General features: G+C 45.3%; 1 protein-coding gene and 1 long non-coding RNA gene across 25 annotated transcripts, besides 57 other annotated features; one reads left to right on the forward strand and one right to left on the reverse strand.

Moving 5' to 3' along the window:
• Positions 15,921-16,142: a silencer, noted in NCBI's record as "fragment chr11:32380174-32380395 (GRCh37/hg19 assembly coordinates)". NCBI's record gives its function as "represses an EF-1alpha promoter that drives an FKBP-Casp9 reporter gene in an ReSE screen in K562 erythroleukemia cells {active_cell/tissue: K562}" and the evidence as "EXISTENCE:reporter gene assay evidence [ECO:0000049][PMID:32094911]".
• Positions 44,166-44,310: an enhancer, noted in NCBI's record as "145 bp enhancer 75 fragment used in the MPRA reporter construct; PK_construct_4063". NCBI's record gives its function as "activates an SV40 promoter by MPRA in K562 cells {active_cell/tissue: K562}" and the evidence as "EXISTENCE:reporter gene assay evidence [ECO:0000049][PMID:23512712]".
• Positions 44,166-44,536: a biological region, named in NCBI's record as "WT1 3' enhancer". NCBI's record gives its function as "regulatory_interactions: WT1".
• Positions 44,188-44,445: an enhancer, noted in NCBI's record as "e258 fragment". NCBI's record gives its function as "enhancer in K562 hematopoietic cells {active_cell/tissue: K562}" and the evidence as "EXISTENCE:reporter gene assay evidence [ECO:0000049][PMID:7890725]".
• Positions 44,188-44,536: an enhancer, noted in NCBI's record as "e351 fragment". NCBI's record gives its function as "enhancer in K562 hematopoietic cells {active_cell/tissue: K562}" and the evidence as "EXISTENCE:reporter gene assay evidence [ECO:0000049][PMID:8132626, PMID:7890725]".
• Positions 44,230-44,247: a transcriptional cis regulatory region, noted in NCBI's record as "GATA motif; MPRA enhancer activity is reduced when this motif is scrambled". NCBI's record gives its function as "necessary for full MPRA enhancer 75 activity {active_cell/tissue: K562}" and the evidence as "EXISTENCE:site-directed mutagenesis evidence [ECO:0005528][PMID:23512712]".
• Positions 44,234-44,264: a protein binding site, noted in NCBI's record as "GATA distal sites probe". NCBI's record gives the evidence for it as "EXISTENCE:protein binding evidence [ECO:0000024][PMID:7890725, PMID:19212333]".
• WT1 (WT1 transcription factor) lies at positions 45,068-92,832 on the reverse strand. Of its 20 annotated transcripts, none has more exons than NR_160306.1 (10): positions 91,993-92,832; positions 85,790-85,912; positions 85,249-85,351; positions 74,717-74,947; positions 73,783-73,833; positions 57,241-57,337; positions 53,550-53,700; positions 49,959-50,048; positions 49,265-49,357; positions 45,068-46,472 (listed from the first exon to the last, which is right to left on the reverse strand). NR_160306.1 is itself a non-coding variant. In NM_001407044.1 (10 exons), the coding sequence occupies exons 1-10, from the start codon at positions 92,651-92,653 to the stop codon at positions 46,351-46,353; spliced, it is 1,554 nt and encodes a 517-aa protein (NP_001393973.1). In that variant the 5' UTR covers positions 92,654-92,832; the 3' UTR covers positions 45,068-46,350. The 20 variants fall into 20 exon arrangements, 18 of the variants coding, with proteins under 18 accessions (NP_001393973.1, NP_077742.3, NP_077744.4 ...); NM_001407044.1 differs by having other exon boundaries at positions 49,274-49,357; positions 57,241-57,331; positions 74,870-74,947; NM_024424.5 differs by having other exon boundaries at positions 49,274-49,357; positions 74,870-74,947.
• Positions 78,337-78,386: a silencer, noted in NCBI's record as "silent region_3221". NCBI's record gives its function as "represses an Ori minimal core promoter by ATAC-STARR-seq in GM12878 lymphoblastoid cells {active_cell/tissue: GM12878}" and the evidence as "EXISTENCE:reporter gene assay evidence [ECO:0000049][PMID:35858748]".
• Positions 81,806-82,593: a silencer, noted in NCBI's record as "reported as 0.91 kb fragment". NCBI's record gives the evidence for it as "EXISTENCE:reporter gene assay evidence [ECO:0000049][PMID:7629096]".
• Positions 81,806-84,811: a biological region, named in NCBI's record as "WT1 intron 3 regulatory region". NCBI's record gives its function as "regulatory_interactions: LOC107982234 | WT1".
• Positions 82,127-82,593: a silencer, noted in NCBI's record as "460 bp 5'delta3S4 fragment". NCBI's record gives the evidence for it as "EXISTENCE:reporter gene assay evidence [ECO:0000049][PMID:7629096]".
• Positions 82,189-82,462: a mobile genetic element. NCBI's record gives its function as "required for silencer activity".
• Positions 83,982-84,596: an enhancer, noted in NCBI's record as "H3K27ac-H3K4me1 hESC enhancer chr11:32448235-32448849 (GRCh37/hg19 assembly coordinates)". NCBI's record gives its function as "activates a minimal SCP1, AML or CMV promoter by ChIP-STARR-seq in naive and primed H9 embryonic stem cells {active_cell/tissue: H9 hESC(naive and primed)}" and the evidence as "EXISTENCE:reporter gene assay evidence [ECO:0000049][PMID:30033119]".
• Positions 84,154-84,811: a DNaseI hypersensitive site, noted in NCBI's record as "the nucleotide coordinates are approximate for this feature". NCBI's record gives the evidence for it as "EXISTENCE:in vivo cleavage assay evidence [ECO:0001075][PMID:9361007]".
• Positions 84,354-84,611: an enhancer, noted in NCBI's record as "258 bp HindIII/BamHI fragment". NCBI's record gives its function as "enhancer in hematopoietic cells" and the evidence as "EXISTENCE:reporter gene assay evidence [ECO:0000049][PMID:9361007]".
• Positions 84,492-84,521: a protein binding site, noted in NCBI's record as "GATA-A". NCBI's record gives its function as "required for enhancer activity" and the evidence as "EXISTENCE:protein binding evidence [ECO:0000024][PMID:9361007]".
• Positions 85,211-85,825: an enhancer, noted in NCBI's record as "H3K27ac-H3K4me1 hESC enhancer chr11:32449464-32450078 (GRCh37/hg19 assembly coordinates)". NCBI's record gives its function as "activates a minimal SCP1, AML or CMV promoter by ChIP-STARR-seq in naive H9 embryonic stem cells {active_cell/tissue: H9 hESC(naive)}" and the evidence as "EXISTENCE:reporter gene assay evidence [ECO:0000049][PMID:30033119]".
• Positions 85,826-86,438: an enhancer, noted in NCBI's record as "H3K4me1 hESC enhancer chr11:32450079-32450691 (GRCh37/hg19 assembly coordinates)". NCBI's record gives its function as "activates a minimal SCP1, AML or CMV promoter by ChIP-STARR-seq in naive H9 embryonic stem cells {active_cell/tissue: H9 hESC(naive)}" and the evidence as "EXISTENCE:reporter gene assay evidence [ECO:0000049][PMID:30033119]".
• Positions 87,462-88,181: an enhancer, noted in NCBI's record as "H3K27ac-H3K4me1 hESC enhancer chr11:32451715-32452434 (GRCh37/hg19 assembly coordinates)". NCBI's record gives its function as "activates a minimal SCP1, AML or CMV promoter by ChIP-STARR-seq in naive H9 embryonic stem cells {active_cell/tissue: H9 hESC(naive)}" and the evidence as "EXISTENCE:reporter gene assay evidence [ECO:0000049][PMID:30033119]".
• Positions 87,462-94,716: a biological region, named in NCBI's record as "WT1/WT1-AS bi-directional promoter region". NCBI's record gives its function as "regulatory_interactions: LOC106707172 | WT1 | WT1-AS".
• Positions 88,141-88,532: a promoter, noted in NCBI's record as "PvuII/HindIII fragment for promoter of AWT variant of WT1". NCBI's record gives the evidence for it as "EXISTENCE:reporter gene assay evidence [ECO:0000049][PMID:14681303]".
• Positions 89,003-90,003: a DNaseI hypersensitive site, noted in NCBI's record as "hypersensitive site XI; the nucleotide coordinates are approximate for this feature". NCBI's record gives the evidence for it as "EXISTENCE:in vivo cleavage assay evidence [ECO:0001075][PMID:9407061]".
• Positions 90,177-91,377: a DNaseI hypersensitive site, noted in NCBI's record as "hypersensitive site X; the nucleotide coordinates are approximate for this feature". NCBI's record gives the evidence for it as "EXISTENCE:in vivo cleavage assay evidence [ECO:0001075][PMID:9407061]".
• Positions 90,456-90,525: a protein binding site, noted in NCBI's record as "F2/F3 overlap region; blocked by cytosine methylation". NCBI's record gives its function as "blocks activity of silencer" and the evidence as "EXISTENCE:protein binding evidence [ECO:0000024][PMID:17210670]".
• Positions 90,473-90,610: a silencer, noted in NCBI's record as "134 nt Sau3AI fragment". NCBI's record gives its function as "bi-directional negative regulator of transcription; augmented by cytosine methylation" and the evidence as "EXISTENCE:reporter gene assay evidence [ECO:0000049][PMID:17210670]".
• Positions 90,562-91,295: a promoter, noted in NCBI's record as "-647 to +87 WT1 antisense promoter". NCBI's record gives the evidence for it as "EXISTENCE:reporter gene assay evidence [ECO:0000049][PMID:7478583, PMID:10452544]".
• Positions 90,653-90,674: a protein binding site, noted in NCBI's record as "-544 WT1 site". NCBI's record gives its function as "positive regulation of antisense promoter" and the evidence as "EXISTENCE:protein binding evidence [ECO:0000024][PMID:10452544]".
• Positions 91,017-91,038: a protein binding site, noted in NCBI's record as "-180 WT1 site". NCBI's record gives its function as "positive regulation of antisense promoter" and the evidence as "EXISTENCE:protein binding evidence [ECO:0000024][PMID:10452544]".
• Positions 91,181-91,765: an enhancer, noted in NCBI's record as "H3K4me1 hESC enhancer chr11:32455434-32456018 (GRCh37/hg19 assembly coordinates)". NCBI's record gives its function as "activates a minimal SCP1, AML or CMV promoter by ChIP-STARR-seq in naive H9 embryonic stem cells {active_cell/tissue: H9 hESC(naive)}" and the evidence as "EXISTENCE:reporter gene assay evidence [ECO:0000049][PMID:30033119]".
• Positions 91,965-92,765: a DNaseI hypersensitive site, noted in NCBI's record as "hypersensitive site IX; the nucleotide coordinates are approximate for this feature". NCBI's record gives the evidence for it as "EXISTENCE:in vivo cleavage assay evidence [ECO:0001075][PMID:9407061]".
• Positions 92,633-93,283: a promoter, noted in NCBI's record as "PstI/HindIII fragment for -449 to +201 WT1 promoter; blocked by cytosine methylation (PMID:12761165)". NCBI's record gives the evidence for it as "EXISTENCE:reporter gene assay evidence [ECO:0000049][PMID:8414514, PMID:8132626, PMID:8045305]".
• Positions 92,633-93,831: a promoter, noted in NCBI's record as "-996 to +199 fragment for WT1 promoter". NCBI's record gives the evidence for it as "EXISTENCE:reporter gene assay evidence [ECO:0000049][PMID:14988020]".
• Positions 92,660-92,685: a protein binding site, noted in NCBI's record as "proximal footprint; +377 to +402". NCBI's record gives the evidence for it as "EXISTENCE:protein binding evidence [ECO:0000024][PMID:9178767]".
• Positions 92,704-92,763: a protein binding site, noted in NCBI's record as "P2 site". NCBI's record gives its function as "negatively regulates promoter activity" and the evidence as "EXISTENCE:protein binding evidence [ECO:0000024][PMID:17634147]".
• On the forward strand, positions 92,811-116,062 carry WT1-AS (WT1 antisense RNA). Of its 5 annotated transcripts, NR_120548.1 has the most exons (5): positions 92,811-93,139; positions 109,314-109,424; positions 110,555-111,471; positions 115,208-115,256; positions 115,932-116,062. It is a non-coding gene; the product is annotated as a WT1 antisense RNA (long non-coding RNA). The 5 variants fall into 5 exon arrangements; NR_120547.1 differs by lacking the exons at positions 109,314-109,424; positions 110,555-111,471; positions 115,208-115,256; positions 115,932-116,062 and adding exons at positions 94,363-94,490; positions 95,138-96,750; NR_023920.2 differs by lacking the exons at positions 109,314-109,424; positions 110,555-111,471; positions 115,208-115,256; positions 115,932-116,062 and adding an exon at positions 95,138-95,883.
• Positions 92,873-92,905: an enhancer, noted in NCBI's record as "33 nt fragment for -81 to -48". NCBI's record gives the evidence for it as "EXISTENCE:reporter gene assay evidence [ECO:0000049][PMID:9006935]".
• Positions 92,873-92,905: a protein binding site, noted in NCBI's record as "33 nt fragment for -81 to -48". NCBI's record gives its function as "promotes transcription" and the evidence as "EXISTENCE:protein binding evidence [ECO:0000024][PMID:9006935]".
• Positions 92,925-93,027: a promoter, noted in NCBI's record as "104 nt core WT1 promoter". NCBI's record gives the evidence for it as "EXISTENCE:reporter gene assay evidence [ECO:0000049][PMID:8132626]".
• Positions 92,937-93,737: a DNaseI hypersensitive site, noted in NCBI's record as "hypersensitive site VIII; the nucleotide coordinates are approximate for this feature". NCBI's record gives the evidence for it as "EXISTENCE:in vivo cleavage assay evidence [ECO:0001075][PMID:9407061]".
• Positions 92,980-92,994: a protein binding site, noted in NCBI's record as "WT1-290". NCBI's record gives its function as "negatively regulates promoter activity" and the evidence as "EXISTENCE:protein binding evidence [ECO:0000024][PMID:8621487]".
• Positions 93,068-93,088: a sequence secondary structure, noted in NCBI's record as "G-quadruplex; WT21; detected by circular dichroism and electrophoretic mobility shift assay; disrupting this structure with TMPyP4 results in lowered promoter activity". NCBI's record gives the evidence for it as "EXISTENCE:gel electrophoresis evidence [ECO:0000337][PMID:26815508]".
• Positions 93,212-93,228: a protein binding site, noted in NCBI's record as "P site". NCBI's record gives the evidence for it as "EXISTENCE:protein binding evidence [ECO:0000024][PMID:8861958]".
• Positions 93,212-93,228: a protein binding site, noted in NCBI's record as "P site". NCBI's record gives the evidence for it as "EXISTENCE:protein binding evidence [ECO:0000024][PMID:9336463]".
• Positions 93,212-93,249: a transcriptional cis regulatory region, noted in NCBI's record as "38 nt human/mouse conserved region". NCBI's record gives its function as "mediates positive regulation of transcription by Pax8" and the evidence as "EXISTENCE:reporter gene assay evidence [ECO:0000049][PMID:8861958]".
• Positions 93,230-93,250: a protein binding site, noted in NCBI's record as "D site". NCBI's record gives the evidence for it as "EXISTENCE:protein binding evidence [ECO:0000024][PMID:8861958]".
• Positions 93,230-93,250: a protein binding site, noted in NCBI's record as "D site". NCBI's record gives the evidence for it as "EXISTENCE:protein binding evidence [ECO:0000024][PMID:9336463]".
• Positions 93,234-93,360: a transcriptional cis regulatory region, noted in NCBI's record as "-172 to -299". NCBI's record gives its function as "mediates positive regulation of transcription by Pax2" and the evidence as "EXISTENCE:reporter gene assay evidence [ECO:0000049][PMID:9178767]".
• Positions 93,264-93,293: a protein binding site. NCBI's record gives its function as "positively regulates promoter activity" and the evidence as "EXISTENCE:protein binding evidence [ECO:0000024][PMID:9388203]".
• Positions 93,268-93,293: a protein binding site, noted in NCBI's record as "distal footprint; -230 to -205; CLBS3 (consensus-like binding site 3)". NCBI's record gives its function as "positively regulates promoter activity" and the evidence as "EXISTENCE:protein binding evidence [ECO:0000024][PMID:9178767]".
• Positions 93,453-93,472: a transcriptional cis regulatory region, noted in NCBI's record as "aligns to WT1-AS transcript". NCBI's record gives its function as "mediates downregulation by WT1-AS transcript" and the evidence as "EXISTENCE:reporter gene assay evidence [ECO:0000049][PMID:26462627]".
• Positions 93,675-93,704: a protein binding site, noted in NCBI's record as "Pea3-2 probe; contains P3-2 and P3-Py sites". NCBI's record gives its function as "positive regulation of WT1 promoter" and the evidence as "EXISTENCE:protein binding evidence [ECO:0000024][PMID:14988020]".
• Positions 93,931-94,267: a promoter, noted in NCBI's record as "XhoI/HindIII fragment for -200 to +130 WT1-AS promoter". NCBI's record gives the evidence for it as "EXISTENCE:reporter gene assay evidence [ECO:0000049][PMID:8414514]".
• Positions 94,081-94,481: a DNaseI hypersensitive site, noted in NCBI's record as "hypersensitive site VII; the nucleotide coordinates are approximate for this feature". NCBI's record gives the evidence for it as "EXISTENCE:in vivo cleavage assay evidence [ECO:0001075][PMID:9407061]".
• Positions 94,136-94,141: a TATA box. NCBI's record gives the evidence for it as "COORDINATES:motif similarity evidence [ECO:0000028][PMID:8414514]".
• Positions 94,569-94,716: an enhancer, noted in NCBI's record as "148 nt fragment". NCBI's record gives the evidence for it as "EXISTENCE:reporter gene assay evidence [ECO:0000049][PMID:7629096]".
• Positions 95,306-96,163: an enhancer, noted in NCBI's record as "H3K27ac-H3K4me1 hESC enhancer chr11:32459559-32460416 (GRCh37/hg19 assembly coordinates)". NCBI's record gives its function as "activates a minimal SCP1, AML or CMV promoter by ChIP-STARR-seq in naive H9 embryonic stem cells {active_cell/tissue: H9 hESC(naive)}" and the evidence as "EXISTENCE:reporter gene assay evidence [ECO:0000049][PMID:30033119]".
• Positions 96,164-97,019: an enhancer, noted in NCBI's record as "H3K27ac-H3K4me1 hESC enhancer chr11:32460417-32461272 (GRCh37/hg19 assembly coordinates)". NCBI's record gives its function as "activates a minimal SCP1, AML or CMV promoter by ChIP-STARR-seq in naive H9 embryonic stem cells {active_cell/tissue: H9 hESC(naive)}" and the evidence as "EXISTENCE:reporter gene assay evidence [ECO:0000049][PMID:30033119]".
• Positions 98,296-98,590: a silencer, noted in NCBI's record as "tiled region #1868; HepG2 Repressive non-DNase unmatched - State 21:Repr". NCBI's record gives its function as "represses a minimal TATA promoter and a strong SV40 promoter by Sharpr-MPRA in HepG2 cells {active_cell/tissue: HepG2}" and the evidence as "EXISTENCE:reporter gene assay evidence [ECO:0000049][PMID:27701403]".
• Positions 116,063-137,111: the final 21,049 nt, after the last annotated feature.

The following is a 137,111-nucleotide window of genomic DNA, read 5'->3' on the forward strand; positions in this document are numbered from 1 at the left end:
ACTTTCCCAGCCTCCTCTATAGCTAGCAAGGGCCATATGATCCAGTTCAGGCCAATGGATGGAGGAGAGAGATGGCTGGAGGATTTCTGAGAAAAATTATCCCACCCCATTAGAGTCCAGATGCATGGGAAGAGAGCCCTTTTGTTTCCTCCTGCCTCCTCTCTGTTTGGGTCACATTTGAGAATGTAATGCCTGGAGCTCTAGCAGCCATTTGTGACCATTGCTGAAACACTGAGTCTGACAAAGCAGAAAGAGTCCAGGTCATTGGGAACATTATTGAGCCACTACACTAAATGGAATGGCCTGCCTTCGTATTTCATGTTAAGTGAGATGAATAAAGTCCTGCGTTTCAGCCATTGGGCATTCTATCACTTTTGACCAAAGATATGTTTTATTTTTAAGTAACACAAAGATACAAAGTATTTCCCAGTAACCATTCTATGTTCTCTCCTTCTTAACTGTCCAGATTTTTATTTGGATAGTCATTCTCCTGATATACCTTATGTAGCTGATGGAATTCCACCCCCATTTCCACGGATGATCACTAGTTGGATTAAGTCAGTCAATAAATTCTACTCACCTGGCCTTGAATGGGGATTGATTCAAGGGTTAGCTGCCACTTAAGTTGTCCAACCGGAGTAAATCTTTGGATTCTTGCCTGGAATGCGGGAAAAGAAATGCTCTCACCTTTTTGACTACACAAATGTGAAGCCTGGAACTGCTGCAGCCATCTTGCCACCCTGAAGCAAGTCAGCCTTTGGATGAAGCTGACACCATAGAAGGGCAAACAGAAGAACAGAAAGAAGCTAAGTTCATGATAATGTCATCAAGGTACTAGATCACCCTAGTTTTGGACATGCAGTTATATGAGCTCATAAATCTCCTTTATGAAAGTCAATTTGAGTTGAATTTCTTTGAACTGTTCTTTGCAACTTCAAAAGGCATTCTGATTTGATATACTTCCTATCTGGACTGTTAGGCAACAGGCAAAGAGGAAAACCAAATAGGAATCTTTTAAGAACCAAAAATAAAAATACCCCTCCATAGCTCAACCATATTAGGTAGGTCTGTGGTTAGCCACTGTTTCCTTCACTCATCAAAGCTGGAGAGAAAAAAAAAATGATGTGTCAAACTATTACATGTAATGTGCCTCATCCTTACTCACTTGGACTTGGGGCAAGAAACTTAACCTGTCTGAGCCTTGGTTTGTGTACCTGTGAAATGGAGATAATAATAGCACCTGTGTCATAGGACGGCTCTGAAGTTAAAGGAGATAATGCATGTAAAGTGTTTCTAACTGGGCCTTTGATAATTTATACTCCATCAATGCTGGTTATTCTGATTATCAGGAATCCCCAGTCAACTAGGGATTGAGTCAGACAGGTCCAGTGTCCCCTGCCAAATCTTCCAAATGGTCTTTGGACTGGGTATCCTCTTGTTATTGAAGAGCTCACTCTTCTTTTCATCAAAAGTGAGCAAAATAAGGCCGGGCATGGTGGCTCATGCCTGTAATCCAAGCACTTTGGGAGGCGGAGGCGGGCAGATCACCAGGTCAGGCGATCGAGACCATCCTGGCTAACACGGTGAAACCCCTCTCTACTAAAAAAAAAAAAAAAAATACAAAAAATCAGCCAGGCATGGTGGCGGGTGCCTGTAGTCCCAGCTACTTGGGAGGCTGAGGCAGGAGAATGGCATGAACCCAGGAGGCAGAGCTTGCAGTGAGCTGAGATCACAGCACTGCACTCCAGCCTGGGCGACAGAATGAGACTCCGTGCCCCCCACCCCAAAAAAGAAAAAAAGTAAAGAAAAAGGGAGCAAAATAAGATCCTTCCAGATTTCCACGAAGGATCTACCACTCCTTGAGTCACACACAGATCTCTTCCCAGCTCAGTCCTGCCTTTTGGGAGGGCCTGGAGTACTTACAATGTGACTGATTCTCACCCTCTTTGAAGGGGAGCAAAAGACACCCTCCCAATCCCCTCACCCCAGAAATCCAGAACTGACCCTGTTCTTGACAGCACACCAGCCCCACAGCCCAGCAAGAGAAGACAGCCTACCCTGGGGGGTGTTTTATCTTGGGCCATTGCCCACTTCACCCCTTCATCCCCCAGGAAAGAACAGGATGGATTGGTAAGCCCAGAGGGAGAGGGAGAAACCAGGAGACGGAGAAGCAGCCTCTGTAAACAGGGTTCATGGAACGGCTGCATTGGTGATTTCATCCTTGCTTAAGGATGCCATAAAAAAGAGAAATATTCAGTGATCACTAGTTCATATCGCTGTAAAAGACAGAAACAGGGCCCAGCAGGCTTGGGTTCCAGCAACATTCTGATTTGACAGGACCTTAAAACGTCTCCTGGAGTTAAGTCAGGGAGAAAAATTCTTAAGGTAACTGAGTGCAGCAAATAACTAAGTAGGAAGAATTTATTCTAATTGCCAAAAGGAATATGTCCAAGGCTCCAAAGGAAGGGGGGGGAAGTGAAAAAGAAAGCAGAAACATTATGATAAGAAGAGAAGGGATGTTCATTTTCAAGCCGGAGGTAAGATATGGATTTAAGTTCATCCTCAGAATAGTGTAGCAAGAAACTTTATAGCCAAACTGACTCCCAACCGGAAAAGTCCCTGTTTCTCGGATCTCTTTGAATTATAGGGAAAACTAATTGGATCTTCATGTTTACCATGGAGGAAACCAAGTGTTACTCAGGATGTAAATCCTAGAGGTACTTTAAAAGGACAACGTTGACCTTTACAAGCCTCTCAACTTATAGATCTGTAAGGAGAAAAAAATTGATTTCCTGACCTTTTGACTGCTTGCTTGTCATTTTTTTTTTCCTCCACACAAGAGCCCCCAATCCCATCACTCTCTTCCTGATGTGAGTTTTCTGACTGTGCCCTCTGTCCCTGGTCAGACTCAGGAGCAGGGAATCAGCCCATTCTCCAGTCCAGCCTTGGAAGAGGCTGGTCTGGGCTGTGGAACGGCTCCACCAACAAGGACCCTGGGTGAAGTCACAACCTCTCAGAGCCCTCCACTGTCTTAGAGACTGGCTCGCCCCTCCAGCAGCTTCATGATGGTGAAACCAGCTGGCTCGTCTGGGCGCCTACTATGTGCTGGGTATTGTGTTGAGACATTTCCCAGACATTATCTTAATTAACTCTTCCTCATAACAGCCCTGTGAATCTGGGACACTAACCCACTGCACACATCTCTCTCATTTCACAAATGGGAAAACTCCCATTTCCCTGGCCATTTCCTTTCCCCTTCCACCTGCCTTCTTCAGGCCACCTTCCCTGTGGGCAGAGAGATGAGATCAAGGGGGGACAGAATGATTTGAACTTGGAGTCCAAGGGCGAATGTGACAGTTATTGCAAAGATGAGGAAATGGGACCCTAGAGAAGGATTTGTCACTCACACCAGGACCATTGGGTTCCCAGATGGCAGGCCCAGGGACCCCCACACCAGCATGGCTCCCCTGCCACACACAGCGTTATTTCTCCCACCCAAGCCTGGTCACAGGGGCCACAGTGAGTCACCAACCTTCTCTGGGAGTTACCTGGCATCTTTAGTGTCAGAATCCATGGGGAGAAGAGAAGGGAACTTGGAGGTCATTTGGGGAATGGAAGGGCTATGGATGGGGTGCTTCTCACGGTCACACCATGAGAAGCCAGACAGTGGTAGTGGTAGAATTGTGGGGCATGGGATGGACGGCACTAAGTGACTGGTCATTATGAATTCATCCTGAATTCTTATGCAAAGGAGATCCTTCTCAAAGTAGGCAAGGGCCCAGGCAGTGTGATTTGAGACATGCCTACCTCAGGGCCTGAGAAATCATTGAACTCTTTGCCACTTAAATGGTTCACTGCCATGCCTCCTGCTTTTAGTCATTTGCTTGCCATTATCAAGGTGTTTGTCATAATTATGAACCAGCTGCACTATTATTTCCTTAACAGTTTAGATCAATTGTTAAAAACATAAATAGAGATATTTTAGAAGACACTTTGTATCAGTACTATACATTGAAAGCCAGTATAATTTACCATAAATAGAGGCACAATAATAAAAACAATGAAAAGAAAAAAATGTTATTAGACTCTGGCTGCTTTGCTGACTGTCAGAGGATATGAGCCTGAACTTTGTTAAAAAGAGAGATTACCAAGTGTTAAGTGTGAAAAACAGGGCCAAATGGAGATTACCTCTTTGACCCACACAAGGAGGATTGACAGAGAAGTTAAATGCTGTTGAACATCACCTAAATCATCTTGAGAACCACCAGTGGTTATCTCAGGCTTTGGGGAATTCTGGGGGCCCCTTTCATGTTTTCTCAAAAAACACCACCATTACACACGAAAAAGAACAATTCATTGGGGACTTATTATCCAGCTCTGTGAGCTGGGATGATTTACTTCTCTGGAACTCAGTTTCTCTCATCTGCAAAATGGGAGGGTTAGACGAGATAATGTCTTGAAGTCCCTTCCAGCTCTAGCACCTGCTTCCTCTAATACTAAGAAACAAATCACATCTAGGACATGAGGCAGCTCTGGAGTGATGGAGAAATCAAATAGCAACTTGAAATGGTAACGAAAATGATAGCAGCCCTGAACAGTGGAGAAGGGGTAGGGTGTGGAAGTGTTACAGATCAAAGTCCCGCTCTTCCCAGCCTCACTGAAGGCCACTGAAATAACATGTCCATCCCAGGGATATTCAAATGAAAAAAATATAAGATTCTGATCTCTTCATATCCAACACTCAGATTTCAGAGCTGAATTTTCTAATTTGCAGCGGGAAAATTAGACTTCATTTTCCTTTACAAAATCATTTCTACTTTCAGATATACAGCATCCTGAGTACACTGGTTTCTGCTTGATTAAGAGATGGGTCAGGGCAGTGGTTAGGAACTTGGGCTTTGGGGTCCGTCTGAATTTTAGGCCTTAATGCCATCATTTACCAAAGGTGTGCTTTGGGCAAGGAAGTCCCATCTTAAAAGGGAGTTTAATAACGGTATCCACACCTTACAGTTGTGATGAATCAATGAGAAAGTAAGTAAAGTGACAGTGTGTTTGCAAACACACTGTCTAGCAAACAGTAAATGCATAAAAAATGTTAGCTATTAGTAACTGGCTACCAGTATTTTCTGCACAAATGACTTTCCTTTTTTTTTTTTTTTTGTAATTGAAACAGGATCTTACTTTGTCACCCAGGCTGGAGTGCAGTGGTGTGATCATGTCTTACTACAGCCTTAAACTCCAAGGCTTAGTCGATCCTCCAACCTCAGCCTCTTAAGTAGCTGGGACTAGAGGTGCACACCACAACTCCCAGCTAATTTTTTTTTTTGTAGAGATGAGGTTTCACCATGCTTCCCAGGCTGGTCTCAAACTCCGGGGCTCAAGGGATCTGGCCGCCACTGCCTCCAGATGTGCTGGGATTACAGGTGAGCCACTGAGCCTGGCCCACAAGTGACTTTTCTACTTGCTGTCCCAATGCAGACTCTCTCTACTCTGGCCCTGCCCACTCACATCCGTTTTTCCTGTCTTGATGATCACCTTCCTCATGCTGTGGCTGGTACCCCTCTCTATGCCAGTCCCTATGTGCTTTGACAGATACAGTCAATACCCAATACATCTGTTGAATTGTGTAGAGGCCTCTGAAAATGGTGAAAGCAATCTTTAGCTGAAAACAGAAAAGATTTTACAGGGATATTTTTGCACTGCCTTCAGACTCACTGCTGAAAAACCTAACCCCAAAGTCTGTTATATATGGGAAATATTTGTGCAGCATATGCAATCTTTATAGGACTCAGTTGAAACAATTCCTAGTTTGCTAAATTAAGATGGGGAAAAGAACATAATCTTCCACTTCTGTTTCATTTCACCCCAGGATAAGGAAGAAGAGAGGATGCAAGCTTCCTAACTGTCCTGGTTTTCTTCTTGGATTCTTCTATGTGTGTTTACAAAACATACACAGTGGACTCCTTAGTAACACACACAAGATTAGCCTCTTCTGATATCTGAAAGATATATGAATTGCTGAACTGCTGATGAGAAAGATCCATGAAGAGTTTTTTAATTGGTTTAGTAAGATTACTTCCAGTCAACAATTCTCTAGTTTAGTGGTAGAAGATAGATCTGTTTTCCGTAAAAGTTAAATGCCAGACTTTTGAATCACTCCAAATGAAAATCATTCCCTTAAAGAGCCACTTGCTATCATTTGTTTTACAGCAAAATATAAAGGTTGAGATAGAAACTATTATCACAGAATGGCATGCTGAAGAGGCATGAGTGGTGATAAAAACACAAACAGCTCTTTTTTTTTTTTTTTTTTTTGAGACAGAGTTTTGCTCTTGTTGCCCAGGCTGGAGTGCAGTGCTGCAATCTCAGGTCACCGCAACCTCCGCCTCCCAGGTTCAAGTGATTCTCCTGCCTCAGCCTCCCAAGTAGCTGGGATTACAGGCATGCACCACCATGCCTGGCTAATTTTGTATTTTTAGTAGAGATTATAGGCATGAACCCTTATGACCATTTTGACCATGAGCTGACTGAGGTTCAGTGGGGGAGAAAAAGCTTCAGTGATGAGTAGGAAATGGGTCCAATTGGCCTCCAAACCTATAGCTCAGAGCTGCTTTCTTCATGTTGGAGGCAGAATGGAAAATTAGAAAGAATATCAAGTTTGGAAACAGGACCAGGCTTTCATCTTACAATGATTCACTGAGTTCCTATCATATGCTAGGTCTGTGCCAGGCCATGAGGGAAGAGCAGTAGGTTCCATGGCTCTGGTCCTGACCCTAGTGGAGTTCACAGATTAGCAAGTAGGGATGCCAGTTCAGGAGTCAAGTTAACCAGGGTTAGGCTATGGGTACTTCCTTTGTAATCCTGGGCAAGTTACTTAATTTCTGTAAGATTCAATATCTGCAAGTATGGTTGCAGTTATATATTCCCATTATCCTCATACTAGTATGACCTACAAAATTGGTGCGACAATGTAATCAGATTATCTATGTAAAGTACTAAATACAGTTCCTGATGTATGATAAACACTAAAGAAACAACTCATTTAACAATATGAACAATTAGTAATACAAAGCAATGATTTATATTAATATAATAATTAGAATTATAAATATTAACTAAGAACTAATGTCAACAATTAGTAATAATAAGTATTCCTATTATATTTATTATTAGCATCTAGTGGAGCATTGCACCCCTGAGTAGAGAACAATCTGCAGGATGTTGTCCAGCTGTTTGAAGCTTATTTCCTTATTAATAACTTGGCAATATTAATGGCTATCTCCAGAATTTTATGTAAGCTAGATAAGAAAATGTATGTAAAAGCATTTTTGATAGGGGCTTAATATTTTTATTCCATGAAAGTGGCACCACTCAGAGCCTTCGGTGAACCAAAGTATTACTTTGTTTTGCCTTAAACAGCAAGCCCTTCTAAATTACAACCCTGGGAAATAAAGATGACAGTAAATTATGCAGGCCATCCCCTGGCCTAGGGGACTTAGGGTTAGGGTTCAGGTAGTAAGTCCTAGAGTAAGTGGACATTTAGCCAGGCTGCAGATTGATGAGTGCTGAGAGGAGCTGGTTATTTGATCCCCAGGAAATGTTTCTAGGCTGGGGTCACTGTTGCCAGCCTTTGAATCAATAAGGCAGCACCTTTCAGACCAGAAAGTTCAGTTCAATTTATCAAGTCAAGAGAAGTGAGAGAAGCAACAAGCATGATGAAAGCAGGGCACTCGCTGAGTCTCCAGTCAGCTCCAGTGTAAGAGGGAGGGACCGAGGCAGACTGTCTCCAGTTTTCCAAGGGCTTCCAGAGTTGTTCAAGGCCTTCATTCCCCAGGTGCCCCCCATTCTTCAAGAGCTTCATCATTTTCTAACCTCTCCGGAGAAATGAGTGGCAGACAACAATTTATTCCATAAACCTTTATTGAACATAGACCAGGGCCAAGCACTATTCTAGCCACAGGGAATGATCACTCATGAATCTGTTCAAAAAATAAATTTTGAGCACTTACTCTGTGCCAGACCCTCTGATAAATGAAACAATGAGTGAAACACAGCCCTTCAGTGGTGTTCCTAGTCAAGTAGGGGAGAAAAATAAATCAGCACTTACAGAGTGATGAAAAGAATAAGGGAAGAGTCACAAGGTGCCATCAAAGAACTAAGGAGGGACAAGAGACCTAATCTAGGGTGACTTCTCAGAGGAGGTGATTCTTCAGCCGAAAATTAAGGTGATTCGTCAGCCATATGCAAAGGGAGGAGGAGACCACAAGCAGAGGGAGTAGCATCCTCAGAGGTCTAGGTATGAAACCCACGATATTTTTGCAAAATAAAAAGTAGCTCCATTTGGCCGGGCATGGTAGCTCATGCCTATAATCTCAGCATTTTGGGAGGCTGAGGCGGGCAGATCACCTGAGGTCAGGAATTTGAGACCAGCCTGGCCAATATGGTGAAACCCCATCTCTACTGAAAATACAAAACTTAGCCGGGTGTGGTGGTGGATGCCTATAATCCCAGCTACTCGGGAGGCTGAGGGAGGAGAATCGCTTTAACTCAAGAGGTGAAGATTGCAGTGAGCCAAGATCGTACCACAGCACTCCAGCCTGGGTGACAGAGCAAGACTCTGTCAAAAAAAAAAAAAAAAAAAAAAAAAAAGCTCCATTTGGCTATCATAAAAAAGTACACAGTGGGTACTGGCCAGAAACACAGCTACAAAGGTTGGCCGGAGCCATGTATCACCTACCTGCTCAACTACTCTGCGGTATTCCCAAAACACTCCCAAAGATACTGGCTAGTGGCTCAAGAAAAATGGCAAAGGAAGAACTGTTTGACATAGTAACAGCACCATGCCATATGTCCCACACCTTGGAGCTAAGAAACAACAGAGCTTCCTCCTGGATTCCTACTGTGGACAAGGCTGCTTCCCCAGTCTGAAGGCCAACTTAGCTAGTTTCAGTCCTCCAGAAAGTATCTGTGCCCAATAACCTAGAGGAGGCATACATTGTAAATAGCGACGTAAAAAAGAAACAATCATCCCAATTTGTTCATAACTTAAAACCAAAACACGCCCTTCCGCTCTCTCCCTACTCCCCTCTCTCCCTACTCTCTTCTCCAACATGTCGAATTGGTCTTCTAAATCAGAAATCCCCACAAGTGGGAGATCCCTAGAAGTGGTCTTGCCTCATATCAAGAAAAAGAATCAAATGCACATTTATGTTATGGCATCATATCCTTTGGGTGATTCCCCAATGTGTGTGTTATCTGGCATCCATGAATACCCCCCGGGTTCTCATCTAAAGTACTCCTTTGAGTTGTTTCCAGCAAACCATTACTGAGATTTTCGTACAAGGAGGCATTTGTCACTTGCTGGGTCTGGGGGTGGAGGAGTAGGATGCTTAGTAAGCCAAGCAAAAAGGGGCAGCCAGGGAGGGGCTACTGGACAGAGGCTTCTGGCTTCCCTTACAGAGTGAGAGCAATGGGGGAAAGAGGAAAGACAGATGAGCTGGCTTCAAGACTTGCCCTGGGCGGTACATATGGGTTTCTGTCTCTGTGCTTCACTGAGGTTGGAGTGGCCTAGAGCAGTGCTTCTCAAACTTAACATGCACGTGAGTCACCGGTGGGGCAGGGGGCTGGCTCCAGTGTTCCCTCCCACCCAGTACATCTCGGTTGAGCCTTGAGGTCTGCATTTCTAAAAAGCTCCCAAATGATGCCGTGTTCATTGTCTACTGCTGCGTAATGAATTACCTCCAAAACTTAGCAGCATAAAACAACAAACATTTATTCTATCACGCAGTTTCTGAGGGTTGGGAATCTGGAAGCAGTTTGTCTGGATGATTCTGGCTCGGGCTTTCTTGGGACATGACAGGCAAGCTGTCAGCCAGACCACGGGCTCTGAAGGGGCTGCACTCTCCAGTCTCCCTGCACTGCTATTGGCAGTAGGCTGGAGCTCCTTGCTGTGTGGGCCTCTCCAAAGGGCTGCCCATATCATGGCTCTTGCTAAGATGGAAGCTGTAGCCTTTTTACACATAATCCCAGAAGCGACATGTTATCACTTCCACTGCATTCTATTCATCAGAAGGGAGTCATGAACTCCAGCCCACACTGAAGGGGAGAGAAACTAAGCCCCATCCCTTGAAAGGAAGAAAATCAACAAATGTATGGATGTATTTTTAAAATCATCACAGACACCATTGCTGCTAGTCCTTAGCCCACATCTGGGCTGCCTGGAGAGACAAGGGTTTAGAGTACAGTGTCCAAAATCATCCTGCTGGGGCTGGAGTAAAGGCAATGACACTTGCTAGAACGTCATTTAGCCAGACCGGGGGCGGGGGCTCACGCCTGTGATCCCAGCACTTCGGGAGGCCGAGGAGGGCAGATCACCTGAGGTCAGGAGTTCGGGACCAGCCACATGGTGAAACCCTGTCTCTACTGAAAATACAAAAATTAGCCAGGCGTGGTGGCGCATGCCTGTAATCCCAGCTACTCAGGAGGCTGAGGCAGGAGAATTGCTTGAACCCGGGAGGCGGAGGTTGCAGTGAGCTGAGATCTCACCACCGCACTTCAACCTGGGCAACAGAGCGAGACTCTGTCTCAAAAAAAAAGAAAAAAAGAAAGTCATTTAGCCTCTCGGTACCTCATCTGAAAAATGAGAATAACAATGATCCTATCAAGCAAGGTTGTTGCCTTAGGAAATAATACATAGAAACCACTCAGCACAGTACCTGGCAGGTAGAAGTAGCCAATGAATCGTCATTATTATTGTTATTATCAGAGAAGCTAACCCATTTCTCAGTGGCAGCCCCAGGAGTTCCAGGCTCTGCCCTCTTGGCTCTTAGGTCCCAGTCCTGCTCATGCAGTTGTCATCTACCCCCTAAAGCAGAAAAGTGTGTACCAAATTGTTCCAGAATTCCAGAGACACCCTACCTTCTCACCATTCTCCAGCCTCCTACACAGAGGCTGGGTAGATGGGTGGAGGTGAGGGTATCGATGGCTAGATAGCATGAAACCAGTCTTTGAGATGTGGCACAGACAGTTTGTAGGTGGTTGGAGTGTCATCTTGGAATGAGATCCATGAATCAGAATCTCTGGCAATGGAGTCTGATCATCCGCATTTATAACTTGCTCTCCGGATCATTCTTAGGCACACTAGAGTTTGAACAGCACTGCAGACAGATGCAAGAGATTTATTTATTCACCTACCTCCCCCCCTCACCTCCCAAAAGAATGGAAGGCTTGACTTTGAGTTCCTGAGAACAATAATGAGCTGTCCTCCTGGGGCCCTGTCTGAGGCCAGAGCTGGACTGGCCCTGGGGTTGACCCGGGGCAGAACTTCTGTCCTGGTGACTAATGATCCAGTACGGCCCAGCCTGGCTGTGGTTTGTCTACAGGCCCCGTGACAGGCCTATCCACCCAGATAACCACGATCTTGCTTTGTGGGATCAAATACTGGTTCAGGATTTATGAGTCCAAGTAACGACATGGCTGCGCTAGAGAGGGGGTGGGGTGGGAGCTGGGGGTGGGGCAGCACTTCTTCTCCCTCTGGAGCCTTGGCTGCCTTACCTAGCTTCAGGCTGCAGGTCAGGCCAAGAGGACAGGCTGCTGACTGCTTTGGGTAAGAACAGGGTCAGGGTACCAATGAACAGCATAGCAGCTGCTTCGTGTCTCCACGCAACCTCTCCCACTGTGTCACAGGGTGAAATCACTGCATGGTACACCCTGGTGCATTTTGTCATCCTAAAACCCAGGATGAGGTTAAAAATAAAAAAGCATCATTCTCCCACTACACAATTAGGGAATGGAAAAGATGTTTGTCATTGTTATCCCCTTAACAACTAGAGTTAATGGCTCGCTTAGGGCTGAGATGCTGCAGTCCTGAGTTGCAACTTCCAAATAGGCACCTTACTATGTTTGTCCTTTATAAACTTGGGACTGTGGCTCATGGTAAGACACAGCTTTTGGAGATCAGAAAGCATGGGCAAACTCTCATCTGAGTTTGGTGTTCAGGGCAACATTCATTCCGTTCATTCATTCATTCATTTAACTGAATTTGATTAAGTACAATTTGCCACACACCTGTTAGGCAACGGAAGATACAGCAACAACCAGGACCAATGATAGAGCTTACATTCTAAGGGATGCCTGTGGATACAAGTAATAAACAAGGAAACATGCAAATTAACACGATAATTTCCAGTCGTGATAAAGCAGGGCTGGAGGTATTTGCTAAGCGTGTTTTAAACTCATTGGCCTGTAGTATGGTTGGAGGAAGAAAGGAATTAGAAACTGATCTGCAACACAGACTTTAAATTCCTCTTGTCCTTCCTTCTTCTAAAATCATCCTGACTAGGGATGATTTTTCGCTCTATTTTTGCTCCATTTTGTTTGGATGGAACATCATGCAGACTTACAGCACAGGGATCCCAATAATAGCACAGTTGTTACTACAGAGATTTGTCCAGGTCAGATTTTATTGCTTTTGGCCCAAAGCTGCTACAAAATTTACAGAGCAAAGAGAGGTACAGTGTGGTCTACTGAGCAAGTTACTGAGTTAACTTGAGTTTCTGTGCTTGAACTTACTTAGCATTTAAAGGCAATTTCATAAAAGTCATCATTAGACTAATATATCACAGTAGCAATTCAACAATGATGTCTAAAAGTATTACCTGTGATTTTAGAGCAGCCAGTATAAAAAAGCCTTGCGCACATGGTTGGGGTGTTTTTGCTTATACATTTTGGGGGTGAGTCCTCTGAGACCTGTGGAACACCGTGAACCCTGGAAAATGCAAACATGTGTATTCACATAAAATTTCACGGTCCTGAACTCCTGAAGTCCATCCATGGTTCCCCCGGGGATTCATGTACCCCACTTTCCTGCTCTAAAATTTATATTTATGAAAAGATACCCAATATATTTTAAGTGAAGAAAATTAATTGCAGACAGTACATATAACAAGATTCCATTTTTCTTTTAAATGTTATATATAAATGAGCACTCAGTGTCTGAGGGTAGAGGATCAACTGAAAGGATTACTTTTACCTTGTATTCTATAGACTTCATTTAGAATTATTTTATCTAGCAAACAGTTTTTTTTTTTTTTTTTTTTTGAGTCAGAGTTTCACTCTTGTTGCCCAGGCTGGAGTGCAATGGTGCAATCTTGGCTCACTGAAACCTCCACCTTCCGGGTTCAAGCGATTCTCCTGCCTCAGCTTCCTAAGTAGTTGGGATTACAGGCATGCGCCACCACACCCGGCTAATTTTGTATTTTTAGTAGAGACGGGATTTCTCCATGTTGTTAGGCTGGTCTCAAACTCCTGACCTCAGGTGATCTGCCCGCCTCGGCTTCCCAAAGTGCTGGGATTACAGGCATGAGCCACTGTACCTGGCCCAAACACATTATTTTTATAATAGTTTTTTTTTAAAATGAAGCTAGAAATCATGGCCATGTCTGAATCAGACAATGTGGTTGCCATTCCTGGGCAATTGATGTGGATTGAGAACCAGTACTGGATTGAGAGCCTGTGTGGGTTAGAATATAAGGGGCAGAATATGAGGTCATTTGGGAGGTCTAGCTCAGGATATTTTAGATATAGGGTTGCTGGATTTAGAAGAGTTCAAGTAGGTGGCAGTGGAATAATTTGGAAATGTATTTCTGATAAAATACGTCTAAAATAAAGAAAGAGCAAATTGGTCATGTAGAATGGCCTCCTCAGTTCATTTGTGGTTAACTTGGAACCTGTGCTATAACATAATGCATTTTTATCCAAGATCTCTGCTTTTAGAGATCGTAGCCTATGGTGGGTCCTCATGTGAAAGAAATAGAGCTGAAACAGGAAAGGGTAGTGATAAACCCAGCTTCCACACTTCCATGGCTAGGTATAGTTCCAGGAAGTCTTAGGCTTGTGGGTATTTGATCCTGCATGCATGATTCTTAGTAGGAAGGTATAGAAATCAGATATATCATGTTCCAAATCATGACCGTCTTCCCATCTGACCCAGAGCTGCTTCCTGCTAAGGTGGCAGTAGACCTTGTGAAAGTTCTAAATAGGGCACTTTGCATTCAGAAATCACACACTGCTTTAGGGGTGGGTTTTTACAAAACCATACAGCTTAACACATCACACAGTGCATTAAAGGGAGCTCAGCCATGCAAGGAAAAAAGAGACCAGGACTTCTTCTGAATTAAGTCCTGGTCTGTCTTTGCTGCTTTCCTCCCACCATGAAACCATGAGCTGTGGAGAGCAGGCCTGCGCCAGCTTCTGCTCCATTTCTGCCTGGATCTGGGGAACGGAGGCCAGTGACATTTACTGGCGTCACTCCACCTACTGTGCACATGGCCCATCCTTTGGCACTAGAGCCGGACAGGGGTTTATTCAACGCACTTCAAAATGGCTATTCCAGAGGAGGCAGGAGAATGAAGCGATCAAGTTCACTATTATTGGTGTGATTTCAGTGTTGCAGGCAGAGCTGCTGCAAGAGGGGTATTATCTCTGCAAAGATCTACCTGACTTCTATGGGCGAGGGTGATACTTTTGTCTCACTGCCAGGGAGTAAAGGCATTTATGGAGTTAAGATCATTCTGATCTTTCCTATCTTCCATTCCCAGTCTCTCCTTGGGACCAAGGCTGTCAGAGGGACAATCCATGATATTGACAGTCCATGATGTCATTATTACCAGCTACGACTGCTACCACCTTCTATTCATAGAGTACTTTCCAGCCTACACAGCACAGCCACATGTGTCATGAATTAGTTATCTAATGTGACCCTCACAATACATCAGTGAGGTCCAGATGAGTGTCCCCACTTGACAAATTAGGAAACTGAGGCTTGGAGCGGGTAAGAAATTTCTCGCAAGTCTGCTCACCTCATTGGTGGAGAAGAAGATACTTGGAACCAGGTCTTCTGACCCCAAGTCCAGTGCTCTGTCCCCTCTTTCCCCTGGCTGAGATCAGAAAAGTGGCCACAAACAAAGCACAGTCCAGCATTGAACCAGAAACTGTCCCTGAGCATGAGCTGTGTTTGTCCTGGGCATAGCAAAAAAAGCATTCCTTTGCCCCCCAAAACAAAGATAACCATAGCCAGTTAGCATGTTCTTAGTTCTTATGCTATGCCAGGTACTGCTCTAAACACTTCACAGCTATGACCCCTCCTAATCCTTACAACTACTAAGTAGAAGTTACCATTATTTTCTTCATGTTATAAATGAGGAAACTGAGACTCAGAGACATCAAGTGATTTGTCCACAATCACAGACAAAAAGTGACAGTGCTGGGATTACATCCAGGCCCTGGGACTGCGGAGGTCTGGACTGCTAACCACCACACGTGTCCCCTTCTCCCAGTGGGCGTGTTCATCATTTATTTATCAAGAAACCCACCCCTGATCCTGACGCCCTCAGGACCTTCGCTTGGTAGCAGGTTACTTGACTGAATCAGGCTGAATAGTTCTACTTCATCTGTTAACACTCCTTCAGCCATGGTGCATTAGGGGCCTAAGAGCCCTTAAACCAGCAACACAAAATCCCCTATTTCTGCAAAATTGCTCTTTCAGATGGCAGTCAAACTCCATGAGGACACAGAGACAGATTCCTCAAACAGAGCCTCACTCGGCAGCGTAATTAATAAATGTCTTGAAGAGGGTCAGGGGAAAAGATTTGCTGCCGTTTTGCTGGGCATCTGGGGAGCGAAACACAAGCAATTAATATACATTTTTTATTTCCACTTATTGCCTTCGTCAAGTACTTTCATATTCCATAGGCCAGATGGATTAGTCAGGGTTTTTTTTAGTAGTTCTATGTTTCAATGAAATAACACTCTCCCTTCTCATCTCCACCAAGTAATAAGAAAAACCACATAAAAAGAAAAAGAAAAGGCAAAAACCTAAATCTCTGTGTTGACAAATGCCATGGAAAAAGTTTTCTTTTTTTCCAGTAAGTGCTTGTAATTGTGTTTTGGCACATTTTTTTCCCTAAAGGAACTAACCCCACAGTTAATACCATTTGGGGGAGAGAAATAAACTTGCAATGGATTGCCCCCACAAAAATGTGCTGATAGTGAAGGCAGGATTTGAGATTTTGGAGAGAGAAGGTCTGTGCCAGAAACAGAGAACAAGCCCTGCAGCCTGTGACCTGGAAGTCTCAGCCCTTCAAGTGCTGGAGTTCAGCGTCGGGTTTTGGCGTTCTCCTTGGAGACGCCTATTGATAGCTGGTGTCTCTGCGGATACAACTTGAGCTAATTCCCGGGATAATGACCCGGCCGCCCATGATTTACTAACTTCACCGCTGTGCAGCCGCTCCGTCAGGGCTGGTTAATCCTTTAATGGTCCCTGCAGTGTGTCCAGGACTGCTCCAAAAATTCCAACGCCCTCCCTGGAACACTGAGGGGTATTGAATGCCCCTTCCCCTCCCCTCCACATCTCCCCACCCCCGGCCCTTATCTTATCAGGTAGCTAATTCCCACAAATTATTGTGTGGTTAAGGCAGAAAAATGAAATTGCTCTCAAATCATAAATTTGTCACTTTTGCAGACAGCTGCTAAGTCAAGAAAATCTTGACCAAGTGGGGCTTAGTCACTGTTCTGAACAATTAAGACCTATAAGCGTATTTGGCTGTCTCTCAAAGCAATGTTTATTGATGGAAGGGAAGAAAACAGTTTATATAGAGATTTAACTCTATCCACTCTTAAGTGGAGTGTAATCCTTCATTGAGGAGAATGTGACTATCAACACACTGTGTCTGACAAAATGTCTCTATGGCCCATAGCACTTTATTCACTGTGGCCATCCTTGAGCTCAGTGGCTGCCTTTAGGTGGGGAACACGTAAGTTTCCTAAATCTAGTCTCACTCAGAGCTGAAAGTCAAAAGGTGGAAACAATCAAATGTCCATTAATCAACGAATGGATAAACAAAATGTGGTATATCCACACAATAGCATATTATGCAGCCTTAAAAAGGAATTATATCCTCATGCATGCTGTAACATGGGTGAAACTCAAACACATGCTAAGTGAAAGAAGCCAGAACTACCAGGGCTTCAGAGGGTCTACAGCCCACAGGATCCCTCAGAGAGGATATTGAGGAACTTCTCTTTTAAATTATATATCCAGGCCAGGTGCGGTGGCTCACGCCTGTAATCCCAGCACTTTGGGAGGCTGAGAAGGGTGGACCACCTGAGGTCAGGAGTCCGAGACCAGCCTGGCCAACATGGCAAAACCTCATCTCTACTAAAAAAAAGTACAAAAAATAGCCAGTTGTGATGGCACACACCTGTAGTCCCAGCTACTTGGGAGGCTGAGGCAGGAGAATTGCTTGAACTCAGGAGGTAGAGGTTGCAGTGAGCCAAGATCGTGCCACTGCACTACAGCCTGGGTGACAGAGCGAGACTTCACCTCAAAAAAAAAATATGTATATCCAGAATTCTCCTGCATCCCATCACCTCCACCACTATCAGCCTGTTCAAGCTGCCATCATCTTTCACTTGGACTATTGCAGGAGCTTCTTCACTGCTCTCCTGTTTTTGCCTTGGCCTCAATTCTGTCTATTCGCCACACAGCAGCCCAAAGGATCCTTTAAATTTTTTTTATTGCGGTAAAATTCACATACCATAAAATTAAAATGTTTAAGTGTACAATACAGTGGCTTTTAGTGCATTCTTAATTAGTGCAACCATCACCTCTATCTAATTCCAAAACATTTTCATGATTCTGAAAGGAAACCCATACCCAGTAAGCAGCCAGTCTCCACTCTGCCTTTCCCCAGCCCCTGGCAACCATTAATCTTCTTTCTGTCTCTATGGATTTGCTTATTCAGGATATTTCATTTAAATGGAATCATACCATATGTGACCTTTGTGTCTAACTTCTTTCACTTAGCGTGTTTTTGAGTTTCACCCATGTTATAGCACATATCAATATAGTATCAGTACATAATTCCTTTTTGGCAGAATAATATTCTGCTGTGTGGATAAGCCACATTTTGCTTATCCGTTCATTGGTTGATGGACATTTATTGTTTCCATCTTTTGACAGCTGTGAACAGTGCTGCTGTGAATATTCTTTTATAGGTTTTTTAATCAATACCTGTTTTCAGTTCTTTTGGGTGTATAACTAGGAGTGGAATTGCTGGGTCCTGATCCTTTTAATTTTTTATTGATATGTAATGTTTTATACATTTACGGGACACATGATATTTCGTTACATGCATAGAATGTGTAATGATCAAGTCAGGGTATTTGGGGTATCCATCAAGATGTTAGATTTAAAACATTTGCTGTGGTATGGGTAATTAAAAGATTATAGGGCCAGGCATGGTGGCTCACGCCTGTAATCCCAGCACATTGGGAGGCTGAGGCGGGAGGATCATGAGGTCAGGAGATCGAGACCATCCTGGCTAACACAGTGAAATCCCATCTCTACTAAAAATACAAAAAATTAGCCAGGTGTGGTGGTGGGCGCCTGTAGTCCCAGCTACTCGGGAGGCTGAGGCAGGAGAATGGTGTGAACCTGGGAGGCGGAGCTTGCAGTGAGCCAAGATCATGCCACTGCACTTCAGCCTGGGCTACAGAGCGGAGACTCCATCTCAAAAAAAAAAACAAAAAAAGATTATACTCATATGTATTATATATGATTATATATTATATGATTATATATAATTAAAAGATTAGATATAGATTATATAATATATATAAGATTATATATAAAAGATTATATATACATATATATATATATTTTTTTTTTTTTTGAGACAGAGCCTTGCTCTGTCACCCAGGCTGTAGTGCATTGGCACAATCTCAGCTCACTGCAACCACTGCCTCCCAGGTTCAAGCGATTCTCCTGCCTCAGCCTCCCAAGTAGCTGGGATTACAGGCATACACCACTGCACCCAGCTAATTTTTGTATTTTTAGTAGAGACGAGGTTTCACCATATTGACCACGCTGGTCTCAAACTCCTGACCTCAAGTGATCTGCCTACCTTAAGTGCTGAGATTACAGGCATCAACCACCCTGGCTGGCCAAAATATATTTTCCTAACTTCCACAGTTAAGAAAGAGTTTTCAGTTGTAGCAGGACAGTGGCCGAAGTTGTAACAGAGTTGACTTTTGCAGGAAAGTGAAAGTAACAAGTACAGAGGGCAAGCCATGGGATCCCTCATTCATTCAAGTGATACATGCAGTGGGTTTGAATTTCAAGAGCACAAGAAATACCTCTTTATTTTCCTAAAATGAGACTGAATTTCTGTGTCAAACTCCCATGTCACTGAGATCTTGTCTCAGTCAAGGTTAAAGGTTCTAGTGTAAGTTTCAGAAGACTCATGTACTGCCACGCCCTGGAAGGTGGTCTTCCTGAAGTTCCAGTGATCTGTGCACACAGGTATTTCTAAGATGTCTGGCTGGCCCCTTCAGGCCTGGAGGGCACCAGACATTCAGCTGGGCTATCTGTGGCGCTCTATGACCCTGCCTACCTAAAACATATCACTCAGCCACCCCCAGCCCCTCCCACCAGGGGTGTTGCCATCTTCCTTCTCAAGCCATATTTTCTTTTCCCACCTCCTCCTGCTTAAAGGAATCTTTTCCTTGTCTTCAAGAGAAATCCCTTCTTCTTTTAAATCTCGGGTATTTCTTCTCAGGGCCATTTTCTCTCTATTATCTTCCATCAATCAGTGGCAAATACAACCACAAATATACATAATAACTCAAAGAGAGGGCCGGGCACGGTGGCTCACACCTGTAATCCCAGTACTTTGGGAGGCCAAGGCAGGTGGATCACAAGGTCAAGAGATCAATACCGTCCTGGCCAACATGCTTAAACCCCATCCCTACTAAAAATACAAAAATTAGCCAGGTGTGGTGGCATGCACCTGTAATCCCAACTACTCAGGAGGCTGAGGCAGGAGAATCGCTTGAACCTGGGAGGTGGAGATTGTAGTGAGCCCAGTTCGCACCACTGCACTCCAACCTGGCAACAGAGCGAGACTCCATCAAAACAACAACAACAACAACAAAACAAAGCAAAAAAGCAAAAACAAAACAAACAAAAAAGAAACTTCAAAGAGAGACCAGCTGGCCATTTCTTGTAATCACACCACTCCACTGAGGAAGAGAACCCCAGGACTCACTGCTAGAGTAGGGAGGTGGGGAGCAAAATGCTAGGAGAAAAAGAGAGGTTAATATTTCAAAGATGGTACCCTATCGCATATTATTGAGCACATGCTATGGAGCAGTCACTGTTCTGGATGCTAAGGATATAGAGATGGATGCAATCTACACAGGGGATGAATTTGTTTCCAATTGTTGCTATAAAAAATTACCTTGTGGATTAAAACAACACAAATTTCTTATAGTTTTGGAGATCAGCAGTCCAAAATGGTTCTCACTGGGCTAAAATCGAGGTATCAACAGGGCCACTTTCCTTTCGGAAGATCTAGGGGATGATGCATTTTCACACCTTCTCCAGCTGCCCACATTTCTTGGCTCGTGGCCTGTATCACTCCGAGCTTTGCTTCCTCCATCACATCTCCTTCTCTGATCCTCATGCTCCTGCTCCCCACTCTCTGCTTTATAAGGACCCTTATTACATTTAGAGTCCACCTCCAGAATCCAGGAAAATCTCCCAATCTTAAAATCCTTAGCTTAATCACATCAGCAAAGTCCCCTTTGCCTTGTATCCTGGGTTCTAGGGATTAGGACATGGACATCTGTGGGAAGACATTAATCTGCCTACTACAGGGGATTTGTCTAGAGGTGCTGTGGTAAGCCCTACCACAGGAGAAATGTAGGGTGTATGAGAGTTTGCAGGAATGCCAGATTTGGCGATCAGGAAAAGCTCCTCTGTTTAGTCTGAGACCTGGAGGATGAATAAGAAGGATTTGGGAGGCCGGGTGTGGTGGCTCATGCTTGTAATCCCAGCTACTTGGGAGGCTGAGGCAGGAGAATCACTTGAACCCAAGAGGTGAGGTTGCAGTGAGCTGAGATCGAGCCACTGCATTCCAGCCTGGGCGACAGAGCAAGCCTCTGCCTCAAAAAAAAAAAAAAAAAAAAAAGAAGGATTTGGGAGACATGAGGAAGAGGAAGTTATACTGAAAGAATTCAGATAGTTTAGAACAAAGGCTTAAAAGTCACAGAGAATGAAGTAGATCTTTGGAGCTGGGAGTCACTGAGCAAGTTGTTACAAGGCTGCAAGGTAAGGACCAGGCATGAAAGGCCTGGGAAGCCCTGGGAAGTTTAGGCTTTAACCTAAGGGCAAAGGGTGGCAAGGTGAGATGGAAAAGTCACTTGGCTCCTATGCCAGTCCAGATTGAAGGGCTGGTGATGGAGAGAATAGCCAGGAGGTATGATAGTAATCCAGAGACAGATGCTGGGACTAGGAGGGCTGGGGACAGGTGGAGGCATGAGGAGAGATTGAGATTTATTTATTTGTTTTATTATTATTATTCTTTGAGACACAGTCTCCCTCTGTCGCCCAGGCTGGAGTGCAGTGGCACTATCTCAGCTCACTGCAACCTCTGCCTCCCTGGTTGGAGCAATTCTTATGCCTCAGCCTCCTGAGTAATCCTCAGCTGGGATTACAGGCGTGCGTCACCATGCCCGGCTAATTTTTTTGTATTTTTAATAGAGATGGGGTTTCACCATGTTTCCCAGGCTGGTCTCAAACTCCTGGGCTCAAGTGATCCACCTGCCTTGGCCTCCCAAAGTGCGGGGATTACAGGCGTGAGCCACTGCACCCAGATGAGATTGAGACTTAGATTTAGGACTGTCAGGGGTCGGCAGTTGGCTGGATGTTGGGTGAGGATTACAGAAGGAGGAGTCCCAGGTTTCTGGCTTGAGCTACATGGGGAAGAAGGCCATGGTTCCTGTTTTGAACATGTTGTCTTGGTGCCTAGGAGAGATCGGAGTGGACTGCCTAGGAAACAGCTGGCTGCAGCTCTGTCTTGGGGTCTGGTGAGGATTAAACAAATGAAGTATGGAAAGCACTTAGCCCAGTGGCTGGCACATAGTCCGTACTTAATAAATATGAAATATTATTATTATGTATTAGTTTTATATTCAGGTCTGTGCTGTACCTTATCAAATTATGCCCTGAGAGCCATTTGGAGCAAAATAAAAAGAAGGCAAGTAAATGACAAGAGAGCAAGGAAAAGGGTGGTTCTGTAGCTGCACACGTATCTGTGTTCTCACGAGAGTCCCACAGGCTAACAGGGAAAGGATGGGGCAGGGCTTGCCTGTTAAAGTGGAGGCATCAGTTAGCATGAACCAAATACAGATGGGGAAAATAACTACCCTGAGTCTGCTCACTCCTGCAATTCTAGGATCAGACATCCCAGGTGAGGAGTCCCCATGAAGCGGCATCGTTTGTCTGGGGTAATACCTGAGGTTGGTTGCCTCATGCCAAGGAAATCAAGGACACGGACACACGTGGAGTGAAGATTAAGAATGGAGGTTTAATAGGCGAAATTAAGAAAAAAGAGAAATAGCTCTCCCTTCTGCAGAGAGAGAGGAGATCCCGAGGGGGTCTTCTGGTTTGGTGGTGAAATGCACAGGGTTTTATAGTCTGGTTTGCGGAGGCTGTGTCTGACTTACATAGGGCCCAAAGATTGGTTGGACCAGGCATGACATTTATACAGCCCGTGAAGAAGTTGGCCACCCCACCCTAATCTTTTGTTATGCAAATGAGTTTTTTTAACTGGCCAGCACCACATTGTCAGCTCCTTACTGTACACATGGTTGATAAAGGAAAGGGAAGATGGAGCCTCCATGTTGGACATGTCTAGCCCCCAGGTAGCCTTTTCCTATTGTCACAGCTGCAGGCATTCACCTCTGCAAGCTTCCGACTTGCTTATCTATGTTTGCAGCTCAATTTTACAGGCTGCTTTTTGTTAGAAAAGAAATGATTTGGCCGGGCGCAGTGGCTCATGCCTGTAATCCCAGCACTTTGGGAGGCCGAGGCAGGCGGATCACCTGAGGTCAGGAGTTCAAGGCCCTGTCTCTCTACTAAAAATACAAAAATTAGCCGGGCGTGGGGGCCGGCACCTGTAATTCCAGCTACTTGGAGGCTGAGGCAGGAGAATCGCTTGAATCCGGAAGGCGGAGGTTGCAGTGAGCCGAGATGGCGCCACTGCACTTCAGTCTAGGCAACAAGAGCGAAACTCCGTCTCAAAAAAAAAAAAAAAAAAACACTGGGGGGCTGCTCTTTATGAAAAGGGAAACCTTACCAAGGACTTCCTTATCCTCACTATCTGTCTAAATAATTTCTTCTTAACTCCTGTATCACCCAGATATCTCCGTGAGGAGTCAGGAGGGAAATTTGGGCTGATTGCTGGGTGTTTTTGTTTTTGTTTGTTTTTGGTTTTTTTTGAGACGGAGTCTCGGGCAGCTACCCAGGCTGGAGTGCAGTGGTGCAATCTCGGCTCACTGCAAGCTCCGCCTCCTGGGTTCACGCCATTCTTCTGCCTCAGCCTCCGGAGTAGCAGGGACTACAGGCATCCGCCACCACGCCTGGCTAATTTTTTGTGTTTTTAGTAGAGACGGGGTTTCACCGTGTTAGCCAAGATGGTCTCTATCTACTGACCTCGTGATCCGCCCCCCTCAGCCTCCCAAAGTGCTGGAATTACAGGCATGAGCCACCGACCCCGGCCCAGGCTGGTTTGTTTTTAATGAGAGGCTGGGTGGCTGTTAGGGAGGGGGACGTCCTTTCTCGTCAATATCAACAATGTCAGCAACATCAGCAATGAACTGATTTTTCTCTTCACTCTGATTTCAACCCTAGTATTGCCATCAAAGAGAATCCTCCGTCTGCACAACTGCAAACACGGGCCTTAAAAGAAGGCTGGGGCAATTTCTCCAAGTGGTTTCATATTAGTACTTGCCCCTTAGAGAGAAGAATTGATTTTCCTGGGCAAAGTAACATTTGGTAGAAGGAAAAGTTTTATGATTTATGATGCACCAGAGACCATATATTTCCCTTAAATATTATCATTATGGTCATAGCACTTCAAAAGAGAAAAATGGAATTCAAGGAACATTAACTTCTAAATATTTACGGCATTTCAAATCCCTGTCCAGTCTTCATTGTCACTAGGATAACTTTGAGAAGTTGTGAGCACATAGACAATGCAATGAAAAATAGCCAGAATCCAGCTGAGTGTTGTGTTCATATCCTTCTGTGGTTGTTGTGGGGCTCCAAGACTGGAAAAATATGAAAAGAATGCAGGATTCCAGCAAGTACAAAGGTCTTTAGAACTAGACCAGAAACATGTAAATATCTTGAGTCAAAGAAATGCACAATTAGTCAAGTGAAGTCACAGATTGGGAAGTGTGCAGGCTTCTCTGAGTAGAGAAAAGGCTGGGGACTTGGCTGTAAGACCACCCCCATTTGGAAACCATAAGATATAGAACCGTAAATAAAGCTCAGTGGGTCTTTCAGTCTTGTGGACAGCATTGCAGTCAGCACTCAGATTCAACTGTGACAAAGGTAACCCCAAAAGTGTTCAGGATAATGAAATTTTTTCCTCAGAAGGTAAAAAGTTCCTTAATTCTGAAACCTGGGGTATTTTTTATACATAACAATAGAATGGCAAGAGAATAAAACAAAAATATTAGCATTTTTATGTTAAGACATCTGAGCATATTTGATATTTTGAGTGTAAGGTTTAAGAAAGTTGGGTTGGCTGGGTGTGGTGGCTCACACCTGTAATCCCAGCACTTTGGGAGGCTGAGGTGGGCAGATCACGAGGTCAAGAGATCAAGACCATCCTGACCAATATGATGAAACCCCATCTTTATTAAAAAGTACAAAAATTAGCTGGGCATTGTGGTGCATGCTTGTAGTCCCAGCTACTTGGGAGGCTGAGGCAGGAGAATCGCTAGAACCCAGGAGGCAGAGGTTACAGTGAGCCAAGATCGTGCCACTGCACTCCAGCCTGGGCAACAGGGTGAGACTTCATCTCAAAAAAATTTAAAAAAAGGAAAGAAGGTTGGGTCTATTAGAGTTGATAAGTCAGTCTTGAAATTCTATTTTAAAATGTAATGAGTGATTAATGTGTATGTGTAATATTTAAACTAAATTCTGATTAAATTTACATACCAGGTTGAAAAGGGCTTGAGAATTACTATATTAGTCTTTTCACACTGCTGATAAAGACATGTGTAATTTAAAAGGAAAAAGAGGAAATATATTAATATTCATACATGTTGCACCTATCCTTCTATTATCCTTGAACCCTAAAATTACAAGACTGTGTAATTTAAAAAGAAAAAGAGGTTTAATGGACTCATGGTTCCACTTGGCTGGGGAGGCCTCACAATCGTGGTTGAAGGTGAAAGGCACACGGTGGCAGACAAAAGAGAATACTAGAACTTGTGCAGGGAAATTCTCTTTTATAAAACTATCAGATCTTGTGAGACTTATTCACTATCATGAATACAGTACAGGAAAGACCCGCCCTCATGATTCAATTATCTCCCACTTAGTCCTTCCCATGACACATGGGAATTGTGGGAGCTATGATGCAAGATGGGATTTGGGTGGGGACACAGCCAAACCATATCATTCTGCCCATGGCCCCTTCCAAATCTCATATCTTCACATTTCAAAACCAATCATGCCTTCCTGATGGTCCCCCAAAGTCTTAACTCATTTCAGCATTAACTGAAAAGTCCACAGTCCAAAGTCTCAACTGAGACAAGGCAAATCCCTTCTGCCTACGAGCCTGAAAAAATCAAAAGTAAGTTAGTTACTTCCTAGATAAAATGGGGGTACAGGCATTGGATAAATATACCCATTCCAAGTAGAAAAAATTGGCCAAAATGAAGGGGCTAAAGGCCCCATGCAAGTCTGAAATCTAGTGGGGAGGTCAAATCTTAAAGCTCCAAAAAAAAAAAAAAAAGATCTCCTTTTACTCCATGTCTCATATCCAGGTCACGCTGATGCAAGAGGTGGGTTCCCATGGTCTTGGGCAGCTCTGCCCCTGTGCCTTTGCAAGGTACAGCCTCCCTCCTGGCTGCTTTCACAGGCTGGTGTTGAGTATCTATGGCTTTTCCAGGTGCGTGGTGCAAGCTGTTGGTGGATCTACCATTCTCAGGTCTGGAGAACGGTGACCCTCTTCTCACAGCTCCATTAGGCAGCACCCCAGTGGGGACTCTGTGTGGGGTTGCCCACCCCACATTTCCCTTCTGCACTGCCCTAGCAGAGGTTCTCTATGAGGGCCCCACCCCTGCAGCAAACTTCTGCCTGGATATCCAGGCATTTCCATACATCCTCTGAAATCTAGGCAGAGGTTCCCAAACCTCACCTCTTGGCTTCTGTGCACCTCCAGGCTCAACACCACGTGGAAGCTGCCAAGACTTGGGGCTTGCACCCTCTGAAGCCACAGCCTGAGCTGTACCTTGGCCCCTTTTAGTAATGGCTGGAGCAGCTGGGACACAGGGCACCAAGTCCCTAGACTGCACACAGCAGTGTGACCCTGGGCCCAGCCCACAAAACCATTATTCCTTCCTAGGCCTCCAGGCCTGTGATAAGAGGGGCTGCTGCAAAGTTCTCTGACACACCCTGGAGACATTTTCCCCCATTATCTTGGTGATTAACATTCAGCTCCTCCTTACTTATGCAGATTTCTGCAGCCGGCTTAAATTTCTCCTCAGAAAATAGGATTTTCTTTTCTGTTTTCTCTATCAGGCTGCAAATTTTCTAAACCTTTATGGTGTTTCCCTTTTAAAATTGAATGTTTTTAACACTTCTTGAATGCTTTGCTGCTTAGAAATTTGTTCTGCTAGATACCCTAAATCATCTCTCTCAAGTTCAAAGCTCCACAAATCTCCAGGGCAGGGGCAAAACGCCACCAGTCTCTTTGCTAAAGCATAACAAGAGTCACCTTTTCTCCAGTTCCCAACAAGTTCCTCATTTCCATCTGAGACTACTTCAGCCTGGATTACATTGTCCACATCATTATCAGCATTTTGGTCAAAGCCATTCAGCAAGTCTCCAGGGAGTTCCAAACTTTCCCACATTTTCCTATCTTCTTCTGAGCCCTCCAAACTGTTCCAACCTCTGCCTGTTACCCAGTTCCAAAGTCACTTCCACATTTTCAGGTATCTTTTCAGCAGCGCCCCATTCTACTGGTACCAATTTACCATATTAGTCAGTTTTTATGCTGCTGATAAGGACATACCCAAGACTGTGTAATTTAAAAAGAAAAAGAGGTTTAATGGACTCACAGTTCCATGTGGCTGGGGAGGCCTCACAATCATGGTGGAAGGCAAAAGGCACATCGTACACAGCAGCAGACAAGAGAGAATAATAGAACTTGTGCAGGGAAACTCCCCTTTATAAAACTATCAGATCTCATGAGACTTATTCACTATCATGAGAACAGCATAGGAAAGACCTGCCCCCATGATTCAATTACCTCCCACTGGGCCCCTCCCATGACACATGGGAATTGTAGGAGCTACAGTTCAAGATGAGTTTTGGGTGGGGACACAGCAAAACCATATCAATCACCATATTTATGAGTTTAGTTTACTAGAATTTAAAGTGTTGTTTAGGTTCCCAGGAAAGTTTTGTTTGTTGACTCAGACTGGTATAAGGAAGGAAGGAAGGAAGGAAGGAAGGAAGGAAGGAAGGAAGGAAGGAAGGAAGGAAGGAAGGAAAGAAGGAAAGAAAGAAAGAAGGAAAGAAAGAAAGAAGGAAACAAAGAGAGCAGTAAGGACAAGAGACATCCTTGTCTGCTTCTGTTTTGAAGGAGAATTGCTTTGGTTCTTCTAATATTGGCTTTTGCATTTAATTTTTTAAATCTTTTTTTTTTGAGATAGGTTCTCACTCTCTTGCCCAGGCTGGAGTGCAGTGGTGTAATCATAGCTCACTGCAGGCTCAAACTCCTGGGCTCAAGGGATCCTCCCACCTCAGCCTCCCGGTAGCTGGGACTACAGGCATGTGCCCCCATTCCCAACTAACTTTTTAATTTTTGTAGAGATAGGGTCTCACTATGTTTCCTAGGTTGATCTCCAACTTCTGACCTCAAGCCATCCTCCTGCCTTGGCCTCCCAAAGTGCTGGAATTACAAGCATAAGCCACCTTGCTTGGCCTAATTTCTAAAACTTTATATTATGGAAATTTTTAACATGCACAAAGATAAGACAGAAAAGTACACTATTAAACCCCCATGTGGTCACTACTCAGCCTTCACAATTTTTTAACATTTCTCCATTCCTGTTTTATTCATTCTTGTTTTATAACCCCACTCCAAACATTCTTTTCTCCTCCTCCTTCTCCTTTTTTTGCTTTGAGGTCGTGGTCATGAGGCAGACTGGAAGGTTTTTTTTTTTAACTGAGGTAAAAATCAATGAAATGTACAGATTTTAAGTGTACAGTTTGATGACTTTCATTAAATGTATATGCCCAAGTACTCAACAATCCAATCGAGATAAAGAACATTTCATTACCCTAGAAAATTTCCCTGTGCCCTCTTCCAGGAAAACATCACCCTCCACACACAACCACTTTTCTGATTTATATCATCATAGAAATGGTGCCTTTTCTTGAGCTTCATATATTAGGAATGACGTGGTATCTTCCCCTTTGTCTGACTTCTTTCATTCAAACTTTTTTGGGATTCATCCATGTTGTTGCATATATCAGTTGTTCATTTTTCAAATTGCTGGATAGTATTGCATTGTATGAATGTGCCACACTTTATTCACTTATACCTTCTCCCATTGATAGACATTTGGGTTGTTTGCAATTTTTAGCTATTCTGAATACAAGTAATATAAACATTCTTATACAATTCTTTTTTCTCATTCTTGTACAATTCTTATTTTGGATATTTGTTTTCATTTTTGTGGGGGTAGATAACAAAGAATATAGAATTGCTTGGCCATGGGGTAGATGTATACTTAGCTTTATATGGAACTGCCAAACAGTTTTTCCAAAATGGCTTTGCTATTTCACACTCTCCTCAGCAGTGTATGAGAAGTCTAGCTGTTGCACATCCTTGGCGGTATTTGGTGTTGTCAGTTTTTTCCACTGGAGCCATTTCAGCAAATGTGAAATGGCATCTCATTGTTGTTTTAATGTGCACATTGCTATGGTCTGAATGTGTCCCCCCAAATTTCATATGTTGAAATCCTGACCCCCAAGGTGATGGTATTAGGATGTGGGGCCTTTGGGAGATGATTAGGCCATGAGGACAGAGCCCTTGTGAATGGGATTAGTGCCCTTAGAGAAGAGGTCCTAAAGAGTGAATTCTTTCCCTCCACCATGTAAGGACACAGCAAGGGGCCATCTATGAGCCAGAGAGCAGCCCTCACCAGACACCAGGCCTGCACCTTGATGTTGGACTTCCCAGCCTCATGAACTGTGACGAATAAATTTCTGATGTTTATAAACCATCTAGTTATGTTATCTTGCTATATAGCAGGGTGAATAGACTAAGACACAAGTGTAATGTGTGTGTGTACAGAAATTCTTCCTACCAAATTTTAAAGAGTTTAATTAAGAAAAGTGATAAGTTTTTTGTGGAAGATGTGGTGTTTTATACTTATTAAGATAATTATTTTTCTTTTTAAATAGTAAACCATTAATAATTTATATGAATGATACCTTCCATTCCCAAAATAAACCTTTTTTGAAAGGAATGAAGTGATGACGCATGCTGACCACAGATGAAACTTGAAACATGCTAAGTGGAAGTAACAATGACTCTCTCCTTGGCCAAACTTTAATCAGTGTCCTCTAAGCCCTTTTCTCAACTAAGCTCAGGTTTGCAGAGCCCAGATTGAGCAAAAATCCTATTAAGTCCAGTGTGTGTGTGTGTGTCTGTGTGTGTGTGTGTGTTTGTGTGTGTGTGTGTAATTTTTTGTGACGGAGTCTCACTGTGTTAGCTAGGCTGCTCTTGAACTCCTGGACTCAAGCAATCCTCCCACCTCGGCCTCCTGAGTAGCTGGGATTACAGGTGCACACCCAAAATAAACCTTATATACCCATAGTGGACAATATTTTTTTGAGACAGGGTCTCATTGTGTTGCCCATGCTGGAGTGCAATGGCACGATCTCAGCTCACTGCAACCTCCACCTCCCAGGTTCAAGCCATTCTCCCACCTCAGCCTCCCCAGTAGCTGGGACTGCAGGTGCACACCACCACGCCCAGCTAATTTTTGTATTTTTTGGTAGAGGCAGGGGTTTCACCATGTTGGCCAGGCTGGTCTCGAACTCCTGACCTCAGATGATCCGCCCACCTCAGCTTCCCAAAGTGCTGGGATTATAGGCGTGAGCCACCATGACTGGCCACTTCTTTTAATGTGTTGTTTTATTCTAAGTCATACAATCTGATATACCATTTTTTAATCGTTTCCCACGTATGCTTAGTTTAAATTATTTGGTGGGGGAAAGGGCAGGGTAGAGGCAGTATTGTATCCTTGTCAGATTCAAGGATCAAAAACAAATTCAATTTATACAATCATCTCAGTTAACAGGCCATTCCTTTTCCCGATATTTTGAGAGAATTCATGTAATAAAGGGATTATTTATAGTGCCGTCGAAAGAGCATTGACTTGGGAGGAAAACAGAACTGCTCTTGATGTGAGTTGGCCACTCACCAGCCTTATGACCTAGCAAATTATTTCATCTCTCTTTCAGTATCTTCCACATCACTGAGCAAGTGGATGGAGAGAGGAAAGACACCTGGTGAATCCCGGTGATAAGACTGATGATTGGAAATAAAATTTGCCATGAAATGGGACAAGCATACTCCAGTATGACTGCATCACAATTAATTGCATCTGCAATGACCTTATTCCCAAATAAAGTCACATTCTGAGGTGACGTGAATTTTGGAATGACACTATCCAGACCACACACCTATATTCATTCATATTTGGAAACTCCATTTCGGGTTATGAAACACGTGCCTCACTTGTTGCATGCCCTTTGCAGACAGGGTGATGCAAAGTGTGACACAGTGTGACCTGGGTTCCAGTCATTGTCCTGCCTTGTGCTAGATGACCCTGGGCAATCTAATTCATCTTTCTAGGCCTCATCCAAATAATGAAGTCAGGAGAGGTGGTCTCTAAGAACCCTTGGAATTTAATTATTCACAAGCTTTTGGGACTCAATTAAACATTTTTTTTCTTTCTTTTTTTTTTTTTTTTTTTTTTTTTTTTCAGGGGAAATGTAGGAATGAGCCATCATGAAACGATGCCAGAGGCTGGAGAGCCTGGATACATTGACACAATTGGGGGATGAATGATTTATTACAATTCAATTCCAGGGCAGCCCAGTCTACAGCTCCCCAGGAAGCATCTCTAAAGGTGCTACTTGTTAATCATCACCATACGAAAGGCGGGGGGGATTGCTTTCATCTGTGGCTTTTATGAGACCATCCAGCTATTCTTCAGAGCCAGTTTCTCATCAAAAATGGGGTTTATTACTACAAAAGTTAAAGACCTTAGTACACATTTTGGTAAACATAGATTGATATCCCCTAGCAGGAATCAAGAGAACAGATTTCATTTACTGAAAGGTTACCAGGCATTGTGCTAAGGGCTCTACATGGCTTCTTTCCATTTAATCCCCCAAACAACTCTATGAAGTCGTGTGCCAGGTAATCAATGTATCCTTCTCAGGTCCAAATTCACCCTTCAGTACCTGCTCTGCCATAATGACGTGTAAAGCATTTGTCCTTTACATTGAGCGCCACGATAAGCTTTGTCAGTAGAGGGCGCTGGAGAGACATCACGGGAGGACGCCGCTTCTCTTCCTGGTTCTGGCCCGCTCTTTTGCTTGGTTTGCTCCACCTGCTTTGTAAAGCGTCCTCCTGTGCATATGTGAGGACATCCAGTGGCATTCTGCTCCACCCAGGCTCCCAGAGTGCCCAGTCCCTCAGCCACTTTGCAGCCCTGCTGGGGGCCCAGTGACCACCTTGCTGTGGCCTTCCTGTTGCAAATGCCAGTGCACCCCAGGGCTCCCCAACACGCTCCCGGCCTACCCTCCAGCCTCGGTTTGCCTGCCTCCCTGGGGAGGGCTGTTTTCCACCGCCCTACTAACATCAACACCACGAATCCTAGGCCAATTGTCGCCCTGCCAGGAAGCAGATTCTCAGCATCCTGACTCCATCTGCCCACTCACCTTGGCTCACCTGGACCTGGGAGGGCTGTTTCCTGCTACCAGGAAGCCCACAGACTTCACCATCCAGTGGGTGGCACCATGCCTTCTCCAACCTAGTCCAAACCCCAGCCTCGGGGAAGGCCTCCCCCTTCCAAGTTTGTCCTTTCTTGGGCACTTTCCCTCCACCCTGGAGGACCCTTAGAGTTCCCTTCACATCTTCATGGATACTCACCTATCATCATTTCATACTTCTTTAGATTAAAACAATCCCTGTTCAAATTGCTGTGTGGTTTCTGTCTCCTGATTGGATGCAGACAGATACAAGTAGGTACTATTATTTCCATTTTAAAGATGAGCGAATGAGATTTAAAGAGGCCAAATGGCTTAGTGAGAATCAGATGGGAAATGTGGCAGAGCTGGACACAAACCCCAGGATGGTCTGGCTCTGAAGCCTTTGATTTGCACCTCTCTGTACATAAACCAGGAGTTAGTGGACAGATACCACATAAGAAAGAGGGGTGATCCAGCCTTCTCCCTCCCCTCTTTTCCTATGCTTATGTGTCCTGGGTGTTTCAGATGAAAATAAGGGCAAAAAATGCAAAAATGGGCCGGCGCAGTGGCTCATGCCTGTAATCCCAACACTTTGGGAGGCTGAGGTAGGTGGATCACTTGAGGTCAGGAGTTCAAGACCAGCCTAGCCAACATGGCGAAACCCCATCTCTACTAAAAAATACAAAAATTAGCTGGGTGTGGTAGAGGGTGCTGGTAATCCCAACTACTCGGGAGGCTGAGGCAGGAGAATCACTTGAACCTGGGAGGCAGAGGTTGCAGTGAGCTGAGATCGCACCACTACACTCCAGCTAGGCAACAGAGTGAGACTTCGTCTCCAAAAAAAAAAAAAAAAAAGAAAAAGAAAAAGAAAAAAATACAAAAATGAGGCCAGCTCCTAGAGGAAGATTTTCAACGATCAAGAATGTCAATAGTCATCTCAAGATAATTGCCAAAATAAACACAGAAAAGAAGGGGAGAAAAAAAATGCCCCATGTATTTAAAAAACCACTTTTATACACTTTACATATGGTCAATACTCTGCTCCAAATACATTTGTTTTGAGGCTATTCAATTTTTGCCAATTTCCCCAGCTTTGTCTTATCTGCTAAAATGCCTCATCCTGCTATGGAGAGAGGTGAAATCCCAGCTTTGGGTGTTGCCTGTATTTGCATCTGGCTCAAAGCAGCCAGATTTCTGGATGATGTATGTCCCAGCTCTAAGGGGCTCCGGTCCCCACTGGGGGTGTGCTCAGAGGCAGCATGTAACAGCTTCCATATTCCTGGAAATGAAGCCCCAACTTCCTTGTAGTTTATCCTTTAGGGAAATCAGCAATGTGAATCCTAATTAGCCTCAAAATAACAAACCCCAGTAATTAATGATCTTCCTTGGGGGATCATTGTTCTGGACTTTCAGCTTCAGTAGGGAGGGGAAAAAAAAGGTCCAATAGGAGGATTCACCATTTCCTGCTGATTAGAGCTGGTGAGCTCTGGACTCAGAGTTAGGATACCTGGATTTGAGTCCTGGCTTTGCCACTAATTACACGGTCCTTTGTCTCTCTGTAAACAAAAAAGATTGGCATCTAAGCTCCTTTCTAGTTTTGTGGTCCTTCAGCCTCAGAATCCTTTCAACTCTATTTAGCCATGCCAAGTTAAATAACAGCACCTTCACTGAGTGCTCACAATGTGCCAGGCAAATTGCTAAACACCTTAAATACATTATCTAATTTAAGCCTCACTGCAAACTTATGAGGTGAGCACTATTATTATTATTTTTTTATTTTATTTTTTGAGATGGATTCTCACTGTCACCAGGCTGGAGTGCAGTGGTGCGATCTCGGCTCACTGCAACCTCTGTCTCCCAGGTTCAAGCGATTCTCCTGCCTCAGCCTCCCGAGTAGCTGGGACTACAGGCATGATCCACCATGCCCAGCTAATTTTTGTATGTTTAGTAGGGACGGGGTTTCACTATGTTGGCCAGGGTTGTCTTGATCTCTTGACGTCATGATCCGCCCGCCTTGGCCTCCCAAAGTGCTGGGATTACAGGCGTGAGCCACCGTGCCCAGCCTATTATTATCCCCATTTTACAGGTTCAGAGAGATTAGAGCATGATGATAAGAAAGCCACACCATGTGTCCTCTCCCCAGATGGGTTACTGACCTTACAAATATGCTCCAAATGGGGTCCAGTAGGAGAAATGCAGGTAGATCCCTGATTGACATTGTTCAAGTCAGCATCACCCTCATTAGCGGCAAATGAGGATAAGCAGTAATAAGTAGTCAGGCAGGTGCTTGGAGCCAAAGGCAGGAGGGAAAAGGACATTAATTAGCAAAGCCAGGCACTTTATGCAGGTGGTCTCATTTAATCCTTAGAGCAATGCTATACATTGGGATTATTCCCATTATACAGATAAAGAAAATGAGGTTCAGAGAGGTTAAGTGACTTGTTCACTTACACTTCCCACCACCGGTCAGCAGCCAACCTGAGATTGCAGTGTATTTTGTTTGACCTCTTTCATCACACTGCATTGGGACAATCCATTGTTTGCGGCCAGGGATTTCAGGGTCTGAGCAACCATACATACATTTATTGAGGCCAAGACCATGTCAACTGACAGTGAAATAACTGTTCAATTCAGACAAAGGGAAGGTGGGGAAAGGTCTTTAAAAAGTTAGTCCTTTTCTTTGAGATTGGCTAAGCTGAGATCCCCTGGGTCTACGCCCAGCCTCTGCCCCAGCCCCTCCAGGACAAGTGCTGTCCTGCCTCTGAGAGAAGAAACCAAGGACCTGCTAATCATCTCCATGGGAACTGACCCAGGGGTTGGACCTCAAGGAGGCTTCAGAATAGGCCAGTTGGAGGAAGAACAGGAACAGGCTGTGAGGCAGAAACAAGGAACAAACCTAGCCATCCTCAAAGAACAAGAAAAAGTCACATTTTTTTTCTATTTCTCTTTTGACCCTATCTTTGAAGACTACATGCTTAAGAAGAACCACTCCGCTGGACCTTCCAGACACAAGGAATAATTGAGCACATAGAGACACGTTGCTCAGGTGCTCTTGGGATATAACTTCTCAGCCACCATCCAAAGAGTAGCCTACCATGGTATACAGGTAAACTGGTTCTCTGGAAAACAAAGCAACAAAGGCAGTCCTGCTTTGTAGCACTTGCCAATTCCCATGGTGTAAAGACTTTCAGTTCAAGCTACTAACACTTTAACATTTGGCTTGCAAAATACCTAAATATTTAACAACTGCCTTCAGCTAAACAAGAAGTGACATCTTGGTTAGAAAACATGTCTTATGGGCCAGGCACGGTGGCTCATGCCTGTAATCCCAGCACTTTGGAGGCCGAGGTGGGTGGGAGCCAGTTGTTAAAGAGTTAGCAGCTCAGCTGCTACTAGCAAACCAGTGGAAACCAGTTCCATGTACCCTGGGTAGCCAGCTTTGAGGGTACACCATTCTGAGCAAGCAAGAGTCTCTTGTGGACAATGGCCCAGTATTCTCCTTCCCCACTGTGACTCCAGGTATGCCAAGATATTCCCTGTCCTTTTAATTCCTGCACATCCTTTTACCTGGAAGCTTCTTCCCTTTCTCTTCCTTCTGAAAAACTCCTATACATCCTTCAAGAACCAGGCTGAAAATAACTCTGTTAAACCTTCCCCCTGTTAAAGCTCATTGTTGATCCTTTGCCCATGCCTGTATTACCTGTTTAAGTGTCCGATTCTTCTATTAGACTGTGAGACTCTTGGTCATATAGTTTGGATCTGTGTCCCTACCCAAATCTCATGTTGAAATGTAACCCCCAATGCTGGAGGTTGCCTGGATCATGGAGGTTGGAAGTGATTGGATCATGGAGGCAGATTCTCATGAATTAACGCCATCCCCTCTTGGTGCTCTTGTCACGATAGTGAGTTCTCATGAGGTCTGAATGTTTAAAAGTGTGTGGCATCGCCCCACCACTTCTCCCCACGTGTGAGACGCACTTGCTCCTGCTTTGCCTTCAGCCATGAGTAAAACCTCCGTGAGGCCTCGCCAGAAGCAGAAGTCACTAGGCTTCCTGTACAGCCTGTGGAACCATTAGCCAATTAAACCTCTTTCTTATAAATTAACCAGTCTTAGATACTTCTTTATAGGAGTGCAAGAAGGGACTAATATACTTGGGGAGAAGGCAGTGCATGATTTATCTCTGAATGAGGGGCCAGAAACACAGGAGGCTCACAATCAATGTCTGCTAAATGAATGACGTTATAAACTTATCTCTGATTTTAAGAAATGAAGGACATCATTCCTTCACCTAGTTTAAATGTCCATGTTTCCAGAAAGTCTATAGAAGCAATTCCAATGGTGGTAGTTGGGCAACAGCAGCTAATAGGGTACGTCTCTTCTCCAATTATGGGCAAGAACTGACTACAGCAGTGGACAGGGCTCCTCCTGGCCTATCTCAGCTCTGAAGGGATGTCCTAGGAAGACTCAGACCACTATGGCTGGCGTTAACCTTTTTGGCAATCAAAGTAAGGAATGGGAGAGTTTAAGGCCAGAACTTGGTTGTTCTCCTAAGTTCCCCCCAAATCTATAAGCCCTCCAAAGGGATGCACTGCAGCCAGGGAGGGCACCCCCAGATGTACCCTCGGGACCCGCCATGAGAATCCACGCATAAGAGGGAAGGGTCAGACCAACTGCCTCAAACTGAGAATTTCCAACCTGTGAGAGAGAAGTGGAGGGAAGGGATGAAAAGTGGGAGAAACGATGGAGAACAAGAATGACTAGAGACAGTAGTAATGTTCTTTATGTAAACAGGTGATAATAGCAATGACAAAATTAAGAAAATAAAAACACTGCCATGAAGATTTATAGACTAGCTAACACAGAGCTAAATCGGCAATAACTTGGGCTGATAAAAGGCAACGGGGCATCAGCCACGTAAACAGCTCGTCACTTCAATGCTTCCGTGTATATTATGATGACACTGGTTTGTTGATACCACACCGCCCCCATGACCCCAGGCACCAGCAGTGGGGCCTGACTCACTGTGGGGAGGTTGTGCAGGGTTGACACTGAAGAGTAGCTTTTTCGGAAAGACAAGTTATCCTTGACTGGATGCAGATGGCTCGGTGAAAAATGAAATCTGCCAGCAGACACTGCCTTTATCAGCTGTAGAAGTTCAGCAGGGACGAGACTTCCCCATCCCTGGCCCGCCTGAACAAGCCTCTGGTTTCAGCACCATATCACAGGCTGTCCTAATGAATTCTTCTGCGGGGTTGGAGCCTTCACATATCTGCTTCTAGGAGTGCATCCTGGCGTCTACAGCATGGTACGGAACTCGCCTGGTGTTTGCATTCCGCCTCATGGAGTTGTCAAGGAATGCTTGCAGCAGGAAAGGGAGTGCCAGCCTTACCAGGGCATTGGTATGCCCTGCCTCAACTGGGCCATCTTGCCAGTATCCTGGGCCACCCTCATTGACTTCCAGGTGAGGGGTGCCCAGGAAAAACCAAGAGGCTCCCCAGGACATGTCAAGCCAGACAACCATTAGTGTCTACAGTGTGGAAGACAGTAATAAGCACCACTGTTAATTAACTTTCTCTTATGAGCTGACCCCCATGCCAGGCACTGTGTCTCATGTAACACGCATCTGTCCCATGAGGTTACTGTTATAGCCTCGCCTCATAGATGGGCAAACTGAGGGCTACATGGACCTGTCCAGAATCAGGGGGCTGGGAAGTGGCAGATCCAGGGAATAAAATGGAGCTTCATATATCTACAGAGCCTGTAACCTTCAAAGGACAAATAAGAATGAAAATGGGCAAAATAAGACTAAATATCTGGAGATTTGGCACCCTACAGTCAGATAAATGAGCAGATGCTTCGGTTTCACTCGTGATGCAGTTGCATCATTGAGAAGGCCGCAGTCTGACAGATGAATCTACCATGTGGATGTTTTTTAAACACACTATAAATTCATTTCGGAACACAGCACCTGAATGTTTGAATTAGTGCTGCTTGTGGTTATTTGTGTCACTGTTCTGCTCCTTTGAAACCAGAACTTAGGAGGCAAGGTGTCTCCAAGGCCCCAAATCGCCCTGTGAACTGAGCCCGATTCCTTGATACTGTCCCTCCTGCCGACACACTCAGGTGAGAAAGGTGTACTTGTCCCAAGTGCTTTCCATGCCTTCTTCTTCTCCTCTTATCTGGGAAGTTGAAACTGGCAGGAGGCATTCTGATGGGTTCAGAGAAGACCTTTATACAAAGGATGCACAGAACAATTGAGGCATGGGCCTGACCTCCAATGAGGGTGGGTCCCAGCCAGTCCCCTAACAGCACCTTCCTCTCTGGGGTGAGACAGATGGGCAAGTGTCCCTTCCACTTCCTGACTTGTGCAGGTCAAAGGAGAACAGAGACAACTGTGTGACGAGGGAGTTTGGCAGTGACTGACCCCGGCTCCTGCCTGCTCCGCCCAGCGGTGCCCAGCTCTCCTCTCTGCAGTGAGGCAGGGCCAAGGCTCCCTGGCAGGAGTGGCGCAGGGCCAGTGCAGGCCGGGGCCCAGCATCAGGCTCTGCCTCAGTCCTTTCTGAATGGCTGCACCTGCTCCACGCACAGCCAGAGGCCTGACTGCCCTGAGCAGTGCCTGCCAGCAAGACCGAGGGTAGGCGGGCTAAGCACCTGTGGCCTCTCCTTTCATCTTTAGGACAACCTGGGAGGTGAAGAGTGGTGCTGTCTGAGTTGAAGCTCCAAGGCACAGAAGGCGTTGCCGGGCTCACGGCAGTGAGTGGCAGAGGGTGTGCTGGTAGCCACTGCACCTCAGCACTGGAATGTTCCTGTCTCTTTGGGGGTGGGGGCCATGCCACCCCATTGCCTCTTCCCACAATCCTTACCCTTTGCTCTGGTCCCTTTCTAGGCTGTCCTTGGTGAGCAGAGGTGAGCAGAGACTGGCCAGGGGCTGGAGCAATAGGCAGAACTGTTGTGGCATCTTGCCACTAGCGGTTGAATGCTACTAACACTGGTGGGGTTGTGGGGAGGGGTGTCCTTCAAAGTTCTCCTCAGTGGTGTTCCCTGGGGCCTGGGAACCCTTGCCTAGAAACAGTGGTGGTTTGTCTCCATGAGGCAGCATCAGGAACATCTCTCTCATCAGGCAGCATCGGGAACATTCACTGGATGGGCACTTTGTGTTGCCCACCGAGTGAATTCAAAGGCAGCTCTCTCAGGAGGGAGAGGTAAATGCTGTCTCCCCCAGCCTGGTTATGGGTGAAGGCAGAAGCTGTCCCACCCAGCTCCTCTCGCCTTCTTCCTCCACAACGAGCTCTCCATGAGCCAGAGCAGGGAGCACTCCTTCCCAGGACGCTGCTAGGGGAGAGGTTTGCCAGGGCAGGGCTGGAATGCGGGCAAAGATAGAGGCCACCGACAGGGATCGTTATACTTTTAGAAGTCAGAAAAATTGGGACAGGCGGTGTCTCTAGGACAGGCTCCCTGGCCTTTTTCATTTGGATGGTAAGAACTCATCTTTTAAAAGTGGAGGCTGCCTGCTGAGAAGTGGGACAATCCCATCCATGGGGTCACGTCCGCAAGAGTCCCCCGCACCCCTCCATCCCTGGAAACCAACAGCTTCCTCCTCAGCCCGCTCCCTCTGACGTAGAACTCCTTGGGAAAGCAGGATACTGCTTTTAAAGAGTAATCATTGACCTTGAACTCTTAAGATGTGTTTCTCAATTTTCCCCTTTTATCACTATCCGGCTAACATTATGCTGTGTCGTTTCTTGAGTTCCGGTATTTAATACAAAATGTTGAATGAAAACATATTTTGTAAACAGGCTCTACAACTGGGTATGGGAGAAGGGAACATTGTGTCAATCCTGCCCGTCCTTTCTCTAGGCACTTGAAAAACATCCCTGGTATCCCAGCAAGCAGGCAAGATATCACTGTTGCATTCTCTCAACATTCCTGCTCCTCTGGTGCATAAGGCCAACGTGCCTGGGACAAATGTGGTACAGTGTAGGAGTGAAGAATATGGGCTGTGACTCAGTCAGATTAAAATCTCAACTCTGCCACATGCATGAACTGCATGACCCTGTGGGAGGTACTTTTGGAGTCTTGGTTTCTTCATCTGTAAAATGGGAACCACTATCAAAAGGAGGTGAGTGGAGAGACTGCATGTAAATGGAGAATGCATGTAAAATGGCACTGAGATGCACACAAAGGATCAATACATGGTGTGCATTGATCCGATTTGCCGTTCATCACTTGAGCATCTCCTAATTGTGAAAGTCCTGGGGTGTGCGTTCACAGGCTGGTGCAGGTTCATGCTAGGGGCAGGCCCTGTGAGACAGAAGCCCCCTCTTCCTGCAGACCTCCCTGACATCCGCACTCCATTCCTCATCCGTCTCATCTTTCTTCCCAGACTGGTCTTCCTCACTCCACGCCTCCTTCTTTCTCCTGGAGCCCAACTGCCTCCTCCATGGCCCTCCAAGTCCCCACTGCATCAGGCAATCCTTCATGGCCAAGTGTCAGCATCACCAATGCTTCTGGGACGACAGGAGAGGGGAAAGCCACTGGTCTCAACCAACCTCTCCCCTCTGCATTTATCTCAGCCCATCCCCCAGACCATCCTTCAATCCTCCCCTACTCCATAAAAATATTGCACCAACTCCGCAGCTCACATTTGCTCATTTGGTCTGCTTGACTTGCTTACCGCTGCGGTCTCCCTGTCTGAGGCCTCTACTCGAATTGGGATAATTTTGTCTGTGCTTAAAGGCACTGACCTTCCAGATCCCCGGACTTCAGGAATTTGTCCTCATCCCCTCATCAGTCTCTGAAGCACAACCTTATTCAGGGATCTGGTCTTGATCGTCCTAACTGTACAGGGCTGGCCAGTGGGTTTCCAGACCTCTAAATTACTATACCCTTCCTATGCTGTCTGGCTCTCTCTTTCCTTCTCAAGGCCAGCCTGAGAGCTAACAGAATCAGGATTTTGCTTGAAACATGGAGGAAAGCCCAGAGCCCTCCATGGAATCAGCTACTTTCTCAGCATAACATCAACCGACAATAGAAATCAGACCAGGTGTGATCATCATCATGAACATTTATATTTATTTATCAGTTTTGCAAGATCCTATCAAATAAATAATTTCACATATTTCATCCACTCGATAATTAAAATAGTCAGTAGAAGAAAAGACCTGAATGAAGAGCCCAGACCTTTATATTTTCATAGGGATTTGTTTCCCTTTTTGTGGTTCTCATGCACTTACCTATGAGAAATTCCTACAAGCCACTCTTCCTGTTTCAAGACTTTGAAGAACAATGCCTCCTGCGAGTCAGTTAATTCAGAATGGTGGGTTCAAGACAGCCCAGACAGCAATTCTTAGGCCAGCCAAGATGCACCCCATCACCCCTCTCATCTGGTAACAGTCCATCTACGGCAAGCAACTTCCCTCTTCTATGCCAGGGTCTCTCAACCAGGGGACTATTGACATTTTGGGCCAGAGCTTTCTTTGGGAAGGGGGAGGAAAGTGCTGTCCTGTGCACTGTAGGTTGTTTAGCAGCATCTCTGGCCTGTATCCCGCAGATACCAGGAGCACCCCACCCCTGCCCTGGTCATGATGATCCAAAATGTCTCCAGAATTGCCAAATATCCCCTGGGGGAGCAAAATCAACCACCCGACCACCACCCACCCACACACACACCCAAACTTCTTCCTGGCACATCCGTTAGTCCAAGATCAGTGTTGCAAACACCCTTCAGGGAGGACAGGGCTCCAAGGACCATCACCTTTGCTCTTTGTTACCCAATAGAGCCAAGAAAGTAGTTCCTAGCAGCAGCAAGACATGGGAAAACGCTGCCTGCCAGTGAGGCTTGGGGCTCGCAAGGAATACATCCTCACCAAGGCCATAAGACTTCAATTTGTGGATGCTGGAAAACAGGGCATCAGGGAGGCAGGGGTCCACTGCTGAGATGTGTGACTGAGTGAGGTGCAAGGACTGGAGAGGCAGGTATGGACCCTCACCACACTTGATCTTACCTGTGGAAGTCTCCCCAACTTGTGGAAGTCACCAACATAGGATCTGCCAACTGTGTTTGAAAACAACCCCCTCATGGATTGATTCCCCTGGGCTAGTGCACACAGTTCCTCTGACTGCATTCAGCATGCGTTTCTTGACCCACAGTGGACCTTCACAGCAGGGCCCTGGGCCATCTTCGCTGGCTCCTCTCAAGGACTAGAAGGGCCCAGCACCATCCCAGGATAGTCAAGTGCAAATCTCATCAGTCACCCTTCAAGTATTTAACAAGCCCACCCTGTAGATCCTCGCTACACACAGTGTCATCCACAGGCCGGCACAGGGGGAATCCCCTGGGAACTTGTCAGAAAAGAGGACTCTCAACGCCCTGCCCCAGAAGTTCTGAATCTAAGCCTGAACTTTAGCAAATTCCCCAGCTGCTGTCCATGGACATGAAAGTTGAGAAGCCCTAATGGAAGTAATGCAGGAAAGGGAGAAGAGGATCTCCTTCCCTCTAGAAGCTCACACTCCAGCAGAGAAGATGGGATATATAAAAATGAAGGTCAGTACGGTGGCTCATGCCTGTAATCCCAGCACTTTGGGAGGCCAAGGTGGGCGGATCACGGGGTCAGGAGTTCAAGACCAGCCTGACCAACATGGTGAAATCCCCATCTCTACTAAAAATACAAAAATTAGCCAGGCATGGTGGTGCACGCCAGTAATCCCAGCTACTTGGGAAGCTGAGGCAGGAAAATCGCTTGAACCCAGGAGTTGGAGGTTGCAGTGATCCAAGATCGCGCCACTGCACTCCAGCCTGGGCAACAGAGCGAGACTCCGTCTCAAAAAAAAAAATACACACACACGCACACACACAAATTAGCTGGGCATGATGCCATGAGCCTGTAATCCCAACTACTCGGGAGGCTGAGGCAGGAGAATCGCTTGAACCCAGCAGGCAGAGGTTGCAGTGAGCCGAGGTCACACCACTATACTCCAGCCAAAAAGAAAAAAAGGATATATAAAAATGAGGCAAGGGAGCAGAGTGCAAGTCTACACCACCAAGCATGTTTTGGGAGGACGACACCTGGATGCTGAAGACCAAGACTAAGAGCTGCCTTAGCCACTTACTTCTACTGAGCCTCAATTTCCTCATCTGTAAAGTGGGAATAACACTTGCCCTGTCTACCTTACAGGATTGTCCTAAAGATCAAAAAGGATGGGAAAGCACTATTCTGATCTAAAGTACTATTTAATGTTAAAGGTACTCTAAATGCTACAGAGGTTCAGAGAAGAGAGGGCTCCGGGTGACTGGAAGAGTCTGGGAAGATCCAGCAGAGGGAGTTGGGGAGCTGGGAGTACTGAGTCATATGCTAAACCAGGTGCTGCAGTAAATAAAGCAAGATGGAAAAGTGCACATGCTGACCACTGCACCCAACACCGCCTCAAGCCTGGGCCACAGGGAGCTCCCACTGACCTACTTTCACCCACTAACTCCTCACAGTCTATGGAAGAGTAACACAGTGGGTCTCAGAAACACATACAGTGTTCACAAGTGCTTTACAGAAGACACAGAGCAAGCAGAGATGGTCTCTGTGGCAAGGCTGGCAAGAAGCTCAATTGCTGCAAAAGTTATTAACTCTGGGTTGGGGTAGAGGGCAATGGACTTTTTACCATTTTTCAGAGCTGACCTGTGAGGATGGCTAGATACTGCAAGAGGATGCCTGGAGGAGGGAGAGGTAAAAGAAATGAGCCAGTAATTTCTTGGGTAATAGTTTTCCTAGATAATGTTTATGAGCATTTGCTATGTACTTGATGTTTTCATACTTAAAAAAAATTAAACCTCACTATGATCCTATCAGGCAGGGACTTTTGTCCCCACTTCACAGATAAAGAAACTGGAGATTTAGAATTTGAAGCCAGGTTGGTCTGCTTTCCATAGCCCATGATCTTAACTGCAAGCTAAACTTACAGGGTCGTCTGAGAATCTCTGTTCTTCCCTGTGCAGTTGAAACAATCAATGTGGCTGTACTTTTGTTGTAAGACCTGGCTCTTTCCGACTCGCTGACGTTTGCCATGCTTGTCCTGAGCTTCTCCAGAGAAATGCTGTCTTCTGGCAGGAAAAGATAAAAACGGCTGATATAAATGAGTCACCACACTCGCTATAATTAACAGTGATGCAAGAGCCAGATGCAAAATAAGAGGGGCCTCTGGACCTGACTTTTAGGCTGCCCAAACTTTGAGCTGCACTTCAATGTAAAACAGTCTCCATAGCTAGGCTTCCATCTGTTTGAGACGCATTTTAAATGAAGAAATAAAACCCGGAATGCATGCAAGCCCCAAGATAATGGAGCTGAGAGGGGCTGCACCAAATTAATCTCCTTATTTACAATTCAAAAACCATACACCAGAACAGAAAGAGAGTTTATAGTTTATAGATAATATAGATCTTTGCTTTCACACTCAGTTGCCCTGGAAAGGCTGAGCAGTTTTCAATCTGCTGAGCTGATTTATAGCAAGTACAGCTGTAAATTCAATTGTACTAGGTGTTCAGCCTATGCCCTCCCAGTGATGTATCTGAACTTTTCAAAAGGACTAGTTGTCATTAACATCTCTCTATTTTCTTTTGCTGATCTGGGATGATGGGATGCAATGACAATCTGCTTAAAATAAACCTTAAAACCTTAAAACATAATCACCACATCATCCACAAACCCCATTCAACCACAGCATGAGCACAATCACTCTGTAACACAAGGTGAAGATATTCTCTGTTGCTTCTAGGACATATAAGTCCCTCCTGAAGTTTGACAGAGAGAAATAAATTGTGGTCAGGACCTGGATAGGCTCACTAGTAGCCGTCGATGTCGGTGGCGTCTTCTCTTACCTGTTTAAAAGAGGCTCAGTGGCCTTGAGATTTGAACACAATACAGCTGATGGAATCTTGCCACTTTCCTTTTGAATAGACTTTAATTGAGAGCAAAGTGAAAAATGCAGGTTACAATTTTAAGTGTTATCATCAATATCTTGTAAGATCAACACCCAGTGATGCATCTAGTACTTATACAGTCCTAATTTTAGTTGTCAAAGAGCAAATCATTATCAGACATATATTTACACAGTAATTTCAAGCAACGGTAAATAATAAATTCCCTCCCTTAAAAAACAAAACACAACACAACACACACACACACACACACACACACACACACACGACCATCTTTAAACAATGGATTTCCTCACCCAGTAAGTCTCATTTTTTTCACATATACTTGTAGACCCAAAGGTCCTTAAGTTACTTAAAAACAGTCTTATCAGTGGAGATCCTGGACCATCCCCTATTTTCTTTTAAAGTCACTTTCATTTTTACAACTTGAAGCCATATACCAGCATGGTTTTTATACACTAAGGACACTCCCAGTGATGAAAATGAATTCCCCTCCATTTGTGCAAGGAGGTATGTACATCTATAAAGACACATATGATTACCACTCAAAAGAGTCAAAAACATACACAAAAAAATCTCAGATCTTCATAGTTTCTTAAGAGCAGTGTGCCAGTGTTCACATTGAATTAACTGAATGGTAAAATTCTTTTAGATTTCTATACAGAGGTACTGGTTAGTTCTGATTTTTTCTTCAGCTGCTTGAAATGCATGAGCTTTAAAAGTTGCCTGGCAGAACTACATCCTGCTTTCCAGGTTAGCAGCCTGGCTGACCTCGGGAATGTTAGACAAGATTCACCCCCGATGCCTTGCTCTCTGATTTATTTCTTGCTGTTGCTGTTAGTAAATGGAAACCATGACAAAGTTTACATTAGCAGACACATACACATGCCCTGGCCTATAAATATTCCATGATAGAAAATGGTACAATAATTCCATCCCCAGCGAAAACGAGCATAAAAAAAGAAGGGAAGGGTCAGGGGGACATGATCAGCTATGGCTCTTCTTACAGTAGAAAATCCACACCAAATGGCAATGGGCTTTTAACTAACCAGACATTGTTAGCTGCTTCTCCAGGGCCTGTGAGTCAACTAAAAGTAGGCAGGGCAGAGACCAACTCTTCCAGGCACACCTGGTAGTTTCCAGAAGCACCGGTATCTTGTCTTGGAAGTTGGATGAAGAAGATCAACTGAAGTTTCCTTTTTAGTGAGGAGGAGTGGAGAGTCAGACTTGAAAGCAGTTCACACACTGTGCTGCCTGGGACACTGAACGGTCCCCGAGGGAGACCCCTCAAAGCGCCAGCTGGAGTTTGGTCATGTTTCTCTGATGCATGTTGTGATGGCGGACTAATTCATCTGACCGGGCAAACTTTTTCTGACAACTTGGCCACCGACAGCTGAAGGGCTTTTCACCTGTTGACACAATTGCCAGTCAGAGACACTTGCAACAAAGAGACAGGCACAAGTTCAACTATCAAGGCCCGAGTGAAGTCATCACAAGGCACCCACTCTGAATTTCCCATCATTCTGTCCCTGAGCTAACCAACTGAGCTCATTTCCCAGGCAGCCTTGAAACAGCAGCACCTCTTGGGGCTTTAAGGATCGAAATATTGTAAAAAGTTATATTCTTAGGTCAGAAAACTTGGAAAGTGGGAGATAAAGAATGAGTCAAGTTGGGGGAAATGTCTGAGCAATTCATAATTAAGGGGAAAAACGTTTGTTTCAGTCTCTGCTGATAGAATGTTTTGTGAACTGTGTAAATTTCTCCCCCTTGTTGAGTAAGTTGGGAACTGAGATGAACTGGGCTGCAGAAGCCTCTGGGTCATCTACCCTGGGTATTACTGAGTGATCACTGTCCAGGGATCTCAGCTGTGACTGAAGCTTTTAACACTTCTATCTGTGTAGATACCCTGGATGGGCTGGATACTTTAAAATAAATCACTGATACCAGTTTACATGTTATGTGTTGTTTTTTTTTTTCTCTTAAAGTGTTACTGAGAGCATAATCCTGTTATATGGAAGATTCTAGTTGGGGCGTGGTTCTTAGATTTTTAATAAGCTTGCCAAAAGATTGAGGCTTCTCCACCCAAAGAGCCCTCAGACATTCTTTCCAAGCCTCATTCTCATTAGGGAGAATAACTACCATTTATTTGATGCTTAACATATGCCAAGCCTTGTGCTGGGCTTCACACACGCACACACACAACCTCATGTACTCCTTACAACTGCCCGTAGGGGAAGCGTTATTATCCCCACTCTACAGATGAGGTAGGACATCTATTGAGGGCAGATCCAGGCAGAACTCAAATCTCCAGGTCTGTCGAATTCCAGAGCCCGTGCTCTTCCCTGTATCACACCTCCCAGGCCTAGCCATGATGGAAAAGCAGCTGCAGCTCCATCTTAAGGAAGAATGCACAGAAGCTAAACCCTGTGCCACCTGACGGATCTTCTCAGATACTGCTGGTCCCACTTGGCCTTCTCTGAGAACTACTGGTTTGGACAAGCACTGAGAAATGTCCCAGGAGGGCTGGTGTCCCAGGGTCAGACTGGAGGCCAATCAAATGTGGTATTAAACAGTCTGCTGGCAAAACAGGTCATGTCACACTTACTTGGGGAGTGTGACAGCCGTGTCAAAGGGACTATAACACTTTGCCACCGAATTATGAGCTCAGGACTAAGTTAAAGAAGCATCAAAGGCACCTGAGGAAGGGAAGCAAGATCCCATCCTGCCAACCATGGGCCACAGGTGCCTTGGCTCTGTTTTTAAATGCAGCCAATTTGGGCGAAGAATCTGGGGCTGCTCAGGGGTTTGTGATGTCATGTTTTCCTTCACTCGCTGTTCCTCTGCTCTTCCTGGCCTGGCTCTCACTCTCCAACCCCACCTCCAGCAGTGCTGTTAAGGGCTGGCTCCTAATGGACTAATCCCAACCCTGTCTCTTGTCATCTTCATTCCTCTCAGTCTCTCAGTGGTGTTCAGCTTTGCTGACTTTGATTCTCTACTTGACTCTCCATGCTCCCTGGACTGCAGAGTAAATATCTGCCCCTTCTCCAATAAAGAAGCAAGTGGGACAAGGTGGGCTGGAAGCAGACAGAACTGGATTTGCTCCTTACTAGCTTTGTGACTTTAGATAAGCCATTGAATTATTATTGCCTCAGTCTCCTCATCTGTAAGATGGGAATAAAACATGCCTACCTCATTTTTTTTTGTTTGTTTTGTTTTGTTTTGTTTTGAGACAGGGTCTTGCTCTGTTGCTTGGGTTGGAGTACAGTGGTGGGATCACAGCTCACTGCAGCCTCAGCCTCCCAAGCAAGGTCTAGTGAGCGTCCTACCTCAGCCTCCCCCAAATAGCTGGGACTATAGGTCCACACCACCATGCCCAGCTAGTTTTTGTATTTTTTGTAGAGACAGGGTTTTGCCATGTTGCCCAGGCTAGTCTTGAACTCCTGGGCTCAAGTGATCCACCCACCTCATCCCAAATAGCTGGGATTACAGGCATGAGCCACCACAGCCGGTCCTACCTTACTCTACTTACAAGCATGTTGTGAAGATAGACTTAGATAAGCTAAATATTAACGCTCTTTCCAAAGGTAGAAAATATGCAACAAAGGTGGTGCTATTTTTATTATGAATCACACCAGCCTTGCAGAAAGCAAAAACCTTCAGCAGCCAGTAAATGAATGCCCTATTCTCCTCTCTGTACTAGTATGAAGGAAATAATATCCACACACTGATACTGGTCCAGCAGAAACCAAGACCGCTCCTGGTGCATTAACTTTTAACAGAGCAAGGACTCAGTTCTCTGAAAATAGTGCCATTAAACATGTGCTCTCAGAAGAATAAATATTTGGCTTGCTAGAATTTCTGCTGCTTTTCTGTAAAGTTGATTATCGTATCAAAGAGAGTAACAAAATGTGTGATGCAACAAACTGGAAACAGTAGGGACCTGGCTTATCTCTTCATTTTCATTCTGCACACTCCAGCCATTCTTTTCCCATCTTTCTCCTTCTCTGTATTTCCACCCTCCCCTTCTTTAAAAAATGTTATTATTTATTATTTAAAGATAGCCACGCACTATTCCTTCTCTCAACTGAGTCTAAACCTTAGAACTTTTACACTAGTCTTTTCCAATCCCTCTCATCACAATTTCATTCCACAATAGTTTAAAAAAATAATGAAAAATAAATGTGAAGAAAAGTTTACGCACTTGTTTTACCTGTATGAGTCCTGGTGTGGGTCTTCAGGTGGTCGGACCGGGAGAACTTTCGCTGACAAGTTTTACACTGGAATGGTTTCACACCTAAATGGACAGAGAAGGTCTAGCCTCGGCCCTAACAATGTGGGCACAGTGAGGCCCACAAGGCTGACTTCCGGCAGCTGGAGGAGCCCAGCATTTCCTGCCATGCCTGCAATGTCTGCATCTGCCTCACCCTTAGATTTCCCCAGTCCCCCAGGCCCAACAAGAATCACTGATTCTGCACAGTAATCTTCAAGGACCTGCTTCTGTCTTGGGAACAACCATTCCTTAACCACAGAGGTCCAGCTTCTCACCAGCTGGAAGATCTCAGCTGTGTCAGAGACAGGAAAAGTGAATCACACGCTACAAATTGGATTCCGCTCTCCATCACCCTCATTCTTTGCTGATGCTCAGTGTATCATCAGCCCACTGCTAGTGGGATCTCACTGTTCTGTGGTTTGCAGGGGAAATGTGGGGTGTTTCCTTTTCTTTCTTTTTCTTTATTTAAGAGGAGGAACATCTCCAGAGATTATGGGGGGAAAATACTGGAAAAACTAAACACATGGCTGACTCTCTCATTCATATTCAACAACAAAGAGAATCATGAAATCAACCCTAGCCCAAGGGAACACAGCTGCCAGCAATGAGAAGTGAACCTACAAACCTGTATGTCTCCTTTGGTGTCTTTTGAGCTGGTCTGAACGAGAAAACCTTCGTTCACAGTCCTTGAAGTCACACTGGTATGGTTTCTCACCTTGGGGAAGACACATATTCTATTTGAAAATGATACTGGAAAAGGGGATCTCATTAAAGGCAACCTCTCCTACTAGGACTGAACAGATCCCAAAATGCCTAAGGCACTTCGCTGGAGCTTGTTAGGGTAGGATGATCCCCAACTTGCAAGTTACAAATGAATGGGAGCTCAGGGGCCAGAGGATTCTGCCCCAAGGCTCACATCTAGCTCTGCCATTAAAAAAAAAAAAAAAGCCCTGGGTGAGGTGTGGTTTCTTTATTGTAAAATGGGTCCAATAATCCAACAACTTTAAAGGATTTATGACCTTCACATAAAGGGCTCAGCCCAGAGCCTGGCATAGAAGGCGTGCTCAAAAACTATTAGCAAATAAAAAACAAAATCTTTAACTCCCAGGCAGAATCTGAGGCAGAATTCTGGGATGCATGTGCCTTGAGGTCAACCTCATGAAATAAGAGTTTTATGTTTTAGGGCCCAAAGATCTGGTGTTCTTTGCTACTGACTCCTTGTTCTTGCATCAAGCAAATATGACTCCATGGTTGTGAGACCCTCAAAACACACCAAAAGCACTGAGAAAGTTTTTGGTGTGCTTTATCCAAGAGAAGTCAGTAGTGGGATTACCCAACCTCCTGTCTCAGAATGGAGAAGCCTCACCCCTGTCCTCACTAGAGAAAGTTCAGCCAAATACTGGGACCTGAGCCCCAAGAGAAGTGAGCAACCCCAGGCCTTCCCACCTTCTTAGGAGAATCCTGAGTCACAGGCATCTGGGATGGAAACAAGCCATTCTAGAATCAGTCAGGTCTTTCTGTTGCAAAGGCAGCCCCCTGTTACCTTTCCAATCTCAAAGCCTGGGCTATTTCCCTCATGAATCTCTATTCCCCACTATGCCAGAGCTCACATCCTGAAGTCCTCCTTGCACTCTGCTCACACTAAATGTCCCCCATCCCTATCTCCACATCGAAAAGTCTCCTGGGTGTCTCCTTCTTCTGCAATGCCTGCTTGGAAACTGCATGGGCCAATTTCCCTTCCTTCCCTCATTACGACATTTATTCCAGGCTGTCTAATGTGGTGAGCTGTGTCTGGGTCTACAATTCTACAATTCTTCAATGGGTTGGAAAATCCTAAGGGCTGGAGCCTTTTTATTTTTATTTTTTCTCAGAGACAGAGTCTCTCTCTGTTGCCCAGACTAAAGCGCAGTGGTGTGAGCCTAGCTCACTGCAGCCTCGAAACCGTGGGCACAAGCAATCCTCCTACCTCAGCCTCCTGAGTAGCTGGGACTACAGGCATACACCAGCACACTTGGCTAAATTTTTAAAAATATTTTTTTTAGAGACAGGGTCTCACTATATTGCCCAGGCTGGTCTTGAACCCCTTAAGCAATCCTCCCGCCTACGCCTCCCAACATACTGGGATTACAGGTGTGAGCCACTGCACCTGGCCCCTTTCTTTGTATTTGTATCCAGGTTGGTGCCTTATGTTTCACCTCTGTGAGCTGGAGAAGATGTTACCCCTATTGAGTCTGATTTCCTTCCCCTGCCTTTGAGCTTCTGCTCATCTATCACTTTCTCTGCCCAAACTACCAGCCTCCACTGGCTAACCCAAGCTGTTCTTCCTCTGAGAAACTTTCTCGGATGACCTTAGTTCAAACTGATACCCTCCAAACCCCTCGGTACCTCCTGTCTCTGATTTAGTACATGATCATGTACTCTCTCAGTCACTTTTCATTTCTTTATATCCTAGCTCCCAAACAAACCAGGAACTCTTTGAGAAGGAGGATTATAACCTGCAGTTAAAAAGAAGGAGTTTGAGTCCTCTTTCTGCTATATCCTATACTCTTCATAAATGTTTTGTGAGTGAGGATTAAATGAAATATACATGTAGAGAGCCTGACACCCAAAAAGTACTTAATATAACAGTCTGTACTGTTGTTATAAATAAATAAGAAAATATTGCTCTCTTTCAAGGGGGACTGTAGGATTGTTAAATACCAACCTGCCCTCATCTTCTGCAAGGAAGAGTTTCTTAAAGGCTCCAGTGGGTCTGGGGTTTTGGCTGTCTTGTTCACTGCCTTCCCTTCACACAGTTGTCTAACCCTCACTGCATTCTAAGTGCTTCTCTCTCACTAAAAGTTTCTACAACCATATTGCCTTCATTTATTCCCTTGCATTTTTCAGGCAGGACTTTACTTTCTCGTTTTCCTTATAACCTTGACAGTCACTTTTCAAATGATCCCATTTGGGGAAATGTGTAAAAACATAACATGCCACTGGTCCCCTCCTTTTTAGCCTCAAAGTCTGTGGCCCACTGAGTGCAAACTCAGATTGACACCAGAATTGCATCCTCTGGACACAGTGAATTAGCAAATTTCAATGGTCCAAGGAAATCTGAATGCAGCTCACTTTTTTCTCCAGCTTCCCAAGAGCAAAATCAGCAGTAATAACACAGTTGCAACAGTGATCCTATAATAATGCTGTTCTTCGATTGTGGAAAAGGCAGCAGTAGCTCCTCTGTAGGAAAACCTGGGTTTTACCACACTCCCACACTCCCACCTAGTGCCCACAAGGCCCAGAGTAAACGTTCTGTGACATGGCTGTCCACATTCAAGGTGGCCAACACCAAACAATGCCAGTTCTCTGTTTCCCAGAAGCAGCCTCTCTGACCTGGGGGAAAATCCAGTTTCATTGGCGTATCTTCAAAGATAAAAAATCATCATCTCTCTCTCTCCTTTTTTTTTTTTTTGGCAGAGTCTTGCTCTGTCGCCCAGGCTGGAGTACAGTGGTAAGATCTCAGCTCACTGCAACCTCTGCCTCCTAGGTTCAAGCAATTCTCCTGCCCCAGCCTCCCAAGTACAGGTGCGTGCCACCACACCCGGCTCATTTTTGTATTTTTAGTAGAGACGGGGTTTCACCTTGTTGGCCAGGCTGGTCTCCAACTCCTGACCTTGGGTGATCCACCCACTTCGGCCTCCCAAAGTGCTGGGATTACAGGCGTGAGCCCCCATGACTGACCTTTTTTTTTTAAGTGATCACTAAAAAATCAAACTAACAATCAATTTTCCCCTTCCTGTCTAGTTGATTATTACTGACCCAAGCAGGTAAGTTTTTCTTTGGACCATCTCTTCTAAAATTTCACAATGATCTTGCCCATCGACCTCCTAAAACCATCTGATGACTATATTCCCAGGCCAGCTCCTCTCTCCTTAGAAATGCTAATAGTATTCTAACACCAACACGATTCCTACACAGGTCTCTTTAATTCTGTGGCACTTTCTCTCTACCACTCTGCTCTGCCTTTCTGGAAGACAGTTTACTGACCTCTGTAATAAAGGATAGATAATCAGAATGCAAAATGGCCCCACAGCCTCTTTACAACACCTGGATCAGACCTTTCAAAGCAGTGCTTACTTTCCATCCTGGAAATAACCTGGGTCCTTAGCAGTGTGAGAGCCTGGAAAAGGAGCTCTTGAACCATGTTTGCCCAAGACTGGACAGCGGGCACACTTACCAGTGTGCTTCCTGCTGTGCATCTGTAAGTGGGACAGCTTAAAATATCTCTTATTGCAGCCTGGGTAAGCACACATGAAGGGGCGTTTCTCACTGGTCTCAGATGCCGACCGTACAAGAGTCGGGGCTACTCCAGGCACACGTCGCACATCCTGCAGGCAGAGAGTAAGAGGAAGGGAGGCTTTAAGCCACATGTGAACATTCACGTAGGTCTTGAGGGAGAGTGAGCACTGGAGTATATCCAAAGAAGGGGTGGCAGGTGCAGACCTAAAACCACTCCCATTCACACTCCAGATCCCCATGGCAGACATCAGTAATGGATGCTAGATCAGGACATTCTACAATGCAGTGCTCTAAGATCATCACTACTGAGCAACCAGAAGTGGCTGTTGAGATGAAACCTACATGAAATGGCTGTCCCAGAGCCTCTGCAAAAGAAATGCTGGTACCTGGAAGAGCTCCCAATCCATTCTATCTCTCAGCTTCTCCTCTTGAGGTAGTGATGTCTGCAAGTCCAAAGTCCCAAAGTCTAACTACTCCCTCCCACTTGGAGTCATGACCACATGACCTAGAGCCAGTCTGCAATGGGTGGGGACATCCTTATTAGAAAAAAGTGGGATAATGAATGAGCCCCTAACTGACCAGATCGTCCAAGTATAAGTAAATAACAAGGAAGAAGAAGCCCCTGGATTTGGGGATCCCATCTGTGAAAGGAAGCAAAACCCACCAGAAGGCCATGGTGAAGCCAGCACAACCTTTAATAGTGAGGCCAGAAAGCACTGGAATCCATCTGCCTTCTGTGCTCTGCACACGTCCTTTGCAGGGCATCTGTTGCTCCCCTTTATCTTGTGGAAGTGCAGTGTGTGTGTTGTCAGTCTTCCAAGAATAAGAACTGGAGGAAAACAAAGAGGCAAGCTCCCCTTCCTCTTCTTGGGGTCAGGGAGTCATAAATGGGAGCTGAGCAAGTGCCTGAGTGGCCACTAAATTCTCCTCATTCCTTTATAGATGAGTAAATCAACCCCAAAGGCGGTGAGATGCTGACACAAGAGTGCATCCATGTTTTGGTTTTGTTTGTTCTTAAGACAGGATCTTATTCTGTTGTCCAGGCTGGAGTGCAGTGGCACGATCGGGGCTCCTGCAGCCTCGACCTCACCAGCTTAAGTAATCCTCCCACTTCAGCCTCCTGAACAGCTGGGACAACAGGTGAGAGTCATCATGCCCAGCTAATTTTTTTTTTTTTTTTTGGTAGAGATAGGGTCTCCCTATGTTGCTCAGGCTGGTCTCAAACTCTTGAGCTGAAGGGATCCTTCCACCTTGGCCTCCTAGAGTGCTGGGATTACAGGTGTGAGCCACCATGCCTGGCCTAAAGTGCATCCATGTTTTGTGCTAAGACCTGGAACCACTTCTGAATATAACCAACTCCTTGCCCTGTGCATTTTCCACTCTACCCCATGCTTATGTTCTAGTCCCTATTTCACATTGCCCTGCACTGAAAGGTCATTTTCTTTTTTGGAAGAATAAATGCTGCAGTGACATACAACACAACATTGATGTTAATAGGCCATAGTGTCTCAGGGATAATGAAGGCATAAAATTAAATGGTGAGCCAGCTGTTGGATTGGAATACTCAATACCTGTCTGGTCTGGAGTGTTTTAGAGGCCATGGCAAGTGAGCCTGACAAACTGGGCTTGATGGGAAAGAAAGCAAAGGAAGCATTTTCCATTTCCCTTAATTCATCCTAGAAGCAGTGCACATGGGAACAGGAGTTGTTAATCTCAGTAAGGGTCCCGGTGAAGGATTCTGATTGTATTCGTCAGGGGAGAGGCTTGATGTCTCCCTAAACCGTCGTCAGATTTCCGTATTTCTGTAACCCTTGCCTTTATTGCTCTCCATTGAAAGGCTTGGGAGTAGGGAGCACACTGTTCTTTCTTCGTGACACTTCTGGAAACATTAATCAGAACATCTCAGAGCTACTTGCCCCACGTATCATGTGGGGTCTGGCCCAGATACAACTTATATCTAGAGTACTGACCATTCTGGTGAAAGTATCACTGCTGTTACTCAGGTTGCAGCCATGGATTGATGTTTATAAGCCATAAATGAAACCCTTAGTAACTGTATGTGCTTCTGACCACCCAAAACAGAGACTCTGCAGGGAAGGCAGACTGAAGGTCTACGGAGGTGGCAGACCAAAAGTGTCTATTGAATTCTCCAAAACTTTTACCTTTATACTTTACTTTCTTCATGCTCCTTGGAGACTTCTCCCTCCCACAAACTGTTCACCATCCTCTGCCTCCCTAAGAAGCAGTATCGTGAAGTAGGTATAAACAGGGGGTCTGAAGTCAGGCAAGACCTGTGTTATTAGTCTCGGCTCCAATATTTACTAGCGATGTGATTCTGACATTATTCATCACCTCTGGGCTTCAGTTTCCCCATCCATGAAATGGAGAGAATAACAGTACCCACCTCATAAGTGTGTATTGCAGATGAAATGAAGGGGGAAAGGCCACAAATAGACAAGGAGAAACCTTACATGCATATTGCTAAGAGAAAGAAGTCAGCCTGAAAATGCTACATCTAGTATGATTCCAACTATATGACATTCTGAAAAAAGACCGAGCCGGGCACAGTGGCTCACGCCTGTAATCCCAGCACTTTGGGAGGCCGAGGCGAGTGGATCACCAGGTCAGGAGATCAAGACCATCCTGGCTAACACTGTGAAACCCCGTCTCTACTAAAAATACAAAAAATTAGCCAGGCGTGGTGGTGGGCACCTGTAGTCCCAGCTACTCGGGAGGCTGAGGCAGGAGAATGGTGTGAACCCTGGAGGCGGAGCTTGCAGTGAGCCAAGATAGCGCCACTGTACTCCAGCCTGGGTGACAGAGCGAGACTCCCATCTCAAAAAAAAAAAAAAGAAAAAGAAAAAAAAAAGACCGGTGATTATTGGGAAGAGAAGAAGAGGGAGGGAAGAACAGGTGGAGTGTAGGGAATTTTAAGGGCAGTGAAACTATTCTGTATGATACTAGAATAATAGGTACATGGCATTATGCATTTTTCAAAACCCATAGAACTGTACAACACAAAAAGTGAACCCTAATGTAAACTATGGGCTTTAGTTAACAATAATTTATCAATATTGGCTCATCAATTATAACAAATGTACCACATCAATACAAAATGGTACTAATAGGGTAAAGTCCATTTTTCTAAAGTCCATGTATAAAGCTTAGCACAATGCCTAGTATATAGAAAATGTCCAGCCATAGGCGGTACAGTTAGTATGATGATCATCAACACTTGGCAAGATGTGAGTCTACCTGTGGACACTTTACGATGTAGACCAAATCTTAGAAGTCAAAGGTCCAAGCGGTTAATTCAAGCCCAATTAGCTTAAATACAAAAGCTGCACAGCCCGCCCTGGAGAAGTCAAATGGAGCAGTAAAGGCAGAAAGGAGAGGATTCTGTTAGGACGCATCTTGCGCAGCGTCAGGCAGCGGGGCAGCCTCTCTAGGAGAGGACACAGCCGCCTTATCAGACCCAGGGGACGAGCAGGTGTCCCTGATGTTAAAGGAGCCTGCAGTGAAGAAGAGGCTGCCAGGGCCAAAGAGTCCATCAGTAAGGAACTAAAGGGCCGGTAAGTAGGAAGAGGCAGTGCGGCCCCCTTCCCGCTGGGGCCTGTCTGTGTGCTCACCTGAATGCCTCTGAAGACACCGTGCGTGTGTATTCTGTATTGGGCTCCGCAGAGGATGGGCGTTGTGTGGTTATCGCTCTCGTACCCTGTGCTGTGGCTGCAAACACAAAGAAGGGAAAAAGGCTCAGTGTGGCTCACAGTCGCCATTTGGAAATGCTTATCTGCAATCAGGAGGGAATGATGGTTTTTAAAGCTCACAGAACAAAAATAGTTGGTTTTTGCCTCCCTCCATGGGGCCACTTTAGATGCAGGGTTCTGCGGAGGGCGAGGCCCCTGGATCCTGGCCGCCACCTCGCAGCCCCTCCCTCATCCTCCGATTCTCGTAGGCGTGCACCGTCACGGTCTAGGTCTCGCTCAGACAAGCCGAGGAAGACCACAGTGGCAGGGTTTCATCCTCGGCAAGTTGTTTACCATCTAGACGGCAGGGCTGACAGCTGCAGGTATCTCAGGAATGAGCAGAATGCCTCAAGCTTCACGTTAAGTGCACTGAATTTGTCGGCACCTCATGACTCAGTTTTTACCAGATAGCACCAAAAAAGTGATGACGCAAGAAGAGATGTCATGTCCTCAGAAGTGGGGATTACATATCTGTGGCCTCACTCTGCTTAAATGACAGGTCAGTTTTCCAGATCAGCTTAACTCTTGGTAGCCAGCCTGTGCTGTAGGTGGGCACTGAAGAATCTTCCTCCAGCATTCCACTGACTAGTCCCCTAACTGGTGCTCAGGTTAAGCTTCGACTACATAGGAAGAGCTGAAAGATGTGCAATGCTGAAAAGGACAACTTGAAAGGAACGAATGTTCTGTTCTAAAATTATTCTCTCCTTCAGATACAATGCCTCTATCTGCTCTACAGTTATTTTACTTCCAGATGAGATGAGGCAGACTGAGGTTTTTCACCCACACCAGCAGCACATTAGAATTACACCTAGAAGCACCGAGGAGAGCTCTTATGAAATAGCTCTGTGAAATGATGCAGCTGCTTTGCAAAATATCTGGCAGTTCCTCAAAAGGTTAGACATAAAGTTAACATATGACCCAGAAATCCCACTCTTAGGGATATTCCCAAGGGAAATGAAAACAGACGTCCACACAAAAACTTGTATACATTGTGCATTAGCAGCATATTCCTAAGAGCCAAAAAGTAGAATCAACCCAAATGTCCATCAACTGATGAATAGATAAATCAAAGAGAGTATCTTCATACAATGGAATATTATTCAGCAATGAAAAGGAATAAAGTACCAATACATGCTACAATATGGATGAACCTTTAAAATACCGTGCTAAGAAGCCATTCACAGAAGACCACATGTAGTATGATTGCATTTCTATAAAATGTCCAGAATAAGCAAATCTGTAGGGACAGAAACTAGATTAGTGGTTGGGTGCCTTGAACTGGGGGAGTTGGGAAGGCAAAGAAAATGACTGCTGAAAACGTCCTAAAATTGTGGTAATGGTCATACAACTGTGAATATACTAAAAACCATTGCATTGTACACTCTAAATCGGTGAATCATACGGTCCGTGCAATCTATAAATCTGCTTTTAAAAAATTATCGGGGGGGGGTGTGGTCCGAGAAGGATGCATCAGTATATTTATTTATTTATTTTGAGATGGAGTCTCGCTTTATCACCCAGGCTGGAGTGCAGTGGTGCGATCTTGGCTCACTGCAACCACCGCCCCTGGGTTCAAATGATTCTCCTGCCTCAGCCTCCGGAGTAGCTGGGATTACAGGCGCACGTCACCATACCCGGCTCATTTTTGTACTTTTAGTAGAGATGGGGTTTCACCATGTTGGCCAGGCCAGTCTCGAACTCCTGGCCTTAAATGATCCACCCATCTCTGCCTCCCAAAGTGCGGGGATTACAGGTGTGAGCTACCAGGCCCAGCCGCATCAGCATTTTTAAAAGCCTCCAGGTGGGATTAAACTGGCTGTCAGCACTGAGAATTCCATTCTCTGCCTCCATTACTCTAACAGTTGGTTCCAGGGGTCCTGGGCAGGGAGGCAGGTAAGCTGGTGGGTGGATCAGCCCACTCCATCTGGTGTGGTGTGGGGAAGCCTGGAGTTGACCCAATACTCACTCACCCAGAGGAGAGAGTGCCTGAAGGAAAGAGTGTCTGCCAGGACAACTGAAATGTCCACACCCCCTAGGGCCACAGAAGCTGTAGGGTTTCACATTTACTTCTGGCTCTAAGCATTTTAGAAAGAACTGCCTGCCCCTCTAACCTACCATATCTTGTCTCCACATCCTTCAAGTAATTTTTGACTTATCTAGGGCAGGGGGAATGTCTCAAAGAAGTAGCCCCAGGGTCAAACCTGCAAAAATTGGGCAAAAATGCCAAACCCAAAGAACATATGCCCTTCTGACCCTTAGAATGTGTTTGTCAGGAGAAAGAGGCTGTGTCTGCCTTCCTTTCAATTACTTGGTACAGACAGTGGGAAAGTGAGAGGTGATGACAATGGCCATTTGGCAGCAGAAAGAGGGCAGTACCAGAATGGTGCCATGGTGCTGCCAGAACATTTTGCCTCAAAGGCTGTGAAGAGAAGCTGCCTTTGCTTGCTTCAGTCATCTGCATGGAGCCACAATGTGACTTACACATTTTCTTTCTTTTTCTTTTTTAGAGCTTGCTCTATTGCCCAGGCTGGAATGTAGTGGTGCGATCATAGCTCACTGCAGCCTTGAATTCCCTGGCTCAATTGTTCCTCCTGCTTCCATCTCCCAAAGAGCTAGGACTATAGGTGCCCCGCACCATGCCCAGCTGATTTTTATTTTTATCTTTGTAGAAACAGGGTCTTGCTAAGTCCTCCATAGGATGGTCTCAAACTCCTGGGCTCAAGTGATTCTCCCACCTTGGCCTCCCAAAGTGCCAGGATCACAGGAGTGAGCCACTGCCCCTGGCCTACTTTCCACATTTTCTAGGGCTGAAGGATTTCTAGGGACACAACATTAAAGTTCTGCCATCGAAGGGTAAAAATTAGAAATCTGTCTTGACAGCTAAGCTCTGGGTGTTAGCTGGGTTCCTGGAGGGTGGGGGCATGGGAACAGACTTTCCTGAAGACAACTGTCTCATGAAATTAAGTGGTGTGACACTCAAAGGGAACAGCAATTTGCACAGCTGGATGCAAACCACAAACAAAAGAAGCAACAAGCAACAAGACTGTACCTGCCAAATATGCCAGTGGATTCTCCTACAAGGTCCATGAGGAAAAAAAAAACAGCCAGGCCCCCGCCTATGGGGACTTGGGTCTCCAAAGGACAAACACACCAATGCAATTCCACACTGTGGAAACCTGCAATTCAACACTTCCCAATGTAGTGTGCCCAGAACACCAAGTACAACGTACTGGCATCTGATGTGGTAGCAATTCTCTCTAAATAAGTTTTTAAAAAGCAACTCGGTCTGGGAACCATAGACTAATAGAGATAGAAAGGATCCAGAAAGGCCATCTACACCAACCCCCATTTGGAGCAGAAATCTCTTCCAGCTTATGCCCAACAGTTGATCAACATGACTGGTGACTAGTTTTCAAGATAGCCCATTCCATTTTAGGAGAGCTTTAAAAACAAGCTGAAATCTGTCTTCTCATTTCGGACTCCTGGAGAACCACTGAATGAATATTACTTTTTTTTTTTTTTTTTTTTGAGACAGAGTCTGGCTCTGTCGCCCAGGCTGGAGTGCAGTGGCATGAAGTCAGCTCACTGCAACCCCCGCCTCCTGGGTTCACGCCATTCTCCTGCCTCAGTCTTCTGAGTAGCTGGGAATGCAGGCACCCGCCACCACGCCCGGCTAATTTTTTTGTAGTTTTAGTAGAGACGGGGTTTCAACGTGTTGCAGGATGGTCTTAATCTCCTGACCTCATGATCCTCCCGCCTCGGCTCCCATTGTGCTGGGATTACAGGTGTGAGCTACTGCACCGCGCCCAGCCGCAAATATTACTATTTTACAGCCATCTGTGTGTATCTCCTCTGCCCCATTGTAAACTTGGCCTTGAATACAAAGACTCTCTGCTCTTCTCTGCATCCTCTAAACTCAGTGACTGAGGCCGGACATGGTGGCTCACGCCTGTAATCCCAGCACTTTGGGAGGCCGAGGCAGGCGGATCACGAGGTTAGGAGATCGAGACCAGCCTAGCCACCATTGTGAAACCCATCTCTACAAAAATACAAAAATTAGTTGGGCATGGTGGCACGTGCCTCTAATCCTATCTGCTTGGGAGGCTGAGGCAGGAGAATCGCTTGAACCCGGGAGGCGGAGTTGCAGTGAGCCGAGATCGTGCCATTGCACTCCAGCCTGGGCGACAGAGCAAGACTCTGTCTCAAAAAAAAAAAAAAAAAAAAAGATTTCAAACAGTTTTCATGTTTTTCTGTTTTGTTTCCTAGTAGACTTCCTTTTGAGACATAAGATAATTGACCCTGCTGAATGACAGGGAGAAGGGATTTATGAGTCCTTGGCCAAGATAGTCAGGAAGATCACAGGAATTGACAGCAAGGTGTCATGAGGCTATGGTTCCAAGTGGGGAAAAGAACGGTGAGTCTGGGGCAGGCAGGTAAAGTCACGGGAGAGGAGGTTCAGGGTAATATGACTGCTTCTCCTGTCCTGCCACAGAGACCACTCTGTGCTAGAAGCCACTCTCCAACTTGACAAAGATACTTTAGACAACAGTTCCTTTGGTTTTATTGTTCAACCAAGCACAAATCATCCATTTAAGCATTTAGTCCATCATCCCCTACCTTGTCCACAAGGACATCAAAAATATCAAATATCTTTTGCAATGAAGAGCCACAATATTAGTGAACTTCCACTATTGGACTGGTAATTCTACCCAAAAAGAAACGGACTTGGGCACGTGTCTTGCATACCACTAACCAACCTTGGTCATGATCCCTGTTTTCTCCCCAGCTTGTTCTCAAAGATCTGGCCTAATAACTTTTCCAAGAATTCATGCTAACTCTGTGGTTTCCAGAATCCACTGGGTTTTTTTCCTACTTGAAAACTAAGACATTTATCTGTCTCAACTCTTCGGTCACCTCTCTTATTCTCCATGAATTTCCCGGTTATTGGATAAGGAGGCAGTTATTTCATGTGTTTGCTAAATTGGTCAGAATATGGATTGACTCTTTTTAATTTAAAACAGAGCCATGAACTCAAATATTCCTATAGGGGCCAAGTAAGACAAGTAAAATGAAGGCGACCCTAAAGAATGAGACGATATTGAACTCACAGGGACGGCTACCCTGGCCACATCACCCTCTGACCAACAGAGGCAGCCACGACTCAGCTCTCCCAGCCAATAACTGTAAACAATGTGAACCCAGCATTGCTATACTTTTCCATTCTCAAAGAAAAGTAGGAAATCTGGACTTTTTTGAGAGCACCTGAGTTATAAGTTCTTGCGAATAATTGAAATTTTAAAGAATCACTGTCGGGTCAAATAAAACACACACTCTAGATGGCACCACTGCACTCTAGCCTGGGTGACAAGAGTAAGACTCTGTCTGTAAAAAATATATATATTTTTAATATACATATATGTTATATATAATATATTCATAAATGTATAATAAAATATATGTTGAATATATAAATATATACAGAATATATACTTATACATAAATATATATATTTTTCAATCCTTAGAACCCTAGGAGTCATTCATTAAGTTCCATCACCTTACACAAATGACAACTTCCTCCCTGGCCTCAGCTTCATGTAAAATGAAAATTACAGCACTTCCCGCATCAGACTGATGCAATAGGTCAGGTAAGTAAATCACAGTGCTTGGTATGCACTCAATAAGTGTTAAACTGTTGCTTATGTAGTATTATCCCCATTTTACAGCAAAGAATACTGAGGTTTAAGGAGACATTGCGTTATTTGCCCACAGTCAGATGGCAAGTGGCAGAGCTAGAGTTTGAGTCCAGGTCAGTGCTTTTCTTCCTTCCAAATGAGCTGGATAATCCTGGTGGTATTAACCCCACCCTACAGGTTCACTTTTATCATCATGAGACTTGAACGACTCCCAGCTCTTTTCTCCAGCGGGATGAATGAAATTAGGCATGCTGAAGGTTTTAAAGGTGAACTGGGGTAGAGGGAAAGGACTAGGGTAGAGGAGAGTTGGGGGAGTGGGGAAGGACAGGTTTGAAACATTCCCACTTTAGCCTTCTTCAGCTTCTACTTGGAGGCACAACATGTAGTTTTGCATAAAGCAGTGGTCCCCCATGTTTTTGGCACCAGGGACCAGTTTTCTGGAAGGTCATTTTTCCACAGACCAGGGGTGGGGTGGAGGTGGGGGTGGTTTTGGGATGAAATTGTTCCACCTCAGATCGTCAGGCATTAGTTAGATTCTTATAAGGAGAGTGCAACCTAGATCCCTCACATGTGTAGTTCACAATAGGGTTCATGCTGCCATGAGAATCTAATGTCGCCACTGATCTGACAGAAGGTGGAGCTCAGGCAGTAATTCGAGGGATGGTGTGGCTATAAATACAGATCAAGCTTTGCTACCTCGCCTGCCGCTCACCTCCTGCTGCAAGGACCAATTCCTAACTGGCCACAGACCACTACCGGTCCATGGCCCGGGGGTTGGGGGCCTTTGGTATAAAGAAAGCACAAGGCTAACTGATGGAAATGGCTGCTTATGTGCAACAGAGCATGAAGTTTACCCTCCACCAAAAAAAAAATATATATATTTATTTCTATTGAACTGGGAAAATAAGCAGAAGCAGTTATCAGCAGAGCATGCACTTTGGCGCTTCACTTCTGGCAGTGGCCTGGACTGTACATTTTGCTAAACAGCTTTAAGATGCATAAAAATGTATCCTGAGAAAATTTGCTTTTCCTAGACAGCTTTAAAATGCATAAACACGGCCGGGTGCAGTGGCTCATGCTGGTAATCCCAGCACTTTGGGAGGCCGAGGTGGGCGGATCACCTGAGGTCAGGAGTTCGAGACCAGCCTGGCCAACATGGTGAAACCCCATCTCTACCAAAAATACAAAAATTAGCCGGGTGGGGTGGTGGGCGCCTGTAATCCCAGCTACTTGGGAGGCTGAGTCGAGAGAATCGCTTGAATCCGGGAGGCAGAGTTTGCAGTGAGCCAAGATCGTACCACTGCACTCCAGCCTCAGCGACAGAGCGAGACTCTGTCTCAAAAACAAAAACAAAAACAAACAAAAAATGCATACACACTTTCCTTAGAAAGTTTGCAAAAAGAGAAAAATGTCCCTCATATAACACAAATTGTGAGCCCTCTTCCCGCTAAAAACACGTACATTGAGATTTGGCTCAGGAAAAACAAAAAAACAAAAAAACAAAAAACAAAACACTTAACATTGCAAGAGTGGCTTCTTTAGAAATGATTAACTTTGATATTCCACAGGCACATGAAGATTAATAAAAAGGAATTGAGGTTTTACAGATGAGGAAAACCAGAGCCGCCCTGGAATCCCTTATCAACAGAAGAAGTAAAAGAGAGAAAAGAAAAAGAGCCTTTGGAAGGCAATTAGCATTCATATGAATATTCAAAAAGGGGGAATTTCGGCCTGTCATTTCTCTCTCCCACCTCTAGTTATTGGCCAGGCAGGCATCCCCCCATCTTCACCTCCGTCTTCTCCCCTCTGCAGAGTTAATCAGATTGAAGGGAAGCACCTGGGGACATTCAAACTCTTGTGTCTCTAAAACATGGAATTTACCCATCAACCCCTCTTCTCTCCCCACCCTCGATACTCAGGGCTCATACGTGAGATGCTGAAATGCCTGATTCTTTTCAGTGTTGACAATAAACCCCGCTGCAAGCCTTGAGAACCATCACCCCCTTGTTTAAGGATCTATGCTAAGAAACTATGCTTCCTTAAAGTTTAAACACAAGAGAAGAGGCTGAACACAGTGCCACTCATCAATTACATTTACCTAAAAAAGAAAGAAAGAAAAAGGAAAAAAGAAAATAAAAAAAGAAACCCAAATCGAATCAAGCCTCTAGGAAATACAGGGGAGGCCAGGCGCGGTGGATCATGCCTGTAATCCCAGCACTACGGGAGGCTGAGGCAGGCGGATCATTTGAGGTCAGGAGCTTGAGGCCAGCCTGGCTAACATGGTGAAAACTCATCTCTACTAAAAATACAAAAATTAGCTGGGCATGGTGGCATTTGCCTGTAATCCCAGCTACTCGGGAGGCTAAGGCAGGGGAATCGCTTGAACCAGGGAGTCGGAAGTTGCAGTGAGCCGAGATCGCATCAGCCTGGCTACAGAGTGAAACTCCATCTCAGAAAAAAAAAAAAAAAAATGCTGGGCGCAGTGGCTCACGCCTGTAATCCCAGCACTTTGGGAGGCTGAGGCAGGCAGATCCCTTGAGGTCAGGAGATCAGGACCATCCTGGCTAACATGGTGAAACCCCGTCTCTACTAAAAAATACAAAACATTAGCCGGGTGTCGTGGCGGGCACCTGTAGTCCCAGCTACTTGGGAGGCTGAAGCAGGAGAATCACTTGAACCCAGGAGGTGGAGGTTGCGGTGAGCCAAGATTGGGCCATTTCACTCCAGCCTGGGCAACAGAAGGAGACTACGTCTTAAAAAAAAAAAAAAAAAAAAAAAAAAAAAGAAAGAAAGAAAAAAGAAAAGAAGGAAGGCAGAGGAAGGGAGGGAAAGAATGAGAGAGAGAGAGGAAGAAAGAGAAAGAACAGAAAAAAAGAAACACAGGGGAGAGAGGACCAAGTTTAAAAGACTGTAAGATAAAACAATCTGCCAAATCCAGACTGTGGGATATTCTACCAGAAAACTGACCTGCTATTTCCAATAAACCAATAGTCTGAGAAGAAAAGGGAGGAGGGGGCTGTTATAATATAAGCTAGACTTAGGAGAGGACAACTACCAAATAAAACAAAATACAACAAAACAATAAACCTCCGTGTAAATACTGTACTCTGTACTTACTGTGTACTCGTATGAACCACAGATTGCTGGACTTGAATTAATCAGCCCTAAGAGACTTAGGGTCAAAAGATCCAGGAGTATTCCCTAGGAATTCTCAGTGGTTATGCCACAGTGCTTAGGTTTAACACTTTACTCAATGAATATCCAATTTCCCTGTAGCCACAGTAAAGTAATTTCAGAAGTCACTTTCATATGCACTTATCAGATCTTATTTGGGGAATGAATAGATACTGGATTATCCACATTCAGAGCTGCTGGCAACCTGGCACAGATGCCCCTAGATCAACATAAATATTATTTTATTATTTGCTTGAGTGTGACATGCTCCATCTCTTTATTTTAAAAAGTAAAATTTAAAAAATACCAGAAATAATTAAATATTTTAAAATGCTTGGGATGGGAAAAGTCTAAGCATGATCGAAAAGTCAAAAACTTGAAACTGTAAGACAAAAACTTACTATTTTTACCATAAAATAAAAATATCTGACAGAAAAAAACCATTAACAGAATTAAAATACAAACCAGAGAAAATATTTTCATTACATATGACAAGCAAAATAACTCTTATAAAGAAAGCACTTTTTCTTTATTATTATTATTTTTAGAGAGATGGTCTCTGTTGCCCAGGCTGGAGTGCAGTGGCATCATCATAGCTCACTGCAGCCTCAAACTCCTGGGCCCAAGCACTCCTCCCACCTCAGCCTCCCAAGTAGCTGGGACTATAGGCATGCCAATATGCCCAGCTAATTTTTTAATTTTTTTGTTTTCTATAGAGATGAGATCTTGCTATATTGACCAGGCTGGTCTTGAATTCCTGCCTCAGCTTTCCAAAGTGCTGAGATTACAAGCATGAGCCACCGAGCCTGGCAGAAAGAACTCTTATAAATTAATATTGTTACTAGATGATCTATCCCAGCTTCTGGCTAAAGCCAGCCCCACCAACTTATCTATGGAGCCCCTTCTCTCCCACCTCCTTCAAGGACACTGTTCCAGTGATTCTGTCCCCTCCCATTGACCATTTTTTTCCTCCTCTTTTTTTCCTTTTCTTTTTTTATTTTTGTATTTTTTGAGACAGAGTCTTGTTCTGTTGCCCACACTGGAGTGCAGTGGCACGATCTCGGCTCACTGCAACCTCCGCCTCCTGGGTTCAAGCAATTAATTCTCTTGCCTCAGCCTCCCGAGCAGCTGGGATTACAGGTGTGTGCAACTATGCTCAGCTAATTTTTGTATTTCTGTAGAGAACAGGGTTTCGCCACGTTGGCCAGGCTGGTCTCAAACTCCTGACCTCAAGTGATCCACCTGCCTCGGCCTCCCAAAGTGCTGGGATTACAGGTGTGAGCCACCATGCCTGCCCCATTTTTTCCTCCTCTTGATCATTCTCATCAGCAAACAAACATACAGATACTTCTATCTAAAGATAAATAACTAAATAAAAGCAGAACAATTTAAAACAAAACCACTCCTTCTCCCGACCTTCTTTCCCCAGCCAGCTAGAACCCCATTTTTTTGCTCCCTTTTGCAGCAGAACTCCATGAAAGCATGATCTTTACCTCCTCTCCTTGTCTCTTAAATCCATCTGTTTCAGGCTTTTGTCTCTTCCGTCTAATATATTTAGAGGTAACTGCAATTAATAGTCTGATAAATGTTTCCAGAATTTTTTCTCTGAAGATATAAATACACCTCAAAATGTTTTTTTAAACAGTTATCTCTGGGTGGTGAGACAACAGATTAATTTTCTTTTCCTCTTTATAATGTTTTGGTCCCGTCTGAATTTTTTAAAAAATGATAAGCCTGTGTGACTTTTATAATCAAGGAGAAAATAACTGTTTTCATTTTAGATAAAGTCGCCATCTAGGCATACAGAACTACATCTGTTGTTTTAAAAATGAAGAGTTAGAAATAAAGCTAGAATAAATAAACTTGTTCGCTTTTAATAGAAAAACTCCTACTAAAATATGCAGTAGCTCCTTGTTTCAGAGAAACACTTTTCTGGATAACTTTTTATTAGTGTAGCTTCCAGATCAATGTTCTTCTACCTAGAGGTTATGATCTTTTCTTGGGCAGATGACAGGCAGAAGGATAAATGGTGAGTAGAGGGTCTCAGAAGAGATCAGGGATAGGAGAAGTCCAAATACTGCTTTGGATCATTAAGGTATCTTCCACTCATCTGATGTAACCTCTCCCTCTCCAATACACACACACACACACACACACACACTTTTATCAATCCTCATTAACCTCACTTCACCTCCCTGTGCTACAATCACTGTTTCTCATTTCCAACTTGGCCCCTTCTCCATCCCAACCTTTCTTTCCTATCTTTCCTATTCAGCTCCTTTCTTCTCCAGATCTAAACAAACCTAGCATTTTTCCTCACCTCCACAAGATGAAAATAATTCCTTGCTTTAAAATAAAATAGTTAGAATCATGGTATGGAGGTAAGTCTGCAGAGCCCATAAATATTTTTTAAGAGGCTGAGAATATTTTCAAGAAGTCAAAGCTATCATGACAACTTCGTGATGGCCTATAAATATGCATTTGCTGAATTGAATCTCACCTGAAGCCAATCATTTTTGTAAGAAAGAAAATGACACAAATGTACATGCATGGACAGGAAAGGGTCTAAAATTTTGTGCAACATCATTATCATCATAGTTTCATCTAGGCTTTTGGGGGGAGTTTTAATTTCCTTCTCTGCGTAGTTGTATTTTCTAACTGTTCTATAATTTATACACATTACTTACATAATAAAAAAATTCAATACATTCATCAAATGCATGTCCAAAAATAAAAGGATAGAAAAGGCCAACAGCCAGGGAGGAGAAAGAAGAAGCAGAAAAGTGAGAAGCAAAGGAAAGAAGCTTCCGAATCAGTCCACACTAAGTGAGAGGGACACAGAGCTAAGTCACGAGTCTCCATCTTTATCAAACCCTGGAGTCCCATTCTTCGTTCTGGTTGGCAGGGTTAACAGACCTCAGGCCAAGTCCAATGCAAGGCAATAATAAAGAAAAAAAACTCTTTAAATGGCATTAAATGAAACTTTAAACGGTGGAAAATTAATAACTTGTTGCTGGGGGTGGAGATGGAGTAGGCTCGGCAATGCTGATATTCACAGAACTGAGGCTCCCCACCTTCACTTTGCATCTCAGGCTCCGGGAGCCACTTAAAAGCAAGCTATCTATTTCCAAGAAGTAAATCTCTTGGACGGATACCTTATGTTCACGAGCCCGCGAGGGAAGGTGCTGGGCTGTGTATTGGAGCTCCCAGCCAGAGAAGACAGCTATCTCTTTTGGCACAGGTTCTCAGGGATGAGACCATGTCTAGCGGGGATTTTCTCCAGATTCGACAGCCTTGGCCCTACCAAAACGCACAGCTTTGTTTTCACCACACATCACTCATTGTTGAGTCTTTTTTGTTTTTCCTCTCAAGCATCCACAGGTTGAATACTGTGTGTTCCCAACAGCCTGTGAACTTCTTGGACCAGCAAAGGGACATTCATTTTGCTGAGCACTCCTTTCACATTTCTATTGTGTTCGATTTCCCACTCCCCCTACCCGAGTCCCCAGAGAATAACTTCTTCCTTGTTTTAATAACTTGGATCACAGTCAAGGTTGATGTGTTTCTCCATTTTGCAGGATATTTTCTTCAGAAGAGACAAAACAGAGGCCAACAGGGTAGGAGAGGCTTGTTCGGAAATCAGCAGCCATTGAGAACACACAGAAAATGTTTTCAAAGAAATAGAAAGCAGATAACACAAGGCACCATCAATAGAAGGCTTCAAAATGGTGGACTCATACTCAGAAAGATTCCCCAGCAACGTTTTCTCCCAGGGACCCACTTTAAAAATCTAATTTCATTTGTTTGGGGGTGAGGGAGAAGAAAGTACTTTCCGTAAAGTACCTTCTCACTGACTTAAATTGAAATACATTCTCCCATTGGAGGTCATAAAAGTAGCTGTGATCCCAGTGGGTATGCAGAAATTAGAAAATGAGTAAAGGGAGAAGGAGGAGAAAGGAGCGGTTCAGTCACACAAGTATATCCCACCTCTAACACAGCAAGTTTTCATTTCATCTGCCCATGTTCTTTATAAAATCCTATCCCCACCCATTGTAACACTGCTCCCTGACATCTAATGAAAGATGTCTCCGTGGACTTGCTTGGGATACAAGGAAACAAACCTATTCTTTGTGAAGCCACTTTTTTGAAACGAAACATTTTCAAGGAAAGAAGACCCGAACCAGCATTTAGTGGGGTTTAGTCTGAGGTGCATGATCTTTTAATAAAAAATTGATAATGCCTCTTTTTTATGAGTGATATGGAAATTACATCTTTCTTCTCTAAAACATGAACCAAATCACCAGTTTTTCCTGTAATAGATCAACCTTGTCACATGATTTTTCTTAACATTGATTTCAAACAGTGTCAAGACACTAGTTATGAATGAACACAAAAAGTTATGTGTCTGAATTTGTCTTCATGGAATACCTTTTCTCAAATGTATTCTCCATATTAATACTTTTCATACCATGGCAAAAGAAAGTAAATCCAGTATCACAAAGAACAATGACCCCAACCCAGATTGGTCTCCCCTGGGGAAAGGCCAAACTTTCTACTGGAATTACAGATTCAACTAAATCCAGTTCTGGGCTGTTCATGAGTTTGGAGGAGACAGCCAAGGTGTCACCATGTTTGAATGCTAAAAGTGAGGCAAACTGTGGGTCATGACACATCAGTGGGTTGTAAAATCAATCTAGTACATCACAATCAGCATTTTAAAAAATGAAATAGGATAGAGAGAAAAAGTCAGCATGCAGAGCATGTCATAAGAGTATTGCTCAGTGAAAATCTATGTTGTGTGTGTGTATGTGTGTGCACATGTGTGTATATGGGATCTCACTGTAAAGGGTATTTCTAACTGTGGTCACAGTCTAAAAGGTTTCCACCCATTTAAGAAGCTCTAATCTAGGGCCCAGGTCCTGGAGTCAGACAGAACTGATTCCAACATGGCTCTGCCACTCACTTACTATGTGACCTTGGTTAGATAGCTTAATCTCTCCACCTCCTCAGCTAAAAAATTGGATGTGGCCATAGTGTCCTGGGGGTGTTGTAAGATCAGATCAGAAGAGGAAACATGTACAGCCCCTCACACGGCACCCAATACTGTTTATATACATCCTTAGATAAATGTCCAGTTCACAAAATGGAAGCGGAAATTCGTGGATTTACAGTATGTTCTACAGTGTGAGAGAAGATGGTAGGCAATTAGCTAATTGTAATTTTTGCTCTGCAAAACAGTTGTTCTTTTGTGGAACTATCTGTTGGGCCATCTAGCCCTTTTTATAACAGCTCCCTGAATAAAGTTAATATTCGAGAAATATACATATATATTGTGTTTGTTTGTTTTGTTTTGTTTTGTGGAAGGGTCTCACTCTATCGCCCAGGCTGGAATGCAGTGGCCTGATCTTGGCTCACTGCAACCTCCGCCTCCCAAGCTCAAGCAATCCGCCCACCTCAGCATTCCAAGTAGCTGGGGTTACAGGCATGTGCCACCACGTCTGGCTAATTTTTTTGTATTTTTTGTAGAGAAAGGTTTTCACCACATTGTCCAAGCTGATCTCAAACTCCTGAGCTCAAGTGATCCACCCACCTCAGCCTCCCAAAGTGCTGGGATTATAGGCGTGAGCCACCATGCCAGGCCAAGAAATACATTTTTAGTCAGGGCGCAGCAGCTCATACCTGTAATCTCAGCACTTTGGGAGGCCAAGTGTGGCGGATCGCCTGAGGTCAGGTGTTCAAGACCAGCCTGGCCAACATGGCGAAAACCTGTCTCTACCAAAAATACAAAAATTAACCAGGTATGGTGGCAGATGCCTGTAATCCCAGCTACTCAGGAGGCTGAGGCAGGAGAATCACTTGAACCCAGGAGGCAGAGGTTCCAGTGAGCCAAGATCGTGCCACTGCACTCCAGCCTGGGTGACAGAGTGGGACTCCATATCAAAAAAAAAAAAAAAAAGAAATACATTTTTATTTCAGAAATCCTTTCTAAGATGTAAGTAACGGACCAATGAAAACTCTTCTCATTTTTTTCTTATGTAGGATTGAACAGAACAAATTGTTCACACTTTGTGCTTCATCCTTATAATACAGCTTCTGCCTCCTCAGCAAGTGACTAACAGTACATGTCTAAAGACCTTAAAAAGTATCGAAATTATCTTAACCATGGAAATATCCAGCTGCAAATACATGCCAAATTCCTTATCTGTAATTTTTGTAACTGAACAAACAAGCCCCTGTATTACAGCATGAAGAAGTTTTTGAAACTGAAATGTACTGCTCACTTCACAATCATGTTCTGTCTATCCTTGCTATTTAGCTTGGGGAAGGTTATCAAGTTCTGAGGAGAGGAGAAAGGAGAAAAGGAAGGGAGCCAGAAAGAAAGGGTGGGACCAAGAAGCCAAGGAACTTAAGACGAGTTAAGAACAGGTAGAAAGGCCAGGCACGGTGGCTCACGCCTGTAATCCCAGCACTTCGGGAGATCAAGGTGGGCGGATCACCTGAGGTCGGGAGTTTGACACCAGACTGACCAACATGGAGAAACCCCATCTCTACTAAAAATACAAAATTAGCCGGGCGTGGTGGCACATGCCTGTAATCCCAGCTACTGGGGAGGCTGAGGCAGGAGAATCGCTTGAACCCGGGAGGTGGAGGTTGCGGTGAGCGAGATGGCACCATTGCACTCCAGCCTGGGCGACAAGAGCTAAACTCCGTCTCAAAAAGAAAAGAGAATGGGTAGAAAGACAGAATGCTAAAACTGTCAGCAGTCCCCCAGATGGAAGACAGGAGAGAAATAATTTAAAACAACAGAAAGCCTTTTCTTTGTGGTCCAGAGAGAGGAAGAGGAGATCTGGATAAAACTGCTGAAAAATTTGGGGGCGGGGGTGAGGTGAAGAACCTAACAGTAAGTCTTGGAAGATGAAATACAACTCTGTTGATTACTGAAGGATGAACCAAATAACAGGACTGGGCCCACACAATAAAGAAGAAAAGAGGGCGGCTGGTTGTGGAGTTAAAGCAGAGAGAAGAAAAAGAAACAGCTACAGAAATTCCCCAAGGTGCAGGGTACAGGGCTGGGGAAGGTGCGAATGTTTGGGAATAAAAACAAACTTTGAAAAACAACAAAAAACAAGTCTTTTCAAAGCCTGGCCTCAGACTTAGGGTAAGTTCTCCCTGAGAGATTTAAAGGTAAATAAAGAAGAAGCAAGTTAAGACTGAAAGCTTTGACTGATCTAACAGGAACATGTGGCATTATGGTTGTAATGCCACAAATTTAGTATTTAGTATTTTGTGAAGTATTCACAAAGAAATGAACAGGATGCTGCATAATTTTTTACATTGTTTTCCAGGGGCATGTTGATGAGAAATGCTACTCCCTCCATTTTGTCCCCAGCATGTGTATGATGAATAAGAAGAGGTGGGGGCGGGGGAGAGAGATTCTTCCCATCCACCAAATGCTACCCTGATTACCCACGTCAGTCCTAACTCCTGCATTGCCCCAGGTGCCAGTCAGCAAGGCCTACGCCATTTGCTTTGCCATCTCCGCATTGTCCACTCACTTGCTCTGCCCTTCTGTCCATTTCACTGAGCTGGAGCTCCCAGCAGCAACTCTAGAAAAGAAGAAGAGGTGGGGAGTGGGGAATGGAGCATGCATGGATCTGGCAAGCCCCCCAGATCCCAGAATCCAGTGAAAAGCCCCTCAATACACAGAGACATCAAGCTAGCTATCAAGAGTGCTGAACTAAGTCCCCAGTCCCACTGGGGCCAATGGTGGGGTGGAAGGCACCACCGGAGGCTGCAAAGAGCTTGGGCTTTGGAATCAGATCTGGACTTGGCATCCCAGCTCTAGCACTTAGTAGGATGTGAACCTGGGAAGTAACTTAACCCTCTGAGCTTGGTTTACTTATCTGTAAACCAAGCAGTACTTAGCTCTCATGAGAGTGTTGGGAAGATAAGATGAGGTAACCTGGAAGGACACCTGACACGCTGCAGGCACTTCATGAGTGTTCTATGCTACTGCCCATCTCTTCACACTTGGTAGAAAATGAAAAGTGAGCTCTTTCAATGGTGAAAGCAAGTCCCACCTGCCTTCTTTTTTTTATTTTTTCATTTTTAGGTGCAAAGAGTAGCTCCTTCTGATGTTTCCTGGCTGTATTCTCCCTATTATGGTTGTATTATCAAGTATGGAAAGAAAAACCCTGTTGGTGCAATCAGGTATGGGCGTATCTGACTGTGAATTGCCCAGATCAGCATCACACAAATACAAATTTGGATCCCGGACTTTGCACACCCAAAGCACTTCTTGATAAGATAGTGGAATGGTTAACAACTGTGATATCATAGTAAAACACAATTATTAAATGAGGTTGAATAGCCTTTGAAGAATTATAAAACATTCAACAAGACCATAATAAGTGTCCTCAATATTCCTTGTTCCAGATAGAAACAACCCACATTTATGTTTTTGAAAATTTAATACTGAACACAACTCACCAACTAGGGGAAGGAGGAAAGCGTTCTAATGTCACAGAGAGCTTTGCCCTTTCTTCTAAAACTGTACTTTCTTCATAAGTTCTAAGCACCTTTGAAATGGTTCAAACAGGTATAAGTTACTGTGGAAAGGCAATGGAATAGAGAAAACCTTACCCCTTTAAGGTGGCTCCTAAGTTCATCTGATTCCAGGTCATGCATTCAAGCTGGGATGTCATTTGGTATAAATTGTCACTGTTAGAAAAACATCTAGAGTTAGAAACACATAACCACAAAATAATACACAACTGTTTCTTCAAAAGCAATGGAGTTTTAACTTTTCTTGAAAGTGCAAGCCTCCACATTTTCCAGAATGACAGAATATGCAAATCTGAATTATTTTCATTTCATCCCACTGATCTCTGCACAGTTATACACTTCATACACAGCAGAAGGGATGTGAGAGTAACTCAGAAGCATTTTTTAAAACCTTTGTATAGCAACTATTGAAGTTTCTAAAGAAGTATTAAACCTTTGAGGGGAAAAGGCTAAGGGGAGTGAAACTTTGAAAGGCAACACAGGCTGGATAACTCAACATTAAAGTTAAAAGCCTGGAGCTGAAAGTAAAGACAGCAGATTAATTATTCGTGAAAAGGCCATTAAGTTGTTTTAATCAAAAGGATAAGTATCATGTGGATTATGAGGGTCTGAAAAGTCAGAGTGATGGGTGATAAATGGTCTAAAAAGCAAGGATGTGACAAGCAGAAGAAAGACGATGATAAACTCTATGCACAGCGGAAGGAATCATTTTCTATATGTTTTATAATCCTGGTACAAGTCAAATTAAAAAAAAAAAAAAAGAGCCCAGTTCTATAAGACTCTATGAGGGAAATGGCTTATCATTTACATTAAGACTCCAAAGAAGTCTTACACCGCTATGTAAACCAACAAAAAGCTGTTCTGTCCCCTCTGTATTTATCTCATTCCTAGAAAATTAGCACATGAATCAATTGCCAGAAATCTCCTAAATTACCAAGCTCCATCAGGAATAAATTTATGCCTGAACTGAAATGGTTAATTATGAAATTTGAGACCCAAGAGACCAAGAGTTTTTCTGGGACCTCTTGGTCTAAACACTTTACAGAAGAAAAATTTCACTCTACCTTCATGGCAGAAATGAAAAAAGATAAGAGGCATTTAATATCCGATGTGTGGTATCAGATTGCAGATATAGGACCATCTCTGTCTGGTCATGGCATTCTTTTAAGCTGCTTCACTGGGCAGAGGCAACACCAAATTTTAATTCAGAAAGGCTTTTTTCAGGCCAAGCATAACTGGGAACTTGAGGAGGGGAGAGGGAAATTACAGCAACTCAGAATAAATGAATTCTGTGCTCTCTGTCCGCATAGCGTGATAAATCATGGCAGAGTCCATCTGACTCTCATATAATAACTCTGAAAATTATTTGGAACTCCTTAGTGGTGGGTACACAGGATAAGGAGGAAATCAGATTCCAGGAGGGAATTTTGCATATGAAAAGTGAAGTGACTTCAAACTCAAAGTATGTGCCGTTTCATTAGTCAGTGTGTATCTGGACGCCGTCACTCATCCCCGTGTCTGACTGGCTATTATGCTACTACAATATCCTACATATCAATGAAAAAAAATGATGAGTTTCTCCTGCAGCTTCCCTGTTTGTAGCAGCAGCCCGTACTGGTCTGTGCCACAACATTTTGCAATTCCACAAATTCTTGCTGTAAGGCTGGAGTAATTAATTCCTGAAGGACCCCAACTTTTATTAGAAGTGCCAGCCTGCAGCATTTACCACAGGAGAGTTTCTTGAACTTTCTTTGGGCTGACAGTTCATTAATAAGCGGCCTCCTCCACAATCTCTCTACTGGTTTTTGTTCTCCTGCGCCTTTTCATCAAGCAATCCATTTATTAATCTTACCATTAATCTCAGCCAACAGGCATTGTATTCCCCAGGCAGCTCTATATTTTTGTCACTAATTTTTTAAAAATTGTTCACCAACTAAAATCACTCAGCCCCAGTTGACAATTTTCCTAGGCCCTTTGGGGATATGGGATCTTTCTGAAATTATTTCATCCTTTCACAACTCAGAAAATCATAATTTTCAAGAGAACTGGGAAAGAAAGATGAGTGACAGACGCTGATGCAGAAGGGTGAATGAATCCCAAATATCTAACTTTATGAGTTGGAAATTTTCTCACAGACTTAAAGAATAGTCTGGTTGATTCCTAAGGTCTCTGTAAGGAAGTACCCCAAAGAGAAAATAAACATTTTTTTCCGTTAGACGGAGTCTCACTCTGTCGCCCAGGTTAGAGTGCAGTGGCGCTATTTCAGTTCGCTGCAACCTCAGTCTCCCATGCGCAAGCAATTCTCCTGCCTCAGCCACCCAAGTAGCTGGGACTACAGGCATCTGCCACCATGCCCGGCTAATTTTTGTATTTTTAGTAGACATGGGGTTTCACCATGTTGGTCAGGCTGGTCTCAAACTCCTAACCTCAGGTGATCCACCCGCCTCAGCCTCCCAAAGTGCTGAGATTACAGGCATGAGCCACCGTGCCTGGCCAATATTTTTAATGGCATTTTCTTGGCCCTCAGAAGGCAAATCTTCTCAAATACAAGGTCTATGTCTTACGTATATGACTTTTTCTAGTGTGTACTGTACTGTCTAATATGGTATACACTGGCCACATGTGACTCATGCCACACATTAAAATGATAAGATTTTTTGCTATATTGAGTCAAATATGCTATTTGAAAAATTAATTCCACAGCTTCTTATTTTTTGAATGTGGTTACTAGCAAATTTCAAATTACATGTATGGCTTGTGTTATGTTTCTATTGGACAGTGATGTTCTATAAGTTTTGGGACATTGAGCAAATCAGTTCAGCTCCCTGCCCCTCAGTTTTCTCATCTGTTCAATGGGAATATTAATCTCCATCAGTCTAACTGTACAGAAATGTTGTGAGGCCCATAAAAGGTAATGCCCTCAATGGCCCTTTGAAGATGATACAGATAATATACTTTAATTACTTTAATTTGTTCTAACCTACCAAATTTTGCACAGCACTTTCACACATTCTCAATACTGCTCACAACTTTGTGAGGCAGATGTAATTCTGAGTCCCCATTTATTAGATGAGGGTTGAGGCACAGAGAGATGCCCAGTGCTGGCATGCCTGAGCCCCCACCCTCACTCTGCCCTGCCCCTATGAAGGCATCCTGAGCCTCATCCTCTCATTACCATTTATATAATAATAATAATAACAATAATACAGACAAGAGTCTGGAGGTGAAAGAGAATATGCTCAAGGGAGCATCATGACCTACTCAGTCTCTAGAAAATGACGATGCTGCAAGATGCCCCATGTGTCCTCTTCAGCTCACTAAGGGCAGAGTGCCAAGATCCCAATAGAAGCCCCCTTTGCCATTCTAGCTGTCCTGATAGCTTAGCCTGCAAACTCTCAGAAGAGGAGAGAAGGTGGGGAGGATGTATGGGACAGAAGGACTTTCAGAAAATCCCCAAGCTACTAATAGGTTTCCTGAGGCCAGAGATAGGATCAGAGCACAGTTTTAACCACATCCTGCCTTTTGCTGGCTGGGGCTCCTCAGCTGCTCAGTCAGTGGGCCTGGCTGGCACGGCCTTTCAAATGGAAGTCAATGACAGCAATGACAATAACGGCTGCTGGGGAGGGGACAAAAATGTGAACTGGAGCTAAAAATACTGGGCCGAAGCATGCTCAGGCTCTGATCTCTTTGGGCAATCGCTCAACACCCAGCTCTCATCATGGAAGCCCATGGAAAGAGGCAGCTTCGTTCAAGGAATATAGAGCCTCTGGCAAATGAAGCATCTAATTACTCAATAACCACTGTAGGTGCCACCACCTCATTCCCAGAGGAGATCAGATAAGCAGGTGGTTTGGCTTACAGCGACCACTGTGGTCACGTAGGCATTTCAGCTCCAACCGTCTAACTCTGCCTGTTCGGAAGTGAACTTTCAAATTGCAGGCTGCCAAAATGTATTCCAAAAGTCATGGTGTCCTTTATATTTTTTAAGTAGATTTTTTTTAAAGTCACTTGTTTCCTATGTAAGAATGTTTGAAGTTGGAGGCAAAGGAAAGAGGAAAGAAACTTCTATAACTGGGATTAATGCAAGTTGGAGTAAAATAAAAGGAAGTCAGTCCTAGCAAAAAGGGGGAGCTTAAAAGGAAATCAGTAGTAGATCATATAGAGTTTGTTTTGGCCTGAACTGCAGTATTATTAAGTTCTCGACCTCTGCACAAAAAGAAAGGAAGAAAAAAAGCCTCAGCTGTTATCTAGATGAGAACTCCTCCACTCTTCAAACGCATGTGTGATTCAAGCACATTTTCATCTTTAAGTCTGTTTATTATATTCAGCAGAATAATTTGTGTCATCAAGGGAATAGAACCATCTAACCTGGCTGAGATCAGGGTCACCTCTGCCACGTAGCTGCTGGCTGGCCAGGTAACATCTTGGAAGAAGTAAAGAGCTGCCCCCAGAGGATAAAAAATAAAAAGGCTCAAAGTAGACATAACTGGCATCTGTGATTAGAATTCATGTTTCCAGCTTTTTCGGTAATAGCTGTGTCCCACACCAACAGAAAGGCCTCTGTGGGTGTACCTCTACCTAATAACTTAACAGAGGGTGCAGCCAGACTTCCACACACCCTTTTCCTGTGCTCCTCCCTTTGAGGTGCTTTGCAGCCTGCCTGCCTAGAAATTTCTGCCCAGCAGGCCATAATGAATAATTATTTCACAGTCACTCTCTTGGTATTGTAATTTCTCTCAAGCTCACCAGCTAACCAAAGAAAAACCCACTGGGGATTCCATTTCTATTAATAAACACTTGGTCAGCACAAAAGTTACAGGAATATTTGGAACTAGATTTTTCCTCCTCCCTGGAGACGAGTTTAATTCAAGCCTGTGGCTTTGATAACATTGCCCATCACCCTGGAAGCCGTTTCAGACCTTCCACCTTCTGCCTATCATTGCAGGAAACAAATATTGATTTTCTACTAAGGGAAAAGGCAGTGTACAATGTACATAGGTACACAAGTGAAAAGAGGCATTATTAATTACAATTTTATTTTCTTGGGCATGGGCTGTCATCTGATTTCTGTCTATGTTGAAGGCCAACCCAAGTGGTAGATCGGCACTTCCCACTGAGTTATGGAACCCAAGATTTCCCAGAAACTCTATGGCTGCTGAGGAAGTTTCTCTCATATGAAAAATAATCTACTTGTAACAGGCTCCACTGTCAATGTCACCATTTGTGAATCATCACATCCAGTTCAAAACAGACTAACATTGAATGATTGCTTCCAGAGTCGGAGTGGTTTCACCTGCTAACAGGCAAAAGTACAGCAAAAGGAAATATCTTCATTTAAATTCGTAGCACAGTTGCTAAAGAAGAATATGCAAACCTAATAAAAGAGCAAAAGGAAAGGGAAAGGGCTAGAATGCCTAAAAGAAACAATCAGTGTGCATGGGAATATTTTTCAAACGCAGTGCACAGAACTTTTCAAAGTAGCCATGAGGATCATATGTGAAGTCGGTATAGTCAAGGACTGGGGTCTCCGAGGAAGTCAGCAAAAAGATGAGGCAAAGGGACTCTGGGAAGGAAAGACAGCAGAAAAGGCCCAGCTAGCTGCCTTTTCTAGGTAGAAATTAGGGGGGAAATTGTGCCTAGTAAGGTTGGACCCCACTACTCCCTACACTGACAGAAGAACTTTTCCCTGGTACCTTCCCTCTGGGCAAGCCCAAACCAGGGTGGTCCTGGAAGCAGTCATTCTTTCTGGGTCTGGATGGACAGGGAGAAAGGTCTCTGCCCTGCAATTCTTTAGGTGCCTGGGCTGAACTTCACCCCAACAGTTCACACCCAGTGGTAAAGACAAAACTGGAGGAGTCTGGAGTTTGAAAGACAACTGCTCTGTGTGTTAGAACTTCAGGAGAATGCTCAAGCCTGCTTCTGATAATGGCCTTCAGGGAAAACGCTGTCCCAAACCACTAAGAACTTTCTGTTGAAAGCTACAGGTAAAACTAATGGATAACTGACTTCTTTCACAACTGTGGGAAATAGGAGACCATCCTTGAGTGAGACTGAGGACAGATGCCACCTTCACAAAGAGAATGGCACTTATCCATCTAGAGAGAAAGCAAGTGCAGAGGGTAGGAGGATGGATTCTGGAGCTGTATTGCCTGAATTTGAACACCACTTCCGTCCCTTAACTGTGTCACACTGGGGAAATTTACTTCTCAGGGCCTGAGTTTCCTCCTCTGTAAAATGGCAGTGATAACCTGTTGTGTCCTTCAGAGAGTCACTAGGTAGATTAAATAAGTCAACACTTGTAAAGTGCTTACAGTGGTACCTGGTGCATGTTAAGTCTACATAAGCATGTGCTCTTATGATTTATGAGCAAAAGTGATACATTGGCCTGGTGCGGTGGCTCACGCCTGTAATTCCAGCACTTTGGGAGGCCCAGGCGGGTGGATCACAAGGTCAGGAGTTTGAGACCATCCTGGCTAACACGGTGAAACCCCCTCTCTACTAAAAATACAAAAAATTAGCCAGGCGTGGTGGCACATGCCTGTAGTCCCAGCTACTTGGGAGGCTGAGGCAGGAGAATCTCTTGAACCCGGCAGGCAGAGGTTGCAGTGAGCCAAGATTGCACCATTGCACTCCAGCCTTGCAACAGAGCGAGATGCCATCTCAAAAAAAAAAAAAAAAAAAAGTGATACATTGCCTATACAAGGGGAGTAATCAGATAGGGAATCCTGCGTGGTCTGGTGTCACTCAGTGATTCAGAGCACAGCTGGGCTGTGAAGTCAGAGAGACTAAGGATCAAATCCTGATTCTGATTCTCACTTGCTGTGTGACTTTGAGCAAGTTACTTTGAGACTCTGAACTTAAACTAGAAATTATAGTACCTGCCTCAACGAGTAGTCAAAAGGGTTAAATGGGTAAACTGAGTGAACCATTTAACGTCATGCACAGCAACATATAGTCAGCATGCAATAAATTCCAGTTATTACATTATAAGGACTCATGCTGTCATCCAACAATGATCACTGGGTTCCGTAAGGGCAGACACCTGGTTTCAGAAACCCTAGTGACCTTTACACAAAACTCCACCCACCTTGTATATGAGAGGAGAGGGTAAGGAGGATAGAGAAAACCACCTCCTGTCATTTCCCATAAGTTGCTGATTGAATGTATTTTCTATTCACTGTTGTTCATAGCCACAACAAATATATATGCAGCTGCAACTCCTCAGAACTGTCACCTGAGAGAAAGGAGGGAATTGTGCAGGGGACAAGGGAAGAACTGGGATTTTGAGAATGTCCTCAAAGCACACTCCACACTGTATTTTGCTTATTTAATGTCAGATCTGTACCATTACCTTTCTTTAGACTGACAAGGGAAAGTATATCCAAAGACTGGGAAGAGGCCCAGCACAGCGGCTCACACCTGTAATCCCAGCACTTTTCGAGGCCAAGGTGGGCAGATTACCTGAGATCAGGAGTTTGAGACCAACCTGGCCAACATGGTGAAACCCCGTCTCTACTAAAAATACAAAAATTAGCTGGGCATGGTGGCCAGCACCTATAATCTCAGCTACTTGGGAGGCTGAGGCACAAGAATCACTTGAATCTGGGAGATGGAGTTGCAGTGAGCCAAGATTGTGCCACTGCACTCCAGCCTGGGCGACAGAGTGAGACTGTCTCGAAAAGAAAAAAAAAAAAAAAAAAAGACTGGGGAAGAAAAAGTTTGGTGAGGGAGGGGGAGAAAAAGCTGGGCAGTCAGCCTCAGAGGGTCAAATGCAACAAGGCAAACAAAATACAAGCAAGCTTTCCCCAGAAAGTCCCAAACTTTAGAGAGAAAAAATGAATGAAACCAGGGACCAGTAGAAGCACCACTGAATACCTAAAATCCAAAAGTTAGGGTGTTAAGCAATTAAAGTTTAGTCCTATTTTTTATGCTTCTTCAACCATTACATTCACAAAAGCATTTAAATACCCTTTCAAACTTGTTTAGGAGTAGGAAAGAGGGAAACCATATAACTGTAGTAATGTTGGTGCACAGACCCAGGTTTAAAACATTCCTACACCTGCCCATTCATCTTTAGACTGCAAGGGAAGCACATGATCTTTGAAAACTGAATGGAAATGTTAATTTAGAGTGAATGGAGCTTTCAAGATCCAGACAGCACAAATTCCAAGGGAACAAACTCTTCCTACAGGGGTCACAAATTCTTTTTTGAGATGTTACTACTTGGGAAATTTTCTGTGAGAGGGAAAAATAGTATTTTTATTGGATTTGTGTAAAAATAACAGGACCAAAGAAAGTTCCTCAATTATAAAGAAAGAAGATAGAAATAAACAAATACTTCTGAAAGGTGAATTTGATGAAGTGCTTAATACAGTGGCCAATCAGAAGCTGGATTAGAAAACGTGAAAATTTATGTGATGTTTCCTACTTCCCTAGCAACCACAAAATCAGACCTAAGTCAAAATCCACCATAGGCACCCTGGAGAATTGCTATTAAACCAGTGGTAATGATCGCTTTTTCCTGGACTCCTCTTTCAAGGCTGCCAGGTCCTCTGATGGACCCCTTCCTAGGGTCCCACAGGGTGAGTCTCGGCTTGGGAGAGGGAAGTAACGGATGTGTGTGTAGCTTCGAGTCACTGAGGCACCAGACTGCAAGGTCTTCCAGTCCCCAACCCCCAAGAACACCTCCCATATCGACAGTGCCCACTCCCGCATCAAGGTCTTCTCTCAGCCTAGTGTGACACACCAACTGAGTCCACAGGGAGCTAAGGAGGAAGGGGTGGACCAAGGTCATTACGTGGGAACCATTCCAACAGCCCGCCTGATGGCTACTAGAATAACAGCAATGACACCCTGGCAATGGGCAGGAGCAGCTACACAAGAAGAATGGCAATGGCCCCGCTGCCAGTTTTGCTAGGGAAGGAGATTCACCTCAGAGAATAGGTGCGAATCCTGCCCCCATTCCAAAGACTTTACCCACCGAAGGGAGGCGCTGAGGTGGCAGGCTTGGGGCAGCATGCCGCGCCTGTGGTGCAGAACAGGAATGATTTCTAGCTAGGGACGCAGAAAAAGAAGGATGGGGAGGTGCGACCATTGGTGTTCTTGCCCACCGCCTGCCTCCACCCGCCCAAAAAAAGTGTGATGAGGAATCCAAGTTTCGAATAGATAAACCGGATGTTCCGGGGGAAAAAAAGGAAAAAAAAAGGTTTCTCCAGTCCGCGCGCCTCAGGCGTTAGAAATAGAAGGGGCGCATCCCTGCACCTCTCTAGAAACTCCCGGGAAGGAGAACCTTAGATGCGAGAGCCAGGCCAGCCCCGGGCTCACTCTCGTAAAGGCAGCAAGGGCCTGGGGCTGCGCCTCGCTCCGGATCGAGGACTCCCGCCCCTCCTCCACCTGCGGGACTGGACAGTCCCCCAGGCGCGGCCACTCCCCCACCCAATCTCCCAGGGCAGGCGCTTTTCCTTCCTTCATGACCTCACTACCTCCTTCCCTTGACGTCAGCCCCGGGTCCCCGCGCGGAGGGGAGGGAGGATGGGGATGGGTTTGGGGGCAGCCGGTGTCAGGATCCCCGAGCACCAGGGAGGAGGGGGCTATGAGGTCATGCGCGCCCAATCCCGGGCCGCACAGGCCTCGCGCTGCTGCTCCCCGGCCCCCGCCCCAACTTCCAGCCCCGTGCGGGCTGGTGTGCGCCGCAGTTACTAGGCAACCCTATCGCAGACGCGGGCGGCCGGCCAAGTTCACCCAAAGTTGAAGAAAAAATTTGGGGGAGAGAAGGTGGAGCGAGAGGCGAGAAGAGGAAGCACGGAGCGGGGAAAAGCTTGGAAGGGAATGAAGCTGGCCTTGGGCCTCCCGCTCACAGGAAGAAGGTCCCACGCGGGCCAGAGCAGCCTCCCCGCAGGGCCCTGTTGCGACCCGATCTCCGTCCTGCACCCCGGCCGGGGGCCCACCCCAGAGCGTAGCAGGGGCGCTGGGAACGACGTCCACAAAGCGCTGCCACGGGTCGAAACCCTGGAGGGTTGAGGTGGGGAGAAGGCTGTGGCCAAGGCTGTGGCCGAAGGTACGCGCCTTCGAGGTAGTCTGGCCGGTGTGGCCATTGGATGGGTTTGAGGTCTCAGAACCGAGTGGGAGTGGACTCCGTGTTTAATATTTAGTCCCGATGAAGGTAAATTCCTCCCAGTAAAGACCTTCTAAAAATAATAACTTCTCGAGCGCCGCTCCTTCTTCAGCTCGAAAGAGTAATTGTCCTCATTTTTATACAACATAAGAACAACTCAGAGACCAGGGAGATCAGCTTTAATTTCCTCTAAGTAGTAGAGTGGAGTCGAGGCGTCTCGTGCCTCCAAGACCCTGCATGCCCGCAGTCAGGGCTGCCCGGCTGGGGCGTTCCCAAGTCCGCCGGCTCATGCGTCCCCTCCGGGGTCCCAAGGACCCAGACGCAGAGCCCAGCGCCTTCCTACCTGCTGTAGGGCGTCCTCAGCAGCAAAGCCTGGCTGCCGGTGCAGCTGTCGGTGGGGGTGTGGCAGCCATAGACCGGGGGCGGCACCGAGTACTGCTGCTCACCTGCAGAGAGAACCGAAGACAGCTGAGCGAGTGCGCCCCAAGGGCTCGGGGTGCGAGGCTGCGGGCAGGGGTTGGGGGAGACACGAGATCCTGAGCCTGGGGCACTGGGGCCTGGATGAGCGGCGTGCAGAGCGAGGCCGTCCAGAATGCAAGAAGCTAAGCCTCTCACTTTGCATTCCCCTAGCAGTCGCTGCGCTGTGCACCAAAAAGGCCCTCCGGACATTCATAGACTTAGTTGGATGGCGATGTCCCTAACGTACTTGGGATGGAGGGAGACCCAGTCTTGTCCTTTAAATACAGTGCCATTGGGGTAATGATTTCTAAGGTCCTTTTAGATGTCCTCCTTTGCCTAATTTGCTGTGGGTTAGGAATTCCTGGGGGAGAGGAGGATAGCACGGAAGAAGGGGAGAAGGACTCCACTTGGTTCCGCTCGCTTACCCAGCGAGCCCTGCTGGCCCATGGGATCCTCATGCTTGAATGAGTGGTTGGGGAACTGCGCCGCATGGTGCGAGGGCGTGTGACCGTAGCTGGGCGTCCCGTCGAAGGTGACCGTGCTGTAACCTGCGGGAGCGGCGGAGAGAAGCACAGTGTCAGCGGTGCTCTCGCAAGACGGGGCAGTGGGTCTGAACCAGCCACGGGCGGGGGGGGTGTGCGCTGAACCCCGCATTCGGACCCCCAGCGGAGGAGAATCCAGCCCCACAAGCCTCCAGGACTTTCGGCAGGAAGACGGCCCAAGTCCCTGGATGTGACCTTGGGACAGGCTTCTCCATCCTTTTCTGACTAAAACCCCCACCTCGCTTTTTCCCAATTTATTTATGCCGCAGTCTTCTACGGTCTCTGCCGCTTCTGCAGCGAACCCCTGGCAAATTAAGTATAAAACTCGTTGCCTGATCGACAGAGAAGGTTGTTCACCCCCCAAAAATAAACTGCAGCTCTTCCGCAGGAGCAGCGCGGGCAAGCGAAATGAATCTGCTGGGCTAACCCCGCGTTGACTCCGAGCTGTAAATCAGGGGCCCGCGCACCAACTTTCATTAATTACTCGGAGCCAGTTAAATGGCCTGGTCTTAAAAATGGGAAGAGTAATTACCGAGTAATGTTATCTGTCTGGGGCTACCCGACCTGACACCATGACACCCAAGGGAAAGCTGGTGAGGGGGAAAACAAGGGCCCCTTCCAGTTGGGCCTTCAGATGGCGACCCTGCGCTCTCCTCCTCCTCCCCCCTATGGGACCCACCTTGCGCCCAGGGGTCCGACCCTGACCACTGCTGTAGGAGCCAACTTCCTCACTCCCCAGGCTGGACAACCAATTTCCTTTAGAGTGTGCCTGACACTGTATCTCCCTTTCCCTCCATGGTAGTGCTTCGGTCCTTTGCCTCAGTTTCCCCCTAGGGAAATCCTAGCATTCCCCCCCCCCCCCAAAGTGAGAAAAAGAGCGTGGAGCCTCAGTTGGAAAACATAGTCTTTTATAATTTTTGTTATTAAATTGCTTTAAACTTATACCCCACAAGCTTCTGGAAAGCTGTTGCTGCCTCTGGGGAAAAGGATCCTTCGGCTAAAGATACGTCATTGGCCCCGGAACCCAAGGATGGGGTCTCATTCCTCTACAAGTTCCGGAGTCTGTGGCCTGAAGTCCAGACACAATGGCTAAGGAGAGCTGCTCCTATGGGATCCTGGCAGGGCCACCCCAGCAGCCTCAGATCCTCCTGGCCCAGGACTGCCCTGGGTCTCCAAACTTCACAAAATTCTCAGGAGTAAATTGGGTCAAACAGCACCCATTCTCCCACTCTTGCACTATTTGACCAAAGTGCCTCCAAAGACTTAAGCAGGACTCAGCCGATGAGCAGGACCCAGGGCATCGTTACCTCCATTTTCGAAACACACACGGACGCTCATGCACACACACCACCACCCCCCGCCCAGAAAAAAAAAAAAAGAAAAAGAAAAAAAAAAAGCTTCTCTGGGGCAACAGAGGCATGAGCCTGGAGGGTGGTGTGGCAGAGTGCAAGGGAGGGAAGGAGGGGGCAAATCCTAACTCCCGGATAGTACAGGTCCAGGCTTAAGTCTCACACACTGCTCAGCACCACACACTGGGGATTTGAGAAGCCACTAGCTTTTATCATATGACCTCGAGGGCCTCCATTTCTCTCCTGCTAAGTGGGCAAAGATAACCCCCGGCCCCGTTAGCTCTCCTGCATGGGCGAGCACGTTTGGGCTTCCACAGACTTCCTTTTGAAACCTGAGGCCTGGCCTTCTTTGAGGCCTATAGATGAGCTTACAAACGAAATTTGGCTCAGGGCACCCACTATTGCCCGGAGTGAAGGCCGAATTTCTGAAAGGACACTAAAAAGAGAGAGAGAGAAAGAGAGACAGACACAGAGAGAGAGAGAGAGAGGGAGGGAGAGAGAGAGAGAGAGAGAGAGAGAGAGAGAGAGACGAAATAGAAGCTACGAAGAAGTTTTCTCTAGACGAACCCTTCTCCATTCCTGAGCCCAGGAGTAGGCAGGGACCCAGGGCACTGCACAATCCTCAGAGCCCTGCTCCGCAACTGTCCGTGCCCGGCGAGGGCCGTGGGTCCCGAGTCGCGGCACCCACTCTCGAGACGTCCGTCCGCACCCCAGAACTCGGGCCCAAGGATGCCCGTGGCCCGCGAGCCCTCCTAGGCCTCCTCCCAGACCGGACACGCAGACCTCGGCGGGCAAAGACCGGCCTCAAACCCTCTCCTTCAGGTCCCCCCGGGAGGGGCAGTGGTGAAAGCGCCTGCGGAGCGGAGGGAGGTCTCTTTTAATTAGAAGCTTATCGGACACGGGTTTGATTAGAGCGCGCTGTCCCTGGGCCCAGCGCTTGGCCTGGCGCGGAGAGTGCGGGGGCAGGGGCCAGGGGAGGTAAAGCTGCCGGCTGGAAGGAGCAGCGTGTTCAAAGGCTCCTTGTACAGGCCTTGGAGGGAGAGAATCGAGTGGCCAAGGTAGCGCCTTTCCCACGGTTAGTCCCGGCCCGGGAGGGGAGCGCAACCTTGACCGTGCGCTAAGAGGCGAGACGCGCTCTGTGCCCTCCTCCCCCGCCGGCGGCTGCAGAGAAGCCGGGAACCGCCTGGCCTGGCCGGGCCGTGAGAGCTGAGGGGTGAAATGGACAGCAGGCTCAGCCAGGAAGGTGCTCAGAAGGCTGAAAACGATGACTGCAGCTGCACTGTGATTGGGGAAAACCTGTCCCCCAACAAAATACCCTCTCCTGTGTGACCGGAAGAGGGAGCCTTTGGCCCTCGGGCGTCGCAGGCCTCCGCACCTGACCCTAGGGTGGCCTGATGATCCCAGGCCTAATCATGCCTTAGGGTTCTGCGAGCCTGCGGGGCTGCGGGATCAGTGGACTAGCAGGCAACCTCTTTTTTTTTTTTTTTTTTCCGAGACGGAGTTTCGCTCTGTCGCCCAGGCTGCAGTGCAGTGGCGCGATCTCAGCTCACTTCAACCTCAGCCTCCCGGGTTCAAACGATTCTTGTGCCTCAGCCTCCCGAGTAGCTGGGATTATAGGCGCCCGTCACCAAGCCCGGCCAATTTTTTTTTTTGTATTTTCAGTAGAGACAGGGTTTCACCGTGTTGGCCAGGCTGGTCTCAAACTCCTGACCTCAGGTGATCCAACCGCCTCGAGCCACCGCGTCCGGCCCAAGCAAGCTTTTTTCCCCTCCTCCTTAAGCCTTGCATCTAGTCTGGGGCTACTCAAGTCCTCACCCCACATCTGCCCTCACAAACCCGTCAACCCCCACACATGGACTAAGAGTTTGGTGCCCCTCCCGCAGGCCAGAAGAAATCCATCTCAACGGTGGGGCCAAGATCCCTGGAAAAGGAGTAGAAACACCCTAGCATGGTCTGGGTTCAAATCCCACCTCTGCCACCTAATCTCATAGAACCTGGATTTCCTCATCCAAAACAAGGGGCCTCTCCAGGATTAGCTGGTGAGCTTCTTGCAAAGGTTCTCGAGGCCATTGTCTTAATTAATATTCAGAACCCAGTGCCTGACCAAGTAGGCGATTGATGTTTGCTAAATTAATGTTTACAAGATTAGGATGCAAGATATAATATTTAAGAATTTAAAATATGAACATGCTTGTGAAGTTTTGGGCGGTTGTGAGTGGGTACCAACAATTGCCCCTGCCTGTGCACCATGGCTAGACTGCCCTAGGGATCCAGAGACGGCCTTGATTCCTCTCCCCTGGGGTTTGGCCTTGGCGCTCTGATGGCCATTTCCACATTTTTGAGAGTTGATGCCCTTGCCTCTCACAGCCCAAGTCTTGGGCCAGGCCCTGCATTCCTGGGGAAGCAGCAGGAACCCTGGAAATCCAAAGAATAAACCCAGAATCTCGAGGGCCACCCTTGCCCACTCCAGGATAGCAGCCGGAGCGCTTCTCACATCCAAGCTGCCCAATGAGCCTCAAGGGCTGGGTAAGATGGACCCATCTGTTTTCACTGCAAGACAAAACTTAAACCTGGAGATGGTGCTTCCAGGCTATATGACTTGAATCTAGGGCCCTCTCTCCATTGGGCTTTTTCTCCAGGGTGGAGAAGAAGGATACATTCACCTACTAGTCCTGGTCCCCTTTTAACTTTTTCTCCATGGCAGCCACGCCTGTATATTACAGAAGAATCCAGATATTTTCCAGAAGTGTAATGCCTGCTGGCTGCAAAACCCACAGTCCCACCCCCCACGACATGTGATAAGATCCCAGGCACCAGACCTGCCCTGAAAAGGGCTGGACAAGGGACCCAAACGAAGCGACAGAACCCAGGTTTCAAAAATCCCCTAGAAGTACTAAAAAGATAATGGCGTAGTAGTATTTTGTGCCCCAGGGGCATGGATTCGATGGTTTCTCAACCGCCTCCAAATAGCACACATGCAGACAGTGCTCTCGGATTCATTGTTTCTCAGTCACAGATGTTTAGATGGGTTGCCGAGTTCCATATTTAAAGCCCCAAGAGGGTGGTGGGTAGCGCTTCTGCATCTATGGAGTATAACTTCAAGCCGGACCCAATCTCCAGGTTGCCCATCTCAGCTGTCCTCTTATAGACGGGGACACTGAGACCTAGAAACTCCCCAAAAGTAACACCAGCCTGCTAAACAAAGGTGGCGCGATCTGATCAAAGAACACAAGCCTCAGCGACCAGTAAGTTGTCCCAACGCCCCTTGAGTACAAAACACTAATTTCACTAACTAAAAGCATAGAGTGGAGGCAACCCTTGGGTCTGCTTGCGGTTCCTCCACAGGACAGTGATCCCAGATTCTCCCGAAGAAAAGGGCGGTTTCGATTTCTCCAAGGCTTCGCGGGGGCCGGGTGCTCCTGGTTAGGCTAAGGTAGGAGCGGCCTGAAGACGCGCGTTTAGAAGGCGCGGGTGAAGGCGGGCAACAAGGGCAGAGCCCTTCTCCCGAGCCTTGGGCGAAGGTACCTCCTGCAAAAGATACACTCTGCTTCCCACGCATTCCAAAAACATCCCGGTCCCTAGGCCCTCGAGTAATTTTGCTCCAGGAAAAGCATCCGCCATTGTATTAGTAAAGCGTTTACTAAATTACCGAATCAAACCGAACTGGCTTAGGTTCTCAATAGCGTGGAAATCCACTGAAAATAAATGAAGAGGGCAAACTACAGGGGCTCCGCAGGTTCGGGTCCGCGCCGCCCAGGCGAAAGAGAGGTGGGCGGGCATCGGCGCGGGATGAGAAACCAACCTGATACTTATCGTGTGCCGAGTTCCCTCCTTGTATCCTGACTAAGCACAGCGAATAACCCTGTCCTTGTTCTAACCCCAGGTCTTGAAGAAATACTGTCCCAGCTGAGCCCCGCGTTTACAAGATGAAGAGGCGCCCCAGATGCGCTGAAAGAAAGGCCAAAGCTCGTGCCTCCTTCCACTGCCTGCGGTAGAACCTGGTCCCGCATAGCTTGGACTCGGATAAGTCAAGTTCTCTTCCATCCCCAGAACCTGCGTGGCCGCCGCCTGAGCGAAGCCCAGTGAAGATCCACTTCTGTATTACCATACGCGGGAGCTATCCACGGACACGACGCTGTTCCAGAAAGCCATTTAGTTACTGGAGGTGCATGTGCTCATTCTAGTTCTCTACGATACTTAATGTGCACCTAAGTGTGTGCCAACACCGTATTATAAGGGCTGGAGGTGCTCCTGGACATTTTAGCGCTGCGGAGGCAGCACAGCACAGGCGCTCACCCCCGCGCTGGTCCCACTCCGAATCCAGAGTCCAGACGTCTGAAAAGCGCTACGCTTGGTGACAATTTGGCGTTTCCTTAATTAACAAAACTCTCCCCAAGGCAGAGCCAGACACTGCGCCGGTCTCCTGGTTCCACTCCCGTGGGGACTAGCAGTCCCGGAATCTCTCGGACTCTAAGGGGCCCCAGACGCCCTCCCGGCTCTTGCGAACAGTCAGGCTCCTAGCTCTGCCTGGCTTTGGAGGATGTCGGGGGCCAGTGCCTGCGTGCACTCCCACTCTCCGGCCTCCTCCCCAGCCGCCGCTTCCGCTATCCTCACGGCCCTTGGGAAGCAGCTGGGTAAGAGCTGCGGTCAAAAGGGGTAGGAGAGGGGGGTGTCCTAGAGCGGAGAGTCCCTGGCGCCACTGCCCCGCGCGTAGGGGGCGCTCCCCGGCCTACTTACCCTGATTGCGAATAGCGGGCTGGCTCTCGAGGCAGCTGGGCAGGTAGGGCGCGTTAGGAAACATCCTGGCCTGGCCGGATGACGCCTGGCTGGGCGGAGGAGGACCGAAGGGCCCGTAGCGACAGGCTCCGGCTGTGCCAGTGAACTGGCCGGAAAAGTGGACAGTGAAGGCGCTCAGGCACTGCTCCTCGTGCGGCTCCGCGCCGCCCCAGCTCGGCTCCTGTTTGATGAAGGAGTGAGGCGGCGGCGGCGGGGGTGGCGGCGGAGCCGGTGGCGGCGCGGGGCCGCCCAACGACCCGTAAGCCGAAGCGCCCGGGGGCGCAAAGTCCAGCACCGGCGCCCACTGCGCCGCGCCGCTCACAGGCAGGGCACAGCCGCCGCCGCCACCCAGGGAGGGGACGGCGGGCAGCAGCGCGTTCAGGTCCCGCACGTCGGAGCCCATTTGCTGCGGCTCAGACCCGGACGCCCCGCGGCTCCTCCGGCCCTGGAGACGTTCAGCGCTGGCCTCGGCGGCGCCTAACTTGGCCCAGATGCCGCCCGGGTCCCGGACTCCCTGCTGCTCTGGCTGCTGTAGGCACCCAGGCCCGGAGCGGAGCGTGTGCTGAGACGCCGGCTCCGGGACACACGTGGAAGCCGGGTCCTGCAGCAAGAGGAAGTCCAGGATCGCGGCGAGGAGACGGCGGGGCCCGGGCGCCTGGGCTGCCGTCCCGGCTCTGGGTGGGTGGGTGGGTGAATGAGTAGGTGGGAGGGAGGGCGGGAAGTGGGGGAGCGGACAGGCGGTCGGGTTGCGGAGAGCCCCCGGGTGTGGGCGCTGCCTTGAACTCCTTACCCCAGCTGCCTGGCTGCCCTCAGCTTCCCAAAGCTCAAATAAGAGGGGCCGGCGGCGCGGGGAAGAGGAGGAGCCAGGAGGCTCGGCCGCTCCATTCACTCAGCAGCCCAAGCCCGGCCAGGCAGCGCGCGCTGCTCCTTGGGGGCGCCCTCGCAGCTGGGGTGAGGGCGGGTCCGAGGGAGCGTCCCTCTCGGAGACACCCTCCTCTTCAACCCAACACGCGCTCTCAGCTGGCCGGTGTGGCACAACCCTCCCCCCACCTCCCCTTCTTGGCCTTCGCCAGTGTGGGAGCCTCGTCTCACTGGAGAGTCCGTTCAGGTAAGCAGTGAGTCCGGGCAGGGTCGAATGCGGTGGGAGTAGAGATGGGGTTGTTAATCTAAAAGAGTGGTTTGGAGGGAGGGGCAGGTAGGCTCCAAGAGGGCGGGAACTTCAGGAAAGCGCAGAAAGAACTCAGTCAAGCTTCAAAGAAGCGTATACCCTTGCTTTGCACCCTTGAGTCTGGCTCTTGCTTCTAGAACTGTCGGGTAGGGGAGTGGCCATGATCTTGGGGTCACTGGGGAAAGAGGTGGCCCTTTGTGGGTTCCAGAGGTCGGGACTGAAAGCGAACGTCCCTCAGTTGGGTGGCCGGGAGTTGCACCAGTTATAAGCCGGGCGTATTTCGATCGGCTAGTAGTTGTTTACTTGGTGAGGTTTGCGCCAGGCGGAAGGCGGTTGCCGCCTACCTAAAATTGGAGTCAGCAGCACTTAGTTTCCCTTTCCAGTGAGGAATATCTAATTCTTCTACGGTTAAGCCGGGAAAACAGCGGCTAGTTTAGGAGGGAAGAAAACCCTTGGGCAAACGCCCAAAGCCTGCGTATATTCCGGCCGGAGCATCCTGGCGCCCAGTTTGGGGAGGAGGGGTGAAGGGGAGGGTTTGGATACGAAGCCCGGCAGGGAGCGGGTAACTCCTGGAGCCACTCCGCCGAGCACTGCCTGTGGCCCTGGTCGAGGATACCATTCTGGTTGCTCAGTGATTGACCAGGAGGCGGAAGCCAGTTAAGGGGACCAAGGAGTGGAGTAGGGAGAACCTCCATCGGCCCACGGGCGCGAGTTAGTGTTCGAATCTTTGGGAGCTCGAAGAGCTTCGCTAAATCTGACTCCCTTCGTCTAGTCTCTGTTTGGCAGCCCCCGCGCCCCAGAGCAGGTGTTTGGGGCGGGTAGGGGGTGTTTTGGTTTGGTTTTTGGATCTTCTAAAGGAGTCAGTATCTATTGGGAAACAACCCCTAGGCAAGGAGAAGAACCGGGGGCCGGAGCGGAGCGTGTTTCAGAGGTGCGTATAAAATCCCAGGGGCGCCAGGAGGCAGCAGCGACGGCGCAGCGTGGGACGGCCAGGCGCGACGGGAGGGAAGCAACCGGTTGCAGTCCGGCCTCCTGTACCTGGCTGGCCCGGGCTGGGGCTGCAAGCTTTCCAGCCAAACTTATGTGAAGCAAAGTAGTTGCAGTTTGACAAAGAATGGCGTTTCAATAAATGACATAGTAATTTTTTACGCTTTGGTTTTTAGCTTGCATTGCATAAACGTTGTCGCCATTAAATTCTGGCTGCGGACCCGAAGTGTGTGCGGGCCCAGGACTTACTCGAAGGGCGCACTTCTTGGGAATGCGCATCCCGTAGGCGCAGGAGACCCTGAGGGTAAAGATGCGGCACTTGAGCCCTCCGCTTGCCTCCCAGGCCACCTTTGCTGCTTGACTTTGCGTCGTCTCCACTCAGAAGCTTTTAAAATTATTATTAAGAAAAGAAAGATTCTACAAGACACTGCCCCCACGCTCTCTGCTCAGTCCTCTCCCACACGATCTATCCCTAAACCTTTCGCGGGGCTCGCGCGTTTGGTTTTTTGAGTGGAGAAAGGACTCTCGAGACAAAATTCACTGCCAGTTGCCCTAAGAACCCCCCAGATCCCTGTATCTCCCTTCCTTCTCCCCGCCTATTATTTCTACTTGGAAGTCGTTTTTCTTAACTAGGACTCAACTGTGAGGGGCGAGGAGCCCTTTATGAAAAGCCGGGGACTTTCATTTCCAAACGAAAAGATTGAGATTGTTTCTTCTTTTACCATCCTTGGCACTTTTAGCGGGGGGAGAGGAGGTTATCTGAAGGGAGGCTGGCTTGAATGTGAGTCGTTGTGTTTGTGAAACCCAGGTAAGGCAAAGACACGTAAATCTCTGCCAACATTTTTCAAAAATAAGTTTTTGCCCCGGGGTGAGGGATGTAGGGGTGGATAGGAGGAAAGGAGAGCCAAGCAAATGTAGAACTCCTCTCTCCTCTGCCATTTATTTTCTCAGAATCCTTGTGGGGGCGGGGAGGGGAAGAGCACCGGTGCGAACCCCGGGGTGCCCCCTCGCCCGACTTGGACTTCTCCGACTAAAGAGGTGGGAGGAGTTCCCTGCAGCCTGCGGGGCCAAGAAGAAAGTGCTAAGCTGAGGAGCCGCAGTCGGAGGACCCCAGGGACCCGACAGGAAGTCTCCGTACGACCCCAACGGATCCACATGCCCGGAAGCCCAGGCGACACTAAGCCAGCGCTGGGGAACTGACGTACTCCTGCAGTCGCAGGGCGCTCCATGCCTCTCTGTCCTCTTCTTTGTTGTGGGTAACGTTCTCTGCGGGAGACCTGAGGTTTTCCAAGGGGGACATGCCAGCTACACTGGCCTTGGCGCCCTGAGCTAAGCACCAGGACTCACAGCCTAGCACGAAGGCAGGTAGCACCTTCACCCGCCGCGGACGATAGGCGCTCTCCTGTACCTCCTTTAGCTCGCGAGGCCCGCCCTTCGCGAGGTCCCAGAGAAAAGCAGGCTGTGGAAAACTGGGCGCCCCCTTCTTTCACCCACCTTCTTACCCCTGTCAGCGCCGAGATCTGTAGCAGAGGTTCCTGGTCTGAACCACCGATTGGCAAAGAAAGCTGCAGATTAAACTTCTCGTTTTACAGAGAAGGAAACTGAGGCCCAGACAGCCGAAGGAGAGGCAGTCTATGGAGCGCAGCGGTAAAGAGCAAGGGGTTGGTGGCCCCAGAATGGAACCTCAGCTCTGCCAGGTAACCAACAGCTGTGTGACCCTAGACGAGTTCCGCAGTCTCTCTGAGCCTCAGTTTCCTTACTGGTCAAACGGGATAATGGGATACTAGCGCCCACCTCATAGAGTTGTTCTGAGGATTAGATAGGAGAGCAGTGTGGGCCTTTGACTCAATCAACTTTACAGTTTTTGTTACTACTACTGTTTAAGGACAGGAAACAAGTTAGTGGCAACGCCGAGCTGAAACCCGGGTCTCTCAACGTCCAGTTGGAGGTTTTACCCACCACCCCTCTACCTCTTCAGAGCTAATGGGATGCAGAGGCGAGGACAGCCCCTGGAAAACCATGTGGCGTTGATACACTGGCAAAGCGCAGGCATCCCGGCCTCGAAGGTGCATAATTATTGCAATATGAAAAAATCGAGGCTGGGTAGGAGCAGGGCAGTGAGGATTTCTCAACCCTTACTTTCACCCCGGCGCTGTCCACTGCATCTGACAGAGCGCGGAGCTGGGCTGCTACAGCCGCAACCCCAGGGACCAGTGCGCACGCCTGGGCCGCCCTCCGGGAGTCACCCAGCGGCCGCGGACAACTGAATAAACACCCCAAAGCGCTGCGGTCGGTCAAGGGCGGGGACAGCCACACTGCGCGCGGGGCCCGCAGGCCGTAATAAAGAGTGGCTCGACCTCGCTGCTGCCTGTCGCGGGAGAGGAACAAGCTTTCGACTAGCGCCTCTCCCCGGGGCCCGCGCCCCGAGCCCCACGCGCAAGACAGCCCAACAGCTGTTCCTCCCCTCCCCGCCGACTCCAACTCTTCGGAATCTGCCCACTCGGGGCTGCAGGGCAAGTGTTTAGGATGGTTCCCAGCCCCGCGCTGGCGGTGAAAATTTCAACGTCATTCCTTCAATTAAAAAAAGGGGGGGGCAAGGGAGGGGCTTTGTGATAACTACTCCCAGCTTCTTCTGATCATTTCAAAATTAAGTCGATTTTTTTTAACCAGTCCCCACTTACTGTCCTAACTCTCCTCGCTGACCCTATCTGGGAGCCCGGAACCGTTAGGTACTGCCGAATGCGGTGCAAAATTTCCCCCTCTCCCCCAGTTCGCAGTGCCTGGAGCCGCTGGGGTTACTCGTCTGTTCTGATGCCACCGCGAGATGGTCCCCGAGCTCCCCGAGAGTCCTCAGTGAAAGGATTCCGCGGCACTGCCTCTATTATTATACCGTAAATCTTTTTAAATTCTGGAACTAATTATATAGAGGATATGTCTCAATTTGTTCTGCATTAATGCCACAGTGGGGATGGAGGCCAGGCCGTGGCCAGAGCAGATACGTAGGCCCATGAAATTGATGAACTGAGAGTTGCTTCCAGTCCTGAGCGCACCATCTGGAATTCCAGTCTGAGGTTACAATTAGAACTCCTGACCCCAGATTCAACTTTGCAAACAACAGGGGAAAAAAATGGGGAAAAGAAAAACCACGAGAGAGGGAAAAAAAATTATTCTGCACCTGTAAAAAAAAAAAAAAAAAAAAAAAAAAAAAAAAAGTCACACAATCTTAAAATCTTTCCGTCTTAGACAATTCTTTCCAAGTATTTCTTTTGTGTTTTTTAACCTATAAAAGATAATGGAATGTTTTATAGACTGGATTTTATCTCATCCCCTTTCCCTCTCCCAACTGCCCTCAGTTTAATAGTTGTCAGTTTTACCTCAGTGTTGAATTTAATTATATAGGAACAAAATATTCCTCAGTAAATTTGCTTGCTAAATATTCTGTCACATTTACTTCCCCTTTGAGAAATGGCTTAATTATAGAAATCTACCTGCATCTAGGAATTTTTTTTCCCTTTTCTTTTTTGACCGCCATTCCAGCTTAATCGTAAGCAGAGATTTTATTTGTGCAGTAATTTTATTTGTGTTCTAAATTCGTTTAGCCAATTTCTTCCTTCTTTCTTTAGTAACACCCTGCTTTATTTTCCTCTCACTTTGACCCCCTGAAGAAAACGAAGGACCAAGCAGTACTGGAGAATCTGTTAAATTTATTAGCATAAATGCTTAGACAAAACGAGATATAAATCATTCAGATGTATTAAGCCATAAAGTATCCCAATGAAGTCAGTCCCTTGCCAGGGTCCTGGTGTATAAATGTTCATATAAAACAAGGTATCAGTATTATCTTTCAAACTGAATATATGTTGTAAAAATATCCAAGGTTGAGTTAGGAATATGGGGGGAGGGTGCAGCAGGGCAGGAAGGGGATATTCTTTAGACCAGTTTGTTAACATAGTGGTGGCTCAGAAAGTATGGTGGAAAGGAAAAATTTCAACCGTTTACATTTGGAGTCTTCTTAGATAATATGTTTTTAAATAACGGTATGCAGGATATATTTGAGAGCAAAGGAATAAGAGAAAAAAAAGATGACTAGAGGGAGAAAGGCATTGATTTCTGTAGAATGCATTTGTCCCCCAAAGATCAGTTTAGCTTCACAAAAATCCACCCAGAGGAGGCACTGGCTCTTCACACAGATAACGGATTATCCAGTAGAGAAGAGCTACCTGGGCCTTCGTCTGGCAACTGGGATATGCAGCCGCTGGTCAGCAGAGGGATGTGTATTCATTAGCGGTGGAAGACGAGGAAAGCGCCCGGGAGTGAGGAAGAGGAATGGACAGAATTCCTGGCAGAAGCTTACCAAGACAAAAATCAGACACAATGTTTAAGCAGCAATTGCTCGTGAAGTTCATAACCATGGCTCTCTGTAAATCTTGGCAAATTGGGACATTCTTTGCTTTTTGGAAATGATTGTTTTCAAGACTTTTTTTAAAAAATCAAGTTGTCCACCAGAAAAATGGAATAGCTCACCTTCCCCATCTTTTTTTTAAAGCAGGGATATCCTCATCCTTTCCGTGCCATTCATTCTTTCATTCATTCACTCACCGTGCAACAAAGATTGTTGGGCATTGTAGCAGCAAGTAGGAGCACAGGGTAATGACAGGCTCACCCCGCTCTCACAGTTTATATTCCAGTAGGTATGACAGATACATTACAAGGAAACAATGAGATATTTTCATATAGTAGTAATTGCTATAAAAGAACAAGGAGATCTGTAAGACTAGAGAATGACTAAAGGTGAGATGGGAATGAGGAGCAACAGATAGCCCTCACTTCCTTTTGCTTTCTGCCCACACTACCACATTTTAGTGTGTTTAGGAAGTATTCCACCTTACAGTCCAGATGCAGGAAGGGTTTGAAGGATTTGGAATGGTTGGTCTGGATAAATCTCTGCCTACAAAACTGGACTTTATGAAAGCGGCAGGGCAGCTGTTTATATAGCTGGCTTAAAATCATCACCACTAGCTGAGTGACTCTGAAAGCTATTTAACCCCTGAGAAATTCAGTTTTCTTCTCTTCAAGATAAAAAATAACAGCAAGTTATGAGGACTACATAAGGTAAGGCATGTAAATTTCTTAGCCTTTAGGAAGCACTCAATACATGTTGGCTATTATCTATATAGACATAAATTCTATGCTTTGCTTCCAATTAATTGATAAGTTATAGGCTTAGTATTGATATTGGTGTGAATTCAGAAAAGGTGGAAGTCTTTGTTCTTGTTGGATCAGGGTGAAGAGCAGGAAGAGAAACCTTTGCTGAATCTGACCTTAAACAAGGTTGTTGCCATCTAGAAGGAAATTTAAATGATTTTGCCCTACACCAGGACCCTAAAACAGGAAATATGTGGCTTTTGCCTCAAAATCAAGCTTAGGTTCCTTCTTTTAGTACAGAAGTCTATAGGTTAACAACCTGAAAATCTTAGAATTGCATTGAAAATCTTAGAATTGCATTGTTCCTTAGAGCCACATTTCAGGTTTGCAGCCTTGTCCAGGATAAAGAATTCTGGGGTAGGTATAAAAACACCTGAACTCAAATCCTATCTCTATCAGTTACTGTGATCTTAGGGAAATAGCTTCAGCTCTCAGTTTTTCAGTAGCTTTATGTGTAAAATGGAGATTATATAAAATGAAATAAAGCATCCATAGGTGATTTGAAAACTCTGAAGTGTCAGACAGTGCAGAAGACCATCATAACATTGTTACATGTGAACATGTGGAAAGGAATATGTCTATTCAGAACACTGGGGCACATTGCTTGCTCTCATGGTTCTTCATTTTTAAGTGAGTATAGTACCTTTCATGCAGGGCTATTGTGATAAGTAAGTGAGATCATATATATAAACTTTCAAAACAATGCATAGCATAGAATGTGTGCTATGTAAGCATCACTGCTACGGTTATTGTTACTGTTCTCTGGCCATCTTGTTGGGCCAAGTGTTGAACCTTATAATTTTCACATAGAGAGCTTCTTACTGTAGAAGTTTATAATAGTATAGAGAGCAAGGCTTTGGGATCAGATGACTGGGGTTTAAAGCCTCCTCGCTAGTTATTTTCTGTATGGCTTTGGGTGGCTTCCTTATTTTCTCTGAGCTTTAATTTTCATAACCTTAAAACAGGGCTAATGATACCATCACCTCACAGGGTTGTTTTGAGAACAAATTAAAACACCATATGTAAATTGCTTTCGTGGCACCTGGCATGTAGTAAGAAATCAATAACTGGTAGTTATTAAACCTACAATTCTTCTAATCAGACAATATTAGCTATGACTTAAAACAGGTGAGCCTGCAAGAGCTTGAATTACAGCATGATTCTGAACAAACACAGAAAGTAATTTCTATCTTCTTTTAAACTCACCTGTACTACACTGAAATCTCACTCTTTCACATATGAAAGACTTTGCAACCAAGGCACTGACAAGGATTTCCTTTTTGACTATGAACGCTTTAGGTTAAAATTCTGAATCTCATTTATTTTTAATGGGTTTCTTTGCAAAATACCCAGCGTATGTCAAGGACATTGGTAATCCCATGTTCTTCAAAATAAGCAGGAAATTGATTTCAGCCAATGGGGAGAAAAAGTAGTTTGATCCTCTTCCTGGAGTTACCACATAGCATTTATTAATAGCTCTGTAAACGGTCTGGAACACAGTATCAGCTTGCTGTTCAAAATATGACAAAAGTTTATGCAAAGTTGCTTAGGAAAAACAAGATCTAGTCATTAGAAATCTGACACTGGTCAATAGTACATTTATTCCAAGTCTCCATAAATCACAAACAAATGAAACTTCTATTGTGATCACTGTTCCAGATCTAAAAGACCCTCCCCCTTACTTTGGTAGAAATTAAATACATTTTAGAAAGCCCAATATTTTTTCCTCTACAAATAGAGGCTAATTACAAAATTTCCCAAGAAATAATAAATATTAAACTATAATCAACAGATGTGACACAAGATGAATAAGAAGCACATAACTTAGCTTTCATTCCTTATGTAGGGCGCATGTTTATCTTTAATTATCCCCAACCTGGGAATGGCATAAATGTTATCTGTTTTATTTATTATTTGTATCTAGAGTGACATCACATTTTGATTTTGCCCAGGACAGTCTCAGCTTAAGCTGTTGTCCCAGCTTAATTATTAATTACTCTCCTTTTACTCCAAAGTATTCTACTTTTGATGGTAAATAAGGACTTCACTTGCTTAAAATTTTATTTTATTAAAAAAATGATAGATTTAAGAAAGCCATTGGAACAAGGGTAAAAGATAGGCTAAATGGGGCTAATGAGAAGAAAAAAATTGAATTAATATTAGAATCAAAGGATGCAGATAGTTACTATAATTGAGCATAATGCAATTCTGAACTTCCTGACAGCCAAGTAAGAAAGGGGAAAATAGCACTAGTTACCTATCTTTCGTGATGCAATAAAGGGAAGAAACCTAGTTTTTCAGAAGAGATGAATTTTTTCTAGTACTAAACTCAAAGAGGAACTTACCATACTAGCCTTTCTATAAGAGTTATCAGGTAACGGTTAGCGACTTCAAAAATAATGTTTCAAAAGATGCAACGACATTTTCTGGTAGTTTATTTCAACCCAATGTCCACAGCATTAAAATTATGGTTCTGTAAACTGTAAGAGGAGAGAGGCAATAATATAGTCCCTTTTTGTAGTTTTCTGGAGGATCTGACCTGATCAAATCAACCTGATTTGTTAATTTTTAGAATGTGCCTAATGGGTTTTTTTTTATTTTTATTTTTTATTTTTTTTGAGGCAGAATCTTGCTCTGTCACCCAGGTTGGAGTGCAGTGACCCCATCTCGGCTCACTACAACCTCCGCTACCCGAGTTCAAGCGATTCTCTTGCCTCAGCCTCCCAAGTAGCGGGGATTACAGGCACCCACCACCCCGCCTGGCTAGTTTTTGTATTTTTAATAGAGACAGGGTTTCACCATGTTGGTCAGGCTGGTCTTAAACTCCTGACTTCAGGTGATCCACCCGCCTTGGCCTCCCAAAGTCTGGGATTACAGCCGTGAGCCACCACGCCCGACCCCGTAATTTTTTAAAAGCATCTTTTATTCGTTAATCATCAGTTAACTTGAACCCGAATCCAAACGCTGCGAAAGACCTGACCATTGTTCTCCAGAATCTGCGAACGATTTGGTGAGAGCTCTAGGGCAGTGGTTGTTCTCAACTGAGATGATTTGCAACCCAGCAGACGTCTGGCAATGTCTAGAGATATTTTTTGTCACGACTTACAGTAAGACAGGATCACTAGATGCACAGTCCTGGTATCTAGTGAGTAGAGGCCAGGGATGCTGTTAAACATTCTATAATGCACAGGACAGACCCCCCAGAACAAAGAATTATCCAGCCTAAAATGTCAATAGTGCCGAGACTGAGAAACTGTGCCCCAGGGTACTGTTAGAAGAAGGGATGGAGGGCCAGGCGCGGTGGCTCACGCCTGTAATCGCAGCACTGTGGGAGGTCAGGCGGGCGGATCACGAGGTCAGGAGATCAAGACCATCCTGATTAACACGGTGAAACCCCGTCTCTACTAAAAAATACAAAAAATTAGCCGGGAGTGGTGGCGGGCGCCTGTAGTCCTAGCTGCTTGGGAGGCTGAGGCAGGAGAATGGCGTGAACCCAGCAGGCGGAGCTTGCAGTGAGCTGAGATCGCGCCACTGCACTCCAGCCTGGGCAACAGAGTGAGGATCTGTCTCTAAATAAATATATAAATAAAAGAAGGGATGGAGACATAGTTTTTAGCTGGAGTCAAAAGAAAAAATCCTCATGGGGAAGGGGAGCTTGGGCTAGATTCCTTCATCCCACCCAGTGGAGCTGGAGGATGTCTCTCCCCAAGCTCAGCAAATGTCAGGAAAAAAATACAAGAAGAGGCAATCATGTGGAAATGCAGTCCACAAAGGGAATTGTGGATAAACTCATTTAACCAGAAAGGAGGAAGAATCCATGTAGAGCAATAAGAAAGAAAGCCAGATAGCACAGCACATGCAAATTTAGGGCAAAGAGTTTCTGTTTTGATGTTATGCTCCAATATCACTAAATATTGCTGGTATTTTTTAAAGCCACACAAATCAAGGGCAGCATAAACTTTTATGTTCCCAGAGTTCATCTTTGGAATACTGGCTTATAGTGTATATGTGGATATGCACATATTTTGCTTCCTCTCCTCCACATCGTTTTTTACCACTTACATAATAGGGATTCCTTGGAACTCAGTTTTATATCACATTAAATTTAAAAATGGGTGCCTACTCAAAAAGACAACCTATCAAGGCACAGAAAATTCTGAACCACTGCTGTAATGAATACATCATTGGAATCTCCATTAAGAAATATTATTCTGACCTAGTTCTCTGTGTCATGCTGCAGATTGTCCTTCTCTTGACTCATGGAATGCTTTGTGAGAAAGAACTACAAAGCCGGGTCCCTCGATATTAGCCATCTCACCCTTCAAAGTTCAGCCAGGAGTGGGACAAAACCCTCGTCACCATGTTGACATGTTTACTTCTGGCGCAGGAAAATACTGCTGTTGCCCAATTTGGTTTCCCAGTCCATTCACTTGCCTGGAGACATATATTTTATGCTTTCCTTTGATGATTTACAAATAAATTAACGTGATTCACTAAGGTCTGCCAGCATATATGCGTTACTGGAGAAATCTGAGATGTTGAAAAAGTATTTTAATTTATTGTATCCCAATACTTTCTTAAGAAAGTTTCTTAAGAACCAAATAAATATCATCAGCTAGTTTATATACCTGACATATTTATTACGGTATTCCCGCTGAGCACTTCCCATTGTCATGTGTTCTCACACATTGTTTTCACAAATTGTGTTTTGAAAGAAGTCAAGGGAAATTCAGGCCAGAGAAGCAAGATGTTATCTTTTGGAAAGGATGAGCCCACTCTAATGGAAGAGGATAATCCATTCAGAGGTTTGTGAGGCCAATATCCCCCAGTGGGTGTGATAAATCCACAGCGTCTGAATCCAGAATTTTGCACTGGGACCTTGAAGTTGCATGAACAATTTAGTCATGTTCCAAATAAACACAGTGTATCATTATTATTATTGGATAAACATGAACATCTGTTAGGTCAAGTTTGCCCTATTTCCTTAAAGGCAACTGGAGTCCCTGAACACAGTTCTCATATGTCTATCACAAATGGATCTGAGATGGGTGTATAATGCCAAAGCGGCTCCTTGACCATCTCTGTGTTTGGAAACCAGATTTTAAAAAGAAAAAAAAAAGTCACCTGCTCATCTGAGGTGGGTCACATGCCTAGAGAGCACCATAGAGACTGCAGTTCCCTTCTGAATCCCATCAACAGAGCTACTGTCAAAAGATGAAAATATTTGAATCAGCTGGCCTTCTTCATTTTTAAAGCAATGTTGTACATATTTTAAGCAATTATTTGGGGCGAGAGGACTCTAATTGACACCATTCTCTTGTCCTAACTCAGCCTGGCACCTTTCCAGCTGTCACTCAGTGGGCACAGGATATGGAGGATGATTTCTCACCAGGCTGAATCAGCAGGTTGCAGCAGGTTACAACTGCAAGGGACTTTACAAAGCTTCTAATCCTACCCCTCATTTTTCAGATAAGACATTATTGATACGATCTGCCCAAGATCATGCACTTAGTTAGTGGCAGAGCTTTACCCAAGGCCAGGAAATAAAATCTGTCTTTCTGGAACAGCATTCATTGGTTTGCACTTACCGAGTACCTTTTACAGGCCCAGTAAGTAAAACAGGATGCACAAACCTGGCTCTCAACTTGCTTACAGTCTGGCTGTGCTTCAGGACTTGGTCATCATTGAAGCAGGATGTGCAAGTACTTGTAAGAAGTATCCTTGTGGCCAGGTGCAGTGGCTCACACCTGTAATCCCAGCACTTTAGGAGGCCAAGGTGGGCAGATCACGAGGTCAGGAGTTCGAGACCAGCCTTGCCAACATGGTGAAACCTGTCTCTACTAAAAATACAAAAATTAGCCGGGCGTGGTGGTGGGCGCCTGTAATCCCAGCTACTTGTGAGGCTGAGGCAGGAGAATCGCTTGAAACTGGAAGGTGGAGGTTGCAGTGAGCTGAGATCAGGCCACTGAACTCCAGCCTGAGCAACAAGAACGAAACTCTGTCTCAAAAAAAAAAGAAGTATCCTTGTAACAACCCTCACTTTTACCAGATCCAAGAATTCTCTCCAGTACCTCTCTATGTTATACAGGGATACTGAAGACAATTTCATTAAGTTTTACAGAGAGGCCCCTGGTGAGTATGTAAATAATTAGCTCATCACTATATTGTGAAAATTAGGAAAGCATCCTCATACTTCACAGAGGAGGACCTGACATATAAAGATACCTAAAGTACTGACAGCATCTTTTTGTCTGAATTAAGTCAATGATGCCTCATACAGGTTTAGCAACAAGGATACCCGAAGGGGGAGCTCTTCTGGTTTGGAACTGAATTGAAGGGACTGGTTGACCAAACCGCAAAGCACATGTCTTTTAGACCTGCATTTAGTAGCACAGTCAAAGGAAGATAACCAGAGGGCCACACAGAAATTGTTAATCTTCTTTACCCTGTATTATTTGCCTATTTGATGCTGATGAAATCCTTAGAGCATTGGGGTGGGGGTGAGTGCGAGGGGGAGTGAGTATTATGTAATGTGCAAACATGCAGACATTTACCAAAGATCAAGTTCCAAGATGTAAAAATCAAACAAAAATCTCTCCTAACAACAACAAAAAAATCTCCTAATTTGACTCCCAAAAGACCTGAAAAGCATTTCAAATGTGTCCAGTAAGGCATTAAAAATAATTATCCCAAAGAGGAATCACTCCCTTGGTTGTTTCGATGTCTTTTTGTCTACAAACAAATTTTCTAAACCACTGCCTTGGCTTCCTTTAAAAGGTCTCTAGAACAAAAGTACTTTGGGTGACCCCAGGATTACTGAGCAACAGTAACCAAGGATGTAGATGAGGCTGAAAAAGATAAAAACAGATGATGCCCTTTTTGATGTCAACTCTGAAATATTATATAATTAAAACAGAATAAAATGCAAAAGTTTAGAAACAAAGAAATAATCCTATCAAGAAAATTAGCATGCTCATTTAAGAGAACGTTAAGATTTTTTTTAAAGCATCCTATAAAATCACTCTTATGCTGCCCAGATGGCTCTGGGGGGGTGACTTTTTTATGTAATTAAAATTCGCTGTCCTCCCCTTTTCCTCCTCCTTCCCTCCTCCTCCTTCTCTTTTTTCTTCCGTAATAATAGTTATTATTATTAGCCATCAAGAATCGAGTGCCTAGGCTCTCTCGTACATTCCCTCCACTTCTCACAGCAACCATTTCAGTTAGAGTTTGTTTGCCATTTCCTAGATGAGAAAACAGAGGCTGGGAGGTTTGGGTTTCCCATGGTTAGCCATGTAGAATGCGGGGTAGCCAGAGTAGCAGTCTTCCGTTTGGAGGACCGAGCATCAGAATTCCAGAAGGAAGTGAGGTGGAGATAAGGAAACGGGGAACCCCTTTGGCACCAGCACTTGGGATGGCTTATGCTCAGAGTCAAACCTACTGTGCGGTCCAATTATGCCAATGTCCACAGCCCTAAGTACAATTAAATTGCATTGCCACAGAATCTGTTTTCACCGTACAATGTTAACTAAAGTCAGATCCACCTACTTATTGTTTGTATCAAATTCTAGCTTACCTCCTTCATACGGTAGCTGTGCTGTGTCCCTGAAATTAATTTTTTTTTTTTGTTAAATACAGTGAACAGCAGTGCCAGTGCACTGTGGGGGAGTTACAAAAAGAATTTGCTATTTCCAGGAATCCCAAGGTGAAGTTTTTTTTCTTCAGTATCATTCTTCCCTCTCCCCCTCTCCAAACTTGAATTTTCATCTGCCAGGGTTTAGTAGAGCAGGGGTGGAATGCATGAGCACACCAATATTGTATCTCAATAAAGCAAGAGCCAGCTCTACTGAACCATTCACTTGGATTTTTAACATGGTAGCTCTCAGAAGATCTCAGAGCTAAGCTGTTTCTGATGGTCACAGGGAGAAGAAAATGCAGAGGTTTCCGCATTAATAAAACCCAGAGGCTCATAAGTAGCACTGAATTAAGGGAGCCAGACTGTGTGTTGCTGAAGTCTTCATCCTTTCTCTCTGTGCTCTTAACATGAATCCTGTCTCTGCCCTTCCCTTTCACAGTGATATCTCATTTACTGAGCTGGGCCTTCTCACTCTCACCTCTCCCTTCTACACCTTCCATCTCACAAGGAATCCTGAAGGATTAAGCTAACAGAATATTGCTAAGAAAAAAGGAAAATGGCTTCACAGGGGAAAATTGGCACCTTCCACATTCGTTAAAAGACAGAACTCCATCAAGGTTGATTTTCTGGGCTTCTCGTATAGTTAGACAGAGGGGTTAGATACCCCAGGCAGGGAGTCAGATGCTCAAAGCTGAAACAGTTCTGCCTGTTTGAGAACCTCAGGAAGAGAGCCAGAGATACTCAGTCAGGTATTTGGGATCACATCTCTTCTATGAAATGTGCCTTGGTTCCAGTTACTCCTTTATCTCTGGCAACAAGCACCAGGGTCATGAACTAAGGACTGTGGGTGGAACTTGAAGCCAGGGCCAGAAGATGCCCCACCCTGCCTGTCAGGGTTTAACCCAAAAAAGCAACAGCAGTGTTCCTTACCCAGGACACCCTTCGAGGGTTAGAGGCAGGCAGCTTGTCACTTGGTCCAGCTTTCTTCTGCACCCTTTCAGGATACATAAATGAAACTTTGGGGCTTCCTTTGGGCCATTTGGCCTGTTTGTGCAGCAGGCAGCCATTGGCTAGCAGCGGCAGGAAGTTACTAATGATAAAGAGTAACGACCCTTTATAGATGCTTTTTAAGTGACTGGCACCGTGTTACATGTTTTCTTAGATTATCTCATTTGATCCTCACAAAAATCCTGGGTGAAAAGTCACTTTTAAATCTTCATTGAATATATGAGACGTGGAGAGCTTGTCATTTGTCCAAAGTCCCACAGCTAAAATATGGCAGAGCTGGCCGGCCGCGTTGGCTCACGCCTGTAATTCCAGCACTTTGGGAGGCTGAGGTGGGCGGATCACGAGGTCAGGAGATCGAAACCATCCTGGCCAACATGGTGAAACCCTGTCTCTGCTAAAAATACAAAAATTAGCTGGGTGTGGTGGCGCATGCCTGTGGTCCCAGCTACTTGGGAGGCTGAGGCACGAGAATCGCTTGAACCCAGGAGGCAGAGGTTGCAGTGAGCCAAGATCACGCCACTGCGTGATCACGCCACTCCAGCCTGGTGACAGAGGGAGACTGTGTCTCAAAAAAAAAAAAAAAAGAAAAGAAAAGAAAAGAAAATGGCAGAGCTCAGGTTGAAGTGATTCTAAAGCCTTTGATGCTAACTGCTCTAGCGTCTTAGAGGACTGAGTAAAACCATTCCCTGTCATCCAGGTACCATTGTTAGTCAAGCTCCTGTGGAAACACATTCAAATGGGGCAATCGAGGAACACTTAATGAACAGTCTGTTTTTTTGTTTGTTTGGTTGGTTGGTTGTTTTTTGAGAGAGAGTCTCACTATGTTGCCCAGGCTGGAGTGTAGTGGTACAACCTCCGCCTCCCAGGTTCAAGTGATTCTCCTGCCTCAGCCTCTCAAGTGGCTGTGACTACAGGTATACACCACCATGCCCAGCTAATTTTTATATTTTCAGTAGAGACAAGGTTTCACCATGGAGGCCAGGCTGTAATGAAGGGTCTATTTTAAAAGGTGTGGGCAGGGTTAAGGGAAATGAGTGAGGGGTAGTGAAGTCCCCTGGCTCTAGACACTGCAGGGAGTCTGTTACCATCCCTGTGGCTGAGAGAGGAGGGAAGAGGAGTGAGTGGTTCTAGAACCCAGACAGAGAGGAACTGGAGAGAGTGGAGAAGCCTACGGTACAGAAAGGCTGAACTTCTGAAAGGAACATTGTTAACTTGAGCTGACTTAGCAGGGAAGGAGCCAAGGAACACAGAGCCTGACCTCATTCTTCTTTCTCCCTCCAGGCTCTGTCACTATTTCCCATTGGCCAAACGCTACTGGAAGTGGAAGGCTAAGAAGCCCGATGGTGCAATCCATACACGTCAGCCTCTGGGGCCAGAGTGGGATGAAAAAAGGTGGGGAGGCCCTTGAGGGAGCTTTGTATATTTGAAAATAACTTTATTCTAGCCTTTTCTTGACTGATATTTAGCTGTTTATATGATTATACATTGAACATAATTTTTTCTCAGACTTTGGAGACATTGTTCTTTGCTGTTAACTTCTAGCATTGCTTTTGAGAAATCCAAATCCATTATGAGTCTTGAACCAATATGTACAACTAGGGTTTTCTCTCTAGAAGTTGATAGGATATTCTCTTCATGGGTTCACTAAACTGCCCAATTCAGTTCCCAATAATCCTTGTTTAAAAAAAAAGAATCGGGCTGGGCGCGGTGGCTCATGCCTGTAATCCCAGCACTTTGGGAGGCCGAGGAGGGTGGATCATAAGGTCAGGAGATCGAGACACGGTGAAACCCCGTCTCTACTGAAAATACAAAAAAAAATCAGCCGGGTGTGGTGGCAGGTGCGTAGTCCCAGCTAATCCAGAGGCTGAGGCAGGAGAATGGTGTGAACCCAGGAGTGGAGGTTGCAGTGAGCCGAGATCGTGCCACTGCACTCCAACCTGGGGGACAGAGCAAGATTCCATCTCAAAACAAAAAAAAGAATAAATCTATTTAGTAAATGATCCCAACAAATTTTAGAATGGTAATTTACAAGGACAGAAAAACGTATCACTTATTGATATTTGAAAAAATCACTTTTCTCTTTAAGCAGCATTTAGAACACAACCTAATATAGGTCTTGAATTGTAAATTCTGTTGTAAAAGGCATTCTTTGGGCAAATAATGTTAACAATGGGGAGAAAACAATTCATGATTGTGGGAGCATCCAGAATTATTTTCTCCTCAGCATCTAAAATGTCTTAGTTATCCTGTCATCACATGAAATTGCTACTGGGGTTCCTGAACACAGGCCCAGGTCAACACTAAACAACACGTGTCTCTAGAGCAACAGACCCTTCAAAAAGCAGACCTACCAGACATTTCTCTTAGAAAAATAATGTATTTTTTTTGTACTGAGCTTACTATTTTATGTAAATATATTTTATCTGGAAAGAGAATGTGCCCTGTTATAGGAACCCACCATTCAGTATGTCATGGCCCTGACACAGAACAATTGGTGACAGAAACTCTTTTGTGAGTTTTAGGCTCATGATGGAGCCCGAGTTATATGGCAGGAGATGATTTCCACGGTCTGTGAACACTGAAGATGAGACTGGCTTGGGGCCACGTGCCAAACTGCACAGCCAGTAAGACCTGCTTCCATCGACCCACAGCAGCTCTGACTTTTTTTTTTTAACAATAGAGAAGAAACTACCACAGGGAAGAGAGAGAACAATGGCATTTTGACAAATGGAACAAAGATAGAGTGTGACTGACAATTCAGGTCAGAAGGAAAATTAAAGCACAGGAAGACTGATGTTGGTCGGCCTCCTTGCCAAGAAGCAAAAACTCAGGGGGAGGCATCCAGCCACATGCGAACTGGCTCAACACTGGCCATTTTGTTTGAGCAATTTTGTTGGATGTTTTCTACAAAAGAGCACTTTTTCTCGGACTTCAAACATTCTTATATGCAGGATCGACACCACACACTGCCATCATCCCCTGGAGTAGTATCCTTGAGACCTGAGGAGGGGAAAACTGGAGGGACGTTGTGGGACTCCATTGAGAAATGTGGTCCTTTGTCTCCCTGGAGATCTTTGAGGACGGTTCAGATAAAGTTGCTGCCAGTGGAAGCAGCTAGGCTCAGAAACCTCCAGTTGCCCTTTCTAGACTTGTAATCCTCTGAAAAATGGAAATTAGGAAGCGTTCATTTATGACCTTGAAAAAAATCGTTTACAAAAGTATATTATATCACTAAAATGAGCTGGAAAAAGGGTTTATGTGAAAGTTCATGTGAGAAACACAGCTATTAGCACGCATGCCATTCCCCACCTTGACCTCAGCAGGAATGTGTAAATTGTAACATATGGAATGTAAGCCCTGTCGAGATGTTTCATAAATCTGCCTGGCAATGAGCATCACAAGGCCCTGCATGAGAACAGGCCCCAGAAATGGAGAGACAGTGAGTATTGTGCCTGACAACTTCTAATTTTAATAAGTCCAGACTGACGATTGAAAATTTCCACATAATGTTCTTTAATAATATTGATTATTTCCTGACAAAGGGGCACTTTTTCATGGAACTCAACCCAGGTAATCCATCCATCCATCCATCCATCCATCCATCCATTCAAGATATATCTACTGAAGGCCTACAATATTGCAGGTGGCATGCTGGGCACTGCAGATACAATGGAGGACAGGAGGGATATTGTGTTGCCCCTGTAGGGTTTACTATATGTAGGAAAACAGATATGAAACAAATAATAGAGTTTGAGACCAGCCTGGCCAACATGGTGAAACCCTGTCTCTACTAAAAATACAAAAATTAGCTGAGCGTGGTGGACGGGCACCTGTAATCCCAGATACTCGGGAGGCTGAGGCAGGGGAATCACTTGAACCCGGGAGGCAGAGTTTGCAGTGAGCCAGGATTGCACCATTGCACTCTAGCCTGGGCGACAAGAACTAAACTCTGTCTTCCAAAAAATAATGATAATAATTTTATAATTGCAATTTTGATCAATGCTGTAAAGGAAAATAGTAGCTTCTACTGATAGTAGCACTCTGCCAAAGTTTCTACATGCATGATCTCATTTAATTCTCATAACAATTCTCTGCAGTAGGTACTACCAATAGCTCCATTTTAGACATGAATAGAGACATGGAGGTTTACATGTATCACCCAAGGTCACGCAGCTCTGGAGTGGTGGAGTTAGAATACAAAGTCAGTCTGAGTCCCCATCCCAAGTTCCTGATACCATACCATTTTTTTTTTTATATAACCTGGGTGAGGAAGTGGGTGCTGATTTAGATTTGAAGATTAAAGAAAATATCTTTCAGGATGAGATTTTAGGCCAAGCCTCAAGGATAAGTAGGTATTAACCAGGCAAAATAAAGTAGCAGGAGTATTCCAGAATTGGGGAATTGCATGTCAAAGGCCCTGAGGCAGGAAGGTGGGTGGCCGTGGGTGTTCATGGGGAGGCCAGAGTGACAGGATTGGGTGGCGTGTGGGGCAAGGCTGGAGAGGCAGAAAAGAGTCAGAGTAGGTGGGGCCTTGTAAATCATGTTAAGATATCTTGAACTAAATCCTGACCAGAGTGGGAGCTCCTGGAAGACCTGACTTTATCTGGGGCTGAGTGGTGTGGCTCCAGGCAGAACTGCTGCTGCAGCCAAGAAAGGAGATGTGTTCTCCCTATGGGAGACTGAGCCTGTTCCTGGGCTCATTTCTCACCCCTTCGTCCCAGCATCTTCCATATAAGTGAATGGATTCTATATACTTCTCCTTTAACAGACTTCTGCCCCCTGGGCCAGTTAAAAGACAATGATGTCAAGAAAAGACTGGCAAAAAATGCAGAAGTTCATTCAGCGCTGAGATCTGCTTAATACTAATCTCAGTGGCCGGCCGTGGTGGCTCACACCTGTAATCCCAACACTTTGGGAGGCCAAGGCGGGTGGATCACCTGAGGTCAGGAGTTTGAGACCAGCCTGGCTAACATGGTGAAACCTTGTCTCTACTAAAAATATAAAAATCAGATGAGTGTGGTGGCATGTGCTTGTAATCCCAGCTACTTGGGAGGCTGAGGCGGGAGAATCACTTGAACTCGGGAGGCAGAAGTTGCAGTGAGCCGAAATCATGCCACTGTACTCCAGCCTGGGTGACAGAGCGAGACTGTGTCTCAAAAAACAATACATATATTAATCTCAGTTACCACTATTAACTTTGGCACTGCCCAAACTATGGGATCCCCATTAAAATTTAGAAAAAGATCCCCTCCAAATTTCCATGTTAAAAGTGGCGGTTTTTTCTTACGTTCCTAAGACAGATACCCTATCACTCTGTGTATTTGTTATCAGTTCTTTCATTTATTCATTCATCAAAGATTTGCACATCTATTATGGCAGACATGAAACATACCAAAGTAAATAAGACTGGGGTCCGTGTGCTCTCAGGGCTAGACAGAGCCTGGTTCCAGGGGAGCACTCTCATCACATGATGCCATTAGCCCCTGGGGTAGGCAGAATAATGCCCCCTGCCAAGAGATCCATGCCATAATCCCAGGAACCCGCGAATATGTTACTTTACATGGTGAAAGGGACTTTGCAGATATGAATATGGCATGGGCTTTGAGATGGGGAGATTATCCTGGGTTACCTGAGTGAGCCCAATGCACTCACAAAAGTTCTTTTATTTATTTTTTGTTTTTTGAGACGGGTCTCACTCTGTCATCCAGGCTGCAGTGCAGTGGCAGCGATCACAGTTCACTGTAGCCATGACCTCCTCAGGCTCAGGTGATCCTCCTACCTCAGCCTCCTGAATAGCTGAAACTACAGGCGCACTACTACAGATTCTCCTGGAAAGCCTTGAGAAGGAGATGCAAAGCTGCCAACACCTCGATTTTAGCCTAATGAGACCCATTTGGGACTCTGGATCTCCACAACTGTAAAATAATAAATTTGTGTTCTTTTAAGCCATGAAATGTATGGTAATTGGTTGCACCAGCAATAGAAAACAAGTATCCACCCCACTCGAGCCAGGAGGCTGGCCCAAGACAGACCTCCCTCTTAATCCCTCACAGTTTCCCACTGGGCCCAGATGTAGTCTCACAATTGTTCACAGCCCAGCAGTCCAGACACCTACTTCCAATCGATTGGTGACAAAATGACTCACCTGCTCTCCTGCGGGGCCTGTACAACAATTTATACTTGATTGTGACCCCTCCAGCATTGCCAAATACACACACATTAATGCCTGGAACATTTTTTTTAATAACTCTTACAGATCTGAGTTCCTAAAGTAGCTGCTTACACTGCTGTGTGTCCTTGGGCAAATTACATACATCTCTGTGCTTCCACGTGTTCATCTCTAAAATCAGAATAATAATATTGATCATCTAGCATTATTGTAAGGATTAAATGAATTAGACATGAGAGCATTAAAAATGGCACCTGGTACACAGTAAGCACTCAGAAATTTTAACAATGGTGATGATGATTGTTATTATTATTTCCTACAGCATTTGGCATGAGGCTTAAAAGTCCTTTTTTCTTTTTTCTTTTTTTTTCTTTTTTGAGACGGAGTCTCGCTCTGTCACCCAGGCTGGAGTGCAGTGGCGTGATCTCAGCTCACTGCAACCTCTGCCTCCCAGGTTCAAGCAATTCTCCTGCCTCAGCCTCCCTAGAAGCTGGGATTACAGCCACACACCGCAAGCCTGGCTAATTTTTGTAATTTTTTTAGTAGAGACGGGGTTTCACCATGTTGGCCAGGCTGGTCTCAAACTCCTGACCTCAAGTGATCCGCCTGCCTCGGCCTCCCGAAGTGTTGGGATTACAGGCATGAGCCACCATGGCTGGCCAAAAGTCCTTTTTTGATCATTTGGTCTACAATGTGGAAAATGCACTAGAGGGGCAAGTTGACAGGAGCCAACTAGGGGAAGACTGAATTAGGGTGATGATGACTGAAATGGAAAGAGGTGGATAGACTTGAGAAATACCGCATAAGTAAAAATCAACAAGGCCTGCTGATGAATTGCATCTAGGGGTTGAGGATGTACCTAGGGTGACATAGTCAGAAGCCTTTTAATGATATTTTATAATGATGTGTTAATACAGTATAAAAGAAATCCTTAGTTTGCTTCTCTGCTTCCCTCCCCTCTCCTATCATCTTTTCCTATTGTGATACCTCTTTTCTTTCTTTCCAGAATAAAGAAACATCAGAAATATTAAAATGAGGACCAAAAGGAGTCCCAGGTATAGGAGCATGAAACATCTGGCAACATGTAGCAAAAACAGGAGACTTTTTTCTTCTAACGGAATTTTGGCCTCTTGGTGCCAGTATGTGAAAAAGGCCTTGTAGGCCAGGTGCAGAGGCTCACGCCTGTAATCCCAGCACTTTGGGAGGCCGAGGCTGGCAGATTACGAGGTCAGGAGTTCAAGACCAGCCTGGTCAACATGGTGAAGCCCCGTCTCTACTAAAAATACAAAAATTAGTTGGGCGTGGTGGCGCATGCCTGTAATGCCAGCTACTTGGAAGGCTGAGGCAGGAGAGACGCTTGAACCCTGGAGGCGGAGGTTGCAGAGAGCCAAGATCGCACCACTGCACTCCAACCTGGGTGACAGGGTGAGACTCCATCTCAAAAAAGAAAAAAGATAAAGGCCTTGTAATTGGCCAGAATGAGGGGAAGTTAGACAAGAGAGGAAGAAATATAAATATAATTAAACTGTCGGAATTGATTTTTTTTTTTTTTTTTGAGATGGAGTCTTGCTCTGTCACCCAGGCTGGAGTGCAGTGGCGTGATCTTGGCTCACTGCAAGCTCCGCCTCCCAGGTTCACACCATACTCCCGCCTCAGCCTCCTGAATAGCTGGGACTACATGGGCCCGCCACTACACCCGGCTAATTTTTTTGTTTTTGTATTTTTAGTAGAGATGGGGTTTCACCGTGTTAGCCAGGATAGTCTCAATCTCCTGACCTCATGATCCGCCTGCCTTGGCCTCCCAAAGTGCTGGGATTACAGGTGTGAGCCACCATGCCCAGCCAAATTTTCAAATAAATAAATAAATGTGTAGCAAAAGCAAATGGGCTGGTTTGTTTTGGTTTGTGTGGTTTTTTTAATGCCTGTAATGAGATTGGGCTGGGGGTGCAGGAAGCAGACCGAGCGATAGAGGACCCAGGCTCATTATGGCTCTGCAGGAAATAGCATGGGTCCAGGGACTAATGTGGAAAAGGAAAGCATCTGGAGATGGAGTCAAGAGAGATGGTTTCTAACCACCAATAAGCATTTGACAAGGAAAGCCCCATAACCTCCCTACTCAGCCTACCCTGTAAGGATTCTGTGAGAGGCACCTGTATTCACGGACTCTGTAAAGCTCTAGGGAATCCTCAGGAGAAGCCTATCTTACTGGCATGTGAGAATCCTCCAAGATCTCACCAGCCCCACCAGCTTGAGAGTGGCCTAGAAGGACCTTCTGCCTCTGTCCTCCCAAAGTGACTCCTATTAAAGGCAAAATGTGTCCGAGTCAGCCCATCTTAAATGGCTGACTAGTGAAATTTATTTCTGCATGCAACAGAATACCTTTTTTTTTCCTCCCTTCTGCCTGGGTCTATGACTTGGTTGTGCTCAGCAGAAGGAAGGTAGGAAAGGCACATTTTGAAAGTGTAGCGAGCATTTGAGCAGACTGAATTCAATTTTGGATACAAATGTCAAGGAAAGATTCTCTTGGCTCTGAGCTCCTTGCTCACTGAGGCGCAGTGTGATGCTCCATTGAAAGACCTGCTGATCTGGCCAGTGCTGGGCTGATGATAATAAAGGGGGAGCGAGGGGCAGACCACTGAGCAGGAGGAGGAATGACCTTCCAGAGGATGTGTTGGAAAGACTCTGCCAGGCTCTCCTGCACACACTGGACAGAGGGCAAGAACCTGGAGATCTGCTTCAGTCCCAGCTGTGCCATGAATATGCTGTGCATATAGCCCCTTCCCTCAGCTTAGGCTTGATTTTCCTGGCCCATAAAATGAAAGAACTGGAACAGATAATCTCTAAGGCTTTTTCTTTCCAATATTTTATGATTCTGGCATTTAAAGCATCTGCAGGTGCCGGAGAGGAATGCCAGCAAAGAGTGTATGAGAAAAATTGGCATAACTATTGGGAGGGTAATTTGATATTAGCTTTCAAATTTTTTATTATTTCGTTTAATTTTTTTGGGGGGGACAGCATCTTGCCCTGCCACCCAGGCTAGTGTGCAGTGGCATGATCATGGTTCACTGCAGCCTCTATCTCTGAGGCTCAAGTGATCCTCCCACCTCAGCCTCCCAAGTAGCTGGCACTACAAGCATATGCCACCAGGCCTGGCTAGTTTTTTTTTTTTTTTTTTTTTTGAGACAGAGTCTCACTCTGTCACCCAGGCTGGAGTGCAGTGGCTGATCTCGGCTCACTGCAAGCTCTGCTTCCCAGGTTCACACCATTCTCCTGCCTCAGCCTACCGAGTACCTGGGACTACAGGCACCTGCCACTGTGCCCGGCTAAATTTTTGTATTTTTAGTATTGATGGGGTTTCACCGTGGTCTCGATCTCCTGACCTCATGATCCGCCTGCCTTGGCCTCCCAAAGTGCTGGGATTACAGGCATGAGCCACCGTGCCCAGCCCTAATTTTTTTTTAATCTTTTGTAGAGACAGGGAACTTGCCGTGTTTTCCAGGCTGGTTTCAAACTCCTGGCCCAGAGCAATCCTCCTGCCTCAGCCTCCCAAAGTGCTGGCATTACAGGCATGAGCCACCATGCCCAGCCAGATTTCAAATTTTGTAATGGGCATACCCTTTGGCCCATAAATGTCTATTCTTGGGAAATAACTATGGAAATCCTAGCACAAGTATGCAGACATGGATGTTTATAACTGCAAAATACCAAAAACAACTCATATGCCTATTAGTAGGGAAGTAGTTAAGTAAATCTAAGAATGCAGATCCCTATATATATATATTGAAAAGGAAAAAGATCCAAAATATAACTAAGTGAAAAAAATTAGCCTTTTGAGTAAAATAAATAGTATGATCACATTTTTTCTGAAGCAAAAATCCAAATATGTGTAATATATATATTTGTCTAATTACGTCTTTATTTTCATGTGTAGATACATAAAGAAAAAGCAAGAAGATTCTGCATCAAATTTGTAATAGTTATTTCCTCTAAAGCCTCATAGTGTAATATGATAGTCACTAGCCACATGTGGCTACTGAGTACTCAAAATGTGTGACTGGTGTGAATGAGGAGCTGAATTTTTAATTTATTTAATTTAAATTGCTTATTTTTTTTTTTTTTTTGAGATGGAGTCTCATTCTGTCACCCAGGCTGGAGTGCAGTGGCGTGATCTCGGCTCACCACAACCTCAACCTCTGCCTCCTGGGTTCAAGCAATTCTCCTGCCTCAGCCTCCCGAGTAGCTGGGATTACAGGTGTGCGCCACCACACCCACCTAATTTTTTTTGTATTTTTAGAAGAGATGGGGTTTCACCATATTGGCCAGGCTGCATCTCAAACTCCTGACCTTGTGATCTGCCCACCTCGGCCTCCCAAAGTTCTGAGATTATAGGCGTGAGCCATCACACCAGGCCAATTTTAATTACTTTTTATTTGCTTATTTATTTATTTTTGTGACAGCATCTCACTCCAGGCTGGAGCGCAGTGGCACGATCTTGGCTCACCACAACCTCTACCTTTCAGGCTCAAGCGATCCTCCCACCTCAGCCTCCCAAGGAGCTGGGACTACAGGTGCGAACCACCACACCCAGCTAATTTTTGTACTTTTTGTAGAGACAGGGTTTCACCACATTGCCAATGTGGATCTTGAACTCCTGGGCTCAAGTGATCCCTCCTCAGCCTCCCAAAGTGCTGGGATTACAGGTGTGAGCCACCATGCCCAGCCCAAGTACTAGTTCTTAAATTAAATATGTAGTAACTGGCTGGGCATGGTGGCTAAAAATCGGCCTCTAAAAAGTTGTAGGTCTCTACTAAAAAATACAAAAATTAGCCAGGCATGGTGGCGCACACCTGTAGTCCCCGTTACCAGGGAGGCTGAGGCACCAGAATCGCTTGAAGCCGGGAGGTTGAGGTTGCAGTGAGCCAAGATCTCACCACTGCCCTCCGGCTTGGGTGACAGAGCGAGACTCTGTCAAAAAAAAAAAAAAAGAAAAGAAAAAGAAAGAAAAGAAAGAAGAAAGAAAGAAAGAAAGAAAGAAAGAAAGAAAGAAAGAAAGAAAGAAGAAAGAGAAAGAAAGAAAGAAAGAAAGAAAGAAAGAAAGAAAGAAAGAAAGAAAGAAAGAAAGAAAGAAAAGAAAAGAAAGAAAAGAAAAACAAAAAAAGAAAAGAAAAGAAAATGGAACTCTCACTGCGGTGACTGTGGTGTCTCTGTGATTTACCAGCAGCTTCTAATTGCCTGATCCTTTTTTTGATGACTGCTATCCTCAACAAGGAACCCTCTGCCTGACAGCCATCACAGCTGTGTTGGAAAGGGATCCTTTCTCAGAATGTAGGAGTTAGGCCCAGGAGAGTTAGAAGGGGAGTGGGGGAAGATAAATAACCCTTAAAGAAATCTCCCCTCTTCTCTCCAGTTCCCCTCTTCCCCGTATCAAGCCTCCCCAAAGCTTTAGGGATCTGTAGTCCTAGGTTGAACTTCCTACCTTACTAAATGGCAAGGCCAGGATGTTAGCGTTCCCCACACAGACATGTCTGTATTCTATATAAAGATGTCTGTGTTACACATAAACACGTTATGGCTGTAACAATATCACTTTCAAAGGAGCGCTAATCCGCTGAAGTCATCGAGTCCGAAAACATTTGCTTCTCTGTGTCTTGTGTCTGAGCTCTGTGTGAGAGACACAGAGAAAAGGAAGGAGGGAGGGAAGGAGAAAAGGATGGAGGGAAAGAGGAAGAAAGAGAGAGTGCACTTTAGAAAGCCCTACTTTGCAGAAATCGCTTTGAAAATTGTCCCTCTGGCTTATTTGTTCTTTATGGTGTCACTCTCTTACATCAATTACCCTCTGCTTAAAACGTTCATAATGGTCTTTCTATTGGAACTTCCAGATATATCAAATCAACATTTTGGATATGAAGTGATTTGGTTTGAGTGGATGTCTCAGGGTGACCTAGCAGAGAAAAAATCAGCTGCAGGAAAAGGTCAGGAAATACCTGCCTCAGTGCTCCGCTAAACCCTGTATTACCCACATCATAGCCTATATCTCCCTAGATCATACTCACGTGTTTTATCTTCTTTGCTAGACTGAGCATTCCATGAGGCACCTCCGTCCCTATCACCTAGCACAGGGTCTGGCAAATAATAGGCTCTTTTCTTTTTCTTTTTTCTTTTTCTTTTTTTTTTTTTTTTTTGAGACAGGGTCTCACTGTCACCCAGGCTGGACTGCAGTGGTGCTATCTCAGCTCACCATAACCTTGGCCTCCTGGGCACAAGCGATTCTCGTGCCTCAGCCTCCTGAGTAGCTGGGACTACAGGCATGCGCCACCACGCCCTGATAATTTTTTATTTTTATTAGAGACAGGGTTTTGCCATGTTGGTCAGGCTGGTCTCCAACTCCTGACCTCAAGTGATCCGCCGGCCTGGGCCTCCCAAAGTGCTAGGATTACAGCTGTGAGCCACCTCACCCAGCCAAATAATAGGCTTTTAATAAAAGTTGGTTGATTACTCCATGAAAGAACGAGTGAAGGCATGAACAGACCATTCAAAGGTCAGCCATTATCTAAAACGTTAACAAAATGAGAGATTCACTTCAAAGGTGGACTTGTAACGTTTTCCATCTTGTTCTTCTGTCGTTCATTCAACATATATTTATTTTTATTTATTTATTTATTTATTTTTGAGACGGAGTCTTGTTCTGTCGCCCAGGCTGGAGTGCAGTGGCGCGATCTCGCCTCACTGCAAGCTCCGCCTCCCAGGTTCACGCCATTCTCCTGCCTCAGCCTCCTGAGTCGCTGGGACTACAGGCGCCCGCCAACACACCCGGCTAATTTTTTGTATTTTTAGTAGAGACGGGGTTTCACCATGTTAGCCAGGATGGTCTCGATCTCCTGACCTCGTGATCTGCCCGCCTCTGCCTCCCAAAGTGTTGGGATTACAGGCGTGAGCCACTGCACCTGGCCTCAACATATATTTATTAAATGCCCATTGTGGGGGGCTATACACTGACTAAACAAAGACCAGTTTAAACACACGGTTCCTGCCCTCATGAAGTTTACAATCTGAGGAGAGAGGGAAGGTAGAGGTAAGTCATAAATAAATTAAATTAAAAATAACAAACCATAGTAAGTTCTCCCAAGGCTATTACCAGGGAGCGGTGATAGAGGATGGAGGGGCTGCACCAATTTAGCCAATTTGTCTTTTCTCTAAGGAAGTGATATTTAAGCTGAAGAATGGAGGGAGGATGAGGAGTCTGCTATGAAACTATAAAAAAAGTAAATTCAGGCCTATTGCTTTGTGACTCACTGCTTCAACGTACTATGAAATTGGAACTTGCCTTGATTCCCTTGGGTTTTAGAGCTCATGCTAACTTGCCTGAATGGGCGTCACTGTCTCTTGGAACCCATGTGTTCAGAGTGTAAGGAGAGGACTTCCCTTATTTGAAGGGCAGGGTGATTATGAGGAGATGGCAAGCAGTAGGCTGGTGAGTTTCATTCACCTGTCTACAGAGCTGTCTCATGCCTCTTCACATGAGCTTTCATATATCCCATCTGCTCTCACTGCTCAATTTCTACTTTCAATGCGCATTTTTATTGACCATAGTTACATATGGAGGGAGACTGAGGATTCACAAGGGAGAGAACTCTTACTTTTCCCCTTCTACTCTTTGTCCCCTTTGGCTACTTTTAACTATCAACTTTTTATGAGTTATATTATACAACTAGTAAATAAAAATGGTAAACTTGATGGCTCATGCCTGTAACACCAGCACTCTGGCAGGCCAAAGTGGGCAGATCGCTTGAGCCTAGGAGTTGGAGAGCAGCCTAAGCAACATGGTAAAAGTGGTCTGTACAAAACGTATAAAAAGCTAGCTTGGTGTGGTGGTGCACATCTGTAGTTTCAGCTACTTGGGAGGCTGAGGTGGGAGGATCACTTAAGCGTGAGAGGTTGAGGCTGCAATGAGCAGTGATCATGCCACTGCACTCCAGCCTGGGTGACAGAGTGAGACCCTGTCTCCAAAAAAATAAAATAAAATAAAAAGGTAAACTACATATACAGTTCTCTTTGACATGCCACAGAATTAGGATCCTTTTTATGATTTTTAAAATCACTTATTTATTTAAATTTATATATAATAGATGTATATATTTTCAGAACATGTGTGCTAATTTAATACAATCATATAATTTGTAAAGATTGGATCCATGTACTTGGATAATCATCATCTTAAATATGCCTTTATGCTAGAACTACATGCAAATCATTCTTTTCTAGATATTTATAAATGTACAATAGATTATCATACACTATAGTCATCCTACTGATCTCTGGAACACTAAGACTTATTTATTCTATTTAGATGTATAGTGGTACCCATTAACCAAACTCACTTCATTGACTTTTTTTGATTATTAATGCAATACAGTATAAACTCAATGCAATCACACTTGGAAAACTGAGGAAAGAATAAAATTCACCATAATTTAATCAACCTGTGATTACCACTGATGATATTTTGATATATTGCTTTCTCAATGCATTTTAAAACATAGGATACAATTTTACCTGTTAATTTATCACCCTCTTTTTAATTCAATATATGTAGGCACTTTTTCATGTCAATAATAAATGTTGAGCTTTTGTATTGGTGAATCATAATTTAAGTTGACCAGTTCCCTTTTGATGGACATGTAGGTTGCACTTTTCACCAAATAATTAACTTTGTGTGTGTGTGTGTGAGGTGGAGTCTCACTCTGTCACAAGGCTGGAGTGCAGTGGTGCGATCTCAACTCACTGCAACCTCTGCCTCCCGGGTTCAAGCAATTCTCCTGCCTCAGCCTCCCAAGTAGCTGAGACTACAGGCATGCACCACCACGCCCAGCTAATTTTTGTATTTTTAGTAGAGACGGGATTTCACCATGTTGGCCAGGATGGTCTTGATCTCTTGACCTTGTGATCTGCCTGCCTCAGCCTCCTCCAAAGTGCTGGGATTATAGGCGTGAGCCACCACGCCCAGCAAAATTAACTTTTAATCTAAATATTTATGAATTTTTTTGTCTATTACCATCCAGAAATTTCACCTGATTCCTCAGTATTCAACAAACAACAGTGATTCTTACTTGGTCATCAAAAAATAAGATTTTCTTTGCAAGTTAGGTCAAGTAATTCAAGCAGTGTTCCATTGGGTGCAATCCTGTTATATGAACATCTAGACTGACCAAATCAATTCAGGATTGTTTCTTAACTTCATAAAAGAATTTGAACAGCAGATTTCACTGGAATATCAGCTTCCTGGAAGGTTGGAGGTAGGAGGTAGGGAGAGATGTCTTGGAAATAACGAATGCTTCATTTTAAGAGTAGCTCAAGTTTGTTGTAGGGAGGTATGGGGGTGGAGTGCTGCTAGGGTCCACCGCTCTGATCACAGCTGTTACCATGTGACCAAGAAGTCAGGCAGGTGAAGGGAGGTGGGGCAAGAGCCAGAGTTCAGACACCCAGGAATCAGAAGTGGGTAGGCTGGGAGGATGCTTACTGTCAGAAGCCCATACATACCAGGGCTTGAAAAAGGGAACCTCAACAGATTACTCTCCAACAAAACAGTACAGGAGCCAAGGCTTGGCCATCCTCTTGCTAGATCATCCTGTCTGTCTCCAAGCCAGCAAATACACAAAGATCCATTCCACCTTCAAACCTGACATTTCCCTTAGTTACAATCCTCTGATTTCCAAAAAGACTCTATTTTCTGTTTCTCTTCAGCTGTAGCAACCTGCTCTCTTAAATAGCTTCCTTATCTGGTGGGGGTAATTACAGCCTGTGACTAACAGCTGCGGTTCATAAACATGAGTTTTAACGTTTGGGTCAGTAGTTCTTGGTCTTTTCTGAATGGCAACTCCCTCAGCTGATCTCAGCATTAGGAGAGAGGCCTCTCCTTCGGCACTCCCAGTTGGTACTCACTAGTGCGGTTTACTGTTGAAGGCTGCTGTTTTCCCATTATAAAATATTTAGGTTGGCACAAAAGTAATGGCAGAAACCGCGATTACTTTTGTGCCAACCTAATAGGTCACATTTTTATTAAAGTTGCAAGTCCCAGCATCTAATACCAAAACATATTTCTGGACGTTTGTATTATTAGTGATTTAAATTTTCTCTTTGAGCTTTTTAAATATTCCAAATTGTCTACAATGAGCATGTATTTCTTTTACATATTTTTAAAAAAGGCTTTTCAAAAAGTAATTCCTAACTATAACATGTTTTAGGAGAAAATCTTCAGGATTTAGGGCTTCAGCAAGAAAAACACAACACCAAGAAGTACAATCTATAAAAGAAAAAATCAGTAGATTCAACGTTATAAAAATTAAAAAACAGCCGGGCGCGGTGGCTCACGCCTGTAATCCTACCACTTAGGAATGCCAAGGCGGGTGGATCACCTGAGATCAGGAGTTCAAGACCAGCCTGGCCAACATAGTGAAACCCCGTCTCTACTAAAAATACAAAAAAGTAGCCGGGCATGGTGGTGCATGCCTGTAATCCCAGCTACTCAGGAGGCTGAGACAGGAGAATCGCTTGAACCTGGGAGGCATAGGTTGCAGTGAGCCAAGCTTGCACCCCTGCACTCTAGCCTGGGCGACAGCCTCTACCCTGTCTAGTTTGCACTCTAGCCTGTCTCAAAAACTAACCAAATAAATAAAAATAAAAAACTTTTGCTCTGGGAAAGACCTTGTTAAGAGGATGAAGAGACAAACTACAGGCTCAGAGAAAATATTTGCAAACCACACATTCTGACAGAGGACTTTACAGTAGATATATATATATATAATCTACAATATATAAGTAACTCAAAATTCAGCAGTGAAAACAATCTAATTAGAAAACAGACAAAAGATATGAAAAGGATTCGCTGAAGAGCACATGATAAGCTATTCAACATCCACATCACTATCGTTAGGGAAATGTAAATTAAGACCATGAGGAGCTATCACCCTTTACACCAGCTAAATTTTAAAATAGTGATGGCTTTTGGGAAGCTGACGTGGGAGGATTGCTTGAGCTCAGGAGTTCAAGACCAGTCCCGGTAACATAGGGAGACCCCATCCCTAGAAAAAATAAAAATAAAATAAAATAATAGAAGTAGTGATGGCAAGGATGCAGAGAAACTGAGTCACTCATGCATTGCTCGTGGAGTATAATATGGCACAGCCACCCTGGAAACTGATTTGGCAGTCTTCCTTTCTTAAAATTAAACTTAATTTTTTTGAGATGGGGTCTTTGTCTGTTGCCCAGGCTGGAATGCAGTGGCACAACCACGGCTCACTGCAGCCTCAACCTCCCAAGCTCAAGTGATCCTCCCATCTCAGCCTCCTGAATAGCTGGGACCACAGCCACATGCCACCAAGCCCAGCTTATTTTATCTTATTTTTTTTTTAGAGAGAAGGTCTCACTGTGTTGCCCAGGCTGGTCTTGAACTTCTGGGTTCAAGCTAGCTTGCCACCTTGTCCTTCCAAAGTGCTGGGACTATAGGCGTGAGCCACTGTGACTGGCCTAGCAATTTCTTAAAAAACTAAACATATGATTACCACATGACCCAGCAACTGTACTCTTGGGCATTTATCCCAGAAAAATAACACTTACATCTACCAAAAAACCTGCACATGAATGTCCATAGTAGCTTTATTTGTAAAAGCCCAAATCTAGCAACAACTGAAATATCCTTCAAGAGGTAAATAATTAGGCAAACCATGGTACATCCATACCATAGAATACTATTCAGCAATAAAAAAAGGCCAACCCTATTGACATGCACAACAAGCTGCATGGACTTCAGGGGTATTATGCCAGTGAAAAAAGCCCATCTCAAAAGGTCACATTCTATATGATTTCATTTACAGAACCATCTTGAAATGACAAAATCACAGAGATGTAGAACAGATGGGCATCTACCCAGTTAGGATTGGTGGGGAGGAGGACAATGGGTTATTATTATTATTTTGAGACTCACTCTGTTGCCCAGGCTAGAGTGCAATGGCATGCTCTCGGCTCACTGCAAGCTCTGCCTCCTGGACTCAAGCGATTCTCCTGCTTCAGCCTCCCAAGTAGTTGGGATTACAGGTGCCCGCCACCACATCCTGCTAATTTTTGTATTTTTAGTAGAGACGGGTTTCACCATGTTGGTCAGGCTGGTCTCGAACCCCTGACCTCAGGTGATCCACCCGCCTCGGCCTCCCAAAGTGCTGGGATTACAGGTGAGAGCCACCATGTCCAGCCAGCAATGGGTTATTCTAATGGAATAGACTGAGGAAGCTCTTCGTGGTGATGGAATAGTTTTATGTCTTTACTGCAGTGGTGATTACACAATCTGCACCTGTGAGTGGCATAGAACTATACATATACATTGTATCAATGGTGACTTCCTGGTTTTCATTCTACTATAGTTATGCAAGATTGTAAGGGCGGGGAGTCGGGGGGGTGGGGGGTGGTGGGAACTGAAGGTACACAGGACTTCTCTGTACTATCTTTGCAACTTCCTGCGAATCTATAATTGTTTCAAAATTAAAGAGTGCTTTTAAAAAGCAATTCATCCATATGTAGAAAATTTGGTATATGCAGAAAAATAGAAAGAATGATAGCTTTAAAATTCATAAGCTCTTTGATATTCATTTCATAATGCTGGAATGTATTGCTTAATTTTTGTTTTTTATTTTTCTGAGGTAAAATTCACATAACATAAGACAACATTTAATGCATTTTTTTTTTTAAGAAGCAGGGTCTCTGTTGCTCAGGCTGGAGTGCAGTGGCACAAACAGTTCACTGTAGCCTCGAACTCCTAGGCTCAAGGGATCCTTTCACATCAGCCTCCCAAGGAGTAGGTGGGACTTCAGGCATGCACCACCATGCGCAGCTAATTTTTTTTTTTTTTAAGAGATAAGTGTCTCACTACCAGTTGCCTAGGCTTGTCTTGAACTCCTGGCCTCAAGCTGTTCTCTTGCTTCAGCCTCCCAAATTGCTGAAATTACAGGCGTAAGCCTCCTCACCTGGCTCACTTTAAGCATTTTAAAATGTACAATTAAAGGGTACTTTTGATACATTCACAATATTGTGCAATCATCACTACTATGTAATTCCAGAACCTTTCACCATCCTCAAAAGAAACCCCATACCCATTACCAGTCACTCCTCCTTCAGCCCTCCTGCAAGCCTGTGGCAAATGCTTTCTGCCTTTCTGCCTACTCTGGACATTTCATATAAATGGACTCACAGTACACAGCCATCTGCCTCTGCTTCTTTCACTTAGCATCTTGTGGTCAGGGTTCATCCGTGTATGTAGCATGTATCAGCACATCATTGCTTTTTATAGCTGAAGAATATTCTGTGAATATGCTTAATTTTTGTCTTTATTTTATTACAAAATTTTTGTCAAGCAATCCTCCTGCCTCTGATTCCCAAAGTGTTGGGATTACAGGCATAAGCCACTACACTCAGCCTAATTTTTGTTTTAAATAAAATTCTTCTTCACTCCCCTCTTTTTTTTTCTTTTTTTCTTTCTTTCCTTTCCTTTCTTTCTTTCTTTTTTTTTTTTTTTTTTTTTTTGACAGAGTCTCACTCTATAGTCCAGGCTGTAGTGCAGTGGTGCCATCTCGGCTCACTGCAACCTCTGCTGCCCAGGCTCAAGCACTTCTCCTGTCTCAGCCTCTCGAGTAGCTGTGATTACAGGCGCCTGCCACCACACCCAGCTAATTTTTGTATTTTTAGTAGAGAAGGGGTTTCACCATCTTGGCCAGGCTGGTCTTGAACTTCTGACCTGGTGATCCACCTGCTTCAGCCCCCCAAAATGCTGGGATTACAGCCTGAGCCACCGTATCCGGCCTTCACTCCCCTCTTGTAGTCTTTTTTACATCTGGTTACTTTGGTGAATTCTCTCCAGCCTGGACAAGTGACCTGTGACCTCTGACCATTCACACTGAGGCTAATATTCAGCCTAATTTTGGTTTTAAATAAAATTCTTCTTCACTCCCCTCTTGTAGTCTCTTTTACATCTGGTTACTTTGGTGAATTCTCTCCAGCCTGGATGAGTGACCTGTGACCTCTGACCATTCACACTGAGGCTAACATATGTGGGCAGATGGAGGCCCTTAGCTTCCATCTTCCCACTGTCCAGAATCACCTGCTGACATGAAGATGCCTCATCAGGTGGATCATTATGTGGGATCCACAGGATCTGTACAGGTGCGGCTCTCCATGTGGCCCATCAGAGATGATACGCCAGCAGAATGAATGACGGTGGGAGCGGGAGGGAGGAGAGACTGGCAGCATGCCTACCAAGCAGCAGGACATTTCGGGGGCCTCCTACTCACAACCTTGACCCGCCTCTCTGGAAGACTAAGCACAGAATGTCTTTCCCAAAGCAACATTTTTCTAACCCCTCGTGGAAGACTGAACCCCTTCCATTAGTGTCCCTCCTCTCTTCATTGTCCTCCAAAATCTGGAGCTGGCCTACGGTGATGCAGTCACCAGGAGACTACTGCCAACCATCTCTCCCTTCTGTCCGTGACATCAGAGCTAGGCCAAAACGACTGTGCCTACAACCCACTGGCATCTCAGTGGATGTACAGTCCATTCACTGAGTCCTCATGATGTGTCAGGCACTGTACTGAGCCTTAAACATTTGTTATCCCACTTAAATCTCCCAGAAACCCTATCAGGTGAATGCTTTTATCATTCCTGTAAATGATAATAGATTCGCTGGTGGAGACTCAGAGGGTTTTAGGGTCCAGTCCAAGATCTTATAACCACAGAATGGCAGGATCAGGATTCACCACATGCCTATGTAACAGCCAAGCACATGAAGAGTGTATAGTCTCGGCAGGGTGCCCCCAGTGGCTCACGCCTGCAATCCCAGCACTTTGGGAGGCTGAGGCAGGTGCATCACCTGAGGTCAGGAGTTCCAGACCAGCCTGACCAACATGATGAGACCCCGTCTCTACTAAAAATATAAAAATTAGCTGGGCCTGGTGGTGGGCACCTGTAATCCCAGCTACTCAGGAGGCTGAGACAGGAGAATTGCTTGAATCCGGGAGGTGGAGGTTGCAGTGAGCTAAGATCGCACCACTGCACTTCAGCCTGGGTGACAAAGCAAGACTCTGTCTCAAACAAACAAACAAAAAAAGAGTATATGCTCTGGAGCCAGACTTCCTGGGCTCAAATCCAGCCTTCTTGTTAGTTATTTGACTTTGCCTCTGTTTCCCCGTTTGTAAAATGGGTGAACAATAATACTTGCCTCTTAAGATTGTGGTAAGGATAAAATACATGAATCTGTCTACAGCACTGATAGCTACATGCCTGGTATGTAATAAGGGCCATGTAAGTGTTCACTATTGCTGTAGTTGTTGCTGTTAGTATACGGCCTCTTAAAAATGCAATAGAAAAGCAGGGAAACTGCAATGATCCATTTCCCTTGCCTAAAGGGATTTCTCCTGGCCAAGTAACACAAGAAGTGCTGCCTCTAGACTGCTGCTCCCAGCCCCAGGGCTTACAGCAATAAGCAAAGTGAAACCAGCCATTTCCAAAGCTCGTGTATTAAGTCTTTAAATTAACAGGAAAGTGGGGGTGGGCACAGCAGGGAAGGACAGTTCTTTTCCTATAAGAGCCAGCAATGGATTTCCTTTGAAGACGCATTACATGGTTACTCAGAACGTTGCCCATGATAAGCATTTGATTAAGAGTATCCAGTGGTGATATTTTGTGGATCTCTATTGTTACAACAAACCATGGGCTATCAGCGCTCTTTACTACTGGAAATAAATCATTAGTGCCTTTAAATCAAGTCAGATTAGAGAACCAATTCCAGAAACTCCAGAACCAATTCAGAAATCTCATTCCCAAGAGTCTGTTCCAGTCAGGTGCGGTGGCTCATTCCTGTAATCATAGCACTTTGGGAGGCCGAGGCGGGCAGATCACGAGGTCAGGAGATCAAGACCATCCTGGCTAACACGGTGAAACCCCATCTCTGCTAAAAAATACAAAAAAATTAGCCAGGCATGGTGGCGGGCGCCTGTAGTCCCAGCTATTCGGGAGGCTGAGGCAGGAGAATGGTGTGAACCCGGGAGGCGGAGCTTGCAGTGAGCTGAGATAATGCCACTCCAGCCTGGGCTACAGAGCGAGACTCCGTCTCAAAAAAAAAAAAAAAAAAAAAAAAAAAAAAAGAATCTGTTCCTTTAGAACCACCTAGCAAGGAGCAGTACCATTCAATAACAGATTGTTGTCCAACACCATCACTCGCCCTTGAATTCTTTCTTGGGTAAAGCCAAGAATCCTCCCAGGCTAAGCCTCAATTTTGGGGCTCACCTGTCCTATAATATCTGGCGACCATGAAGGGACAAAGACAGTGAGTGAGAAATGAGGCAAAAGACTGGCAGGACTTGTTTTCTGGTCACAACCCTGCTGACCAATACAAGATCTGGTCTAGACAGGATAACATAAATAAATCAGCAAGAGCCAGCAGATGACAACGAAAGTGACCCCTAGATTGTTCATTGCATGAGACACTCCAGCCAGCACCATGACAGTTTACAAATGCCGTGGCAATGACCTGGAAGTTACCACCCCTTTCCATGGCAACAACCTGGAAGTTACTGCCCCTCCGCCCCTTTCCTAGAAAGTTCTAAATAACTGGCACCTCAGTTTGCATTGACCTGCCCCTTAATTTGCATGTAATTGTTTTTTGTTTATGTGTTTTTGAAACAGGGTCTCGTTCTGTGGCCCAGGCTAGAGTGCAGTGATGTGATCACAGCTGACGCAGCCTGGACCTCCCTGGCTGAAGCCATCCTCCCACCTCAGCCTTCTGAGTAGCTAGGACTACAGCACATACCACCATGCCCTGCTAATTTTTGTACTTTTTATAGAGACAGAGTTTCAAAAAAGAATGTTACCAGTTGTGCCCAGGTTTACAGCTCTGAGTCCCTGATGAAAACTCTAGGTTCTCATGGCCTACAGGAAGAACAGGGTTGACAGCTGGTCTAGTTTAGGAGGGAGAGGATTTTACCAGAATCCCAGAGTACAAGGAAGGTCTGACTTAGAGGAAAAAAAATCAAAACTAGGACTGGTGTCCAAGAGAAGAGCCCTTAGCATCCTTAGGATTTTTTTAAATCTCCGTAAAGAATCATATGCCTTTAGGATTATTGAGCCTTACCTTAGTTTGATTTTATTAGCATCCTTTATCCCATGCACCAGTTAGTAGAGGGCACTGCTCTCCATGCCACAAAATCCCCTAGTTGAACTCTTTATTTTACAGTGAAGAAACGGAAGCCCAGAGTCATCCAGCAATGTAGTAATAAAGGCTTAGAACCCAAGATCCCTGACTTCAGTCTATTTCTCTACCATCTGAGCCACACTGCCAAAAGACAATTTTTAAAAGGTCTTCCTGAACAGATCGCTCCTCCTCTCTTTTACAGGGCCAGCAGGTCACCTCACTGAGGATAATTCTATCCACAAGCTAATTCAGAACAGCCTGAAGCATGTTTCATCATGAGCTAGAGCTTCTGCCGGGATGAGGAGGGAGGACTCAGCTTTGGTTTTGGGTACTGAACTGAACTGAGGGAAAAGCTCAATTAAACAACCCTGCTGATTCAGAATGACTAGGGAATGAGCTCTCTGAACTATCTAATGCTTCTGCCCATGTTTGTTGGATAAATGAATATATGGAACATTAACACGTAAAGCAAGATGGGCACTGCAGCTTACACCTATAATCCCAGCACTTTGGGAGGCCAAAGCATGTAGATCATTTGAGCCCAGGAGTTCAAGACCAGCCTGGGCAACATAGTGAAAACTTTCGCTGGGAAAAATACAAAAAATTAGCCAGGCATGGTGACCTGTGCCTGTAGTTCCAGCTACTCAGGAGACTGAGGTGGGAGGATCACTTGAGCCTCAGAGGTTGAGGCTGTAGTGAGCCATAATTGCACCACTGCGCTCCAGCCTGGGTGATAAAGCAATACTCTATCTTAAAAATAAAATATAATAACAGCAATTCTACCAAATTTAATTCAGTCTTTCTTCCCATAGTGTCTCAAGGTCATAACAATGAGTATGGATCAAGCTGGAGAATTCAATTGATGGAGAATAGGGGTTAGCCTGGCATGGTGGCACATGCCTGTAGTCCCAGCTACTCAGGAGGCTGAGGGAGGAGAATTGCTTGGACCTGGGAGGTGGAGGTTGCAATGAGCCCAGATCGTGCCACTGCACTCCAGCTTGGGTGACAGAGCAACAGTCTGACTCAAAAAAAAAAAAAAGGAAGATATTTGATGCAGGGCAGGTGAGCCCCAACATGGGGGCTTAACCCACAAAGATTCTTGGCTTCCACCAGGAGGAAAGAATTCAATGGCGAGCCAATGGGGGGACAGGAGTAGAAGGAAACAGCCTTATTGAAGCAGCAGTGTTACAACTCTGGCAGTGTTACAGCTCTGTGACTGCTCCTGCAGAGCAGGGCTACCCCACAGGCAGTGTGCTGGGAGTTAGCAGCTCAGGGCAGTTTTGCAGTCATATTTATACCTACTTCTAATTACATGTAGATTAAGGGATGGTTTATACAGCAATTGCTAGGAAAAGGGTGGTAACTTTTGGGTCCTGCATCATTGCCATGGAAAGGGGCAGTAACACCTGGAGGTTAGCATGGCAATGGGAAACTGACATGGCACACTGGCCAGTGTGTCTTATAGAAAGCTGCTTCTGGCCGGGTATGGTGGCTCATGCCTGTAACTTTGGGAGGCTGAGATGGGCGGATCACCTGAGGTCAGGAATTCAAGACCAGCCTGGCCAACACAGTGAAACCTCATCTCTACTAAAAATACAAAAGTTAGCCAAGCGTGGTGGTGCATGCCTGTAGTTCCAGCTACTTGGGAGGCTGAGGCAGGAGAATCGCTTGAATCTGGGAAGCGGAAGTTGCAGGGAGCTGAGATCACGCCACTGGACTCCAGCCTAGGTGACAGTAAGACTCTTGTCTAAAAAAAAAAAAAAAAAAAAAAGGACCAGGTGCCGTGGCTCATGCCTGTGATCCCCCAGTACTCTGGGAGGCCGAGGTGGGCAGATCACCTGAGGTCAGGAGTTTGAGACCAGCCTGACCAACATGGAAAAACCCCATCTCTACTGAAAATACAAAAAATTAGCTGGGCGTGGTGGCACATGCCTGTAATCCCAGCTGCTTGGGAGGCTGAGGCAGGAGAATCGCTTGAACCCGGGAGGCAGAGATTGCAGTGAGCCAAGATCACGCCATTGCACTCCAGAGCAAAATTCCATCTCAAAAAAAAAAAGAAAAAGAAAGCTGCTTTTGCCTAGTCCCTGTTTCAGCTGGTGCCCAAATTGGTCCAGTGTCCAAGCCCTGCCTCTGGAGTTGAGTCCCACCTCCTACCTCAATATGGAAAAGGTATTGGGATCAAAACCCAGAGTCCCGTTTTTCCTGCTGTATTACATCTTCCTTAGGCATTTTTTTTTCTCAAACTCCCTGAGTCCTAATTCCTTTGTCAGTAAAATAATAATTGTAGCATCTGTCTCCCAAAGTAATGCTGTAATTTGAGAATAACATTTTTATCATAATAGTGGATTTATGATAGGATAGAAGGCCCAAAACCCAAGAATTCACAGTCATATCATTGTAGCTGCATATAACTAGATTTGTGTTTGTTTGTTTGATTTTTTATATGTCAAACAAAACTTTAATAATGTCTTTAAAGCCTTTTAGAAGGCATTTCTTCACTCTGAATAGTCCTGTGTTTAAAATTCAAGCTTAATTTTTCTCTGTACTGTAAATATTTCTCCAAATGGGTTTAAAACGGGGCACAAAAGGATCAGTTCCATGAAGAAGGCAAAAATACTTTACCAGAATGCCATGCCAAATTGGATAGCACTCTCAAAGCAGATTAAAGTTGTTTCAAATGCTTCAAAGAGGAAGACAAATCTAATCCCTCAAGCCTTCCTTTAAATCCATATTCCTTAATTTCAGAAAATTTCCCAAGTCTTTTAAAAGGCCCAAATATCATTTTACAGTTTGGAAGTAGTCAAGAAGAACATTTCCAATTTTTGAGAACATTCTTCCTTCCTTAAAAAAGGGCTCAGTGAAGCTGGGTCTCCTTCATAAAGAAACCCGCCCCAGTGGACCATGACCCCCTTGTTTTAGGAGTAGAGTGGGACAGCCATCCTCGGGCCCTGGGTCTGGAGTTCGTGGCTAATGACTACCTGAAGAATTCCTTGAAGAAGCAGAGTCAGGCCGGGCATGGTGGCTCACGCCTGTAATCCCAGCACTTTGGGAGGCCGAAGTGGGCGGATCATGAGGTCAGGAGATCAAGACCATCCTGGCTAACACGGTGAAACCCCATCTCCACTGAAAATACAAAAAATTAGCCGGGCGTGGTGGCATGCACCTGTAGACCCAGCTACTCAGGAGGTTGAGGCAGGGGAATCTCTTGAACCTGGGATTTGGAGGTTGCAGTGAGCTGAGATTGTGCCACTGCACTCTGGCATGGGCGACAGAGTGAGACTCTATCTCAAAAAAAAAAAAAAAAGAAGCAGAGTCAGGCATTCTCCCTGTGATTTCTGGGCGAGATCTGCATGTCTGCCACTGTGTGGAAGAACGGCCAGTCCCTCCACTATGTAACACCAGTGGAAAGAAAGTTTCCAAATGAGAAGAAAAACAAGGCTGGGTGCAATAGAGACAAGTGAGACCATTTTCACAGCTTCAGAAAACAGCTCTTCTGAAGTCACCTTCACCTGCTCAGAGAGGCAAACTCCCAGATTCTTCTCTTGCTGCCGTATCCACACAGCAGTTATAATAGACCCATTATAATAATGAATATTTATGGAGACTACCAATGTGCCCACACTGTGCCAAAGGTCTTACATGCAGTGTCTCTTTTATCCTCTCAATAGCCTGGAGGCAGATACACTTCCTAGCCCTATTTTACAGATGAGGAAGTTGAAGTTGCAGATGGCTCATTAAGCTGCCAGTGTCATCGCTACTTAGTGGTTGTGTGAGACTCAAACTCAGATCTTCCTGACTCTGAAGTCTGTGCTTAACCAGAATGATGCGCTGCCTAAATACAGTCTCGTGGCAGTGCAGGGATGGGCTCATGTTGAACACTTCTTTTGTACCTCCACTCTGGAATTTTGTTATAATTAACAATAGCTACCTGTGTCCCAGCTAAGTGTGCTGAGTGGTTTACATGCATGGTCTTCAGCAGGTTTAAATGGCATAAACCACCCTGACCCTGGAAACACTTTCTGCCTCCTCTGTCAGACTCTTTTCTCCTTTCTCTCCTATTTCCTTCCCTCTCTCCCTGCAGCTCGGAGACACTGGGTGCATTCTGGTTGCCATTTTACCTTGCCTCCAACCCAGCCTAAAATGCAAACCGTGTTGTCAATGAAAATAGGTATATCTTTTCTGCTGTTTTCTGTTTTAGTTTGAGGAGAAGTTACAAGTGTCCCTCTCTGCTCTCCATATTCAAGACATCTCCCTGTAGACACGGTGCCAGAACAGTGACCTCAGACCACAGCTTGGACGCTGATTACAAGTAATCCAGCTCCAGAGGTGATAGAGTGTCCTTTCTTTAAAAAGGAGATAAAAATAGCGAAGAAACAACACTTTCCTTAGTTCTCTGAAAGGTTGGCATTCTTCCAGAGTAGACTTATGTACTTTTTGTACTTGGAGGAAAAAAAGAGATGGGATCTGGTCCAAGAATAGTCCTGCAAACAAGAGAAATATGGAGCAGGCAGCTGGAGCTGAGCATCCAAGTGGTACCACCAGCTGCAGGCCCATTAATTAACGATCCCTGGTATGTAGCGGTTCCCGTGACCTTGATTCTTGTTGAATTCACAGAGATAATTTTTACAGAGTCTCTACTTTTCTCACTGCGGTATATTTATCCAAGGAGTACCTTGCATATTTCCCCCCATCTCTCCAAGCAGTAAATTTATTCTAATTGCAAAGAGATACAGTAAAAGCCTGATTGAATACTTGGCAGTTTATAGAGATTTATTTCGGGAGCTTAAGGGGGTTTTTAGACTGTATGACTAGAGCAGGGTTGAGGGGAGCTGGGGAAAGGAGCCCAAGAGAAAATGTAGATTTAATGGATCTATAAAATGACCCTGCTGTAGATAAACGTTTGTTCCAAAGAAGTTTAAACAGCCTGACCCAAACCAGGGTCTGTGACAGCCAGTCCAACATGAGGTGTCTGTAGCATTGCACATTTCTCCTCGGGTTTTCAGGTTTCCATATGAAATTTGTTATTCTTCAGGCAGAGATGAGGTGGAGGGGAGTAGAATCTGTTTTCCAGAGGGAAGAAAGCATATTGAACCACATATTTCTTAGTACTAAAAGCTATGAAAAGAGGCAAAAGTAAACCTCCAGCACCTGCCCTTAAAATCACTCCGCCTTTTCTCTAACTCCCTTGAAGTTGAATTCTGAATTTTAAGCCTAGGATCTTGGAAGGCAGATCGTGAGAGTGAGAGCCTGCTCTTTATACCAGGAATTTTGAACAACAATGGGGAGACTTGCAAAGTCCACTTATCCCAGGCACTTCCAGCTGATAATGAGACAGAAGGACACTCTATCCCCTAACAGGGCCTTCTGCTAAGAATAGGCTTTGCACGTACACACTACTGAACCTTTCCCCGAAAACCTTCTAGGCTTTTCATCCCATGAGTGACATTCATCTTTCTTGCAGCTGCCTTGCAAGTTCTTCTGAGGATGAATTTTAGGCTTTCAACTGTTAAATTGGTTGTATTGTAAATCTAATCACCATACTAAAATGAAGACATTTGTTCTGGAGGGAAAGGCAACACAGAAAAGGGTTTTAAGTGTTCACTCTTGGGGAGGAAGAAGGAATGCACAGGCCTCTTTGGGCAGAGGCTGCCTGAGGGTCAGCAGTCTGTGGGCTTCCCTGCGC

This window comes from Homo sapiens, chromosome 11 (assembly GCF_000001405.40).
Source record: "Homo sapiens chromosome 11, GRCh38.p14 Primary Assembly".
In the NCBI taxonomy this organism is placed as follows: Eukaryota; Metazoa; Chordata; class Mammalia; order Primates; family Hominidae; genus Homo; species Homo sapiens.